Here is a 144,179-nt window from a genome sequence, read left to right as displayed (position 1 = left end):
TAACCCTAACCCTAACCCTAACCCTAACCCTAACCCTAACCCTAACCCTAACCCTAACCCTAACCCTAACCCTAACCCTAACCCTAACCCTAACCCTAACCCTAACCCTAACCCTAACCCTAACCCTAACCCTAACCCTAACCCTAACCCTAACCCTAACCCTAACCCTAACCCTAACCCTAACCCTAACCCTAACCCTAACCCTAACCCTAACCCTAACCCTAACCCTAACCCTAACCCTAACCCTAACCCTAACCCTAACCCTAACCCTAACCCTAACCCTAACCCTAACCCTAACCCTAACCCTAACCCTAACCCTAACCCTAACCCTAACCCTAACCCTAACCCTAACCCTAACCCTAACCCTAACCCTAACCCTAACCCTAACCCTAACCCTAACCCTAACCCTAACCCTAACCCTAACCCTAACCCTAACCCTAACCCTAACCCTAACCCTAACCCTAACCCTAACCCTAACCCTAACCCTAACCCTAACCCTAACCCTAACCCTAACCCTAACCCTAACCCTAACCCTAACCCTAACCCTAACCCTAACCCTAACCCTAACCCTAACCCTAACCCTAACCCTAACCCTAACCCTAACCCTAACCCTAACCCTAACCCTAACCCTAACCCTAACCCTAACCCTAACCCTAACCCTAACCCTAACCCTAACCCTAACCCTAACCCTAACCCTAACCCTAACCCTAACCCTAACCCTAACCCTAACCCTAACCCTAACCCTAACCCTAACCCTAACCCTAACCCTAACCCTAACCCTAACCCTAACCCTAACCCTAACCCTAACCCTAACCCTAACCCTAACCCTAACCCTAACCCTAACCCTAACCCTAACCCTAACCCTAACCCTAACCCTAACCCTAACCCTAACCCTAACCCTAACCCTAACCCTAACCCTAACCCTAACCCTAACCCTAACCCTAACCCTAACCCTAACCCTAACCCTAACCCTAACCCTAACCCTAACCCTAACCCTAACCCTAACCCTAACCCTAACCCTAACCCTAACCCTAACCCTAACCCTAACCCTAACCCTAACCCTAACCCTAACCCTAACCCTAACCCTAACCCTAACCCTAACCCTAACCCTAACCCTAACCCTAACCCTAACCCTAACCCTAACCCTAACCCTAACCCTAACCCTAACCCTAACCCTAACCCTAACCCTAACCCTAACCCTAACCCTAACCCTAACCCTAACCCTAACCCTAACCCTAACCCTAACCCTAACCCTAACCCTAACCCTAACCCTAACCCTAACCCTAACCCTAACCCTAACCCTAACCCTAACCCTAACCCTAACCCTAACCCTAACCCTAACCCTAACCCTAACCCTAACCCTAACCCTAACCCTAACCCTAACCCTAACCCTAACCCTAACCCTAACCCTAACCCTAACCCTAACCCTAACCCTAACCCTAACCCTAACCCTAACCCTAACCCTAACCCTAACCCTAACCCTAACCCTAACCCTAACCCTAACCCTAACCCTAACCCTAACCCTAACCCTAACCCTAACCCTAACCCTAACCCTAACCCTAACCCTAACCCTAACCCTAACCCTAACCCTAACCCTAACCCTAACCCTAACCCTAACCCTAACCCTAACCCTAACCCTAACCCTAACCCTAACCCTAACCCTAACCCTAACCCTAACCCTAACCCTAACCCTAACCCTAACCCTAACCCTAACCCTAACCCTAACCCTAACCCTAACCCTAACCCTAACCCTAACCCTAACCCTAACCCTAACCCTAACCCTAACCCTAACCCTAACCCTAACCCTAACCCTAACCCTAACCCTAACCCTAACCCTAACCCTAACCCTAACCCTAACCCTAACCCTAACCCTAACCCTAACCCTAACCCTAACCCTAACCCTAACCCTAACCCTAACCCTAACCCTAACCCTAACCCTAACCCTAACCCTAACCCTAACCCTAACCCTAACCCTAACCCTAACCCTAACCCTAACCCTAACCCTAACCCTAACCCTAACCCTAACCCTAACCCTAACCCTAACCCTAACCCTAACCCTAACCCTAACCCTAACCCTAACCCTAACCCTAACCCTAACCCTAACCCTAACCCTAACCCTAACCCTAACCCTAACCCTAACCCTAACCCTAACCCTAACCCTAACCCTAACCCTAACCCTAACCCTAACCCTAACCCTAACCCTAACCCTAACCCTAACCCTAACCCTAACCCTAACCCTAACCCTAACCCTAACCCTAACCCTAACCCTAACCCTAACCCTAACCCTAACCCTAACCCTAACCCTAACCCTAACCCTAACCCTAACCCTAACCCTAACCCTAACCCTAACCCTAACCCTAACCCTAACCCTAACCCTAACCCTAACCCTAACCCTAACCCTAACCCTAACCCTAACCCTAACCCTAACCCTAACCCTAACCCTAACCCTAACCCTAACCCTAACCCTAACCCTAACCCTAACCCTAACCCTAACCCTAACCCTAACCCTAACCCTAACCCTAACCCTAACCCTAACCCTAACCCTAACCCTAACCCTAACCCTAACCCTAACCCTAACCCTAACCCTAACCCTAACCCTAACCCTAACCCTAACCCTAACCCTAACCCTAACCCTAACCCTAACCCTAACCCTAACCCTAACCCTAACCCTAACCCTAACCCTAACCCTAACCCTAACCCTAACCCTAACCCTAACCCTAACCCTAACCCTAACCCTAACCCTAACCCTAACCCTAACCCTAACCCTAACCCTAACCCTAACCCTAACCCTAACCCTAACCCTAACCCTAACCCTAACCCTAACCCTAACCCTAACCCTAACCCTAACCCTAACCCTAACCCTAACCCTAACCCTAACCCTAACCCTAACCCTAACCCTAACCCTAACCCTAACCCTAACCCTAACCCTAACCCTAACCCTAACCCTAACCCTAACCCTAACCCTAACCCTAACCCTAACCCTAACCCTAACCCTAACCCTAACCCTAACCCTAACCCTAACCCTAACCCTAACCCTAACCCTAACCCTAACCCTAACCCTAACCCTAACCCTAACCCTAACCCTAACCCTAACCCTAACCCTAACCCTAACCCTAACCCTAACCCTAACCCTAACCCTAACCCTAACCCTAACCCTAACCCTAACCCTAACCCTAACCCTAACCCTAACCCTAACCCTAACCCTAACCCTAACCCTAACCCTAACCCTAACCCTAACCCTAACCCTAACCCTAACCCTAACCCTAACCCTAACCCTAACCCTAACCCTAACCCTAACCCTAACCCTAACCCTAACCCTAACCCTAACCCTAACCCTAACCCTAACCCTAACCCTAACCCTAACCCTAACCCTAACCCTAACCCTAACCCTAACCCTAACCCTAACCCTAACCCTAACCCTAACCCTAACCCTAACCCTAACCCTAACCCTAACCCTAACCCTAACCCTAACCCTAACCCTAACCCTAACCCTAACCCTAACCCTAACCCTAACCCTAACCCTAACCCTAACCCTAACCCTAACCCTAACCCTAACCCTAACCCTAACCCTAACCCTAACCCTAACCCTAACCCTAACCCTAACCCTAACCCTAACCCTAACCCTAACCCTAACCCTAACCCTAACCCTAACCCTAACCCTAACCCTAACCCTAACCCTAACCCTAACCCTAACCCTAACCCTAACCCTAACCCTAACCCTAACCCTAACCCTAACCCTAACCCTAACCCTAACCCTAACCCTAACCCTAACCCTAACCCTAACCCTAACCCTAACCCTAACCCTAACCCTAACCCTAACCCTAACCCTAACCCTAACCCTAACCCTAACCCTAACCCTAACCCTAACCCTAACCCTAACCCTAACCCTAACCCTAACCCTAACCCTAACCCTAACCCTAACCCTAACCCTAACCCTAACCCTAACCCTAACCCTAACCCTAACCCTAACCCTAACCCTAACCCTAACCCTAACCCTAACCCTAACCCTAACCCTAACCCTAACCCTAACCCTAACCCTAACCCTAACCCTAACCCTAACCCTAACCCTAACCCTAACCCTAACCCTAACCCTAACCCTAACCCTAACCCTAACCCTAACCCTAACCCTAACCCTAACCCTAACCCTAACCCTAACCCTAACCCTAACCCTAACCCTAACCCTAACCCTAACCCTAACCCTAACCCTAACCCTAACCCTAACCCTAACCCTAACCCTAACCCTAACCCTAACCCTAACCCTAACCCTAACCCTAACCCTAACCCTAACCCTAACCCTAACCCTAACCCTAACCCTAACCCTAACCCTAACCCTAACCCTAACCCTAACCCTAACCCTAACCCTAACCCTAACCCTAACCCTAACCCTAACCCTAACCCTAACCCTAACCCTAACCCTAACCCTAACCCTAACCCTAACCCTAACCCTAACCCTAACCCTAACCCTAACCCTAACCCTAACCCTAACCCTAACCCTAACCCTAACCCTAACCCTAACCCTAACCCTAACCCTAACCCTAACCCTAACCCTAACCCTAACCCTAACCCTAACCCTAACCCTAACCCTAACCCTAACCCTAACCCTAACCCTAACCCTAACCCTAACCCTAACCCTAACCCTAACCCTAACCCTAACCCTAACCCTAAGCCCTAAGCCCTAAGCCCTAAGCCCTCGCCCTCGCCCTCGCCCTCGCCCTCGCCCTCGCCCTCGCCCTCGCCCTCGCCCTCGCCCTCGCCCTCGCCCTAGCCCTAGCCCTAGCCCTAGCCCTAGCCCTAACCCTAACCCTAACCCTAACCCTAACCCTAACCCGACCCCACCCCTACCCCTAACCCTACCCCTAACACTAACCCTAACCCTAACCCTAACCCTAACCCTAACCCTAAACCCTAACCCTAAACCCTAACCCTAACCCTAACCCTAACCCTAACAACCCTAACCCTAACAACCCTAACCCTAACAACCCTAACCCTAACAACCCTAACCCTAACAACCCTAACCCTAACAACCCTAACCCTAGACCTAGCCCTAGCCCTAGCCCTAGCCCTAGCCCTAGCCCTAGCCCTAGCCCTAGCCCTAGCCCTAACCCTAACAACCCTAACCCTAACAACCCTAACCCTAACAACCCTAACCCTAACAACCCTAACCCTAACAACCCTAACCCCTAGCCCTAACCCCTAGCCCTAACCCCTAGCCCTAACACCCTAGCCCTAACACCCTAGCCCTAGCCCTAACACCCTAGCCCTAGCCCTAACACCCTAGCCCTAGCCCTAACACCCTAGCCCTAGCCCTAACACCCTAGCCCTAGCCCTAACACCCTAGCCCTAGCCCTAACACCCTAGCCCTAGCCCTAACACCCTAGCCCTAGCCCTAACACCCTAGCCCTAGCCCTAACACCCTAGCCCTAGCCCTAAAACCCTAGCCCTACCCCTACCCCTACCCCTACCCCTACCCCTACCCCTACCCCTACCCCTACCCCTACCCCTAACCCTAACCCCGAACCCTAACCCCGAACCCTAACCCTAACCCCGAACCCCAACCCCGAACCCGAACCCGAACCCGAACCCTAACTCTAACCCGAACCCGAACACTAACCCGAACCCGAACCCAAACCGGAACCCTAACCCTAACAACCCTAACCCTAACAACCCTAACCCTAACAACCCTAACCCTAACAATCCTAACCCTAACAACCCTAACCCTAACAACCCTAACCCTAACAACCCTAACCCTCACCCTAAAACCCTAACCCTAACCACCCTAACCCTAACCACCCTAACCCTAACCACCCTAACCCTAACCACCCTAACCCTCACCCTAACCCTCACCACCCTAACCCTAACCCTAACCGTAATCCTAACCCTAACCTTAACCCTAACCCAACCCTAACTCTAACCCTAACCCTCTAACCCTAACCCCCTAAACCTAACCCTAACCCTAACCCCCGACCCCGACCCCGACTACGACCCCGAACCCGACTCTGACCCCTGACCCCAGACCCTGACCCCAGACCCTGACCACAGACCCTGACCCCAGACCCTGACCCTGAAACTGACCCTGACCCTGAACCTAATCCCTCACCCTAACACTAATCCCTAACTGTAATCCCTAACCCTAACCCTAAACCCTAAACCCTAACCCTAACAATAAACCCAAACCCTAACCCTAACCCCAACCCCAAGCCAAACCCCAACCCCAACACCAACCCCAACCCTAACCCCTACCTCCTAACCCCAACCCCAACCCTAAAACCCTAACCCTAACCCTAAAACTCCTGACCCCAGACCCTGACCCCAGACCCTGACCCCAGACCCTGACCCTGACCCTAAACCCTAAACCCTTACCCGGACCTGGACCCGGACCCTGACCCTGACCCTAACTAACCCTGACCCGGACCCGGACCCGGACCCAGACCCTGACACAGACCCTGACGTGGACTCTGACCCTGACCCTAAACCCTGACCCAGACCCTGACGTGGACCCTGACCCTGACCCTAAACCCTGACCCTAAAGCCTAACATTAAACCCTGACCCTGACCCCAAACCCTAACCCTAACCCCTAACCCTGACCCTAACAATAACCCTAACCCCTAATCCTAACCCCAATCCCTGACCTTGACCCTGACCCTAAACCCTGACCCTGACCCTGTCCCTAACCCGGACCCTGACCATAAACCTTAAACCTAACTCTAACCCCAACCCTACACTAACCCTTACCCTCTAAGCCTAACCCTAACACCGTAACCCTAACCCTGACCCTGAACCTAACCCTGACCCTAAACCCTGACCCTGACCCTAACCCTGATCTTAGCCCTAACCATAAAACCCTAACCCTAACCCCTAACCCCAAACCCTAATGCAAAACCCTAATCACTAAACCGAACCCCTAGCCCCACCCCTAAACCCTAGCTCTAAACCCTAACCCCTAACCTTAACGCCTAAACCTAACCCCCAAACCTAATGCCTAACCCCTAACTCTAACCCCTAACACTAATCACAAACCCTAATGCAAAACCCAAACCCCTAACCCTAACCCTAAATCCTAGCCTTAGCCTGAAACCTAGCCAGAACCAGAACCCTCAACACAAACTCTGACCCCGAACCCAAACCCACACCCCAACACTAATCCCAATCCCTAATCCAAAACCCGAACCCTTACCCTAACCTTAACCCTATCCCTAACCCTAAGCCTAAACCCTAAACACTAACCATAACCCGACCACGAGCCCTAACCCTAACCCTAACCCTAACCCTAACCCTAACCCTAACCCTAACCCTAACCCTAACCCTAACCCTAACCCACCCTAACCCAACCCTAACCCTAACCCAACCCTAACCCTAACCCTAACCCTAAACCTCACCCTAACCCTAATCCTAACCCAAAATCAACCCCGACCCCAAACCAAGCCCTCAACCCTAACCATACCCCTAACCTTGTAACCCTAACCCTTACCTTGACCCTAACCCTAATCTAAACCCCAAACCTCAAAATAACCCTAAATCTAGTCCTAGCCCTAACCAAAACCCCAAACCCTAAGTCTAACACCAACCCCTAACCCGAACACTGACCTTTACCTTAACGCTAACCCTAATACTAACCCAATCCCAACTCCAACCCCAAAGCCTAACCCAAACCTTAACCCTAACTCTCACGCTCTAACCCTAAACTTAACCCTAATCCTACCCAAAACAGAATGCTAAGCCTAACCCCTAAGCCCTAATCCTAACTCTAACCCTCACCCAAAGTGTAACCCTAATCCCAATCCTAATCCCTAACACTAACCCCTAACCCTATCCCTAACCCTTACCTTAACCCTAAACCTATTCCTAAACATAACCCAAGCCCAACACTAGCCCTAACCCTCTAATCCATACCCTAACCCTATAACCCTATATCTAACCTTCTAACCCTAGCCCTCTAACCCTAACCCTCTTACCCTAACCCTCTAACCCTAACCCACTGACCCTAACGCTAACCTTCTAATACTAACCCAAACTCTCTAACCCTTACCCTGTCTAACCCAAAACTTAACCATCTCACCTTAACCCTTTAAGCCTTATCCTAAACCTCTAACCTTAACCCTCTCACCCTAATTCTAACCCTCTAAGCCTAACCTAGCCATGTAGCCCTAAACCTCTAATCATAACCCACTAACCCTAACCCTAACCCTCTAACCCTAACCCTTACCTTCTAAGCCTAACCATAACCCACTAACGCTAAGCCTAACCATCTAACCCTAACCCTCTAAGCCTTACCCTAAACCTCTAACCCTAACCCCTAACCCTAACTCTAACTCTATCCCTAACCCTAACTCTAACTCTATCCCTAACCCTAACCCTAACCCAAACCCTAACCCAAATCAAACCCAAACTCTAAACCCTAACCCCTAACCTCAACCCCTAAACCCTAAACTCTAACTTCTAAAACCCAATGGCTAAACCCTAAAACCAACCCCAACTGCCAACTCTAGTCCCTAACCCCTAACCCAGAACCTCAAACCTATCCCTGAAACACTAACACCCTAACCCTCTAACCCTAACTCCAACCCTCTAACCCTAACTCCAACCCTCTAACCCTAACCCCAATCCCCAACCCCCAACCCATCTAGAACCTCATAACTTTGTGTGTGTAGCTTCTTCCCTCCCTGGGCTTACCTTGATGCTGCAGGCCTGACTTCCAGTAAACAAGGCAACACACAAAAACACCATTTTGAGTAATCTTTTTAATTATTTACATCTGGTTCATGGTACCTGGCACACAATACCAAGAAACAAAAACCAAACAAAGCAAAACAAAAAACAACAACAACAACAACAACAAAAAAAAACCAAGCTCATTGCCAGCAAGTCCACTGGGACTCATAGCAACCCTACAGGACAGAGTAGAACCACCTCTAGGGTTTCCAAGACTGTAAATGTTCATGGAAGCCAACTGCCATATCTCTCTGGCACAGAGTAGCTGGTGGGTTCTGACCGCCCACCTTTTGGTCAGCAGTGGAGTCAGTGAGTACTCACCATATAAATGTTGAATAAACAGCACAACATCAGCACCCAGGAAGGGGTTCCCAGGGCTAACGTCCCCCTGTGGGGTCCCCTACCTGCTGCCACCCAATGCACCCCACAAGGGGTCTCCTCTGCCATCGGATGGACTGACCCCTCCCTCTCCTCATCCCTGGTGGACACTAAGGTCCAGGTGGAGGTGGAGGCAGCAAGAAGGCTCCTCCCCAAGAGGCTGCAGTTGGGGCCATTGTCTGCACTGCCCAAGCCCTTTGTTCCCAGCACTGGCAGAGGGGCAGGGAGGGGGCCTCTGGCCATGGCTTCCCCCAGCCTGGCCCACAAACCCTACTGACAGGTTTGATGCCTCAGCCACCCAAGACCCCTGTCCTCATACAACCCTGGGCTGGGCCTTTGTCCCCAAGCCCTTCGAGCTCCCCAAACTGAGGGAAGTCAATGGTTGGACTTTCCCCCACATGTGGGGTGTGAATCCCACCAACCCACTGTGTGCCCAGGAGCACCCTCTGCCCATTGTTGATGCTGATTCCTGGAGGGGGGTCCTTTGGGCAGGTCCCCCGTGTGCTCCAGGCCCTGGCTCCCCTCCCCAGTGGGAATCACCCCAGGCCAGGAGATTCGGAAGGGGGATGTTGCTGCCATAGGTACAGGATGCTGACCTGACACCTCATGTACCTGGAACACATGGGGACACTGAGGCCCAGGGGGGCACACTCAGGGACCAGGGAGCCAGATGGCAGTGTTACAGCGCTGGATGGAGGCGCAGGAGCGTCCTCCTGTGATCCCACCCCATGGGCTTACAGCAGCAGGAGCACTACACCTCCCCACACCTACCAACACCTTCGTGGGACTAGGCACATCCAACCTGGGAGCGGGTCCCCTCACTAGGGTCCCCGTGTCTCCTACCTTTCAGTTAGCACAGCAGGTAGAGCAGCCAGAAGACCCACCTCTGCAAGGCGCCTGCAAGTGGAACCAGTGACCCTCTGCACTTTCTGTGGCGTCATGGCCCAGGGCAGGGTCATCGGCACAAGTGAGGGGGCTGGTGGGGCAAGGCAGCATGAGGGGAGGAGAGGGAGGGGTTGAGGAGCCAGAAGGACTCGGTGTGGAGCGTGAGGACCAGGTGTGGAGAGTTGAGGAGAAGGAGCAAAGATTGCCCAGGTGTGGGGACTGAGGTGAGAATAGTCAGGAGTGAGGAGGTGGGAGAGACAGGGAAGGTCCTGTGTGGGGAATGAGGAGGTAGGAGGGGTCAGGAGAAGGCCCAGGGGTGTCTCCTTAAGGACCAGGTGGCTATGGACTTGAAGGCAGCTAACAACAAGAATCGGAATACAATGAAATGTAATACACTGGAATGGTAAGAGAAAGGATGAATACAAAAATAAAGACAAGGACTTAACTGTATTTCAAATGAATTTCAAAATCGCACTGGACAATTAACAAAAAAAGAAACAATACAAATCAATTAAAATACAATACCTCAGTTACATAATTCTCAGGCTACAGATTTAAACAGTTGCAAAGAACTTTTAAGGCTACTTAGGTATGGGTGTAGCAATTCTAGAATTATTTTTGTGTGTATTACACAACTGAGGAGACCTGGTGGCACAGTGGTTCAGTGCTTGGCTGCTAGCTGAAAGGTCTTCTGTTCGAAACCACCAAGTGCTCCACAGAAGAAAGATGCAGCAGTCTGCTTCTGTAAAGATTACAGCCTTGGAAATCCTGTGGGGCAGTTCAACTCTGCCTATAGGGTGGCTATGAGTTGGAATTGACTCAAAGGCAACAGGTTTGTTGTTGTTGTTGTTTGGTTATATAACAGAGCACGTGATTAAATCTATTGATATTATTGAAATCTCGAGTTTCTCCTACTGGAGAAAGGAGATACAGATACTGAAGGGGGTAGGAGAGGGCAGTTGCCAGGGTGTTAGCTAGATTAGAATCAGAGTTATTAGCATCAATTCATAATGTACACATATGTGAAAAAAACAAAAATCATCACAGCTGGGCCTGTGCTAACCGGTGATGAAGTTTTCATAGTAGCATAGTGGCAAACTTTTTGTGATATATGAAAAACAAAGTTTAAGTAAGAGAGTATTTTCTACAGCAGGTGTGGTGAAGTGAATTACTAGTATATGGCCCTTCTAGGCACAGCCTTCTAACAGCCACAAAGTGATTGGGTGAGAGTATGCAAATAAGGTGCTTGTGGCCCACCAAGGGGATTGGACAGCCTGCTAATATTGCAAATCAGGTGCATGGGATCCTTGCAGAGGGTGGGACCATGCAAATAAGGTTTATGGAACACTAATGAGGGGAATGGTCAGTTTTGCAATCCTGCTAGGCTTAAAGGGAGCCAATCCCAAAGGCAGGAGGAGGGACCTCACTACCACCAAGAAGAGCCTGAAGTGGAGAGTGTCCTTTGGGCCCAGGGTCCTTGCACTGAGAACCTCCTAGACCCAGGAGACAGACAGAGCCATAACACTGGAGATGGCATGAGGTGACAAGAAGCATGGCAAACAGAAGCAGCAGAACCTGGAGACTGGTGCAAGATGGCATCGCGGACTTCCCGGGCCATGGAGCAAAGCAGCTACTGTGGGCATGCCGACCCACGGAGCCAGAGAGCTGAGCACCTTCAGGCAGGAGGCTTGCTGGCAAAGTAAGGTCCATCTGGGGACTTGGTAGAACTAAAAAGCTGTAACACTTTCCCAAGTGGGGCAGAGGCCACGCTGAGGGACCAAGGCGCAGACCTGCCCGAGGACACGGCTGAAAAGAAGCTGTCCTGATCGATGACCTGTGTCCTGAGTCGTTCCTGATCCTGAGTCGTAACCTGTTACTTACATAATAAATTCTATAACTATTAAGTACAGTCTGTGAGTTCTGTGTGGCCACTGCAACAAATTATTAAACCCAGCAGAGAAGTAGAGACTGCAGTGTGAGGGACTGCTGGTGTCAGAATTGGTAAAAAGGTGGTGTAGAGTGGAGGCATGTCTGACCTCCACCTCATAGGAATCAGCCTGGTTCTCTCTCCTCCCCCTTGTGAAGGTAGAGGAGGACTGACACCACCAGGCCATTTAGGCAGCAGGGTTTCATCACCCTATTTATGCCACTGTGCAGCAGCACACACTTTGGGAACATCTATATAAACTCAGGATAACTACTTGATATTTACTCGCTTTGGTAATATTTTACTCAAAATAATTTTTTGACACACATTGATTTGGTATCCCAAGGAGCCTCTTGCCCCAGGCAGCCGCCTGGATAGCCCGTCCTTGTCAACAAGCAGTTCCTCTCTCAGTCCTTAAAGGAGAAGCCCCCACAAACACAGAACGTCAGAACACTGCCAACACATACAAAGAGAAATAGGTGAAGAAGTTTTATCTCGTGCCTTCCCCCCGACCCTAATTCTAATGCTAAAATGCTGACCCTGGCATTGACCCTCACCCTGACATGGCCTGACCCTAACCCTGACCCTAACCCTAATCTTAACCCTCTGGGCATCCTCCACCCTCCTGTTCTCAGAGGATCTATGCTCTGCTGGGTCCAGCTTCAAACACTGCACATTCTCTCTCTGGACCCTGCCGCCTTGCTGGCTTCACTCAGCGGAAACTGGTAAAGTCAGGTCTGCAATGATGTGCGTTCCTTCCAGCCCTGATGCAGATTTTGCTGGGCACACAATTGACAGCACACTTCCCACTAAAGGGCTTCAAGGAGATGCTGTGCTCTGAACCCATTAGACATGTCCAGCCTTGCTAATGACTTCCCCACACAAGTACAGGGACTCCTGGTCTTGGGGCAGATATCTCCGCCAATGGGCTCACTTCCCTCTAAACTAGTTGCCATGGAGTCTACTCCATGTCATGGCGACCCCACGTTTGTCAGAGCAGAACTGTGCTCCACAGAGTTTTCCATAGCTGACTTTTCAGTAGATTGCCAGGTCTTTCTTCTGTGGCACCTCTGGGTAGATTTGGACCACCAACCTTTTGGTTGACAGCTGGGCACGTCACCATTTGCGCCACCCAGGAACTCCCCAAGTCCCTCCAGTGGGGTCCATACAAAGCTCTGCCAGAACGTTCCTGTTTCCAACCTTCCTGTTGAAACAATGTGTACATCTTCCCGATGGCTTTATTTATAGAGGTCAAAATCACAAGAATACATTAGTGCAGTGGTAGCTGAGAAACTCTCAAGAGGGGCGGGAGGAAAACCACATGAATATTAATATCCTTACCTTAAATGGTAAAATGTCTCCCTTCCCACTCCTGCCTTCCTCCTCTGTTGAAGTCAGCATCTCCAGCACAGGCAGTTATATTACAGCTGCAGATTGAAATCTGACAAAGAAAAGGAAAAAGAAAGCATGAAAGTTTTCACTGATTGTTAGTGTGGGGATACCACCTTATCTTTATGTCCTTGGCAGCAGAACTGTTTGCATAAGGGCAAACATAGGACACAAAGGCAAGCGGGGGGGGGGGGGAACCGGAGGGTCAGCAAGCAATAAGGGGGTGCGGGCTGAGCCAGGAGGGGACGCTGGAGGGGCAGGGAGCGGGGCACAGGCCAAGCAACCTGTGGGATTTCACAGAAGCTTGTTTATGCAAATACTGAGTGGGGGCAGACAGGACAACAGAGCAGGGGCAGGAGCTGGGAGACACAGAAAACCAAAAGCAAACCCGTTGCGGTTGAGTAGATTGGTACTCAAAGCGACCCTATAAGACAGAGTAGACCTGCCCCGTAACGTTTCCAAGAAGCAGCTGGTAGATTCGCCCACCTTTTGGTTAACAGCGGAGCACTTAACTACAGTGCCACCAGGGCTCCGTGAGACACAGGGTGCAAACCGAGGGGCGAGGGTGGAGCTGCAGCAGTGGGCAACATTTTGGGGAGGCTCAAGGGTCCTGGGTGTGGCAAGTGAGCTCAGGTTGCCACTCAAAGACATCAGTGGACCGACCGGGCGGGCTAGGTGCTGACGCCTGCGTCTCCACGTCCTCAGCCCCTTAACCCACGGGTGCTGACTCCCCAGGGACCACCTGCACACCTGGATGGGCGGCCGCCCCCCACCCGCCAGCCCCACCTCCGTGTGGCACCCACCTGAGGTTGCAACACCTACCTGGGAGGATGGTGGCCCGAGGAGCGGCCGCGCGGGGTCTCCTGGCCCAGGTTAAGAGCAGGAGGGCTGGTGAAAGTGGGAGCCGACCAATCGCCTGGGCACGATGGTGGGGACGGGCTGTTCTCGCAGCGGTTCTGGCTTGGGGGTTGTTGCCCAGGTTACCCCATTGCTGCGTCACGCGCGTCCTCACAGAACGCCCTTCTTGCAGCCCCTGCTGGGTGAACGGCGAACATTCGCTCTCTGGCCCTGCCCCTGGGGTCGAGTTCTGTCCGCGAGACACCCCAGCGGGTCTGCAGCTACGCGCGAGTCAGCACAGGGAGCCCGTGCTGCGAGGAGGATGAGGTCGCCTCCGGGGCCCCTTGGCGCCAGGACCACAGGGTCGGAGGTCTTGCGTAGGCGCGGGGTCCGCAGGGGTCAAAGGTAGTGCGTTGATGAGGGGATGGGTGGGGTCGGAGGTCGTCCTAGGCTTAGATAGGTGACGTCGGAGGTAGTGCTAGAAGCTGGGTGGGTGGAATGGGGGGTCGTGCATAGGCGCCATATTAGCAATATTTGGGGAAACTCAGAGAAAAGGCAGTTAGGTCACCTGGCCCCAAATCTCTCACCATGCCAGCGGACATGCTTGCAATTGCAAATAACCAAAAACTCAGCTCAAAAAGCTGGATAAAAAACATAAGGGAAACCATTTGAAAAAACAGAGGAAGGTCATGCTTCAGGGTACTTTTGATCCACTGTTAACACAATGTCACCAAGAACCCAGTTTGTTTTCCTCAGTGTCTGATTTATTATTTTTTTAATTGAAAGTTCACAATTCAGTTTGTCATACAAAAACTTATACGCACACTGTTATGCAACCCTAGTTGCTCTCCCTATGATGTGACAGCACGCTCCTTCTCTCCACCCTGAATTTCTCCTGTCCATTCAACCAGCTCCTGTCCCCCTCTGACTTCTCATCCCACCTCCAGACAGGAGCTGCCCACATAGTCTTATATGTCTACTTGAGCTAAGAAGCACACTCCTCAATAGAATTATTTTATGTCTTATTGTTGAGTCTATTCTTTGTCTGAAGAGTTGGCTTCGGGAATGGCTTTAGTTTTGGGCTAACAGAGTCCAGGGGCCATGACCTCTGGGGTCCTTCTAGTCTCAGCCAGACCATTAAGTCTGGTTTTTTTTTTATGAGAATTTGGGGTCTGCATCCCACTGCTCTCCTGCTCCCTCAGGGGTTCTCTATTGTGTTCCCTGTCAGAGCAGTCATTGGTTTTAGCCGGGCACCATCTTGTTCTTCTGGTCTCGGAATGATGTAGTCTCTGGTTTATGTGGCCCTTTCTGTCTCTTGGGCTCGTAATTACCTTGTGCCTTTGGTGTTCTTCATTCTCCTTTGCTCCAGGTGGCTTGAGACCAATTGATGCATCTTAGATGGCAGCTTGCTATCGTTTAAGACCCCAGATGCCACTCTCCAAGGTGGGATGCAGAATGTTTTCTTAATAGATCTTATTATGCCAATTGACTTAGATGTCCCCTAAAACCATGGTCCCCAAGCCCCCCGCCCCTGCTCCACTGGCCTTTGAAGTGTTCAGTTTATTCAGGAAACTTTTTTGCTTTTGGTTTAGTCTGGGTGTGCTGACCTCTCCTGTATTGTGTGTTGTCTTTCCCTTCACCTAAAGTAGTTCTTATCTACTATCTAATTAGTAAATATCCCTCTCCCTCCCTCCCTCCCACCCCCCTCGCGTAACCATGAAAGAATATTTTCTTCTCTGTTTAAACTGTTTCTCGAGTTCTTATAATAGTGGTTTTATACAATATTTGTCCTTTTGCAACTGACTAATTTCACTCAGCATAATGCCTTCCCAATTCCTCCATGTTATGAAATGTTTCACAGATTCCTCACTGCTCTTTATTGATGTGTAGTAGTCCATTGTGTGAATATACCATAATTTATTTATCCATTCATCCATTGATGGGCACCTTGGTTGCTTCCATCTTTTTGCTATTGTAAACAGTGCTGCAATAAACATGGGTGTGCAAATATCTGTTCATGTAAAGGCTCTTATTTCTCTAGGATATATTCCAAGGAGTGGGATTGCTGCATTGTATGGTAGTTCTATTTCTAGCTTTTTAAAGAAGCGCCAAATCGATTTCCAAAGCGGTTGTACCATTTTATATTACCACCAGCAGTGTATAAGTGTTCCAATCTTTCCACAGCCTCTCCAACATTTATTATTTTGTGTGCTTTGGACTAATTCCAGCCTCGTTGGAGTGAGATGGAATCTCATTGTAGTTTTGATTTGCATTTCTATAATGGCTAATGATCGTGAGCATTTCCTCATATACCTGTTAGCTACCTGAATGTCTTCATTAGTGAAGTGCCTGTTCGTATCCCCTTTGCTCATTTTTTAATTAGGTTATTTGTCTTTTTGTTGTTGAGTTTTTGCAGTATCATATAGATTTTAGAGGTTAGGCACTGATCGGAAATGTCATAGCTCACAACTTTTCCCCAGTCTGTAGGTAATCTTTTCACTTTTTTGGTGAAGTCTTTGGATGGGCACAGGTGTTTGACTTTCAGGAGCTCCCAGTTACCTGGTTTCTTTTCTGTATTGTTAGTAATGTTTTGAATACTGTTTATGCCATATATTAAGGCTCCTAAAGTTGTTTCTATTTTTTCTTTGATGATCTTCATCGTTTTAGATTTTATATATAGGTCTTAGATCCATTTTGAGTTCGTTTTTGTGCATGGTGTGAGGTATAGGTCTTGTTTCTTTTTTTTGCAGATGAATATCCAGTTATGCCAGCACCATTAGTTAAAAAGACTGTCTTTTCCCCATTTAACTGATTTGGAGCCTTCATCAAATATCAGCTGCTCATATATGGATGGATCTATGTCTGGATTCTCAATTCTGTTCTGTTGGTCTATGTATCTGTTGTCGTACCAGTACCAGGCTGTTTCGACTACTGTGCAATAGGTTCTAAAATCAGGTAGAGTGAGGCCTCCCACTTTGTTCTTCTTTTTCAGTAAAGCTTTACTTCCTGGGGCCTCCTTCCCTTCCATATGAAGTTGGTAATTTGTTCTTCCATCTCATTAAAAAATGCCATTGGAATTTGGATCAGAATTCTGTTGTATTTATAGATGGCTTTTGGTAGAATAGACATTTTTACAATGTTAAGTCTTCCTATCCATGAGCACAGAATATTTTTCCGCTTATGTAGGTCCCTTTTGGTTTCTTGCAGTAGTACCTTGTAGTTTTCTTTGTATAGGACTTTTACATCTTTGGTATGATTTATTCAGAAGTATTTTATCTTCTTGGGAGCTACTGTGAATGGTATTGATTTGGTGATTTCCTCTTCGATGTTCTTTATGTTGATGTAGAGGAATCTAACTACTTTTTGTATGTTTATCTTGTAACCTGAAACTCTGCCAAACTCTTCTATTAGTTTCAGTAGTTTTCCTGAGGATTCCTTAGGGTTTTCTGTGTGTAAGGTCATGTTGTCTGCAAATAGAGATACTTTCACTTCTTCCTTGCTAATCTGGATGCCCTTTATTTCTTTAGCTAGCCTGATTGTCAGTTTGTCGTACTGTGGGGGCTTGTGTGTTGCTGTGATGCTGGAAGCTATGCCACCAGTATTCAGATACCAGTAGGATCACCCATGGAGGATAGGTTTCAGCTGAGCTTCCAGACTAAGACAGACTAGGAAGAAGGACCCGGCAGTCTACTTCTGAAAAGCATTAGCCAGTGAAAATCTTATGAATAGCACCGGAACACTGTCTGATATAGTGCTGGAAGATGAGCCCCCCAGGTTGGAAGACACTCAAAAGGTGACTGGGGAAGAGCTGCCTCCTCGAAGTAGAGTCGACCTTAATGATGTGGATGGAGTAAAGCTTTCGGGACTTTCATTTGCTGATGTGGCACGACTCAAAATGAGAAGAAACAGCTGCCAACATCCATTAATAATCAGAGCCTGGAATGTACGAAGTATGAATCTAGGAAAATTGGAAATCATCAAAAATGAAATGGAACGCATAAAAAATGATATCCTAGGCATTAGTGAGTTGAAATGGACTGGTATTGGCTATTTTGAATCGGACAATCATATAGTCTACTATGCTGGGAATGACAAGTCGAAGAGGAATGGTGTTGCATTCATCGTCAAAAAGAACGTTTCAAGATCTATCCTGAAGTACAATGCTGTCAGTGATAGGATAATATCCATATGCCTACAAGGAAGACCAGTTAATACGACTATTATTCAACTTTATGCACCAACCACTACAGCCAAAGATGAAGAAATAGAAGATTTTTATCAGCTGCTGCAGTCTGAAATTGATCAAACATGCAGTCAAGATGCATTGATAATTACTGGCAATTGGAATGCGAAAGTTGGAAACAAATAAGAAGGATCAGTAGTTGGAAAATATGGCCTTGGTGATAGAAACAATGCTTGAGATCGAATGATAGAATTTTGCAAGACCAACGACTTCTTCATTGCAAATACCTCCTTTTATCAATATAAACAGCGACTATACACACGGACCTCACCAGATGGAACATACGGAAATCAAATTGACTACATCTGTGGAAAGAGACAATGGAAAAGCTCAATATCATCAGTCAGAACAAGGCCAGGGGCCGACTGTGGAACAGACCATCAATTGCTCATATGCAAGTTCAAGCTGAAACTGAAGAAAATCAGAGCAAGTCCATGAGAGCCAAAATATGACCTTGAGTATATCCCACCAGAATTTAGAGACCATCTCAAGAATAGATTTGATGCATCGAACACTAGTGACTGAAGACCAGACGAGTTGTGGAATGACATCAAGGACATCATCCATGAAGAAAGCAAGAGGTCACTGAAAAGACAGGAAAGAAAGAAAAGACCAAGATGCATGTCAGAGGAAACTCTGAAACTTGCTCTTGAGCATCGAGCAGCTAAAGCAAAAGGAAGAATTGATGAAGTAAAAGAACTGAACAGAAGATTTCAAAGGGCCTCTCGAGAAGACAAAGTAAAGTATTATAATGACATATGCAAAGAGCTGGAGATGGAAAACCAAAAGGGAAGAACATGCACGGCATTTCTCAAGCTGAAAGGACTGAAGAAAAAATTCAAGCCTCGAGTTGCAATAGTGAAGGATTCCATGGGGAAAATATTAAAAGACGCAGGAAGCATCAAAAGAAGATGGAAGGAATACACAGAGTCATTATACCAAAAAGAATTAGTCGATATTCAACCATTTCAAGAGGTGGCATATGATCAGGAACCAATGGTATTGAAGGAAGAAGTCCAAGCTGCTCTGAAGGCATTGGTGAAAAACAAGGCTCCAGGAATTGATGGAATATCCATTGAGATGTTTCAACAAACAGATGCAGCGCTGAAGGTGCTCACTCATCTATGCCAATAAATATGGAAGACAGCTTCCTGGCCAACTGACTGGAAGAGATCCATATTTATGCCTATTCCCAAGAAAGGTGGTCCAACCGATTGTGGAAATTGTAGAACAATATCATTAATATCACATGCAAGCAAAACTTTGCTGAAGATCATTCAAAAACGGCTGCAGCAGTATATCAACAGGGAACTGCCAGAAATTCAGGCCGGTTTCAGAAGAGGACATGGAACCAGGGATATCATTGCTGATATCAGATGGATCCTGGCTGAAAGCAGAGAATACCAGAAGGATGTTTACCTGTGTTTTATTGACTAAGCAAAGGCATTCGACTGTGTGGATCATAACAAATTATGGATAACACTGCGAAGAATGGGAATTGCAGAACACTTAATTGTGCTCATGAGGAACCTTTACATCGATCAAGAGGCAGTTGTTGGGGCAGAACAAGGGGATACTGATTGGTTTAAAGTCAGGAAAGGTGTGCGTCAGGGTTGTATTCTTTCACCATACCTATTCAATCTGTATGCTGAACAAATAATCCGAGAAGCTGGACTATATGAAGAAGAACAGGGCATCAGGATTGGAGGAAGACTCATTAACAACCTGCATTATGCAGATGACACAACCTTGCTTGCTGAAAGTGAAGAGGACTTGAAGCACTTACTAATGAAGATCAAAGACCACAGCCTTCAGTATGGATTACACCTCAACATAAAGAAAACAAAAATCCTCACGACTGGACCAGTGAGCAACATCATGATAAACAGACAAAAGATTGAAGTTGTCAAGGATTTCATTTTACTTGGATCCACAATCAACAGCCATGGAAGCAGCAGTCAAGAAATCAAAAGATGCATTGCATTGGGCAAATCTGCTGCAAAGGACCTCTTCAAAGTGTTGAAGAGCAAAGATGTCACCCTGAAGACTAAGGTGCGCCTGACCCAAGCCATGGTATTTTCAATTGCCTCATATGCATGTGAAAGCTGGACAATGAATAAGGAAGACAGAAGAAGAGTTGACGCCTTTGAGTTGTGGTATTGGCGAAGAATATTGAATATACCGTGCACTGCCAAAAGAACGAATAAATCTGTCTTGGAAGAAGTGCAGCCAGAAAGCTCCTTAGAGGCAAGGGTGGTGAGACTGTGCCTTACATACTTTGGACATGTTGTCAGGAGGGATCAGTCCCTGGAGAAGGACATCATGCTTGGCAGAGTACAGGGTCAGCAGAAAAGAGGAAGACCCTCAACAAGGTGGATTGATACAGTGGCTGCAACAATGAGCTCAAGCATAGCAACGATTGTAAGGAAGGCACAGGACCGGGCAGTGTTTCGTTCTGTTGTGCATAGGGTTCCTATGAGTCAGAACCGACTCAACGGTACCTAACAACAACAACAATTTCTCTGGCTAGGACCTCCAGCACACTGTTGAATAAGAGCAGTGATGAAAGCAATCCTTGTCTGGTTCCCGATTTCAAGGGGAATGCTTTCAATCTCTCTCCATTTAGGATGATGTTGGCTGTTGGCTTTGTATAAATGCCCTTTATAATGTTTAGGAGTTTTCCTTCTATTCCAATTTTGCTGAGAGTTTTCATTATGAATGGGTGTTGGACTTTGTCAAATACCTTTTCTGCATCAATTGATAAGATCATGTGGCTCTATATGTGTTGGATTACATTGTTTTTCTAATGTTGAACCATCCCCGCATACTTGGTATGAATCCCACTTGGTCATGGTGAATTATTTTTTTGGTATGTTGTTGAATTCTATTGGCTAGAACTTTGTTGAGGATTTTTGCATCTAAGTTCATGAGGGATATAGGTCTGTAATTTTCTCTTTTTGTGGTGTCTTTACCTGGTTTTGGTATCAGGGATATGGTGGCTTCATAGAATGAATTTAGGAATATTCCTTCGTTTTCTATGCTCTGAAATACCTTCAGTAGTAGTGGTGTTAACTCTTCTCCGAAAGTGTGGTAGAATTCTGCAATGAAGCTGTCAGGCCCAGGGCTTTTTTTTTGTTGTTGTTGGGAGTTTTTTGACTACCTTTTCAATCTCTTCTTTTGTTATGGGTCGATTTAGTTGTTCTATCTCTGTTTGTGTTAGTTTAGGTAGGTAGTGTGTTTCTAGGAATTCATCCATTTCTTCTAGGTTTTCAAATTTGTTAGAGTACAATTTCTCCTCATAGTAATCTGATATGATTCTTTTAATTTCAATTGGGTCTGTTGTAATATCACCCATCTCATTTCTTTTTCAGGTTATTTACTTCCTCTCCTGTTTTTCTTTTGTCAGTTTGGCCAATGGTTTATCAATTTTGTTAATTTTTTCAAAGAACCGACTCTTGGTCTTGTTAATTCTATCAATTGTTTTTGTGTTTTCTATTTCATTTAGTTCTGCTCCAGTTTTTATTATTTGCTTTCTTCTGATGCCTGAGCATTTCTTTTGTTGCTCTCTTTGTTCAAGTTGTAGGGATAATTCTTTGATTTTCGCCCTTTCTTCTTTTAGGATGTGTGCATTTATTGATATAAATTGACCTCTGAGCACTGTGTCCTCTGAGCGCTGTGTCCCAAAGGTTCTGATAGGAAGTGTTTTCGTTTTCATTGGGTTCTCTGAATTTCTTTATTCCATCCTTAATGTCTTCTATAATCCAGTCTTTTTTGAGCAGGGTATTATTCGGTTTCTGAGTGTTTGATTTTTTTTCCCTGCTTTTTCTGCTATTGATTTCTGCTTTTATGTCATTATGGTCAGAGAAGATGCTTTGTAATATTTCAATGTTTTGGATTGCTTTATGAGCTAATATGTGATGTATTCTAGAGAATGTTCCATTTGCGTTGGAAAGAAATTATACTTGGCTACTGTTGGCTGGAGTGTTCTGTATACGTCCATGAGGTCAAGTTGGTTGATTGTGGCATTTAGATCTTCCGTGTCTTTATTGCGCTTCTTTCCGGATGTCCCGTCCTTCACTAAAAGTGGTGTGTTGAAGTCTCCTACTATACTTGTGGAGCTGTCTATGTCACTTTTCAATGCTGATAGAGTTTGTTTTATGTATCTTGCAGCCCTGTCATTGGGTGCATAAATATTTAATATGGTTATAGCCTCCTGGTATATGGTCCCTTTAATCATTATATATAGTGTGCTCCTTATCCTTTATGATGGATTTAACTTTAAAGTCTATTTTGTCAGAATTTAATATTGCAACTCCTGCTCTTTTTTGATTGCTATTTGCTTGATATATTTTTTCCCACCTTTTGAGTTTCAGTTTGTGTCCCTAAGTCTAAGGTGTGTCTCTTGTAGATAGCATATGGACAGATCATGTTCTTTTATCCATTCTGCCACTCTCTGTCTCTTTATTGGTGCATTTAGTTCATTTACATTCCAGGTAATTATGGATGGGTATGAATTTAGTGCTATCATTTTGATGTCTTTTTTTATGTGTTGTTGACAGTTTTTTTCCCCACTTAATTTTTTTGTGCTGAGTAGTTTAACTTTATATATTGTCTTTTCCTCATATTCATTGCTGTTGACTTTGTTTCAGCTGAGTCTCTATATTTTTTTTGTATTTTATTTTGATGTGTAGGATACTTTGTTTTCTTTGTGGTTACCTTAATATTTACCCCTATTTTTCTAAATTTCAACCTAACTTTTATTTCTTTGTATCGCCTTGTCTTCCTCTCCATAGGAAAGATCTATAACTACATTTCTTAGTCCCTCTTTATCATTTTAATGTTGTCTTCTTTTGCATAATAACATCGCTGTTTCCCTGTTTTGAGCATTTTTTAATCTTGATTTATTTATTTTTTTATATCCTTTTTTTTAACTTTTATTAAGCCTCAAGTTAATGTTTACAAATCCAATCAGTCTGTCACATATGTTTACATACATCTTTCTCCGTACTCCCACTTGCTCTTCCCCTATTGAGTCAGCCCTTTCAGTCTCTCCTTTCGTGACAATTTTGCCAGCTTCCCTCTCTCTCTATCCTCCCATCCCCCCTCGAGACAAGAGTTGCCAACACACTCTCAAGTGTCCACCTGATATAATTAGCTCACTCTTCATCAGCATCTCTCTCCTACCCGCTGACCAGCCCCTTTCATGTCTGATGAGTTGTCTTCGGGGATGGTTCCTGTCCTGTGCCAACAGAAGGTCTGGGGAGCATGGCCGCCGGGATTCCTCTAGTCTCAGTCTTAATCTTGATTTATTTTTGTGATTTCCCTGTCTGGGTTGACATCTTATTGCTCTGTCCTGTGTTCCAGTCTTGGGTTGACACCTGATATTATTGATTTTCTAACCAAAGAGTTCCCTTCAGTATTTCTTGTAGTTTTGGTTTGGTTTTTACAACTTCCCTAAACTTCTGTTTATCTGGAAATGTCCGAATTTCACCTTCATATTTGAGAGACAGTTTTGCTGGATATATGACTCTTGGCTGGCAATTTTTTTCCATCAATGCTTTATATAAGTCATTCTGTTGCCTTCTTGCCTGCATGGTTTCTGCCGAGTAGTCCGAGCTTATTCTTACTGACTCTCCTTTGTAGATGACTTTTCGTTTAATCCCTAAAAAAAAAAAAAAAAAAAATCCCTAGCTGCTCTTAAAATTCTCCTTATCTTTGGTTTTGGCAAGTTTGATTATAATATGTCCTGGTGACTTTCTTTTAAAATCTACCTTATGTGGAGTTTGATGAGCATCTTAGATAGATATCTTCTCATCTTTCACGATGTCAGGGAAGTTTTCTGCCAACAAACCTTCAACAATCGTCTCTGTATTTTCTGCTATCCCTCCCTGTTCTGGTACTCCAATCACTCGTAGGTTATTTCTCTTGATAGAGTCCCACATGATTCTTAAGGTTTCTTCATTTTTTTTAATTCTTTTTACCTGATTTTTCTTCAAATATATTGGTGCCGAGTGCTTTTTCTTCAAGTTCAACAATTCTGCCTTCCACTTGCTCAATTCTGCTCCTCTGACTTTCTATTGAGTTGTCTAATTCTGGAATTTTTTTGTTACTCTTCTGAATTTCTGATTGCTGTCTATGGATTTTTTCCAGCTTATTAAATTTTTCATTATGTGCCCGAATAACCTTTTTAATTTATTCAACTGCTTTCTCTGTGTGTTCCTTGGTTTGTTCTGTGTATTGCCTGATTTCCTTCCTTATGTCTTGAAGGGTTCTGTATATTAATCTTTTGTATTCTGCTTCTGGTAATTCCAGGAAGTCCCTTTCATCTAGAAGATCCCTTGATTCTTTGTTTTGAGAGCTTATTGAGGTGCTCATGGTCTGTTTCTTTATGTGACTTGATATTGACTGTTGTCTCTGAGCCATCTATAAGTTATTGTATTAGTTTATTTTATGTTTGCTTACTGTGTCATAGCTTCTTGCTTTGTTTTGTTTTGATACGCCCAAATGGGTTCCTTGAGTGAGCTAGCTTGATTATTTTCACCTTTGGGGCTCCGACATCCTGTCCCCAGATGACTAGAGCTGTTATCAGGTATATCAGTCTAGGGGTCCATTCCCTTTTCTTGTATGAATTCAGCTCAGGTGTCCAGGTAGCTGATCATCAAGTGTGTGGTACAGGCTCTGTCCTACAGTCTTAGAGGGGCGGCAGTGATTGATGTAGGTATCAGGCTCTGGTTGCAGCAGGGGGTCATGCTCTGAAGAATGCAGGGGGCTGAGAATCATCCCTGAAGTGTGTCTGAGGAAAGCGTGTCTCTTTTCCCCAGAGCATACAGGTGGGTGGGTTCTGCAGATGGACCATGGGCACCCAATGTTTTTGGTTGTAAGGACTGGGAGGTACCAGAAATCCTTGGACCCCTGTCGTGGGTGGCTGGGTGACCTGAGTGGAGCTACCAGTCCTTAGGGCCCTGATATGGGTAGGTTAGGACCCTGTTTAATAGGCAAAGTGGTGTCAAACATCAATCACCCACCTCTCCACCATGCAACTGAAACAATTTTAGTCTGCCAAGAAGAGCCTATTCTCCTGAAATAGGCCCACACAGGTCCATGCAGCGGGGAAAGGTACTCAAAGTCCACAAACCGTTTATGCCTGGAGAGGAGCTGCTTCTGTCCTGAGTTCCCCCAGTAGGTGGAGCTGGCAAATTATCTTTTGCCCCAGTTGTGAATTTATTCCTTCTTCAATGCCAGGAGGATGGCTCTAGGCACTCAAATGGGCCTATCTTAGGCTCAGGGAAATCAACAGCCTCTGAAGCCAGCTTGGGGGCAAGAGGCACAGTAAAATATATGCAATTACTTAGCTTTTGCCGAGAGCGTTTTTCTTTGGTTGTGGAGGTGTGAGTAGGCTGTGTGGCTGGCTGCTTCTCCCTGAGGAAACTGCGGAGAAATGCTAGTAGCAGCCCACCACAGCCACTCCTGGAAATGGTGCCTGAGGGCTGCCAGCAATTCAGGTCTGGTAATTCCTCTCCGCTTCTGGACTGTCTCTTCCTCCCCCTGTCACTCAGTTCATTTTCTAACTTTGCCTTTGATGTTCAGGATGCCAAGCTTATCATAAATATGCTCATTTCATTTGCTTTTTCAGGTCTTTGTTGTAAGAGGGCTCACCAGAAGCGTCTATTCCACCATCTTGGCCCTGCCTCTCTCCCTCCAGCCCTTCTTTTCTTTTTAAACCAATTCCAACAAGAGCCACCCCTCCCACAATACTCACTAGTTCTCTGCTGGGTTCAATAACTCCCTGCAACGGCCACAGAGAACTCACAAGTGGTACTCACAGTTATGAGGTTTATTAGGGAAGGAACAGGTTGCCATCCAGGATAGTCAGGAAAGCTTTTTCTTAGCCGTGCCCGCTGGCACGCCTCTCTCTGGCCCTCGGCCTCTTGGCCCAGCTTCTGCCTTGCTCCAAGGTGCTCAGCTCTTGCACTCTGTGGGTTGGCAAACCTAGCACTACCAACAGGTGTCCAGGGTCATCCCATTCTACCAGCAAGTCACCTGCCCAAAGGTGCTCAGCTTAATAGCTCCATGGGCCTGGAAGCCCACTGCGCCATCTCCTGACAGTCTCCTGGTTGTGTTGCCTCTGCTGTCACCATTCCTTTGCCACTGCTTCTTACCCTCTCTCACCATCTCTGGTGTTACAGCTCTCTGTCTCTGTCTCCTGGGCTTAGGACCTTCTCCATGCAAGGATGCCAGGTCCAAAGGACACATTCCACTCTTAGCTCTTCTTCCTTGGTGGTAGAGAGGTGCCCCCTTTCCAACTCTGGGATGGTTCATTTTAAGCCTAGTGGGATGGTAAAATGGACCAATCCCCCCGTTAGGGTTCCATGCACCTTATTTGCATTGTTAGCAAGCTGTCTAATCCCCTTGTGGGCCACAAGAACCTTATTTGCATAGGCTCACCCAATCATGTGGTGGGAGTTACAAGACCACGGTGAGAGAAACCATATAAAAGCGATCCATCACACCACTGATTCTGATTCTCAAACTTGTCACATAGTTATGTCCTAGGGTTACACTCTTTCCTTATCAGAATATATACATACATATATACATATATATATATATTTTTTATATATATATATATATTTGTAAAGGTATGTGTCGCTTATCGTCCATGATACATTCTTTGAAATGGGACGTTAGTTGTTTTGGATGTTGTGGAAACACCATATCAGATACAGGTGAGAGGTGTGCAGGACACTCACTGGGCGGGCCCAAGACACGTGCTGCTGCCTCCACCCTGAGCTATTGCTTGAAAACTCAGGCTGGTGCTGCCACAGGTCTTGTGTTGTCTCTGCTCGGTCTCCTAGAGCCACACTGGGCCCCAGCCATGGCAAGTACTTGCTGAACAGCCGGCTACCTCCAGGCTTGCTGCCAGCTCCCTTCCGTTCCTTCTTCCCTGCCTTCCTTCCCCATCTCCCATAATGGGCTTTAAACTCTTGCAGTCCCGCCCACCCCTCCTCTGCCTCCTCCTCTGCTTCCCCCGCCTCCCCCAGCCACCTTTCCTGCTCCTCCCCCCACCACCTCCACAGCCCAGACTACTAGGCGGACACCATCATGGGAGGAGCCAAGGTCTTGAGCCTGGGCTTGACACACAGGGTGCCCTGACCAAGTGGGGCAGTGGCCTCACAGGCTATCCCCTTGGGCAGCTCCATCGGGCATCTGTGAGATCCCTGCCTTAGGTGAGCATGGTGGGACAGTCAAGGTCAGCTGCCGGGACCCCTTCCCTGTGCCGCCCCAGGGCTGTGGCTGATGAGGGACCCGGAGAGCTAGTGAGAGACAGATGCGATGTGTAGCACTTGGCAAAAAGTACATCCACTGTGTCCCATTCTCTGATCAGGATTTCTGAACTCTATTATAACCTTATGGGATCACATACATATTATGCAGTGGGACATTGACTGCACAGATGTTATGGGGCGCATATCTGTGTAAGGAAACTGGTTGCCCTCGAGTCAATACCAACTCATTGGGATCAACCACATGTGTGCCAAAGCAGAACTTCACCCCATAGGGTTTCATAGCCGTGGCCATTCAGAAACAGATCACTAGGACTTTCTTCTGAGGTGCTTCTGGATGGACTCAAACTGCCAAACTTTCAGTTGATTAGTAGCCAAGCACTTAACTGTTTGTGCGACCCAGAAGTCCATATACAGAGACCAACGAATGCTGGGCTTTCTGCCTCTGTGAAGCTCAGCCAATCTGACAATTAGGCTCGGGGCCTGATATTCGGTAGCCTGCCTCATGAGAGGAGGTGAGGAGGCTCCCCTCAAGCCAAATCAGTTGGGGGGTGACAAATTGTGCTTTCCCTTGGACACACAAAACTGGGCGAGATCCCTCTGAAGGCAGTCTACAGCCTGTTTTCCCTACTTCTCAGGTTGGAAGGGATCTCAGAGGCCAGACAGCCACAAATCCACCCCCATGCTCCAAAGGCCATTGACGGGCCAACAGAGTCAATGGGAGAATAGACACAGGCCTGAGGAATATTCCCTTCTCTTCAGTAAAAACCTCGGTTATAAATGATGTCCCCTCTCTTCCCCCTAAACTTAACAGACACTCAAGGGATTAAGTAGTGGGTACATGACTGACGGATGTTTCTCAGGACGAGGGTTGAGTAGTGTATCCTACTCATCGTAGAAACTAGGTTGTCTCCCAGGTCACAAGATTAACATCTCCTTTCTACAGCACCTGCAATTTATCTTCAGAGCAGAGCCTTAAACCACGACTCGCTTGCTCTCCCGAATCACCATGCTGTGAATCAGTGAATGAGGGGGTAAGGAAGACTTTGCAACCTAGAGATAGAGGTGACCCCAATGAGAAAGCCGAAGCTGGGTCATCCATGGGAATCGAGGGACATGGATTTGTAGGGTAATGCTAGTGTGTGTCCCAGTGTAGAAGGTCTACAGAGGGCATGGAGGTGGTCTGTCTGCAAATACTTCTCAGGGCCATGAGGATGCCATGGGATTGGTACAGGCGATGTCCTCAGGGAGTCTTGCTCTCTTCCCAAGTAGGTTCTGAAGCTGATACAATTTCGAAGGCCCTCTTTAAAATAATACACACTCAAGCGTGAAAAGGACAAGTTATTTATTTGGAATGACTGGAAAATAGGTAACAACTGAAAAAGATGACAACATATCATCTATATAAACATATTTTTTATAGACAGACCACTTAGGGAGTTGTGCAGCCTGAAGGATGATGGAGCAGAAGTTCAAGGTGAAAGATACGATGCCTTTTATTGTGAACAAAACAGACACCTGACTTGTGTAGATTTTACGAAAACACGTGGTCCTATGAACACATAACCCGCGAGCGGCAGTTGACTCCCTCTAGAAGGGAAATGCAGTCAGGTGTGTGTAAGGCTTTAGCATTTATTTTTACGTCAGGTTTTACAAATAAAGTAGCTTTTCTAACATTTATTCTGAAAAAAAAAAGTCTTGTTTCAAGCTAGGGTAGCAATTCCTTGGCTTCAGGAGTTATCTTGAATTGCGTGTGTTTAACTATATTTTCACAAGAGCCATACTCGGCTGAATGCAGGCTTTTTTGGTTACCCAGTTCCAAGTCCCTGATCCCAGTCCACCAACTCCTTCCAGCAGCCTGGAATGGCTCAGGGGTCTGCATTTATACTGCTGGAGCCTGTTGGCGCTACTCTATGAACAAGTCGAAGATAAAGCTTGTCTGGTTTGAGACGAATGACCACTGCCTTCTTGGAGATACAGACCCCAGGACAAAGGGCCTGTCTGTCCCACGATTCAGACGACGCTAGGTCCTAAGCAGTCAGGATGGACTCAGAGGTCTAGAGGAGCCAGCCAGTGACTAGAGCGAGCGTAGGTAACTGCCTTCCACGTGGGGACAGACGGCTGTATGAAGGGGGCCCGGTCACTGTCAGCTATGAAGACAGCCGGAAGCCTGTCTGCTTTCAGGGACCATTCACGCGGAGGCAGGGGCATGCCCATAGGTGGAGTGTCAAGAAATGCCGCAGGAGCCCTCTGGTTGAGGGCTAAAGATGGTTTTCTGCTAGCCAAGATCTCAGTCAGTGCATCCGGACGCCATGCAGATGATCCATTAACTTGGCGTTTGAATAACAAGTCTTTTTTTTTAGAAGAAGCATTTGAAGGGAGTGGTCACATAAAAGAAGCATCTCTGTTGTTGTTTTCATATCTCAGAGAGATTTTTTCAAAAGATAAATAGGTACAGCAAGGAAAATCCAGAAAGTATCTGGATGAGAAATCCAAAAACTTATGTCAAAGTAAGAAAACAAACCAAAAACTCAGTAGATGTTTCTGCAAAAGCTATATTTTAAATTTAAAAAATTACCATTGCCTTATATCTGATGTCGGTGCCTTTTCATTTTTTTTTTAAGTGAGTGAGTGCATCCCACATTAAATTAGCAAGTCCACCTAGAAGAAACGGTATGGAATACAATGGTGCTTTATTTTGAAAATACCTGGGGAACTGTACGTTGCAAAAAAAAAAAAGCAGGTGGAAGTGGACCAGTTTGCGCTGTTTTAACAAAAAATATTATTGGGCAAGTGTGAGAACAAGGAATGATGCTGTGTGTGCCACCCTCCAATTCTGGAGGTGGAGCCACAGCAAATCGAGCATGTTCCCCAAAGTCTCCCATTTTCAGAAAATATGTACATGCCACAGAAATGGGGGTCACACACTTCACCCAGACAGGTTTTCTTCTTAATCACGTAAATGCGAAGGCTCCCTGCTCAGATACGGGCACCGGAGGGGATTTAATGAGCTTTCCTCATAACTAATCTCCGTCTCCTTTCCACCAAGGCTTTTCTATCAAAGAGCTCTTTCTCCCGGTAATGAACAGGTGGCCCATTCAGGTACTTGGCCTCCGCGTCCTTGTAATCCAATCCCTCCAGCGCAGAGATGGAACAAATGATTGCTTCTGGCAGAAGGACTTCCAGAACAAAATTGACTTTATCATTCTTTATCCGCGTCAGCATCCTCTGGTCTATTTGCTCATAGATTTCTTGTAAATATCTGACCAAGACGTCCAGCTGGTCTTCATCCTCCAGGTATGTCTCAATGCAGGCCATGCGCCTGGCTGAACCCAAAAATGAATCCAGCCAAGTGGACTGCTTCCTGCCGTCTACAATGTCGAGAAGGTGCCTTTCGGCCCCCTTTCTTTTCACAATGAAGTCGAGGAGCTTCTGGTTGCCTCGGTCCCTGGCGGCCTTCATGCGGTCAGGGAGAAGTTTCTTGTAGCGCCCCTTTCCACCCAGGTGGGGCTCCTCCTCAGACTCCTCCAGGTCATTATAATTCACTCTTGGAAAATCGCTGTCCACCTCACCCTCCTGGACGGCTTTCCGAATCGGGTAACTGATATCAGCGGCAAAATACTCCAGGAAGGAGCCCACAAAAGACCTGTGGCCTACGGCTTCCCTGTAGTGGGCCACCAGTGAGCAGCACCAGTCCACACTCTGGCCGTACAGCTTCCTGGCTCTGTTCATGAGTTTCGGTTTCTGTTCACAGTCCAAGGGCTTCAGTCTTCGGAGAGGGACTCGAATGCCCCTCCTCTCCTGGCTCATGTAGGCCTCAATCAAGAGCACCCTTGCGGTCTTCTCTACGCTCTGGACGCTCACTACCACTGCTGGCCAGTATGGGTAATCTTGAAATTTAAACCAGACCACCATTCCTCTTTCTGTGGGGCATGGCTCCTGTGGGCGAGCAACGCACCTAGATTGACCTTGCCTTGGCCCGTGCCTGCTCTTAGATTTGACGGGACCGGTAGCCTCTGAGTCATCCACAGGTGGCCTTTTTTTCAGTCCATTCTGAGCCCCTTGTATCTGAAGCTTCCTTTTCCTATTGGTAAGACGGAGGTTAGAGGAGCTGGAGCGCGTGGCCGCACCAGCCGAGCTGGGCTTCGAGGGGCCCTCTCTGGGACCCTCAGTATTCTCGGAGAAGGCAGAACTTCCACGGGACCTAGCCCGGGTCTTTGGGCAGGCGTCCTGCACCTCTGCTTTCACCAAAGCTTTGAGGCCCGTGCGCAGGGTACCTGATGGCCAAACGGGAATGCCCTCTTGGTGTTTAGCACAGGCACCCTCTGTCACGACCGTAGGGTGCGACGACATAACTGCTGAGGTGTCAGCCTTTTTCTTGCCCTCCTTCTCATCACCACCTTCTGAAAGTGAAGGGAACCTGTGGCCCACTCTGGAGCTTGGTGATGACTTTGGTTCCGTTTCACTCAGGACAGGACCTGGGGCTGCGTGCTTCTGTGGCTCGTCACCACACAGAGCATCACACCTCACGAGAGACACTACCGGGAATTTTGAGAACTCAATGTTCTTCCCATGGCTTCTGGATCCTTCCCCTGTGCGCTTCCCAAACTTTCTTGGAGGGAGCGCCCTGGATGTTTCTTGGGGTACCCTTTGAGACAGACTGTTGGTCTCTTCTTTGTGGAAAGCGCTTGAGTGACCCAAGCGTGCCCTCTCCTCCAGAATTTCCAGCGCCACATTCAGGGCTTTTCTGTGGGCCCTCTCCTCCCCCGTCGGAGCCCTGAACTTTGACCGTGCCACCCACGAGGAGGCCATGGCTTCCATTTGAGACTCAGTCAGCATCTGTATTTGTTTGCTTTTCACTTTAATTTTTTCATCTAGGGAGAGTATTTGAACTTCTAGATGGCGCGCCACCTCTCTCTTACTTTTTGGTGAAGTCCCAGATCTGGACAAAACTTTTGCTGGCCATAACCGTCCTTTCCAATTGCAGAGGACATACTCGCCATCCATGATGACTTAGAGCTGTGTGCCAAGAGGTCATTGGCAGAGGGCTGCGACCTTTCTGGCCCTCATCCCCACTCACTCTTTCAGGCAGGTCCTCCCCACAACGCTCTCTACATAGACTCTGTGCCTTCTTTACTGTGAGGGGGTTACAGCTCGCGTGGCCGGTCCTCCTCCTGAATCTCCCAGGGATGCCGGAACCTGTGCTCTGAACAGATAGTACTGGAAGACACTGGAAGAGGGAAAAGGAAAAGGAAAAACCTCTCAGAGAAATTCCTTTTGCAAAGTAGAAAAAGTCTGGGCGATGAAATTGATAAAATCTACAAAGAAGAAAGATAAAGAATGGGTATTGGACAGAGGGTGTGGTCACAAGGCCAGTATTTGGGGGAAAATGGGATATCTACACCCATATCCTCTCATTTATCTTTAATATTACTATCGCACGTTAAAGAGGATCTGTACGTGTGCGTGGAGGGTGTCATGCCGGGGGTGCCATATGTGTTATTGGATATTCGGTGTCTTTCGGGCTCCTTAGGGTTCAATCTAGGGGGTGCTTTGTTTTGGATTTTTCTAGGCTGCCAGTGCCATCCCGTGCAGTCAAGGAAGTCAGAGGCAATGTCCTGCATATAGATGCTGGGTGTCACAGCACAATGCCCTGTTCAGGAGCAAGGGCATAGAATTCATTGGATCACGGTGATTATCGTGACTAGTAACTGGATATCATGGTCAGTAAGGATTGCTTGAGGTACAGGCCATTGGATGGCACCTGTGAATCTTCATTTCTAGGTGGCAATTAAAAACATGTGTTTCCTGACACCTAGGTCTCCACTTCCAAAGGATGTAGTTGGAGCCATATCTCACCTGATATATGAAAATTAAGTCAAAATAGATCAATGACCCAGTAAAGAATGGAAACCATAAGACTTCAAGACCTTCTTTTGACGATTGGTCCTTAGATGTGACACCAAAAGCATGAGAAGCAAAATAAAAAATAGAGAAGTTGGACTTTCTCACAATGGAATAAGACTTACACATCAAAGGATTTTGTCAGGAAAGTGTGGCGACAACCTACATGGTGGGAGAGCCATTTGGGAACCACATATCAGATAAGGGTTTAATATCCAGAATGTATAACAAACTCCTACAGTGCAACAACAGAAAGACCAACAACCCAGTAAAAACCTGGGTAAGGGGCTTGAGTAGACATTTCTCCCAAGCAGATATACCGGGGGCTAACTTAACAAGCACGTGAAAAGATGCTCAGCCTCATTAGTCATTCCAACAAAGCCCAGAAAACCAAGCCCGTTGCAGTCGAGTCGATTGCAACTCACAGCGACCCTATAGGACAGAGTAGAACTGCCCCATGTGGTTTCCAAGGAGTAGCTGGTGAATTCGGCCTGCTGACCTTTTGGTTAGCAGCCGAGCTCTTAACCGCTACGCCACCAGGGTTTCCTCATTAGTCACTGGGGAGATGCAAATCAAAACCACAAGGAGATACCACCTAACACAGACTACCAGGATGGCTGTTATCAGAAAAAAAAAGTAAAAGTGTTGGTGTGGATGTGGAGAAATTGGAACCCTTGTGCCTTGCTGGTGGGAATGTAAAATGGTGCAGCCACTACGGGAAAGAGTTTGGTTGTTCCTCACAAAGTTAAGCGTAGAATTACCATGTGCTGTGGCAATTACACCCGTAGGTCTATGCCCAAGAGACTTGAAAGCAGACTCAAAGAGATGCCAACGTGCATTGCAGCGTTGTTCACCGTAGCCAACAGGTGGGAACAACCTACACATCCATCGACAGGTAAAGGGATAAACAAAAAGGGGTCTATCCATACAATGGACTGTTACAGGAGAAATAAAGGCCTGAGACAAGCTCCCACATGGAAGGACCTTGAAAGCATGATGCTGAGTGCAGTCAGCCAGTCAGAAAAGGACAATTATTGTCTGGTTCCACTTGCATGAAATATCTAGAATTACTCAATGTGGAGAGAACAGAGTTTGTTAGTGGTTGCCAGGGGCCAGGCAGAGGAGTTATTTCGGAAGGGGGACTGAGTGTTTGAGGTGATGAAAAACTTGGGGAAATGGAGAGTGGCGATGGTGGCACAACATGGTACTTGTACTTGATGTCACTTAATTGTACACTTAGAATGGCTGGAATGGCAAGCTTTTTGTTCTATATACTTTACTGCAGTAAAAGATGAACAGCGGATGACATTGTATACTGCAAGGAAAATCCGAGTATGGCCCAAAGAGTATAAATGGCACAAGCCACGTTTTCTGACTGTCATGCAATAGAATTAAAAGCGGGGGTTGGGGGGAAGCACAATAAATAGAATTAAACGAGCAAGAAAACCCTTTTATGTCCTGATACCAAACCTATGGCTCTTAATAGAAAAACAAGTGGCTGTAGAGCCAGGGGCAAAATTAGTTGTACCCAACATCTCAACCTAAAATGAACAGAAGGGAAACGTTTAGTAACATGGGACCCATCTTACCCGATAAATGACACACAGACTGTGGTAGTCCGGCTTTGGGAGCCGGGTCCTGGGACTTCTCACGTTGCAGCTGGTGATCCAGCAGCCCCGTCACCCTGCTCTCTGTTTCTGAGTGGATTCCTCTCCGGGAATCAAAGGGCATCCAGCGCCAATGCCCGCGTGCTAGGCACCTCTAATATCGATCTAGAAAATCCACAAGCAGACAGGAAATCAAACCAGTTCTAGAACGCATGTCATTCAGAAACAGAAATGCTGTCTTAACCTTACATCCATAATGCAGACATCTTGTTTCTTTTCCTCCTTCTTCTGCGTGTCTAAGTGTTCCCACGTATAGACATTCATGCACATATTTCATAAAACGGTTTTTTTCACTCAAGGGCATACGTGGGCAACTTTTCAAGCAAAACCAAAAAAAACCAAACCCAGTGCCGTTGAGTCAATTCTGACTCATAGCGACCCTACAAGCGACAGAGTAGAACTGCCCCATAGAGTTTCCAAGGAGCGCCTGGCAGATTTGAACTGCTGACCCTTTGGTTAGCAGCCGTAGCACTTAACCACTAAGTCACCAAGGTTTCCCTTTTTTCTATGTCATTCTTAGCGAATCTCTTTACAGCGAGATCTTTCCTGCTGTTTCCAAACTTTACCTGAAGACATGTCAAGCAACACCGAACTGTGAAATGTCACGGGTGCCATTGTTCCCTCCCTCCCTCCCTCTCTTAATAAGCTGGCATTCATTTTTCCTAGTTCTCTGTATGCATTGTGCACATCTGTGTAATAATTCATGCACGTAACCTGCTCGTGCATGACTGATGTCACATTTTATGTTTTAGAGAGCACAAATTGTTCCCTTTATACACCTGTGTATGTACTGCACCTTTGCTTACACATCCTTGTAGATACAATAATGATACGAGTAGTATAGTAATGACCACAAGGGATGCGTATTTGGGGAAAAGCTGCACAAAACTATTTCTTGGGCAGGAGTGCATGTTGATACAGGTTTAGGCGGCCCCTGCATTCGATTACTGGGCTCTCAAACCACAGTGTCATCTGAGGACACAGAAAAAGGGAGAAGGAACAACAGGTGACTCAGCCGCTTTGGTCCCCCCACGGCAGGCAGGGCCTGCCGGCCTCTACCAGCAAATCCCCACCCACACCCCGTAGCACACGCACAAACACACACACACACTCAACGGTTCTCATGCACGCACACGCGCACACTCACAGCCACGGCAGAAACGCCAGGCGCCTGACGCTGGCACACGTGATCCATGCTCACTGCCCACTCCCACCCCTGAAAACTTTTCTGCTTCCAGTGTAAATGTTGTTCTCAGCGCCATTTGAAAACATAGACACCAAGAAAACCTAGAATAGCATTTAAGGTGGTAAAACAGGAGAGGTATTAATCATCAGTGACTCGATCACCCAGGAGGGTTTGCTGTAGATGTTTGAGTCCACAGGTTCCAGGATTCTCATTTTACTTATACATGTATTTCTACTGTATAAAAAAATGGCTTTTTAAAACACTGTACAGCCTACTGGAAGATTCTTCGGTGTTCCCGTTTGCCTCCGTCTTTCTCAGTGTGAAGCACCTTAAGGGAGCATTTTCCATACATTGATTACAACTACTTTTCTGATTACACAAGCACCGTAGGTGAAGAGAGACCACCGCTCAGCTGCCTTCTCATCCTGAGCTTCGGCCCACTGACCAAGCACTGGGTGCGAAGGGGTCTTTACGGAGTCTTGCCGGCATTTTCCTCTTCATATCTTCAACTAATAGGAACAGAACTGTCTTTTCTCTCTTTCTGTCTGCCTCTTGAGAGATAGATAGGTACGTAGCTATAGATATGTAAATATTGGTCATCTTTTGCACACCAGTAGCAATGTGATAATAACAGAACATTGAACAACAAACACCAAACTAAATTTCAAAGTAACTCCAAGTTCTCAGAGGGCCCTGGGTAGAAAAACGCATTTGACATCTTAGTTTATTATCGCATCAAACACTGCCTGAAAGTGGGAATACGTGCTCAGATGAAAATGCAAAGCAAATGCTCTAAGTGGCAACTCCACAATCTACAATATCATGATCAACTTTAGATCATCAAGAAATAAAATTCTCAGAGGGGGTGGTAGTTTACTATTTTAAAGTCCCGGTGTAACTTTTGTTCTCTCACGTTGGCTCCGTAGTGGAAGAGTGAAAGAACAAGATGACAATCAGCTTTTATTTCTCCAACCAACAGCCATGCTTTGTGGAAGGATTGTTCTGGAAGCTCTATTCTGTGAACCCCTTTCCCAAGAGAGAGCTTGAGACATGGGGAAGGGGGGAGGGGGGAAGCGGGCAGCGAGGGTAGACGTCGTTTCTCCCGTTACGTCGGAGAATATGACGCAGAGGACACATTTACATGGACATGTGCACCAAAATTGTACTTTATAAAGACTCTAAGGCGATATGGACTGAAATATAGGCACTAGGTGAACAGAAACAAAGGCAGTGTAGCCAAATGGCACACCACAGAACAGAATGTACGAAGAATATCTTTGAGAAGTCCTGGGAGGGGTATTTCATGTTGCTCAAGGGAAATATTAAATTTTGTAATTTATATTCCCAACCACATAAGAGATATATTCAACTGGAGTTCCAGAAGAGCCATTCTTTGGGGACGAAGGATAGCGGAACAAACAATGACTGACAATTTCCAAAAATGATGAAAGATATCAAGCAGCATGTTCAAATGTGCTAAAACCCAAGTATAATAAATGCATCATTCTCTCTCTCTCTCTCTCTCACACACACACACATACACCCCTAGGCCTGTCATAGTAAATCTTCTAGAAACCAGAGTCAACTTGGAAAAACCTTAAAGGGGAAGAGCGAATAACAAATACAATGAACAGACAGGGAGGGCTAGCTTCCTGGACCAATCATCTGGAGGGCTAAAAGGCAAGAAGGGCATAAGGAGGGAGGGATGGTAGGAAGGAGTAAGCACAAATGTGGAGAAACCCAGGGAAGACATGGTGGTGCTGATCACCCTTGAGCGTGGAAGAGCGGCCCCTCAGAGCCTGAACACAGACTCATGCGGAAGGGGGCTGCCCAGCTCAATGGGCTTTCTAAGGAAGGTCAGGGAAGGGCCTCCTCAGCCTGCATGCAATACCTCCCTTTGATGGTGGGGAAGCGATCCTCTGGTGCTGGGCCAAGGACCCTAGGCGCTGGGCCAAGAGCTCTGGGAGAGAGACAGGGTGTGCTCCCCAGGTCCGCTGGGCTGGTCTCTGAGGGAACCTGATGAAGAGGGTGCTTGGAGCTTGGAGGCAACCTGCGTCATGGACCTTCAGCCCCTACCAAAATCCCACGGCCCTGCCTCTGCGAAGGACTTTTATTGGGGTGACACTGAGAGGAACAGGGGACAGTGAGGAAGGCTCAGCCTGTTTCCCCTCCCTCCAGACCCCTGCCTCCCTCTGGGGACCACAACTGGCAGATCCTCCCAGGGCGGCAGCTGGTGAAGGCAAGATGGGGTTGGCAGAGTTCCAGGCTCAGCCGCATAGAGCAGAGTCTGGGTCTCGGAGCCCAGAGACCCTGAAATCCTTCACCGTGTTTGTACCTGCTGTTTCCCACAGCCCGCCTCCTGACAGAGCGTGGCAGTCCGTCCCTAGATGCTACGTTTTTCTTCTGAAACACCATCAGGACAGAAACCACGAGAACACGAGAAGTCCAGCAGCATCTAATTCCAAACACGCAGCAATGCACATTGGAGCATCGTGACGGAGCTTGGAGCATGTGCTTATGTGCTACAGGGGAGCCTTTTCTACTTTTAATGAGTGGTGCGATAACTGGGAATTTCTCTTTTAGAGGAGCGGTTTCTGAATTCGTGGGCCAGTTCTGGGGACGGGCACACGATCATCCCCTGAGTTCCACAGAGTTACACGGGATGGCCCAACCCTACTTACTCACGTCATCTCATCATTTGCCCGCCCCAAGTGGACACATGATAATCTGTCGCTAAAGTTACATCTTCAACAGGGGCGTGCCATCAGAGACACCAGGAGATGTCTGTTTTCATGAACTCGGGCCAAAATGCTGTCACATAACAGGTGTCATCTCGGGCGCAGGAACGGCGGTGGCTGGCAGGTTTACTTAGTCACCTCAGCCTCCCTTCGGCAGGAGCTGGCAGCCTCCGTAGTAACGCCCTTACGATTGAACTGTAACCCTTCCTCCTAACGCACACACAGAGACACACACACACACTCACTGACACACTCACTCTCACAAACTGACATTGATAGTAGACACCTTACTACGTGGTGGCTACTCCATCCCTTCAGTCTGTAGATATCCTTGTGAAATGTTTCCGCCCCCAGGAAAGGAGAGCGAATCCCAGCTGTCATAGAAACCAGACAGAATGCCATGGAAACATTCTACTTGACTGTTAGCTTCCTATGGAAACCAGGAAGTCCAGATGCATTCTCAGGGGCAGTGGATGGACTGCTTTCAGTCTCTTACTCCCTCCCAGTCTAATGAATGAATGAATAAATAAATGAATGAAATAACAGAGACAAGACCCCAAGTTCCCCACGGGGGAGGCGCTGGGGGCAGGGCAGCCTTTCACACACTGGGTTACAGAGGACGTAAGGGGGGTGGGGGGATTTAACAGGCTCCTTCCTCCCTTATTTTGACACACGCAGACTGGGGATCCAGCTGCTGTTCTGGACCACCTCTCAGCACACCGTAACACATCAAGTGACTCAACCTGAGGACTCGTGGTCACTTTGAAATGGCATGCAGAGGAGGAAAGGTGTGAGGATAAAGCGCCTGGATGTCAGAGGCAGGCAAAGCAGAAGCTCAGGCTCTTCCAGGGTCAGAGGACCCTGGGTCTACCTTTGGGCAGATCAGATGGGAATAAACAGGGTTGTGTGGAGAGAACGGCCAGAGCGCACCCCGTGGCCTGGAACCATACTGAGGGGAAGGTGAGCCTCTCACACTGCCAATCTCTGCTCCCCAGACGGTGCTGAAAGCACACTGCTATGTAAACAAATGGGTAGCTTTGTACATCAAAGGTATCTCACAAGGGTCAACTCCGTTAAATAATAAGCTTTGCAGTCTCCTCATTTCTTTTGTTGGACCAGGAGGTGACAGAGGTGACAACGACAGGGTCAACCCTGACTCCACATTGGGACGTGTGGGTTTCGGTCCTGCCTCTGCCAGATTCCAGCAGGCTAAATGGGGCAGATCCGTGTCACAAAGTGACAACGTGACAGCTGGAGGGCCGCCCCCGAGCAGGCCGGAGAGAAGTCTGAAGCAACAGACACATAAAATAAAGACTTGCTGCCACTTGGCTTCGGAGAGCGGACGTCCACACAGGCTGCCGCGACATCTCCAGGGGACAAATGTAGGGCCCTTGGTCACCTGTCATGGTCCCTGAGGGGATGAAGCCCCCCCTTCATCCCCCCTTACCTGTCCTCCCTCCACCCTTGCCCTGGCCTGTCCTCCCTCCCCTTCCCCTGCACCAGTTTTCCTTCCTCTTCCCCCCTCTCCAACCCTTACTCCTCTCGCAGATCCTCCCTCCCCCTCCCCCTCGCCTGTCCTCCCTCACCATCCCCTCACCTGTCATCCTTTCCCTCCACCTGTCCTCCCTCTCCTCCACCTGTCCTCCCTCCCTTACCCCCTCACCAGTTTGCTCTCCTCTCTGCCCCTCCCCTCTCCTCCCTCCCCCCACACCTGTCCTCCCTCCTCCTCTCACCTGTCATCCACTCCTGTCTCCCATCCCTCATCCTCCCTCCCTTCCCCCTCACCCATCCTCCTTTCTCCCCCTCCCCTATCCTGCCTCCCCACCCCCTCACCTGTCCTCCTCCCCTCTCAACTGTCCTCCCCCCTCCCTCCTCTCCCATCATCCGTCCCCTCCCCTCTCAGTCGTCCTCCCTCCCAGACCTTCCGTGCCCCACTGACTCCCATCACCCTAGGCCCTCAGAGAGGCCCACCCCACCACCCCCTGCTTCCGCCTTCCAGTCAGTGGCCGGATCAGGCCCCGGGGAACAGTCACCTCACCGGGCACAGGTGACTTGGGGGGGTGTCTCGCACTGAACACACGCCCCTCGTCAACCTGATGAACCCGATGGCCACCGCAGACCCGCGGAGATCCCAGCCGCCCCACACTGCCCGCCCCTCACCTGAGGTAACGGCTCTAGCAGCAACACTCCCAGAGCGAGGCAGCTGGCCACCGCGAAGCTCCTCTGAGGCCGTTCGGGAGGGGGCGGAGCAAGCCAGCCTCACCTGAGCGGGCGCAGCGCTGATTGGCCAGCACAGCGCGCATGCGTGAGGTGGGGGGGGCCTCGTCGGAGCCCCGCCCCCTGGCGGAAACAGACTTGGAGGCTGTTGCCAAGTTCTTAATAGTTAACATGTTGCTTTCCAATTTCTTCCTTTAAGTTTTAAGTTGCAAATCACAAACATAGGGGAGTTAATGAAACATAACTCCTTTTCCCCTGCCCCGCCCCTCGTAACCACTAATAAACTTTGGTTTGTGTACCTTCGCCTTTTCTTGTCCTTTTATATAAGCGAGGTCATACAATATTTGTCCTTCCGTGATTGGTTTATTTTGCCAGGGTTTGCCTAGGCACAGGCAAAATGGGTCTATAGGCTTTTAATGCCTTTCACCCCTCCATAGACCTGATTTCAACAGCATAGACCCTCATTAGCACAGTACAACAGGGTATATAACTAAAGTCTAAGTTCAACTATATCAGCTCTGTGGTGGAGTTTCAGGTCCTTGACATCTGACACTCGGTCCATTAAGCAGGGGCCTCAAGACTGGTAACTCCACCCTCTCCACCTACCACCTGTGACAGGGGTCTAAGAAGAAGTGGTGCCTCCCAGTCCTTAAAGCCAACAGCATTGGGTACCCAAAATACAAACACTTATGTGGGGGAAGTCAGTGTCTTTGGTGTTCTTCATTCTCCTTTGCTCCTAGTGAGTTGGGACCTATTGATGCATCTTAGATGGCCACTCACAAGCCTTTAAGGCCCCAGATGCTACTCACCAAAGTGGGATGCAGAACATTTTCTTAATAAATTTTGTTATGCCAATTGACCTACATGTCCCCCGATACTATGGTCCCCAGGTCCCAGCCCCAACTTCTCTGTCCATTGAAGTGCTTGGATGTGTCCAGGAAACCTCTTAGCTTTTGCTTTGGTCCAGTGGCAACCTGATCCTACGAATACCAGTAAATTTCTGTTAGTCCTTAAACTAGCCCAGGCCAGATTTGGCTCAGCTTCCATGCCCAGAAGGGCCTGCTGTGACTGCTAGATGACCTCCTCAGAGGATGCAGCATCAGGAGGAAAGAGTCAGAAGGAAAATCATCACCTGGGCCCTATCCCAAAGTGCCAGTTCTAACAAGAACTAAGTTACTTCCTCTTTCCTGGCCACCTTCTAGAATTTTCCCTCCCCAGTTCGCCTGCCTGGCGCTATCTTGCCACCCAAATTACACATAAGCCCTGCTTCCCTGTAACTTGGTGAGCCGTATCTGAGGAACTTCCTCTCTGCTCCATGCCCTGAGCATTGCAATAAAGTTCTTTCTCAAAGACTGGTGTCCAGAAAATTGGCAAGTCTGTGTGCTCCGAACGAGGACCCACCTTCTAAGGTTCAGTAACACAGTTGTGCTCACTTCCCCTGTATTGTGTGTGTCCTTCCCTTCACCTAAGATCATTCTTGTCTACTATCTAGTTAGTGAATTCCCCCCTCCCTCCCTCCCCACCCTCAAAACCATCAAAGAATGTTTACCTCTATGTTGAAACCTTTTCTTCAGTTCTTATAATAGTGGTCTGAGACACTATTTGTCCTTTTGTGACTGACAAATTTCACTCAGCATAATGCCTTCCCCATTCCTCCATGTTATGAAATATTTCACACATTCATCACTGTTCTTGATGGATGTGTAGTATTCCATTTTGTGAATATACCAAAATTTATCTATCCATTCATCCGTTGATGGGCACCTTGGTTGCTTTCACATTTTTGCTACTCTAAACAGTGCTACAATGAACATGGGTGTGCATATATCTGTTCATGTAAAGGCTCTTATTTCTCTAGGATATATTCCAAGGAGTGGGATTGCTAGATCCTATGGTACTTCTCTTTCTAGCTTTTGAAGGAAGCGCCAAATCGATTTCCAAAGTGGTTAAACCATTTTACATTCCCACCAGCAGTGTATAAGTGTTCCAGTCTCTCCACAACCTCTCCAACATTTATTAATTTGTGTTTTTTGGATTAATGCCAGCCTTGTTGGAGTGAGATGGAATCTCGTCATAGTTATGATTTGCATTTTTTTTAATGACTAATGACCATGAGCATTTCCTCATGTATCTGTTAGCTACCTGAATGTCTTCGTTAGTGAAGTGTCTGTTCATATCCTCTTTGCCCATTTTTAAATTCGGTTATTTGTTTTTTTGTAGTTGAGTTTTTGCAGTATCATGTAGATTTTAGAGATTAGACCCTGATCCGATTTGTCACAGCCAAATTTTTTTTCCCAGTCTGTAGATAGTCTTTTTACTCCTTTGGCAAAGTCTTTCGATGAGCCTAAGTGTTTGTTTATTAAGAAAATGTTCTGCATCCCACTCTGCTGAGTGGTGTCTGGGGTCTTAAAACTAGCAAGTGGCCATCTAAGATGAATGAGTTGGGCTTAACCCACCTGGAGGAAAGGAGAATGAAGAACACCAAAGACATGAGGAAAACATGGGCCCAAAAGAAAGAAAGGGCCACATAAACCACAGACTCCATCAGCTTGAGACCAGAAGAACTAGATGGTGCCTAGCTACCACCAATGACTGCCCTGATAGGGAACATAACAGAGAATCCCTGCTGGAACAGGAGAAAAGTGAGTTGCATACCTCAAATTCTAGTAAAAACAACAGACTTAATGGTCTCAGTGAGACTGGAGGGGCCCCAGAGGTCATGGCCCCTGGACTCTCTGTTAGCCCAAAACTAAAACCATTCTCGAAGCCAACACTTCAGACAAAGATTAGACTGGACTACAAGACATAAAATTCTACTGGTGAGGAGTGTGCTTCTTAGCTCAAGTGGACACATGAACCTTCATATGAGTAATTGATGGTCCCTCCCACGATCAGACCCTGGCCTCATTCTAACTGAAGATGTTCATCGTTTCTTTCCACAGATGTAGACAGTTTGATTCCAGTATATTCCATCTGGCGAGGTCCATGTGTATAGTCGCCGTTTACGTTGCTGAAAGAAGGTATTTGCAATGAAGAAGTCGTTGGTCTTGCAAAATTCTATCATTCTATCTCCGGCATTATTTCTATCACCAAGGCAATATTTTCCAACTACCGATCCTTCTTTGTTTCCAACTTTCACATTCCAATCACCAGTGGTTATGTATGCATCCTGATTCCATGTTCGATCAATTTCAGACTGCAGCAGCTGACAAAAATCTTTTTCTTCTTCTTTGGCCTTAGTGATTGGCGCATAAATTTGAATAATAGTCGTGTCAACTAGCCTTCCTCGTAGGCGTATGGATGTTATCCTATCACTGACAGCGTTGTACTTCAGGATAGATCATGAAATGTTCTTTCTGATGATGAACGCAACACCATTCCTCTCCAAGTTGTCATGCCTGGTATAGTAGACCATATGATTGTCTGATTCAAAACGACCAATCCAGCCCATTTCAGCTCACTAATGCCTACGATTTTTATGCATTCCATTTCATTTTTCACAATTTCCAATCTTCCTAGATTCATATTTTGTACATTTCCTGTTCTGATTATTAATGTGTGTTTGCATCGGTTTCTTCTCCTTTTGAATCATGCCACCTCAGCAAATGAAGGTCTCAAAACATTGAGTCGATCCATGTCATTAAAGGTTGACTCTACTTTTCCCCGGTCATCTTTTGAGGCTCTTGCAACCTGAGGGCTCATCTTCTGGCAGTATATCAAACAGTGTTCTGCTGCTGTTCATAAGGATTTTGCTGCCTATTTCTTTCCAGATGTAGACCACCGGGTCCTTCTTCCTAGTCTGTCTTAGTCCAGAAGCTCAGCTGAAACCTACCCAACATGGGTGACCATGTTGGTATTTGGAATAATGCTGGCATAGCTTCCAGCATCACAGCAACAGGCAAGTCCCCACAGTACGACAAACTGACAGACTCATGGGGGGTTTTGGGAGTAAGGGAGGTTTTTCAAAGCATAAATGGAAGTAAAGAAACCACAAAGGTAAAGTAATACGTACGATGCTCTAAACATTTATAAACCTACCTTAAAAAAGAGGCCAATAACAATTTGTGAAACAGTTTGCAACATGTTAGGCAAAGAGTTAATGTCTTTAATTTGTAAAGAGCTCATATGAATCAATTATAAAAAGATGACCATAACACAAAAATGGGCAAAGCACGTGAATAGTTATTTCACCTAAGAGGAAAGACAAATGGCCAATAAAGAAGAAAAAATGTTGAATCTCAAAAGTAATCAAATAAACCAAAACTAAAACACCAAGAGAGTCGTATTCTCCGCCAACGTGGTAAAAGGAAAAATTTTAAATGTCAATAATCTCTACAATTGCAAGGGTGAGGGGAAATAGTCTCATGTATTGCTGTGGTAAATTGGAACATTCTTTATGAGGGGCAGTTTCATACAATGTTCTCTCAGGCTTCAAAAATTTTCACTGCCTTTGGTCCCGAAATATTATTCTTCTGGAAATTTAGCCAAAGGAGACAATTAGAGATGTGCAGAATATTAAATCAGAAGTTTCATCATGGTGTTATTTGAACTGTAAAGTTGGAGTCAAATAAAATGTCAAACAATAGAGAATGATGACACATTTATGTGACTTCATATTATACATCTGTCTCAGGTTTCTAGTGCTGCTAAAACAGAAACACCACAAGTGTATGGTTTTAACAAACAGAAATGTATTCTCTCACAGTCTAGGATGCTAGAAGTCTGAATTCAGGGCACCCCAGCTCCAGGGGAAGGCTTTCTGTGTGTCGGCTATGGGGGAAGATTCTTGTCTCTTCAGCTCTGTTTCCTGGTGTCTTGAAGATCTCCATGTGGCCTGGCATCTATCTTCCCCACCTCTGCTTACTCTCTTGCTTATTTAATCTCATTTATTTCACAAAAGAGATTGACTCAAGACACTCATCCTGTCTCATTAACATAAAAAAGACAACCCATGGTAGCATCTCTTGTTTCCAACCATAGCGTGCAGAGGCACTAACCCCGTCTCATTAATATAAAAAAGACAACCCATTCCCAAATGGGATTATAACCACAGGCATACTAAAAAAAAAAGCAAAGGAAACTCGTTGACATTGAATGGATTCAGACTCATAGCGACCCTATAGCATACAGTAGAAGTGCTACATGGGGTTTTCAAGGTTGTAAATCTTTACAGAAGCAGATTGCCACATCTTTCTCCCATGGAGCAGCTGGGGGTTGGCACCACTGACTTTATAGTTAGCAGCTGAGTGCTTAAGCTCTGAGCCAGCCCCAACCACAGGCATAGAGTTTAGGATTTGCAACACATGTTTTTGGGGGACACAATTAAATTTGTAACAATAGCAATTGAAATATATTGTTTAACGACTTGAGGACTCTTAAAATAGTTGATACTACTTCCAAGTAGCACCTTATTCCCTCTGTTTTCATCTTAACTTTTGGAATTTTGCCCCCAAACCTGCTCCTCCTTCAGTCTTCTCCCAGAGGCTGGCTCCTCCCCTGTGCCTAGCCTTAAGGTGTTGGGACCCTATTTCTTCTCTCAGTATGTTCTCCCATGATCCTGTCCTGCTCCTGGTTTAAACATCACCTGTATGCTGATGATTGGCACATTTACATCTGCTGTTGATGAGCAGTTCCATGGTAGCATCTCTTGTTTCCAACCATAGCTTGCAGAGGAGGGCCAACACTAAAAAAAAAAAAAAAACTAAGCTTCTCAAAAATGCAGTGTGACTCCTCACCAGCACGTTTCTTCTTACAGGAGTGTCTCTCTGTCCTCCCAAAGACTCAGCTTGGAGATTGGATCTCTGGCCTGACAAATTAAAACATTTCTAATACTCCATTCCCCCGACCTTCTGAGCAATTGCTCAACACCCTTCCAGTATCTCCACCTCATTTACTGAAGGCTGCAGTCCAGGTGAAGGATTCCACCCCAGAAGCATACTATGTCGGTTTCAGAACATTGAGCCCCAAGTCACAGGTGTGTGCTCCCATGTCAAGAAGTTCTCCAAGGTATTGACTTATAATCTGCCACCCTGCCCCCTGCGGGTCCCACATGCTCAAAACCCATTCCCACATGTATTATCCCAGCTCTTGCAGGTCCTGCAGCTCCTTCTGAATATAAGGTGTTTCCAACCCAAACAGGAACGCTGTTTTCCTCCTTTGGCTGCGATGATACCTCACACTGTCATCAGTCTGGAAGCAATGAAATTAGTGGGGGATGAATGTTGGGTAAGAGAAGAAAAATCTTTTGAGACGCTGCCTTGGATGAAGTCTTTGCAGGGCCCCCAGGAAAAAAGGGGCTGCTTTTTTTTTCTACCCAGCTAAGGATTCAGTAAAAATGGCACAGCAGTGGCATCTGACTCCCCTCTAACTTCACGAGTGGGAGAGACAACCACCATGAGCATCCACAGCCCAAGGCTGATTGCTATGAGGTGGAGGTCAGACATACCGACAACCTTCGACCCTTCTGGTTTTTAATTTTTTTCCATCCTTTCACTTTCAAGATATCTGTCTTAACTTTATTCTTTTTTTAATTTTTATTGTGCTTTAAGTGAAAGTTTACAAATCAACTCACTCATACAAAAATTTGTATACACCTTGCTATATAATCCTAATTGCTCTCCCCCTAATGAGACAGCCCACTCCTTCCCTCCACTCTCTCTTTTTGTGCCCATTCTGCCAGCTTCTGACCCCCTCTGCCCTCTCATCTCCCCTCCAGACAGGAGATGCCAACACAGTCTCATGTCTACTTGAACCAAGAAGCTCACTCCTCACCAGTATCATTTCCTCTCCCATAGTCCAGTTCAATCCCTGTCTGAAGAGTTGGCTTTGGGAATGGTTCCTGTCTTGGGCTAACAGAAGGTCTGTAGGCCACGGCCACCAGGGTCCTTCTAGTGTCAGTCAGACCATTAAGTCTGGCCTTTTTAGGAGAATTTGGGGTCTGCATCCCACTGCTCTCCTCCTCCCTCAAGGGTTCTCTGCTGTGTTCCCTGTCAGGGCAGTCATCCGTTGTAGCCCGGCACGATCTAGTTCTCCTGGTCTCAGGCTGATGTAGTCTCTGGTTTGTGTGGCCCTTTCTGTCTCTTGGGCTCATAATTACCTTGTGTCCTTGGTGTTCTTCATTCCCCTTTGCTCCAGGTGGCTTGAGACCAATTGATGCATCTTAGATGGCTGCTTGCTTGCGTTTAAGACCCCAGACGACACTCTCCAAAGTGGGATAGAGAAGGTTTTCTTAACAGATTTTATTATGCCAATTGACTTAGATGTCCCCTGAAACCATGGTCCCCAAACCCCCGCCCTTGCTCTGCTGGCCTTCGAAGCATTCAGTTTATTCAGGAAACGTCTTTGCTTTCGGTTTAGTCCAGTTGTGCTGTCCTCTCCTGTATTGTGTGTTGTCTTTCCCTTCACCTAACGTAGTTCTTATCTACTATCTACTTAGTGAATACCCCCCTGCCTCCCTTGATCCCTCCCCGCTCTCGTAACCATCAAAGAATATTTTCTTCTCTGTTTGAACTGTTTCTCAAGTTCTTATAATAGTGGTGTTACACAATATTTGTCCTTTTGCAACTGACTAATTTCACTCAACATAATGCCTTCCCGATTCCTCCACGTTATGAAATGCTTCATAGATTCCTCACTGTTCTTTACCGATGTGCAGTATTCCATTGTGTGAATATACCATAATTTATTTATCCATTCATCTGTTGATGGGCACCTTGGTTGCTCCCATCTTTTTCTATTATAAACACTGCTACAATGAACATGGGTGTGCATATATCTGTTTGTGTAAAGGCTCTTATTTCTCTAGGATATATTCCAAGTTGAAGGAAGTGCCAAATCGATTTCCAAAGTGGTTGTACCATTTTCCATTCCCACCAGCAGTGTGTAAGTGTTCCAGTCTCTCCACAACCTCTCCAACATTTATTATTTTGTGTTTTTTGGATTAATGCCAGCCTTGTTGGAGCCAGATGGAATCTCATTGTAGTTTTGATTTTTATATTTCTAATGGCTAATGATCATGAGCATTTCCTCATGTATCTGTTAGCTACCTGAATGTCTTCATTAGTGAACTGTCTGTTCATATCCCCTTTGCCCATTTTTAAGTAATTTTTATTGTGCTTTAAGTGAAAGTTTACAAATCAAGTCAGTCTCTCACACAAAACCCCATCCATATACACCTTGCTACACACTCCGAATTACTCTCCCCCTAATGAGACAGCCCACTCTCTCCCTCCACTCTCTCTTTTCGTGTCCATTTCACCAGCTTTTAACCCCCTCCACCCTCTCATCTCCCCTCCAGGCAGGAGATGCCAACATAGTCTCAAGTGTCCACCTGATCCAAGAAGCTCACTCCTTACCAGCATCCCTCTCCAACCCATTGTCCAGTCCAATCCATGTCTGAAGAGTTGGCTTCAGGAATGGTTCCTGTCCTGGGCCAACAGAAGGTGTGGGGGCCATGACCACCGGAGTCCTTCTAGTCTCAGTCAGACCATTAAGTCTGGTCTTTTTAGGAGAATTTGGGGTCTGCATCCCACTGCTCTCCTGCTCCCTCAGGGGTTCTCTGTTGTGTTCCCTGTCAGGGGTGTCATCGGTTGTAGCTGGGCACCATCTAGTTCTTCTGGTCTCAGGATGATGTAGTCTCTGGTTCATGTGGCCCTTTCTGTCTCTTGGGCTCGTAATTGCCTTGTGTCTTTGGTGTTCTTCATTCTCCTTTGATCCAGATGGGCTGAGACTAATTGATGCATCTTAGATGGCTGCTTGCTAGAGTTTTAAGACCCCAGACACCACTCTTCAAAGTGGGATGCAGAATGTTTTCTTAATAGATTTCATTATGCCAATTGACTTAGATGTCCCCTGAAACCATGGTCCCCAGACCCCTGCCCCTGCTATGCTGGTCTTTGAAGCATTCAGTTTATTCAGGAAACTTCTTTGCTTTTGGTTTAGTCCAATTGTGCTGACCTCCCCTGTATTGTGTGCTGTCTTTCCCTTCACCTAAAGTAGTTCTTATCTACTAATTAGTGAATGCCCCTCTCCCATTCTCCCCCCCGCCCATAACCACAAAAGAATGTTTTCTTCTCAGTTTAAACTATTTCTCAAGCTCTTATAATAGTGGTCTTATACAATATTTGTCCTTTTGCAACTGACTAATTTCACTCAGCATAATGTCCTCCAGGTTCCTCCATGTTATGAAATGTTCCACAGATTCCTCACTGTTCTTTATCGACGCACAGTATTCCACTGTGTGAATATACCATGATTTATTTATTCATTAATCCATTGATGGGCATCTTGGTTGCTTCCATCTTTTTCTATTGTAAACAGTGCTGCAATTAACACGGGTGTGCATATATCTGTTCTTCTGGTCTCAGGATGATGTACCCTCTGGTTCATGTGGCCCTTTCTGTCTCTTGGGCTCATATTTTCTGTATCTTTGGTGTCCTTTGGAAACCCTGGTGGTGTAGTGGTTAAATGCTACGGCTGCTAACCAAAAGGTCAGCAGTTCAAATTCACCAGGGACTCCTTGGAAATTCTATGGGGCAGTTGTACTCTGCCCTATAGGGTCGCTGTGAGTCAGAATCGATTCAACGGCAGCGGCTTTGGTTTTTTTTTTTTTGTCCTCATTCTCCTTTGTTCCAGGTGGGTTGAGACCAATTGATGCATCCTAGATGGCTGCTTGCTAGCTTTTAAGACCCAAGACTCAACTCACCAAAGTGGGATTCAGAACGTTTTCTTAATACACTTTTTTATGCCAGTTGAGCTAGATGTCCCCTGAAACCATGGTCCCCAGAACCCCACCCCTGCTACTCTGTTCCTTGATGTGTTTGCTTATATTCAGGAAACTTAGCTTTTGGATTAGTCCAGTTGTGCTGACTTCCCCTGTATTGCATGTTGTTGTTCCCTTCACCTAAAAGAATTCTTGTCTACTATCTAATTAGTGAATATCCCTCTCCCTCACTCCCTCCCCACCCTCATAACCATCAAAGAATATTTTCTTCTGTGTTTAAACCCTTTCTTGAGTTCTTATAATAGTGGTCTCATAAGATATTTGTACTTTTGTGACTAATTTCACGCAGCATAATGCCTTCCAAGTTCCTCCATGTTATGATTCACGGATTCATCCTTGTTATTTATCATTGCATAGTATTCCATTATGTGATTATGCCATAATTTGTTTATCCATTCATCCGTTGATGGGCATCTAGGTTGTGTCCATCTTTTTGCTACTGTAAACAGTGCTGCAGTGAACATGGGTGTGCATATACCCATTCGTGTGAAGGCTCTTACGTCTCTAGAATATATTCCAAGGAGTGGGATTGCTGGATCCTATGGTAGTTCTATTTCTAGATTTCAAAGGAAGCACCAAATCAATTTCCAAAGTGGTTGTACCATTTTACATTCCCACCAGCAATGTATAAGTGTTCTAGTCTCTCCACAACCTCTCCAACATTTATTATTTTGTGTTTTTTGGGTTAATGCCAGCCTTGTTGGGGTGAGATGGTATCTCATTGTAGTTTTGATTTGCATTTCTCTAATGGCTAATGATCCTGAGCATTTACTCATATATCTGTTAGCTGCCTGAATGTCTTCTCTGGTGCAGTACCTGTTCATATCCTTTGGCCATTTTTTAATTGGGTTGTCTTTTTGTTGTTGAAGCTGTCTTAGTCATCTAGTGCTGCTATAACAGAAATACCACAAGTGGATGGCTTTAACAAAGAAAAATTAATTTTCTCACAGTCTAGTAGGTTGCAAGTCCAAGTTTAGGGCGTCGGCTCTAGGAGAAGGCTTTCTCTCTCTGTCGGCTCTGGAGGAAGGTCCTTGTCCTCAATCTTCCCCTGGTCGAGGGGCTTCTCAGGCACAGGGACCCCATGTCCAAAGGACGTGTTCTGCTCCTGGTGCTGCTTTCTTGGTGGTATGAGGTCCCCAACTCTCTGCTTGTTTCCGTTTCCTTTTATCTCTTGAAGATAAAAGGTGGTCCAGGCCACGCCCCAGGGAAACTCCCTTTACCTTGGATCAGGGAGGTGACCTGAGTAAGGGTGGTGTTACAATCCCACCCTAATTCTTTTTAGCATAAAATTACAATCACAAAATGGAGGACAACCACACAATACTGGGAATCATGGCCTAACCAAGTTGATACACACATTTTTTGGGGGGTACATAATTCAATCCATGACAGAGGTGTTGCAGTATCTTGTAGATTGTAGAGATTAGACGCTGATCGGATTTGTCATAGCCAAAACTTTTTTCCCAGTCTGCAGGTTGTCTTTTTACTCTTTTGGTGAAGACTTTGGATAAGAATAAGTGTTTGATTTTTAGGAGCTCACAGTTATCTGGTTTCTCTTCTGCTGTTTGTGCACTGTTAGTAATGTTTCATATACTGTTTATGCCATGTGTTAGGGCTCCTGGCATTGTCACTATTTTTTCTTCCATGATCTTTATTGTTTTAGATTTCATATTTAGGTCTTTGATCCATTCTGAGTTAGTTTTTGTGCATGGTGTGAGGTACGGGTCTTTTTTCATTATTTTGCAGATGGATATCCAGTTATGCCAGAACCATTTGTTAAAGAGACTGTCTTTTCCTCATTTAATGGACTTTGGGCCTTTGTCAAATATCAGCTGCTCATAAGTGGATGAATTTGTGTCTGGATTCTCAATTCTGTTCCATCAGTCTATGTATCTGTTGTTGTACCAGTACCAGGCTGTTCTGACTACCGTGGCAGTAAAATAGGTTCTAAAATCAGGTAGTGTGAGACCTCCCACTTTGTTCTTCTTTTTCAATAATGCTTTACTTATCGGGGGCCTCTTTACCTTCCATATGAAGTTGGTGATTTGTTTCCCATCTCACTGAAAAATGTCATTGGAATTTGCATCGGAATTGAATTGTATGTACAGATTGCTTTGGGTAGAATAGACATTTTCACAATGTTGAGTCTTCCTGTCCATGAGCAAGGTAAGTCTTTCCACTTACTCTTTTGGTTTCTTGCAGTAGTTAGTGTCTTGTAGTTTTCTTTGTATAGGTCTTTTACATCTCTGGTTAGATTTATTCCTAAGCATTTTATCTTCTTGGGGGCTACTGTAAATGGTATGATTTGGTGATTTCCTCTTTGATGTTCTCTTTTTAGTTTAGAGGGATCCAACTGATTTTTGTATGTTTATCTTGTATCCTGATACTTTGCTGAACTCTTCTATTAGTTCCAGTAGTTTACGTGTGGATTCTTTAGGGTTTTCTGAGTATAAGATCATAACATCTGCAAATAGAGATACTTTTACTTCTTCCTTACCAATTTGGATGCCCTTTATTTCTTTATCTAACCTAATTGCTCTGGCTAGAACCTCCAGCACAATGTTGAATAAGAGTGGTGATAAACGGCATCTTTGTCTGGTTCCTGTTCTCAAGAGGAATGCTTTCAGACTCTCTCCATTCAGGATGATGTTGGCTGTTGGCTTTGTATAAATGTCCTTTAGTATGTTGAGGAATTGCCCTTCTATTCCTATTTTGATGAGAATTTTAACATGAATGGGTGTTGGACTTTGTCAAATCCCTTTACTACATCAATTGATAAGATCATGTAGTTCTTGGTCTTTTGTTTTATTTATGTGATGGATTATGCTGATTGTTTTTCTAATGTTGAACCATCCTTGGATACCTAGTATAAATCCCACTTGGTCATGGCGAATTTTTTTTTTTGATATGTTGTTGAATTCTATTGGCTAGAATTTTGTTGAGGATTTTTGCATCTAAGTTCATGAGGGATATTGGTCTGTAATTTTCTTTTTCTTGTTGTGTCTTTACCTGGTTTTGGTATCAGGGTGGCTTCATTGATTGAGTTTGGGAGTATTCCATCCTTTTCTATGTTCTAAAATACCTTTAGTAGTAGTGGTGGTAACTCTTCTCTGAAAGTTTGGTAGAATTCTCCAGGGAAGCCATCAGGGCCAGGGCTTTTTGTTGTTGTTGTTGGAAGTTTTCTAATTATCTTTTCAAGCTCTACTTTTGTTATAGGTTTAATTAGTTGTTCTACCTCTGTTTGTGTTATTTTAGATGGGTAGTGTGTTTCTAGAAATTTGTCCATTTCTTCTAGGTCTTCAAATTTATTAGAGTACGCTTTTTCATAGTATTCTGTTATGATTTTTTTAATTTCAGTTTGGTCTGTTGTGATATCGCCCATCTCATTTCTTATTCGGGTTATTTGCTTCCTCTCCTGTTTTTCTTTTGTCAGTTTGGCCAATGGTTTATCTATTTTATTGATCTTTTCAAAGAACCAGCTTTTGGTCTTGTTCTTTCAATTGTTTTTCAATTCTCTATTTAATTCTGCTCTAATTTTTATTATCTGCTTTCTTCTGGCACCTGAAGGTTTCTTTTCTTGCTCTCTTTCTATATGTTCAAGTTGTAGAGATAATTCTTTGATTTTTGGCCCCTTCTTTTTGGATGTGTGCATTTATTGCTATAAATTGATCTCTGAGCACTGGTTTTGCTGTGTCCCAAAGGTTCTGATAGGAGGTGTTTTCATTGTCATTGGATTCTATGAATTTCTTTATTCTGTCCTTAATTTCTTCTATAACCCAGTAGTTTTTGAGGAAGGTGTTGTTCAGTTTCTATGTGTTTTTTTTTTTTTCCCCTTGCTTTTTTCTGTTCTTGATTTCTACTTTTACTGCTTTACGGTCAGAAGAGATCTTTGTAATCTTTCGATGCTGTGGATTCTGTTAAGGCTTGCTTTATGGCCTATACGTGGTCTGTTCTGAAGAAGAGACTATGTGCATTGGAAGAGAAAGTATACTTGACTGCCATTGGGTGGACTGTTCTGTGTATGTCTTTGAGGTCCATTTGGTTGATTGTGGCATTTATATCTTCCGTGTCTTTATTGAGCTTCTTTCTGGATGTTCTCTCCTTCTCCAAAACTGGTGTATTTAAGTCTCCTACTATTATTGTGGAGGTGTGTATCTCGCCTCTCAATGTTGTTAGTTTTATGTATCTTGTAGCCCTGTCATTGGGTGTGTAAATATTTGTTATGGTTATATCCTCCTGGTATATTGACCCTTTAATCATTATATAGTGCCCTTCATTATTCTTTTAGTGCATTTACCTTTGAAGTCTATTTTGTCAGAAATTAGTATTGCCACTCCTACTCTTTTTTGATTGTTGTTTGCTTCATACGTTTTTTTCCATCCTTTGAGTTTTAGTTTGTGTCTTTAAGTCTAAGGCGTGTCTCTTGTAGGCAGCATATAGACAGATCGTGTTTTTTAATCCATTCTGCCATTCTGTCTCTTTATTGGTGCATTTAGTCCATTTACATTCAGTGTAATTATGGATAGCTATGAGTTTAGTGCTCTCATTTTGATGTCTTTTTTAGTGTGTTGTTGACAGTTTCTTTTTCCCACTTACTTTTTTGTGCTGAGTAGTTTTCCTTTATATATTGACTTTTCCTTTTTCATTTTTATTTGTTTTTGCTGAGTCTTTATGTTTTTCTTGTATTTTATTTTGATGTGTAGGATTGTTAGTTTCCTTTGTGGTCACCTTAATATTTACCCCTATTTTTCTAAGTTTAAAACAAACTTTTATCTCTTTACATCACCTTGACTTCCTCTCTATATGAAAGATCTATGACTACGTTTTTTAGTCCCTCTTTATTGACTTAATATTGTCATCTTTTACATAATGACATTGCTGTTTCCCTGTTTTGAGCGTTTTTTACCTTGATTTATTTTTGTGACTTCCCTATCTGGATTGATATCTGGTTGCTCTGCACTGTATTCTAGTTTTGGGTTGTTATCTGATGTTATTGACTTTCTAACTGGAGGACTCACTTTAGTATTTCTTGTAATTTTGGTTTGGATTTTGCAAATTCCCTGAACTTCTGGTTATCTGGAAATCTCCTAATTTCACCATCATATTTGAGAGACAGTTTTGCTGGATATATGATTCTTGGCTGGCGTTTTTTTTTTCTTTCTTTCTTTTTTCTCCTCCAAGGCTTTATATATGTCATCCCACTGCCTTCTTGCCTGCATGGTTTCTGCTGAGTAGTCCGAGCTTAGTGTTATTGACTCTTCTTTGTAGGTGACTTTTCGTTTATTCCTAGCTGCTCTTAAAATTCTCTATTTTTGGTTTTGGCAAGTTCGATTATAATATGTCTTGGTGACGTTCTTTTCGGATCTAGCTTGTGTGGGGTTTGATTAGCATCTTAGACAGATATCTTCTCATCTTTCACGATGTCAGGGAAGTTTTCTGCCAACAAGTCTTCAACAATTCTGTCTATATTTTCTGTCCCCCCCCTCCCCAGTTCTGGTACTCCAATATCTCATAGGTTATTCCTCTTGGTAAAGTCCCACATGATTCTTAGGGTTTCTTCATTTTTTAAGTTCTTTTATCTGATTTTTCTTCAAATATGTTGGTGCCAAGTGCTTTATCTTCAATCTCAGTAAATCTGACTTCCATTGCCTCAAGTCTACTCTTAGGACTTTCTACTGAATTGTCTAATTCTGAAATTTTATTGTTAATCTTCTGAATTTCTGTTTGCTGTGTCTCCGTGGATTTGCAGCCTGTTTAATTTGTCATTATGGTCTTGAATAACCTTTTTAATTTTCCCTGCTGCTTCATCTTTGTGTTCCTTGGCTTGTTGTACATTTTGCCTGATCTCCTTCCTGATCTCTTAAAGAGTTCTGTATATTCATCTTTTGTAGTCTACCTCTGGTAATTCCAGGAATACCTCTTCATCCAGAAGATTCCTTGATTCTTTGTTTTGGGAGCTTGTTGAAGCAATCATGGTCTGCTTCTTTATGTGGTTTGATATTGACTGCTCTGTCCGAGCTATCTATAAGTTATTGTATTTATGTTTGCTTACTGTGTCCTAGTTTCTTGTTTTGTTTTGATATGCCAAATAGGCTGCTCGAATGAGCTAGTTTGATTTTTAGTGCCTTTGAAGCTCTAACATCTTGTCACGAGGTAGTTAGAACTGTTACTAGGTATGTGAGCCCAGGAGTTTGTTCACTTTTCTTGTATGGATTCGGCTCAGGTGTCCAGGTAGTTAGTCACCAAGTGTGTGGTGTAGGCTCTCACCTACAGTCCTAGACGAGCAGGGGTGAATGGTGTAGGCACAGATATCTGGGTGCAGTAGGGGGTCACGTGCTGAGCAAGTAGGTGGCTGACAACTGCCCCTGAGTGTCTGTGAGGAAAGTGTGTCCCTGTTCCCTAGAGTATGTAGGTGGGTGGGTTTTGCAGCCAGACTATGGGTACCCCAATGCTGTTGGCTGTAAGGACTGGGAGGCACCACTTATTCTTGGACCCCTGTCACAGGTGGCTAGGTGGCATGGGTGGAGCCACCAGTCCTCAGTCCCCTGATGTGGGTAGGTGACGGCTCTGCTTAATAGACAGAGAGGTGTCAGATGTCTACGAACCTGCCTTTCCACCATGTAGCTGAAACAGTTTTAGCTAGTCTTCAGGTATATACCCTGTTGTACTGTGCTAATGAGGGCCTATGCTTTGAAATGGGCCCACACAGGTCTATGCGGGGGTGAAAGGCACTCAAAGTCTGTGGACTCCTTATGCCTGTGCCTAGGCAAAGGAGCTGTTTCTGCCCTGAGTTCCCGGCTTAGGGAAGCCAGCATATTTTTTTCCCCTGTTTGTTAATTTGTTCCCTCTCCAAGGCCAGGAGAATGGCTCAGGGCGAGTGCAGGGTCCTTCTTCTGGCCCAGGGGATGCAGCTGGCCGGGACCCAGAGCAGAGCAGGAAAAGAGCAGGTGAATGGGAGAGAGGTTTTTCCCAAAGGGGTATTTTTGGATCCAAACGCAGGCACTTATCTTTTGCTGATTGAGGGCCACTTCTCGTTTGTTCTGGAGGGTTGAGCAGACTCTCCACTGCTTGTTCTCCTCCCATGTGGAAAACACGTCCTGAACTCCACTGCTTGCCTCACTGTGCTCGCACCGGTGGAATTGGCCTGCAGGGTGCCAGTTCCCGCCAGGTCCAGTCCGGCAACTCCTCACTGCTTTTGAACCATCTCTCCCTCCCCTGGCTGCTCAGGCAGATTCCTCAACTTTGCCTTTGATGTTCTGGGCTCCTAGCTTGTCATACATAATCGATTCACTTGTTTTTTCAGGTCTTTGTGGTAAGAGGGACCATTGGAAGTGTCTGACTACTCTGCCATCTTGGCCCCACCTCTATGGTTATCTTTAGGGTTATGTTTAGGACTATGGTTAGGGTTAGGGTGAAGGGTGTTAAGGTTATGGTTACAGTGAGGGTTAGGTTAAAGGCTGAAAGTAGGCCTAGGGCTACTATAGGGTTAGATCTAGGGTTAGGCTTAGAGTTAGGTCTAGGGGTATAATTAAGACCAGGGTTAGGGGTAGAATTCTGGTTAGGGTGAGTGTCAGGATTGGGGTTAGGGCTAAATATCAGGAAAAGTTAGGGTTAGGGTTAGGGTTACGGTTAGAGGGTTAGGGTACGGGTTAGGGTATGGTTTTAGGGCTCAGAGTTTGGGGTTTAGGTTGGGGTTGGGTTAGGGGTTAGTGTTTAGGTGTTAGGGTTTGGTGTTTGGGATTTGGGGTTAGGGGTTACAAGTTAGGGTTGGGGTTGGTTTAGGGTTAGGGTTAGCACTGGGGGTAGTGGTTGTGGTTTGGGTTTGGGGCTAGGGGCAATAAACCCTAGGGATGATAAAGGACACCAGTGAATCCGTCAAACATCTCATAACATGGTGGACTCTGGAAAGCATTATGCTGAATGAAATTAGTCGCAACGGGACAAATACGATATGAGACCACTATTAAAAGAACTTAAGAAAAGGTTTAAGCACATAAGAAAACATTCTTAGATGGTTAGAGGGTGGGGAGGTAGGGAGGGAGAGGGGTATTCACTAATTAGATAAAAAATCTCCTTTAGGTGAAGGGAAAGACCACACACAATACAGGGGAAGTCAGCACAGCTGGACTAATCCAAAAGCTAAGAAGTTTCCTGAATACAACCAAACACTTGGAGGGACAGAGTAGCAGGTGTGAGGTGGGAGGAGGGTGTCTGGGGACCATGGTTTCCAGGGATACTTAGGTTAACTGACATAACAAAATGTATTAAGAAAACATTCTGCATCCCATTTTGGTGAGTGGCACCTGGGGTCCTAAAAGCTAGCAAGTGGCCATGTAAGATGCATCAATTGGTTTCAACCCACCTTGAGCAAAGGAAGTCAGTCTCTTACTATAATTGTGGAGCTGTCTATCTCACTTTTCAATGCTTAGAGTTTATGTATCTTGCAGCCCTGTCACTGGGTGCATAAATATTTAATATGGTTATATCCTCCTGGTATATTGTCCCTTTAATCATTATATAGTGTCCTTCCTTGTTCTTTGTGGTAGATTTAACTTTAAAGTCTATTTTGTCCAAAATTAATACTGCCATTCCTGTTCTTTTTTGATTGTTGTTTGCTTGATATATTTTTTTTCCACCTTTTGAGTTTTAGTTTGTGCCTCTAAGTCTAAGGTGTGTCTCTTGTAGGCAGCGTATAGATGGATCATGTTTTTTAATCCATTCTGCCACTCTCTGTCTCTTTATTGGTGCATTCAGTCCATTTACATTCTGCATAATTATGGATAGGTATGAGTTTAGTGTTGTCATTTTGATGTCTTTTTTTGTGTGTTGTTGACAGTGTCTTTTTCCCACTTAATTTTTTTGTGCTGAGTAGTTTATCTTTATATATTGTCTTTTTCTCTTATTCGTTGTTGATTTTGTTTCTGCTGAGTCTCATTTTTTTCTTCTATTTTATTTTGATGAGTAGGATAGTTAGTCTCCTTTGTGGTTACCTTAATATTTACCCCATTTTTCTAAGTTTAAACCTAACTTTTATTTCTTTATATCACCTTTTCTTCCTCTCCATGTGAAAGATCTATGACTACATTTCTTAGTCCCTCTTTATTGTTTTAATGTTGTCTTCTTTTACATAATGACATCATTGTTTCCCTGTTGTGTTTTTTCATCTGGATTTATTTTTGTGCTTTCCCTGTCTGGGTTGACATCTGATTGTTCTGTCCAGTATTCTAGTCTTGGGTTGATACCTGATATTGTTGATCTTCTAACCAAAGAACTCCCTTTAGTATTTCTTATAGTTTTGGTTTGGTTTTTACAAATTCCCTAAACTTCTGTTTATCTGGAAATGTCCTAATTTTGCCTTCATATATGAGGCAGTTTTGCTGGATATATGATTCCTGGCTGGCAAGTTTTTTTCCTTCAATGCTTTATATAAGTCATCCCACTGCCTTCTTGCCTGCATGGTTTCTGCTGAGTAGTCCGAGATTATTATTGACTCTCCTTTGTAGATGACTTTTTGTTTATCCCTAGCTGCTCTTATAATTCTCTCTTTATCTTTGGTTTTGGCAAGTTTGATTATAATATGTCTTGGTGACTTTCTTTTAAGATCTACCTTATGTGGAGTTTGATAAGCATCTTGGATAGATATCTTCTCATCTTTCACGATATCAGGGAAGTTTTCTGCCAACAAACCTTCAACAATTGTCTCTGTATTTTCTGTTATCCCTCCCTGTTCTGGTATTCCAAACACTCCTAGGTTATTTCTCTTGATAGAGCCCCGCATGATTCTTAGGGGTTTTTTTTTTTAATTTTTTAATCTGATTTTTCTTCAAATATATTGGTGCCAAGTGCTTTGTCTTCAGTCTCACCAATTCTGCCTTCCACTTGCTCAATTCTGCTCCTCTGACTTTCTATTGAGTTGTCTAATTCCGAAATTTTATTGTTAATCTTCTGAATTTCTGATTGCTGTCTCTCTATGGATTTTTCATTATGTTCTTGAATAACCTTTTTAATTTCTTCAACTGCTTTTTCTGTGTGTTCCTTGGCTTGTTCTGCATGTTGTGTGATCTCCTTCCTGATGTTTTGAAGAGTTCTGTATATTAATCTTTTGTATTCTGCATCCGGTAATTCCAGGAAGGCACCTTCATCCAGAAGATCCGTGGATTCTTTGTTTTGAGAGCTTGTTGAGGCAATCATAGTCTGTTTCTTTGTGACTTGATATTGACTGTTGTCTCTGAGCTATCTATAAATTACCATATTAGTTTATCATTGCTTACTGTGCTGTAGCTTCTTGCTTTGATACGCCCAAATGGGTTGCTTAAGCAAGCTAGCTTAATTATTTTCACCTTTGGAGCTCTGACGTCCTGTCCCCAGATAGCTAGAACTGTTATCAGGTATATCAGTCTAGGAGTCCATTCACTTTTCTTGTATGAATTCAGCTCAAGTGTCCAGGTAGCTGATCATCATGTGTGTGATACAGGCTCTGTCCTACAGTCTTAGAGGGGCAGGGGTGATTGGTATAGGTACTGGTATCTGGTTGCAGCAGGGGGTTGTACTCTGAACAAGGAAGGGGGCTAACAACTATCCCCCAAATGTCTGTGAGGAAAGCGCATCTCTGTTCCCTAGAGCATACAGGTGGGTGGGTTCTGCAGACATACCACGGGCAGCCAATGCTTTTCGATGTACGGACTAAGAGGTACCAGTTATCCTTGGACCCCTGTCGCAGGTGGCTGGGTGACCTGAGTGGAGCCACCAGTCCTTAGGCCCCTGATGTGAGTAGGTGAGGACCCTATTTAATAGGCAAAGTAGTGGCAAATATCAAAGACCCACCTCTTCACTGCACAGCTGAAATGGTTGCAGTCTGCCAACAAGGGCCTATTCTCCTGAAATAGGCCCACGCAGGTCCATGTAGGGGGGAAAGGTATTCAAGATCCATGAACCATTTATGCCTGGGGAGTAGCTGCTTCTGTCCTGAGCTCCCCTGGTTAGCGGAGCTGGCAAATTATCTTTTCCCCCAGTTGTGAATTTATTCCTACTCCAAAGCCAGGAAGATGGTTCAGGGCACTCAACATGACCTATCTCAGGCCCAGGGAAGTTAACAGCCACTGAAGCCGACTTGGGGGCTGGGGACGCGTGATAAAACATACACAAGTACTTAGCTTTTGCGAGAGCTCCGTTCTTTTCTGGTTTTGGAGGTGTAAGTAGGTTGTGAGGCTGTCTGCTTCTCCCTGAGGAAACTGCGGCCAAATGCTACCACCAGCCGGTCACAGCTGCTCCCAGGAATGGTGCCTGAGGTATCCTGGTAATTCCTCTCTGCTTCTGAACTGTCTCTCCCTCCCCCTGCCACTCAGTCCATTTTCTAACTTTGCCTTTGATGTTCAGGGCTCCTAGCTTGTCATAAATATAATCGTTTCACTTGTTTTTTTGGGTCTTTGCTGTAAGCGGGATTGCAGGAAGCATCTGGCTATTGTGCCATCTTGGCCCTGCTTCCCACCTGGAACAAAGGAGAATGAGGAACACCAAAGACACAAGGAAAATAAGACCCCAAGAGAAAGAAAGGGCCATACAAACCAGAGACTCCATCAGCCTGAAAACTAAATGTTATCTGGCTATCACCAATGACTGCCCTGACAGGGACGCAGCAGAGTATCCCTGATGGAGCAGGAGAAAAGTGGGATGCAGACCTCAAATTCTTATAAAAAGACCAGACTTAATGGTCTGACTGAGACTGGAGAGACCCCAGAGGTCATGGCCCCCATCCTCTCTGTTAGCCCAAAACTAAAACCATTGTGGAAGCAACTCCTCAAAGATTAAAAAAAAAAAAAGATTAGACTGGATTATAAGACATAAAATGATACTGGTGAGGAGTGTACTTCTTAGCTCAAGTAGATACATGAGACCATGTGGGCAGCTCCTGTCTGGAGGTGAGATGAGAAGGCAGAGGGGGCCAGGAGGTGGTTGAATGGACAGGGGGAAACACAGGGTGGAGAGGAGTGCGCTGTCACATTGTAGGGAGAGCAACTAGGGTCACATAACAATGTGTGTATAAGTTTGAGAAACTGACTTGAATTGTAAACTTTCACTTAAAGCACAATTAAATAATAACCATAAACTCACCCCTCAGCTAATTCTAAATCTAACTGTATCCCAAACCCTATACCTAACTCTAAACTTAACCCTGATCCTAACATAGTTCTAGCCCTAGCCCTAACCCTAACCTTATCTCTTGCCCTAGCTGTAATTATAATCCAAACCCTAATCCTAGACCTAGCCTTAACCCTAACTTTAAACCCTAACCCTATCCCTAATCCCCGACCTGGACCCTGACCCAAAATCCTAACCCCCAACCCTAAACCCTGACCCTAAATTCTAACCTTGAATCTGACCTGAAACCCTGACCCTAAACCTTAACTAGGACAAGACCTAACCCTAAAACAGAACTAGACCTAAAACTTAACATCAAAAACACCTAAAACCTATCCCTTAAGCCTTGACTGTTAACCTTTAATCCTTAATCCTAAACCCTAACCCTTAGCTCTTAATACTTAACAAATCTAAACCCTAAACCCAAGCCTGAATACTAATCTCTAAACTCAAACAAGAACTCAAGGGCAAACTCCGAACCTGACAGAATATGAATCTGAATTCTTAAATTCAAAACCAAATTCAAGTCAGCAACCGCAATTACAATCCCAACTTTAATTTACACGTTATCCATCAACCTTAATCCCAAACTAAACCACAACATGGTGCCTGAAGCCCTAAACCCAAACCCGAATTTGTGCTAGATAGACCCTGACTCAAATTTCTAAACCCAGAACCTGAGCTCCTAAACTCTAAACCAAGCTGAGTCAGAGCTCCAGTCCTAGCCTTTTCCTAACCCAAAGCCCGTACTGAACCCCAATACCAACCCTGACTCCAACACAGTACCACACCCAGCTCCAGGCAGAGCCTGAACCCAGAACCCCACATGAACTGAACACCAACGTGAACCCAACTTCAAACCCATCTCCAACCCAGAACCAAACCGTTTCCAATCACGTGTCCTACATCAACCCAAAACCCTAACTGGACCCAAACCTGAACTCTGAACCCAAAGCATAACTTGATTGTGAATCCGAAACACTAAACCCAAACTCAAATCCAAAGTTGAACTGTGAAGTTGAACCAAAACCCTAACCTGAACCCTTAAACTGTAAGATTAAGCCTGAGTCAGAGACTGAGCCCAGGTGTGAACCCAAACTGTGGTCAAAACCAGAATGGAACTCTGAACCAAAACCTAACTTAATTCCTACCCTAAACCTAACCCTAACCATGGATGCTCTCTCAGTGTAATTAAACACACACACACACACACACACAACCATACAGGTGCTCTGGAGTAGATTCCAATTCATTTGACCCTATAGGACAGAACTGCCCCATAGGTTTCCAAGGCTATAGTTTTTACGGACACAGGCTGTCACATCTATCTCCTGTGGAGTGAGTCGTGGGTTTGAACTGCTGACTTTTCAGTTACCAGCCAAGTGCTTAAACACTGCGCCACCAGGGCTCCTCCTCAGGGCAATAAGCTGGGCAGTTGCAAAGCTTACCTCTTTTGGGTATTACTGTACTTTGTTGCTTGATATCCAGCGTCTTGAAAACTGTTATTTCATATATTTTGTCTGTTGTTTTTTGCTTGTTTATTTCAGACAGAAGGGCAAATACAGCCTGTTACTTCATCTCAACCAGAAGGGAAAGCCTGTGAGGCGTACTCTTGGATTTAATATTACCTCTCTATGCATGAGACTTTTTAATGTTCTCTTTATGATTTTCTAAACTTAGAAGAACAGCCATATGACCACGGAGGCAGACACAGCTGCAAGGCAAGGAATACCAAGAAATGCTTGGGGCTACCAGAAGCAGACCCCAAATGTCTGCCAGTTTGTCGTACTGTGGTGGCTTGCATGTGCTGTGATGCTGGAAGCTATGCCACTGGTATCTCAAATACCAGCAGGGCCACCCATAGTGGACAGGCTACAGATAAGCTTCCAGACTAAGGCAGACTAGGGGGGAGGACCCATTGGTCTACTTCTGAAAAGCATCAGCCAGTGAAAACCTTATGAATAGCAGCAGAACACTGTCTGATATAGTGCTGGAAGATGAGACCCCCAGGTTGGAAGGCACTCAAAAGATGACTGGGGAAGAGCTGCCTCCTCAAAGTGGAGTCGACCTTAATGACGTGGATGGAGCAAAGCTTTCGGGACCTTCATTTGCTGATGTGGCATGACTCAAAATGAGAAGAAACAGCTGCAAACATCCATTAATAATCAGAACCTGGAATGTACGAAGTATGAATCTAGGAAAATTGGAAATTGTCAAAAATAAAATGGAACACAAACATCGATATCCCAGGCATTAGTGAGCTGAAATGGACTGGTATTGGCCATTTTGATTCAGACAATCACATGGTCTACTATGCCAGGAATGACAAATTTAAGAGGAATGATGTTGCATTCGCTGTCAAAAATAACATTTCAAGATCTATCCTCAAGTACAATGCCATCAGTGATAGAGTAATATCCATTTGCCTACAAGTAAGAGCTGTTAATAGACTATTATTCAAATTTATGTACCAACCACTAATGCCAAAGATGAAGAAATTGAAGATTTTTTACCAACTGCAGTCTAAAATTGACCGAACATACACTCAGGATGCATTGATAATTACTGGTGATTGGAATGCAAAAGTCGGAAACTAAGAAGAAGGATCAGTAGCTGGAGAGTACGACCATGATGACAGAAACGATGCCGGAGAGCACAAGATAAAATTTTGCAAGACCAGCATCTTATTCATTGCAAATACCTTTTTTCAACAACATAAACAGCTACTATACACACAGACCTCAACGGATGGAATACACAGGAATCAAATCGACTACACCTGTGGAAAGAGATGATGAAAAAGTTCAATATCATCAGTCAGAGCAAGGCCACGGCCTAACTGCTGAACAGACCAGCAATTGCTCACATGCAAGTTCAAGCTGAAATTGAAGAAAATTAGAACAAGTCCATGAAAGCCAAAGTATAACCTTGAGTATACCCCACCTGAATTTAGAGGCCATCTCAAGAACAGATTTGACATGCTGAACGCTAATGACCGAAGACCAGAAGAGTTGTGAAATGACATCAAGGACATCATACATGATGCAAGGTGTCATTAAAAAGACAGGAAAGAAAGCAAAAACCAAAAGGGATGTCAGAAGAGAATCTGAAACTTGCTCTTGAATGCTGAGTAGATAAACTGAATGAAAGAAATGATGAAGTAAAAGAGCTGAATAGAAGATTTCAAAGGGCAGCTCGAGAAGACAAAGTAAACTGTCATAATGAAATGTGCAAAGACCTGGAGTTAGAAAACCAAAAGGGAAGAACACACTCAGCATTTCTGAAGCTGAAAGAACTGAAGAAAAAATTCAAGCCTTGAGTTATAATACTGAAGGATTCTATGGGAAAAATATTAAATGATGCAGGAAGCATCAAAAGAAGATTGAAGGAATACACAGAGTTATTATACCAAAAAGAACTGGTCAACAGTCAACCATATGATCAGGAACCGATGGTACAAAAGGAAGAAGTCCAAGCTGCACTGAAGGTACTGGCGAAAAACAAGGCTCCAGGAATTTATGGAATACCAATTAAGATGTTTCAACAAATGAATGCAGCGCTGGAAGTGCTCACTTGTCCATGCCAAGAAATTTGGAAGACAGCTACCTGGCCAACCAACTAGAAGAGGTCCATATTTGTGCCCATTCCCAAGAAAGGTGATCCAGTAGAATGCAAAAATTATCAAACAGTATCATTAATACCATACACAAGTAAAATTTTGCTGAAGATCATTCCAAAGCGGTTGCAGCAGGACATCGACAGGGAACTTCCAGAAATTGAAGCCGGATTCAGAAGAGGACATGGAATGAGGGATATCATTGTTGATGTCTGATGGATCTTGGCTGGAAGCAGAGAATACCAGAAATAACGTTTACCTGTGTTGTATTGACTATGCAAAGGCATTTGACTTTGTGGATCATAAAAGTTACTGATAACGTTATGAAGAATGGGAACTCCAGAACACTTAATTGTGCTCATGAGGAACCTGTACATAGACCAAGAGATAGTTGTTCAACCAGAACAAGGCGATACTGGGCAGTTTAAAATCAGGAAAGGTGTGAGTCAGGGTTGTATCCTTTTACCATATTTATTCAGTCTGTTTGCTGAGCAAATAATCTGAGAAGCTGGACTATATGAAGAACGGGGCATCAGGATTGGAGGAAGACTCATTAACAACCTGCATTATGCAGATGACACAACCTTGCTTGCTGAAAGTAAAAAGGACTTGAAGCACTTGAAGATCAAAGACTACAGCCTTCAGTATGGATTACACTTCAACATAAAACAAAAATCCTCACAACTGGACCAATAAACAACATCATGATAAAGAGAGAAAGGACTGAAGTTGTCAAGGCTTTCATTTTACTTGGATCCACAATCAATGCCCATGGAAGCAGCAGTTAAGAAATCAAAGGATGTATCGCCTTGGGCAAATCTGCTGCAGAGGAGCTCTTTACAGTGTTAAAAAGCAAAGATGTCACTCTGAGGACTAAGGGGCGCCGGATCCAAGCCATGGGGTTTTCAATCATAAATAAGGAAAATCGAAGAATTGATGACTTTGAATTATGGTGTTGGCAAAGAATACTGAATGTGTCATGGGCTGCGAAAAGAACCAACAGGTCTATCTTGGAAGAAGTACAGTCAGAATGCTCCTTAGAAGTGAGGATGGGGAGACTCGTGTCACATACTTTGGACATGTTATCAGGAGGGACCAGTCCGTGGAGAAGGACATCACACTTGGTAGAGGGTTGGTAAAAAAGTAGAAGACCCTCATTGAGATGGACTGATACAGTGGCTGCAACACTGGGCTCAAACATAGCAAGGATCATGAGGATGATGCAAGACCAGGCATGTTTCATTCTGTTGTACATAGGGTAGCTATGCGTCGGAACTGTCTCGATGGCACCTCCAACAAGTGTTTTGGATACTTGATCTTTGCCACTTTTTTCTGTTTAGGTAAACCTGTTTGCTATAACAAATTGTTCTCTACTACTGCCTCATACCTTCCTTTGAACCATCTCTTTCAGAACCTTAGAAAGATTTTTGTTGACTTAGATGTCAATCCCTGGGGTTCTTTTTCCATTTTATCTAAACCAGTGTTTCACTATGACTGTTGTGGAGGCTGTGTGGCCGTTTCAGTATCTTTCAGTTCACCATGGCCTAAATATATTATTTCATTTTTTCCATGCTCTTTTATGTCTTCCAGTTTTGAAGAAACCATAGCCTGAGACTGTCCTATAGATCTTTACTGAAAGGCTTCAGGTTACACTTCTTAATGTATTTTCAGCGTAAGTAAAATACTTTTATTCTGGAAACTATGGCAGAATGTCATCAAAAGAAATTAAGATTCCAGGAAGGACTTCTAAATAAGCAACTCACTGTATTACTCTTAAGTTTTATTAATGTCTTCAGTTTGTGCATTATTTAAAGCAAAACATGTGCTTTCAAGAGCATTTTTATACATAAATAGAACAAGAAACAGTAATGTAATTGATCCCTAAAACATGCACATCGATTTTATTCAGGTGTGTATAAGAAGGAGAAATAAGCTTTAAGTCTTTTTCTTTGGATTAAAGCCATTTGGAAATTATTACTCAGGAGTGCCAAATGTTTTTGTGAAACAAATTGTTTTCCAATAGGAAATGCAGATTTAACTAAAATGCATTAGTGTTGATAAAGAGGTCTGAAAGAAATCATTGTGCTATGCATGACCAACAGGAAAAGAATTCCAGTGGTCCTAAGATATTTTTCAAATAAATGAATCAGGTAGCATCAATTGAAAAGTTTAGCTGTAGGAATAGGCACAATGAGCCAGATTATGTGATACATCTATATTCAAGGCACATGACCAGGCTAAACAGGCAGCTAGGTTCTATAGACTAATTTGTTCTTTCACTGGGAAAAAGGTCAGATGTAATAGAATTTCCATTTAATGGCACTTACTGATAAATAAATGCAATTAGATCTAGGGCAGCAAATGTTTTCCTTTCAGATACACACCAAAAATACATACTTAGATAACAGAGTAGCCTAAGCAGTATGATTACAGACCAGTTTTCTTACACGGCAGTTAAATGAATGTTAAACTATTTTGTATTGTTCCTATACATCATACTGTCTACTCTCTTTCATGTTTCACAAAAGAATTCTTCAAAACTAGGCAGATTAAAGAATTTATTACACCACAAAGGATGCTCAAACTATTATTCAACAGCAGTCAAACCCAAATACTAGACTTGGTGGTTGACTGTACCCAGTTTGGGGCTTCTCCCAGAATGGAAAATTTTTCCCACACTACCTCCCTTCATACAAACAAACATGAACACACTGCTGTTCTCTTCCTTTTCTTTGGTAAGCCAGAGCAATTATCTTCCCTACCCCCTCCACTACCCATTCTATGAACAATACAGTTGCCCTAAATATCCACAGAATAAAAAAGAATATTAAAAAACAATCTTCAACAATATTTAAACCATCATCTTCTCATATTAACTGCAATGTGGAAATAGAGGATATAAAACCATTCACTGTATTGTGAATGATCAGTACATTGAACTTTGTTCCTGAAAGTGAATACTAGGAGGATGAGGATAATTGTGTGTGCTTCTAAATGGGCTGGCAAAACATTTCCCATGTGACTGAAATAAATGTTTAATACTTTACCGGTTTGGGCTCCTAGAAACAAGCAGCACCAACAATCTAATTATAATTCCCAAAATAGCAAGTATTCTTCATTTGTATTGTTTTGAAGCACCTAAAACTCTTAAACAACAAAAGACATTATAATGAGATGTCAGCAATACTATCTGTCTCTTGAATACTTCTGTGTGCACATACAAAATTCCTCCTTAACTTTAGCAGACAGCTAATAAGACTGGTGGTTTTCACCTTGTTGATAGCTTTGGGCAATTAAAAACAAAACCATTTCTCTAAGTAGACAATATTAGTTACACAAACCAAAGCCTTTTTAAGGCTACTACTGCAATGACAGTTCAATTTGAAGTGCACTGGGACAAACTGGTTGATGGGACAAAGACAAATCTGGAGGTATAGAATAAGATTAAAAAAATGAAAAAGTGAGAAGAGGGTTGAAGAGACTGACAGATACCACCTGTCAACAGTGAAAGGCTTAGAGTCACATGGATTACTTTTAACTCCTTGTTCTCTACTATCCTTGGTTAATAACTTTTTCTTTCTCATTTCTTTATACAGCTTGGCCATGTAAATCCACCACAGGCAGGAGAGACAATGATATAGATGAACACCTGGAAGGAGGGGGGAGGCAGAATGGAGGCTGTATGAGCAACTCTTACTGATGCATCATTAACAGTCATCAAGATTTACAAATTACTGTAACTCCTTCAAACTATGACTTCATTATTGACTGTTTTCATGAGTAGGAACCTTGTATCTATATCACATGTGAGCAAGAATGTTGCCATGAACCTTTCAGTGGATAATGACACAATAAATACGATTACCAAATCAAAGGAAAACTGATGATGCAAGTAACACTGCAAAAACACTAGTTCTATTATAAATAATGTGGTAGCTTTTTCAATTCTATTATTGTAATTTTAAATTACAATTTTTAAAATAGTATATACTTGCTCACATTATTACATTCCAAAAAGTAGATTCACTTAAACATCAAATTCATTTTACATAGTGAACATTAGGGTCACTGCAATAAGTCATTTTATTTTTGCTTTACACTACAATTTTTGGAGAGTTTTTTAAAGTAACCGATGTCATTACTCAACACGCTTGGGGAAAATTACAGCTATGAATTCCATGACCCTCCAAAAAAAAAAAGTCAGAGTGTTTTGTATTACTGTTGGGGGTAGGTTATTTACACCAAATTCTGGGTATTAATGTACAGGTTATACTACCCACATCATACCCACTTATACACATGCACACACCGACAAAGACGTTCAACAAATGTAAAGTTTACCAATGTGACAAAAAGTTGACTGTTATAGCTGAAATATAAGAACTTTTCAAGCTAAAGTACAAATCTCTTGGCAAAGGTTGATACTGCATTTAGAGCTGTGTTCTGCATATAAGTAATCCATATATGCTGAATTTAACAAAAATCCAGACCAAAAGACCAAAAGAGAAGATGCCACCTGAGGATCCTGAGCAAGGGGAACGTTTAAGGCCATAGAAACTATTTCCAATATAAAACCTAAAGTATCTATAGCTGCTCTTCTCTGTCAGAAGTGAAGGACCTGTTCTGAGGGACTCTGAGCAACCAACCAGTGGGGGTTGAGGAGAGGTGGAGCGGAGTTTGAGGTATCTGCTTGGAGATAACTTTCAGTTTCTGTCAATGACGAAGAATGGGGAAGAAAGGCAGCTTTACCCAGCCAGGAGCTACCCCATAGTAAAGCATTTTTCCCCTCTCTTAGATCAGCAGTTTTCAAACTTTTGGTCTCAGGATCTTTTTACACTCTAAAAAAATTACTGAGGACTCCAAAGAACTCCTGTTCAGACAGGTTATAATTATAAATATTTACCATCTTGGAAATTAAAATGTAAAGAATATATATTGAATTCATTTAAAAGTAATAATAATAAACCCATTAAATATATAAAAAGAAATAATATTTTATTATAAAAATAACTATTTTTGTGATGGTCAGTTTTATGTGTCAACTTGGCTAGGCTACAGTCTCCAGTTATTCAATCAAACACTAATCTAGGTGTTACTGTGAAGGTATTTTGTAGATGTGATTAAAGCCCACAATCAGTTGACTTTAAGATTACTCTAGAAAATCTGGGTGGTTCAACTGAAAGGCCTTAAGAAAAAAACTGAGGTTTCTCAGAGGAAGAAGTTCCTGCCCTACAGTTCCAGCCTGTCCTTCCTGACCAGCTGCTTTCAGTATCTCCTACTGGTTCTATTTCTCTGGTTGAACCCAAACCAATACAATTTTCAAAAAACAAAAAAATTCAGTGAGCAGATTGGCATTGTTCCAAATCTTTTTAATGTCTGGTTTAATAGAAGATAGCTGGATTCTCATATCTGCTTCTGCATTCAGTCTGTTGTGCTACATTGCTTTGGTTGAAGAAAATCTGGTCTCATGCAGGTATGTATTTAGAAGAGAGTTAAGTACTTTTAATAGCCTTTTCAGATATCATTCCTTGATATTAGACTACAATTCAACAAATGGTAGTTTCTTAAAGGTTAGCTGTAATACCTGAAACCTTATCAATGCAATGAACTTTTTGAACTCAGTTATATTAAAATACACCCTCTGTCTTGCACTTTAAAGGAGCTCTGGTGGTATAATGGTTAAGCACTCAGCTGCTAGCCAAAAGGTTGACACTTCAAAACCATCCAGGGCTCTGTGAGAGAAAGACCTGGCATTCTGCTCCTGTAAAGATTACAGCCTAGAAAACCCTATGGGTTATAGATCTACTCTGTCATAAGTCAAAACTGACCCGATGGCACACAACAACAACATCAACATCTTGCACTTTAAGTGGCTCCTTTCCTGTATTTTGTATCATCGTGGGGTGGTCATCTGGAAAACACTGATTCATTAAAAGTTATGCCAATCTTCCAAATACTGATACATTTCATTACACAATATCAAGAAAACTGCATTCTTTAATATCGCCATCAATCTCATCACAAAATTCTTCAAGATTTTGGAAGTGGTCAAGTTCCCAATATTGAATACTAATTTTCCAAATTTCCACTTTTTGCTTGCAAGCTTGAATTTTATTAGTCGCTACAACCATTGCCAGTTTTTCCTTGAAACGACTTGTTTAATTTGTTTATTTTTGAGAAAATGTCTGCCTGATAACCCAGTCTGAAAAGGCATATTTTGTTATCCTTTCAAGTTACAATGGCGTTCCATGAAAAAAGTGCTCAGAACTCAAACAATTGTACAATTGTTTTTCCTTGAGATTTAATAAAAGACTTTTTACTGCTTCATCAAGGACATTCTTAAGTGAAACTGGCATTTTCTTTTACTGCAAGTGTGTGTGATAAAGAATATAATGACTACTAGTACATTTTGGTGTCACTGTCTGGAAACCCTGCTGGTATAGTGGTTAAAAGCTACAGCTGCTAACCAAAAGGTTGGCAGTTGAATCCACCAGGCATTCCTTGGAAACCCTATGGGACAGCTCTACTGTCTTTTAGGATTGCTAATGAGTCAAAATCGACTCGAGGGTAATGGATTATGGGCCTTGATTCATTCTAAGGTGTCCAAGTTTCACCTACCATTGCCTTTGCACCATCCGTGTAAATGTCAACATGGTGACAAAAGAAAATCACATCTTTGTATTATTAAGAAAAATAGTATTGACTTCATGAATCCTCTGATGGGATCATAGGAACCCCCATAGGTTCCTAAGATCACACTTTGAAAACCACTGCCTTAGACCAACTAGTCTGACCTGTTTCCCATCCAGAAAGCATGAAGGGAAACACTCCAAGTTCCCTACAGAGCCCCACAGTCACGTCCCCCAATTTATATTAATATCAGTAAATCAAATTTGTTATGTATTAAAAGAATACCACGTAATGGTCTAATAGGATTTATCCCAGTAATAAAGGATACTTCATCGTAAGTACATTTGTCAATGTACTCTAATACATTAATATTGAAGGTTAATAGTCACAATATCAATTCAATGGATGCAGGAATATCACCTTCTAAAATTCAATACCCATTCCTGATAAAAGCTGTTAGTAATCTAGAAATAAAAGTAAAACTTATTGACTTGACAACACAAATCTAAGAAGAATTCATATTGTAAATATCATTCTTAAAATAAAATATTAGAAGCATTCCCATTAAAGGAAACCCTGGTGGCATAGTGGCTAAGTGTTACGGCTGCTAACCAAAGGGTTGGCAGTTCAAATCCGCCAGGCACTCCTTGGAAACTCTATGGGGCAGTTCTACTCTGTCCTATAGGGTCGCTATGAGTCGGTAACGGACTCAATGGCACTGGGTTTGGTTTTTTGGTTTTTTTCCCATTAAAGTCAAGAACTGGGTAAAAACGCCCACCAACACCACAGTTATTCAACATTGTTAGTAGATGCAATATATATATATATATATATATATATATATATATATATATATATATATATATATATAATTTGGTAAGATACAATTATTAACAGGTGATACAATCTACCTGGAGCAGGGGTCAGTAAACTACAGCCCACGGCCTGAGAGCTAAGAGTAGCTTTTACATTTTTAAAGAAACCATATGTGGCCCAAAGTCTAAAATATTTATTATCTGGCCCTTTATGAACATTTGCTAACCCTGATAAACTATTAGATCTAATCATACAGTTATTCAAGGTCACCAGACAGAAAATATATCAATTAGAAAATAAAAACAAACAAAAAATAGAATCTATTATAAAATGGAAATAAAACATATACTATCAGTTGTGGAGTTTAAATAGAGATAATATTTCATAGTGACTTCAGAGGAAAGCTACTGCCTAGTCATGTGTTTCACCATTAAAAGATATATATAGTTCATTTCATAGCACCAATCAATGAGATCAACAGTTAATCTTTTAGAGATGAAAAAACAAAAACATTAAAAGGCCAAAAACTTACAATTGATACAATGATGATGATAATAGTGAGCTTGAGATTCTTCATACACATGGCTCGGGCAAGGTTTCTGCTGGTGGTTTTGAAGGTGACAGACTAGAAAAAAAGAATGAATTGTTTGATCCCTGGCACTGACTAAATCATTGATGTGCAGTAACACTTTGCCAAAATTCTACTTTCATTAATTCTTTTTTAAGTACCAATGTTCTTTGTCCCTGCCCTCTCTTCACAAGTAGAAACTGGCCATTCATAATCACAAGTTCTCAAAAGCAAGACCTTTTCCAATCTGTCGTTAAGTAGTATAAGCTCACCAGAAGTGCTTCCCTCTTTCTTCTCCTCTACTGGTGGTGCAGTGGTTAAAGCACTCAGTTGCTAACCAAAAGGTTGGTGGTTCAAACCCATCAGCCCCTCTGCAGAAGGAAGATGAGGCAGTTTGCTTCCATAAAGATTTACAGTCTTGGAAACTCTATGGGGCAGTTCTACTCTGACCTGTAGGGCTGCTAGGAGTTGGAATTGACAGCAGTGGGTTTGGTTATTTTTGTTTTACTGTGGCAATACACCTGATGCCAAATGCCAGAAGTGGTCCTCCCTGCCAGTGGAGATACCTTTTCTTCTTTACACTTCCAACACGAAAGGCTATTAAGACTATTCACTGCAACGTATTTGTAAGATTTTGAACCATAAAAACTTGCTCGATTTCTATAGGAAGAAATACATTTATTTGTGTTAGGGTCAAAAACCATAGAACTTCATTCCTTCAGTTATCCATTTTCTTTTGCATCATAAATTTCTCAATATCTACTGAATCATTCCCACGAGGACACAAACACCTTAAAACAAACAAGAAAACTCCCTTATAGACCAGTAATTCTGCTCCTAGATGTATCCAACAGAAATGCCATCACAAATTCACCAAAAGACACATACCAAAATGTTTCTAACAGAACTTTTCATCATACCTCAAAACTAAAAACTACCCAAATATTCATCAACTGTAGAATGTATTCCATTATAGTATTCATATAATGGAATACTATACAGCACTGAGAATTAACACTCTGCCACTACACACAATGCAGATGAATCTCACAAACAAAACTGTGAGCAAATGAGGCTTGATACAAGTAGAGCACATCCTATACTTTCAGTAATGTGGTGTGAGAAGTCAGTGCAATGGTTACCCTTATAGGGGAGTAGTGACAAAGAAGGAAGAAGGTAGGTTTCTGGGGTGCTGGTCATCTTCTGGTTTTAATCTGAGTATTGGTTCCACGGACATTGTGATGGTTAATGTTATGTGTCAACTTGGCTAGGCTATGATTCTCTGGTTTGGCAGACATTGGACTGATTGCTCTTCCATGGTATTGAATTTTAGAAGATGATATTCCTGCATCCATTGAATTGATATTGTGACTATTAACCTTTAATATTAATGTATTAGAGTACATTGACAAATGTACTTACGATGGATGAAGTATCCTTTATTACTGGGATAAATCCTAATAGATCATTACCTGGTATTCTTTTAATACATAATAACTTTGATTTACCAATATTAATATAAATTGGGGGATGTGACTGTGGGGCTCCATAGAAGCATATATATAAATATATCAATATATAGAGAGATTTACTTTAAGGAAATGGCTCACACAATTGTGAGGAAATGGCTCATGCAGTTGTGGGGGCTGGCAAGTCCCAAATCTGTGGGTCAGGCGGCAGGCTGAAGACCTCTACTGGCACACATGGTTGCAGGGGTTAGCGAATCCGAAATCTGCAGGTCCGGCAGCAGGCCAGAGGCTTCTACAGGCTTACGTCCCAAGATCCAGAGGTCAGGCAATGAGAAAACTGTAGCACTGAGAGAAGGAGAGAGCTCTGCCAGAACATTCATTTATATACTGGAGACAGGCCACACCCCCAAGGAAACGCTTCTTTCAACTGATTGTATGATCACATCAGATCACACCATGGATAACATTGAGAAGAATGGGAATTCCAGAACACTTAATTGTGCTCATGAGGAATCTGTACATAGATCAAGAGGCAGTTGTTCGCACAGAACAAGGGGATACTGATTGGTTTAAAGTCAGGAAAGGTGTGCGTCAGGGTTGTATTCTTCCACCATACCTATTCAATCTGTATGCTGAGCAAATAATCCGAGAAGCTGGACTATATGAACAAGAATGGGGCATCAGGATTGGAGGAAGACTCGTTAACAACCTGCGTTATGCAGATGACACAACCTTGCTTGCTGAAAGTGAAGAGGACTTGAAGCACTTACTGATGGAGATCAGAGACCACAGCCTTCAGTATGGATTACACCTCAACATAAAGAAAACAAAAATCCTCACAACTGGACCAATGAGCAACATCATGATAAACAGAGAAATGACTACTGAAGCTGTCAAGGATTTCACTTTACTTGGATCTACCATCAACACTCATGGAAGCAGCAGTCAGGAAACCAAAGAACAAATCTGCTGCAAAAGACCTCTTTAAAAAGCAAAGATGTCACCCTGAGGACTAAGGTGCACCTGACCCAAGCCATGGTATTTCCAATCGCATCATATGCATATGAAAGCTGGACAAAGAATAAGGAAGACCAAAGAAGAATTGACGCCTTTGAATTGTGGTGTTGGTGAAGAATATTGAATGTACCACAGACTGCCAAAGGAACAAACAAATCTGTCTTGGAGGAAGTACAGCCAGAATGCTCCTTAGAGGCAAGGATGGAGAGACTGTGTCTTACATACTTTGGACATGTCGTCAGGAGGGATCAGTCCCTGGAGAAGGGCATCATGCTTGGTAAAGTACATGGTCAGTGGAAAAGAGGAAGACCCTCAAAGAGGTGGATTGACACAGTGCCTGCAACAGTGAGCTCAAGCATAACAACGATTGTGAGGATGGCGCAGGATCCGGGCAGTGTTTCGTTCTGTTGTGCATAGGGTTGCTATGAGTCGGAACCGACTCGATGGCACCTAACAAAAACAACAACATAAGTTTAGTGCTGTCATTTTGATGTCTTTTTTTGTGTGTTGTTGACAGACTCTTTTTCCCATTTAATTTTCTGTGCTGAGTAGTTTATCTTTATATATTGACTTTTCCTCTTATTTGTTGCTGTTGATTTTGTTTCTGCTGAGTCTCTATTTTTTTCTTGTATTTTATTTTGATGAGTAGGATAGTTAGTCTCCTTTGTGGTTACCTTATTATTTACCCCCATTTTTCTAAGTTTAAACCAAACTTTTATCTCTTTATATCACCCTGACTTCTTCTCTATATGAAAGATCTATGACTATGTTTATATTGTCATCTTTTATATAATGACACTGCTGTTTCTCTGTTTTCAGCATTTTTTATCTTGATTTATTTTTGTAACTTCCCTATCTGGGTTGACATCTGGCTGCTCTGTCCTGTATTCTAGTTTTGGGTTGTTGTCTGATGTTATTGACTTTCTAACTGGAGGACTCCCTTTAGTATTTCTTCTAATTTTGGTTTAGATTTTGCAAAGTCCCTAAACTTCTGTTGGTCTGGAAATGTCCTAATTCCGCCATCATATTTGAGAGACAGTTTTGCTGGATATGATTCTTGGTTGGCAATTTTTTTTCCTTCAATTTTTTAAATATGTCATCCCATTGCCTTCTTGCCTGCATGGTTTCTGCTGAGTAGTCTGAGCTTCTTCTTATTGGCTCTCCTTTGTAGGTGACTTTTTGTTTATCCCTAGCTACTCTTATAATTCTCTCTTTATCTTTGGCTTTGGCAAGTTTCATTATAATATGTCTTGGTGACTTTCTTTTAAGATCTACCATATGTGGAGTTTGATGAGCATCTTGGATAGATATCTTCTCATCTTTCACAATATCAGGGAAGTTTTCTGCCAACGAATCTTCAATAATTCTCTCTGTATTTTCTGTTATCCCTCCCTGTTCTGGTACTCCAATATCTCATAGGTTATTCCTCTTGATAGAGTCCCACATGATTCTTAAGAGTTTCTTCATTTTTTTAATTCTTTTATCTGATTTTTCTTCAAATATATTGGTGCCAAGTGCTTTATCTTCAATCTCACCAATTCTGCCCTGACAGGGAACACAACAGAGAATCCCTGATGGAGCAGGAGAACAGTGGGATGCAGACCTCAAATTCTCATAAAAAGACCAGACTTAAAGGTCTGACTGAGACTGGAGGGACCCCAGAGGTCACGGCCCCTGAACCCTCTGTTAGCCCAAGACTGGAACCATTCCCAAAACCAACTCTTCAGACAAGGATTGAACTGAGCTATAAGACAAAATGGTACTGGTTAGGAGTGAGCTTCTTGGCTCAAGTAGACACATTAGATTATGTGGGCAGCTCCTGTCTAGAGGTGAGATGAGAAGGCAGAGGGGGACAGGAGCTGGTTGAATGGACACAGGGAATACAGGGTAGAGAGGAGGAGTGTGCTGTCACATTGTAGGGATAGCAATTAGGGTCACATAACAATGTGTGTATAAGTTTTTGTATGAGAAACACTTGAATTGTAAACTTTCACTTAAAGCACGATAAAAAAAATTCCTGTGAGAATGACAAACGCAAGCTGCCCAGCCTGATGGCATCTTCAATCCATGTAGATGGTCTCATCAGCAGATATATGGTATATGTTCCTGTAAGGAGCCATGGGGGACCTGTGAATCCTATACTTCTGTAGTGGACTGAATGGTGGCTCCAAAGATATGTTCACGTCCTAATCCCTAGAACCTGTGAATGTGAACTTATATGGAAAAAGGGTCTTTATAGATGTGATTAAGAATCTTGAGATGAGGAGATCATTCTGGATTATCTGGGTGAACCCTAAATGCCGTTACAAGTATCCTTATAAGACAGAGACAAAGGACGATTTGACTACACACAGAAGAGGAGAAGGTAATGTGAAGAGAGAGGCAAAAATAGCAGTGATGTGGCCACAAGCCCAGGAATGCCTGGAGCCACCAGCAACTGGAGAAGCCAAGGAAGATACTCCTCTAGAGCCTCCAGAGACAGCATGGTCATGCAGACACCTTGATTTTAGACTTCTCTAGAACTGCCTGGGCAAGTGTTATAAAGCTCTTTAGCTCCACTGATAAGTCCCCAGAAGCACCCCGTTTTGCCAGTAAGGCTCTGCATGAAGGCGCTCAGCTTTTTTGTTCCATGGGCCAGGAAGCCCACCACACCATCTCCTGCCAGTCTCCTGGTTCTGCTGCCTCTGCTACTGCCGTTTTCCTGCCACTGCGTCTCATTGTCTCTGGGGTTACAGCTCTGTCTCCTGGGTCTAGAAGGTTTTCTCAGCACAGGGGTCCTTGGTCCAAAGGACATGCTCTACTCCCGGCTCTTCTTTCTTGGTGGTAGTGAGGTCCTCCCCCCAACCGCCTCTGAGATGGCTCATTTTAAGCCTAGTGGGTTGGCAAAACTGACCAACCCCTTCGTAAGGATTCCATAAACTTTATTTGCATAGTCCCACTCCCACAAGAGTGGCATGCACCTTATTTGCATTATTAGCAAGCTGTCCAATCTGCGTGGTGGGCCACATTTACATAGTCTCACCTAATCATTTGGTGGGATTTACAAGACCATGGCTAGAAAGGCCATATAAAACCGATCCATCCCACTGCACATTGTTTCATTGTTTGGGACGTAGCAAAGTATTATTTTAAGACAGGCCATAATAAACTAGGAATGTATATTGCCATCTCTAACCACAAAAAATTACAAAAGGCTATAACTAAAAAACCAATAGAGGCAACAAAATGAAGTAATTTTTTAAATACTTGAATACTCAAAGAAAAGAAAGGAAAAGAGGAACAAAAAGGATGAGGCAAATAAAAAGCAAAGCACAAGATGGCATATTTAAATCCAACTCTATCAGCATTTACATGGTATATGTAAATGGAACAAATACTTCAATTATAAATACACTGCATATGTTCAAAAAGGTAGAGGAAGGAAGCACATGTTAAGGAGACACATTGGAAAATATAAAAAAAGATCCCAATCAAACTTGCAGAGATGAAAAACAACAACCTTATTCTAAAACATGAATGGGAACACAAAAGACCTAAAATAGTGAAGATAATCTTGGAGAAAAACATAGTTGGAAGGCTTACACCACCTAATTTCAAGAATTACTATAAAGCTACAGTAACCAAGACTGTATTGTACTGACATGAGGATAGACAAATAGATCAATGGAACAAAATAGAGAATTCAGAAATAAAGCCACAGAGAATGGATAAACATGTTTGGTAGGTATATTCATACAATGGAATGGCACAAATCAATAAAAAAGAAAAAAAAACTATTACAACATGCAACTACATGGATGAATCTCACCAGGAGAATGGTGAGAGAAAGAAGCCAGACACAAAGGAGTACATACAATTCCATTTCTATAAATCTCAAGAATAGCAAAAACATATTTATGGTGATATAACTCAGGAAAATGGTTACCTCTGTTGAGGATTATTAAATAGAAGGGGACTGGAATTTTTATATCTTGATCTAGGTGGTGGTTACACAGTGTATACATAAGTAAAAATGAATTGAGTTGTATACTTGAAGGCAATATACTTTATATTTTTTACTGTATATATGTTATTATTGAAAAAAACAGAAGAATCTGTTAATTCATCAGTACCTTTTGCTATTCTGGATTACGTAGTCAACAAAATAAGACAACCTTCATTTGGAAACAAAACCCTGGTGGCATAGTGGTTAAGAGCTAAGGCTGCTAACCAAAAAGGTCGGCAGTTTGAACCCACCAGGCACTCCTTGGAAACCCTATGGGGCAGTTCTACTCTGTCCTGTAGGGTCACTATGAGTCAGAATCTACTCTATGGCAGTGGGTTTCATGTGGAAAATACCAAGTATAACAGTACTGGTCAGACGTGGACCATTCCAGCTAAATAGGGTAATCTTCAGGGATTAAGAATAGCTAAGAGATGGGCTAGAAGTACCAAATGAATTGTCTGCAGATCTGGGATCAGATACTTCTTTGCCTCCGCTGGCAACAGGTTATTAAGTGAGCTCTAGAACCTCTGTACAGTGCAACACTTATGCCAATTACCACATGCTTTGATGAAAAAACTATTTACTAAACTGCTATAACACCCAGTATTTTGTTCATTCTCCTAAAACCTGTTGTTACAATGGCATTCGACTGTGCGGATCATAACAAATTATGGATAACACTGCGAGTGGGAATTCCAGAACACTTAATTGTGCTCGTGAGGAACCTGTACACAGATCAATAGGCAGTTGTTTGAACAGAACAAGGGGATACTGTGTGGTTTAAAGTCAGGAAAGATGTGCATCATGGCTGTATCCTTTCACTATACCTATTCAATCCGTATGCTGAGCAAATAATCCCAGAAGCTGGACTATATGAAGAACAGGGCATCAGGATTGGAGGAAGACTCATTAACAACCTGCGTTATGCAGATGACACAACCTTGCTTGCTGAAAGTGAAGAAGAACCACTTACTGATGAAGATCAAAGACCACAGAGCCTTCAGTATGGATTACACCTCAACATAAAGAAAACAAAAAATCCTCACAACTGGACCAATACGTAATATCATGATAAACGGAGAAAGTATTAAAGTCGTCAAGGATTTCATTTTACTTGGATCCACAATCAATGCCCATGGAAGCAGCAGTCAGGAAATCAAAGGATGCATTGCATTGGGCAAATCTGCTGCAAAAGACCTAAAATGTTAAAAAGCAAAGACTCACCTTGAAGAGCAAGGTGTGCCTGACCCAAGCCATAGTGTTTTCAATTGCCTCATATGCATGCGAAAGCTGGATAATGAATAGGGAAGACAGAAGAATTGATGCCTTTGAATTGTGATGTTGGCAAAGAATACTGAATATACCATGGACTGCTAAATAAACGAACAAATCTGTCTTGGAAAAAGTAAAACCAGAATGCTCCTTAGAAGCAAGGATGCTAAGACTTTGCTTCACATACTTTGGACAAGTTATCAGGAGGGATGAGTACCTGGAAAAGGACATCATGCTCGGTTAAGTAGAGGGTGAGCAAAAAAGAGGAAGACCCTCAACGAAATGGACTGACAAAGTGGCTGCTACAAAGAACGTAGGCATGGCAACGATTGGGAGGATGGCGCAGGACCGGGCAGTGTTTCATTTTATTGTATGTCAGGTCGCTATGAGTCAAAACTGACTGGAAGGCATCTAAAAACAACAACAACTATGTACTAGGCTTTGTGTTAAGTAATCTAATTTAATCCTCGCAGTGCTGTGAGGTAGGTGCATCTCGTATCTATCATCTTTCCTCAAAACCTTCATCTAGTAACCAGATGGAAAATGAAAAGACACATGTAACTGTAACATAAGTTGGTAACAGAGACACACTGCCTGCTTGAAGGCTCACTGGCCCTTCCCATACCATGCCACTTGCTCGATACACAGAAAACTCAAGCTATCACAGTAAGCAAGAAAGTGACAGAACTGTCCATTTTTCAAAATTCATAGTTGATTGCAACTGGCCTGCATATTTATTTGTTTCAGAAATGTTTTACACACTCGCACAGGGAACAGACTGATACGTGCAACTGAGGTGCTCAATGCAGGTATCAATTCAAAGCTTTGAAAAGTGTTTCTGTACAGCAAATAAATTTTCCAAACCAAAGTGACCTTAATGGCTGTTAATGATCACGGCTTTTTCTATGCCTTATCATTATCCTCTCTATCACAATTTAATCACCTATAGAGATGAAAAAAATAGAGATGAGAAAGGGAAAAATACCCCAAAGTATTGAATTCAAGGCACTTCTTTATTATGTTAGCCATCAACTGCAGTTTCTCTACTTTAAATCTTGAAAAATATCATACTCCCTACTTACTGAATCCACGAGGTTTTCTGTTTTGTCTATCAATAATTCCAATCTTTCTCCACGCTGAGCTACAAGATCTGAAAAATAATAGAAAAACAGAAAAGATCATGCTTTATATTACAGATCTAGCATTTGTTTTTGTCTGTTTTAAGCCAAATCTGATATTAACTTATACTTGATATTCTTGACAACTCACGTTTATTACAGAAGCACTCGCACTTTTCAGCCATCAAAGACTTTAGTTAATCATAACGAATCATGGATAACATTGCAAAGAATGGAAATTCCAGAACCCTTAATTGTGCTCAGGAGCCCTGGTGGCACAGTGGTTAAGAGCTATGGCTACTAACCAAAAAGGTCAGCAGTTTGAAGCCACCAGCTGCTCCTTGGAAACCCAATACGGCAGTTCTACTCTGTCCTATAGGGTCACTATGAGTCGAAATCCACTCAATGGCAATGAGTTAATTGTGTTCATGAGAAACCTGTACACAGACCAAGAGGTAGTCATGCAAACAGAACGTGGGGATATGGCAGGGTTTAAAGTCAGGAAAGGTATGTGTCAGGGTTGTATCCTTTCACCTTACTTATTCAATCTGTATGCTGAGCAAATAATTCGAGAAGCTGGGCTATACGACGAACAGGGTTTCAGGATTAGAAGAAGACTCATCAACAACCAGCGTTATGGAGAAGACACAACTTCGTTTGCTGAAAGTGAAGAAGACTTGAAGCACTTACTGATGAAGATCAAAGACGCATTCCTTCGTCTATACACAAACAACTCAAAATGGATCATAGGCCTAAATGTTAGAGCTAAAATTATAAATCTTAGAAGAAAACATAGCAGTAAATCTTCGTAACCTCGGGCTATGCAATGGTTTCTTAGATATGACATCAAAAGCGCAAGCAACAAAAGAAAAAAAAATCAATGAATTAGACTCCATCAAAATGAAAAACTTCTGTGCTTCAAGAACATTATCTAGAAAGTAAAAAGGAAAAAACAAAAAGTGCCCGTGGGTGGTACAAACGGTTTGTGCTTGGCTACTAACCAATAAGTTGGCAGTCTGAACCCACCAAGTGGCACCACAAAGAAAAGGTCTGGCAATCTACTTCCATAACATGACAGCCATTGAAAAATCTTATGGAATGTACTTCTACTCTGAAACACATGGGGTCGCCATAAGTTAGAATCAACTTAACAGCAATGAGTTTGGTTTTGGTTTTGATTTACCATGTGAGTCAGCAATTCCACTCCTAGGTATAGATCCAAGAGAACTGAAAACATATACTCACACAAAAACTTGTACAGGAAGTCCCCAGGTACAAATGAGATCTATTCCTAACTGTGCCTTTAAGTCACTTTGTAAGTTGGTAATAGGTGCAGATGGCTCTTATTTAGGCTTACTTTAGTGCAAGAGAAACCCTGGTGGAGTAGTGGTTAAGTGCTACGGCTGCTAACCAAAGGGTCGGCAGTTCGAATCCACCAGGCACTCCTTGGACACTCTATGGGGCAGTTCTACCCTGTCCTTTAGGGTCGCTATGAGTCGGAATCGACTCAATGGCAGAGGGTTTGGGGTTTTTTTTTTTTTTTGGAATTTCCATTCTTTGCAATGTTATCCATGATTTGTTACGATTAACATGGTTAAATGCCTTTGCATAGTCAATAAAACAGAGATAAACATCTTTCTGGTATTCTCTGCTTTCACAAGGATCCATCTGACATTAGCAGTGATATCCGTGGTTCCAGGTCCTCTTCTGAAACTAGCCTGAATTTCTGGCAGTTCCATATCAATGTACCACTACAACCGCTTTTGAATGATCTTCAGCAAAATTTTACTTGTGTGTGATATTAATGCTATCGTTCGCTAATTTCCAAATTCTGTTGGTTCACCTTTCTTTGGCATAGGCAGAAATAAAATGCATGTTGTTGATGTAAAAATATGGTACTTTATGATCCTACTTAATAAGAAATAAGCAAATGTATAGAAACCAAAGCCTATTTAGTGGTTTAGTGGTGGGAGGGGAGAGGGAAAGGGGCATGTGGTGCGATTAATTACTTTTGTGTGTGGCTTTTCTAGGCATGGTCTTGTGACTTCCACCCAGGTGACTGGGTGGGGTACTGGGTTTGGTTTTTGGGTTAGTGAAAGAAATGGAAACCCTGGTAGTGTACTGGTTAAGAGCTATGACTGCTAACCAAAAGGTCGGCAGTTTGAATCCACCAGGTGATACTTGGAAATCCTATGGGGCAGTTCTGCCCTGTCCTATAGTGCTGCTATGAGTTGGAATTGACTTGACGAGCAATGGGTTTTAGTGCAAAAAAAGGCTCAATGATTTAAAAGCTGCACTGCAAGAAGTGAATTTTTTGTAAGTAAGGGTTGGTTCAATAGTTTCAAAGTGAAGGCAAATTTACATAACATTAAAGGGCAAGTATGAGTTGTCCTTAAGTTGGACATTCATAACCCAAGGACTGCCTATACACAAATGTTCACAGGAGTATTATTCATAATAGCCAAAAAGTAGAAAACCACCCAAACATCCATCAACTGATGAATGCATAAATGAAATATATCAATACAATGGAATATTATCCAGTTATAAAAAGGGATGAAGTATTAATACATGCTACAACATGAATGAACCTTGAAAAGACTATGCTTAGCGAAAAATTCAGTCACAAAAGACCACATATTACATGATTCCATTTACATGAACTGTCCAGATTAGGCAAATCTAGAGGCAGAAAGGAGATGAATTATTCCCTAGGGCTAGAGGTTTGAGGGGAAATAGAGAAATATGGAAGACAGCTACCCGGCCAACTGACTGGAAGAGATCCATATTTATGCCTATTCCCAAGAAGGTGATCCCACTAAATGTGGAAATTATCGAACAATATCATTAACATCACATGCAAGCAAAATTTTGCTGAAGATCATTCAAAAGCAGCTGCAGCAGTGTATCAACAGGGAACTGCCAGAAATTCAGGCTGGTTTCAGAAGAGGACGTGGAACCAGGGATATCATTGCTGATGTCAGATGGATCCTGGCTGAAAGCAGAGAATACCAGAAGGATGTTTACCTGTGTTAAGCTGACTATGCAAAGGCATTCGACTGTGTGAATCATAATAAACTATGGATAACACTGAGAATAATGGGAATTCCAGAACACTTAATTGTGCTCATGAGGGACCTTTACATAGATCAAGAGGCAGTTGTTAGGACAGAACAAGGGGATACTGATTGGTTTAAAGCCAGGAAAGATGTGCATCAGGGTTGTATTCTTTCACCATACCTATTCAATCTGTATGCTGAATAATCCGAGAAGCTGGACTGTATGAAGAAGAACAGGGCAACAAGACTGGAGGAAGACTCATTAACAACCTGTGTTATGCAGATGACACAACCTTGCTTGCTGAAAGTGAAGAGGACTTGAAGCACTTACTAATGAAGATCAAAGACCACAGCCTTCAATATGGATTACACCTCAACATAAAGAAAACAAAAATTCTCACAACTGGACCAGTAAGCAACATCATGATAAACGGAGAAAAGATTGAGGCTGTCAAGGATTTCATTTTACTTGGATCCACAATCAACAGCCATGGAAGCAGCAGTCAAGAAATCAAAAGACGCATTTCATTGGGTAAATCTGCTGCAAAGGACCTCTTCAAAGTGTTGAAGAGCAAAGATGTCACCCTGAAGACTAAGGTGCGCCTGACCCAAGCCATGGTATTTTCAATCTCATCATATGCATGTGAAAGCTGGACAATGAATAAGGAAGACCGAACAAGAATTGCCGCCTTTGAATTGTGGTGTTGGTGAAGAATATTGAATATACCATGGACTGCCAAAAGAACAAACAAATCTGTCTTGGAAGAAGTACAGCTAGAATGCTCCTTAGAACTGAAGATGGTGAGACTATGTTATCAGGAGGGATCAGTCCCTGCAGAAGAACATCATGCGAAAAAGAGGAAGATCCTTAACAAGATGGACTGACATAGTGGCTTCAACAATGGGCTCAAACATGGCAATAATTATGAAGATGGCGCAGGACCAGACAGTGTTTCGTTCTGTCGTGCCTAGGGTCGTAATGAGTTGGAGCCGACTCGACAGCACCTAACAACAACAAAGAATGATAGTTAATATGTGCAGGGTTTCTTTTTGCAGTGATGAAAATATCCTAAAATTGATTGCGGCGATGGATGCACAATTCCATGAATGTACTTAAAACCACTGAATTCTACACTTTAAATGGGTGAATGACATGGTGTGAATTATATCACAATAAAGCTGCTAAAAAACAAAAAGAGTATGACCGGAAATATTTTTGCTACATTTTTCATTAGCTGTTCTTGGAATTCTAAAAATAAGTCATTTAAAAGTAGTTCATTAAAAAGGTTCATTTTCTGGGAACTTCATGTATCTGCAGTAAACAATATTGTAGTTGGCTGCCTCTATTTTCATGCAAAATAAAATAATTTGGTGACAAAAAAAGAGTGAAAGGAAATATTAATAGCTTTCTCAACAGATTCTCTAGTCTCCCTCTAGACACATAATTGAAGTCAATAAAAGGAAATCATTTTAAATTGCCAAAAGTTCACAAAAATGTTTCTGCCTTTTAATTTCTTTTTTTTTAATTTTATTGTTTTTGTTGTTGAGAGTATACAAAGCAGAACATAAACCAGTTTAATTCTACACATACAGTTCAGTGACACTGATTATATTCTTCAAGTCGTACAATCACTCTCACCCTCCTTTTTTGAATTGTTCCTCCTCCATTAACATAAACTCACTGTCCCCTAGGTTTCCTATCTAGTCTTTTGAGTTGCTGTTGTCAATTCAATCCCATACAGATAGTTCTTAAAAGAATAAAATGCTCAAGGCAGATATTCTTTACTAATTAAACTAAACTATTGTTTGGTATAAAGAAAACTTCAGGGGATTTTTTTTTTTTTGGTTTAAAGTTAAAGATTATCTCAGGGCAGTAATTTTTGGGGTTCAACCAAATTCTATGGCTCCAGAAAGCCTTGATTCCATGAGAATATGAAATTCTGTTCTACATTTTCCCCCTTTTGATCAGGATTCTTCTATAGAATCTGTGATAGAAATGTTCAGTAATGGTAGTTGGGCACCATCCAGTTCTTCTGGTCTCATGGCAAAGGAGGTGATTGTTCATAGAGGCAATTAACCATAACATTCCATTTCCTCCTCCTATTTCTGACTCTCCTTACTCTGTTTCTGCCTTTTGATTTCTTAATCACATTCCTGGGAATTAATCTCAAAAAAAATAAGAAAACACAATAGGCAGAAAACATTTTTAACAGTACTGTTGCTGTAACACAAACTTCTAAATTGGCGCTACTTAAACTATTTGTTACTAGTACATCTAAATGTCTAAGCACACTTTTAGTCCAATTGACATCACTTTCTTAGCAAGATGTTCTCAATGAAGGAAGCAGAGCATTGATGTCCACTCTGGAGCAAGTCCCTTACCTGGTCACTGAGTAAAACATCTCTCTGAGTAACGCTGCTCTAAAGAACTTAAATGTCCAACAACAAGGACATGGTTAGGTAACCTATGCTATAACTCAACAAAATAAAATGGTAAATATAGCAGCAGGTAGATACATGGACTAATAACAGCTAACAATTTTTAAACTCTTACTATGTGCCAGGCACTGAACAAAGTGCTTTGTGTACATTACCTCTTTCACCCTGGTAACCTTAGGTTCTATCCTCATTTCTTTTTTGCAGATTAGGAAATAAAGCTCACAGAGGTGAAAGCCTTGCTCAAGGACTAAAAGCTGGTTGTAATTATGTTCAGGACTCATGTCTCAGGCATATATGACTTCAAATCTTGATCACTATATTATACCTCCACAAGCGTTCACAAACAATATTAAGTAAAAAGACATAAAACTAAATAAAAACTATGAATATAACTATGTATATATACATGCTGATAAAAATTTAAAGAAAATGGAAATGATTCTGTTAGGGTGGTGAGACTAAGAGAAAATTTTATAAATGTCTTTTTGTGATTTGTAACTGTTCTAATAATAAATGTATGGTTAATTCAAGATTGTAAATAAATTGACATTTATGAGATTTAACAATACTTCAATTAAATATTCTACAAAGCAATTATGTAACTATTTTCATTCAATTTTTTTAGAAGTTGTCTATGAGATGCTTCCCTTAGAAGATATATTTAAAAGTGTGGTTCACAGACTCCTAGGCCCCACCCCCAGAGTTTCTGATTCAGTAGGTCTGGGGTGGGGACTGAGAATTTGCATTTATAACAGGTTCCCAGGTATGATGCTGATGAAGCTGGTCGGGGTCTCGGCTCTGAGAATCAGTGCTTTAAAGAATCAGCATCATCCTAAATTTAAACACTGCTGCATAAATCAATTAAAAATTAAACTTGATACATTTTTACAGATTATTTTAATGTGCTAAAAACAGGTTTTTGACAAAATGAAAACAGGTCATTAGATGGAAATCACAAAATACTTCATGTGGTTCAATTCTTTTTCTCTTAATCAAGAGCTACAAACTTTCTAAGGTCATATAATTATACTTTATGCATCTACTGATAATACCAGCTATCTAGGTACTCCAGCCAAAACTGAGTAAATGTTTCTAAATTGCTGAATGGTTGTTTTAAGTTAGACCTGCTAAGCAAACTAATGAATTTAGAATGAAGAACAGTCATAAGGTACTATAAAGAAACCATTCACACAAGTAGCCAGTATCATAGGTAAGTAACCTCCCTAACCACAGCTGACAGCTTGTAATAATAAAAGTAAAGAAGTGGTGTATCAGCCTTTCTGTAATAATTGGACCCCAATCAAGTTATCTATTGTGAATTTTGCCCACAGGCATGTGGACTATGCCATAAAACATACCTATGTTTCTGACCATGATTCCTTTCAGTTCATCCACTTGGGCTTGAGTCTCCACCACTTTGTCTAGGCCCTTATTCTCGGAGTGATGCTTCTATAAGAAAATAAGGTTTAACTTAAGGTACTCAGACATTATTTACAGTCGGAAAACAAAAACAAGAGGAATGACAATTTACACTGAGGAATGCTATAAAGTTACGTGTCTATTGATACAAAAGACAGATGTTACTTCATTAGAAAAATGTTACCAGAACTAGGAAAAAAAAAAGGTAGCATAAAAGAATGCTTCTACACAAAATAAAAGTATCATGGTATAAAAATATCACCTTATTTTAAATAAAATAGAGCAAAATGTAATCTATCAAATTGTTATTTGATAGATTACATTTTGCTCTATTTTATTTAAAATAAGGTGATATTTTTATACCATGGCTCTTAGGGCAGAAGTAGATAGGTATGCCAGTGGGGATCTATAACCTATGCTCAGGGGAAGGATGACAGGGAAAGGGTACTCCAAATTGTTCCCAACTTCTCTGGATATGATGAAGTAAGGCTGGCTCACTACTGAGCACCTGTTCTTGTATCTGTTGGATTGGAGCACACACCCTATTTTCAGTGGCTTCGCATAGGATCTAGAATCTAAGACTCTAATGACAAGACATATTTTGAAGTTATTATCCATAGCTAATTATGGCATGCATAATATACACTTTAGAAATATATGGTGTTTAATATAAGTGCTACAAATAGAGGATATTATTTAATATGCCAAACAACTTTATGATGAAGATATTCTTACGTTTACAGATGAAAAAAACTCTGGCGTAGATTTGTTCAGGGGGTCACACAGTACTGGAGCTTATGACAACCTGGCTAGGTTGAAAGTTTTGCTGACAGCTGACCCTATTTACTTTTGACTGTGCCTTGGTATATTTTTTGGTTGGTGGTTTTTTGTACAGTTTCACATATATGCATATTTCCTAGTGGGGAGTATGAAATAAGCCAGCTGCTTGAATAAAAAAGGTTTATAAGTAACTATTTAAAGGAACTTCATTCCCAGAAGAATGTATATTTAGAAGTATAAATATTAAAAAGAACACGGGGGGGGAACACAGGAGAAGTGAAAATTCCATTACAATAACTTTTTTAAATGATTCATAACAAAATCATAGCTATAGCTTATGCCTTTGCACTCAAGCAGTTTCACCGATAAAAGTTAAGCATTTTAAAAGGTGTTCAGCATCATTAGTCATCAAGGAAATCCACAATGAGATGCCACTACGCACCCACAGAATGGCTAAAATTAAAATGACTGACCATACCAAGTGTGGCAAGGATGTGGAGAAATTGGAATTGCTGGTGGAAATACAAAATGATACAACCACTCTGGAAAACAGTTTAGTGATTATAAAATTAAACATCACTTACCATATGCTCCAACAATTCTACTCCTAGGTATTTACATAAGAAAAATAAAAACATATGTCCACACAAAGACTTGTATGTGGATGTTCAAAGCAGCTTTATTCATGATAGCTGAAAACTGGGACAACCAAAATATCCAGCAAAATGTAAATGGATAAACACATTGTGGTCTATGCACACATTACTACCAAGCAAAAAAAGGGAACAAGCTATGGATTCACGCTACAACATGGATGAATATCAAAAGCCTTACACTCCCAGTCCTCTGTATATGCCCAAAAGAATCGAAAGCAGAAATGCAAAAACAGAAACGTGTACACCAATGTTCAAAAAAAAGCCTTACTCTGAGCAAAAAAAGTACAACACAGAGTACATACTGTATGACTCCATTCATATGAAACTCTAGAAAAGACAAAGCTAATTTATAGGGACAGTGAACAGATAAATGATTGCCTAGGGGCAGAGCACAGGGGAAAAGGACTGACTGCAAAGGGACACGAGGGTACTTTTAGGGCAATGGAAATGTTCTCTATCTTAACTAGAGAGGTAATTTCACAGGTGTACACATATGTAAAACTTCACTGAGCAGACACTTAAGAGATTCTTACAGATGAACAGAGTTTCAAAGGATTAATTCAAGCTATTCAAACATTAGTCTCATGAGAGGGTAGAAGGTTAATGTGTAGGTTAAAAGGCCATTTGGCATGTTGACTGGATTTAAACATTATATGGGTAATTGAACTAGATGATCTTTAATGTTCTTCCCATCCTAAAATGCCCTTTACATTTTTTTATCAGAGAAGATTTCAGTATGTTGGCTTACAGTAACTGTGATGGTTAATGTTATGTCAACTTGGCTAGAGCATGATTCTCAGTATTGTGTAATCCTATATTTTGTGATCTTTGAATCCTGCATCTAACTGACCTCTCGTTCTTGGGACATAAACCAGAAGCCTGCTGTCTGACCTGCCAATTTTGGGTTCGGCAGCCCCTGCAATGACATGAGTCGAGAAAAGCCTCCAGCGTGGTCCCTGACCCATAGATTTGGGACTTGCCTGCTTCCATAACTGCATGAGTCATTTCCTTGAAATAAATCTTTCTCTCTCTCTCTCTCTATATACCTATATATGTATATATAGATTAAAAAATATGTATATATATAAACCCTGGTGGCGTAGGGTTGCCATGAGTCGGAATCGACTTGATGGCACTGGGTTTGGTTTTTTGGGTTTTTATATATATATTTACATGGAGCCCTGCTAGCACAGTGGTTAAGAGCTTGGCTGCTAACAAAAAGGTTGGCAGCTCAAATCCACCAGCTGCTCCTTGGAACCCTATGGGGCAGTTCTATTCTGTCCTATAGGGTCACTATGAGTTGGAATGGAATGGACTCAATGGCAGCAGGTTTGGTTTTGGTATATATATTTATATGTATGTCCTTCGCTGGTTTTGCTCCTCTAGAGAACCCAGCCTAAGACATTTGGTACCAAGAGTGGTTCTACAGGAACAAAATCATAACCGTAGGTTTTCCAAATTGGTTCTCAAGTTTGGCTAGTCTTAAAGGTGCTGATGACTCCGGCTCCAGTAGCAGAGAGGACACTGCTAATCCACGGTGTGAGGTGGCCAACAAAAATACACAAAATTATCACCACCACTGGATCAAATGTTTGTGAGAGACAAGACTCTCGGTGATTACATATGTGATACTTTTCACCAATTTTGTCAGAATAAGAAGTAGAAGAAATCTCATTTGTTGGTCCCACTTTCACTAGACAAAGTGGTGAAAGAAAAGGATGAGCTCAACGCTTTAGAGTCACAGCTCAAGTGCTGCATACAAGACCTGAAAATAGCCATTTGCGTCCTGACAATCTTATTTCTTCTGGTAACAGAGCTTTATTGCCAAAAACCACACCCAGAGTCTTATCATTAATAGTGGCTGAATTACAATGCCAATTGAATTGCCGACTTCCAATGGTGTCTAAAGTTAAAGTGAAGGCATTGACTGGGGAGAAATGGGAGCCTGAAATTTGGGATGGGGATAGATGAGCACACATAATCAGGAAGCTGGGGACACTGAGCCCCTAAATTCCATTGAATCACTCCTGCCAACAGAACCAGCATTCTTTCTCCCATTTGAAGAGATTACTTCATTTTTGCCTATTAAGCCACCCCCGCCCATTAAAATCATTATTCCTTCCACCCCCAGCTGATGAGATTAACCCAGCTGTGCCTGAAAAGCTTTTGTCTGAAATATCACCTAAGGCGGCACCTGGGGCTTTGCTTGGGGCACCACCTGAGGCACATGCCTCACAAGACATTGGTGAATGTTCCTAGGACCCACCCCCACCACTCATTTTTGCATTTAGACCTATAACTAGACTAAGTCCCAGTGAGCTCTAAGAGGTGAAGTACAAAGTGTGACTCAGGAGGAGGTATGCTACATTCCAAAAGAACTGCTTGATTTTTCTAACATACACAAACAGAAATCTGGGGAATATGTATGTTGTTGTTGTTGTTGTTAGGTGCCATCGAGTTGGTTCTGACTCATTGCGACCCTATGCACAACACAACGAAAACACTACCTGGTCCTGAACCATCCTTACAATCGTTGTTATGCTTGAGCTCACTGTTGCAGCCACTGTGTCAATCCACCTCGTTGAGGGTCTTCCTCTTTTCCGCTGACCCTGTACTCGGCCAAGCGTGATGTCCTTCTCCAGGGACTGATCCCTCCTGACAACATGTCCAAAGTACGTAAGACGCAGTCTCACCATCCTTGCCTCCAAGGAGCATTCTGGTTGCACTTCTTCTAAGACAGATTTGTTCATTCTTTTGGCAGTCCATAGTATATTCAATATTCTTCGCCAACACCACAATTCAAAGGCGTCAATTCTTCTTCAATCTTCCTTAGTCATTGTCCAGCTTTCACATGCATATGATATGATTGAAAATACCATGGCTTGAGTCAGGCGCACCTTAGTCTTCAGGGTGACATCTTTGCTCTTCAACACTTTGAAGAGGTCCTTTGCAGCAGATTTGCCCAATGCAATATGTCTTTTGATTTCTTGACTGCTGCTTCCATGGCTGTTGATTGTGGATCCAAGTAAAATGAAATCCTCGACAACTTCAATCTTTTCTCTGTTTATCATGATGTTGCTCACTGGTCCAGTTGTGAGGATTTTTGTTTTCTTTATGTTGAGGTGCAATTCATTAGTAAGTACTTCAAGTACTGTTCACTTTTGGCAAGCAAGGTTGTGTCGTCTGCATAACACAGGCTGTTAATGAGTCTTCCTCCAATCCTGATGCCCCATTCTTCTTCATATACTTCAGCTTCTCGTATTATTTGCTCAGCATACAGACTGAATAGGTATGGCGAAAGAATACAACCCTGACGTACATGTTTTCTGACTTTAAACCAATCAGTATCCCTTTGTTCTGTCTGAACTGCCTCTTGATCTATGTAAAGGTTCCTCATGAGCACAATTAAGTGTTCTGGAATTCCCATTCTTCACAATGTTATCCATAGTTTGTTATGATCCACACAGTCGAATGCCTTTGCATAGTCAATAAAACACATGGTAAACATCCTCCTGGTATTCTCTGCTTCCAGCCAGGATCCATCTGACATCAGCAATGATATCCCAGGTTCCACGTCCTCTTCTGAAACCGGCCTGAATTTCTGGCAGTTACCTGTCGATATACTGCTGCAGCCTTTTTTAAGTGATCTTCAGCAAAATTTTGCTTGCATGTGACGTTAATGATATTGTTTGATAATTTCTGCATTTGGTTGGATCACCTTTCTTGGGAATAGGCATAAACATGGATGTCTTCCAGTCAGTTGGCCAGGAAGCTGTCTTCCATATTTCTTGGCATAGACGAGTGAGCACCTCCAGCACTGCATCTGTTTGTTGAAACATCGCAATTGATATTCCATCAATTCCTGAAGCCTTGTTTTTCACCAATGCCTTCAGAGCAGCTTGGATTTCTTCCTTCAGTACCATCAGTTCCTGATCATATGCCACCTCTTGAAACGGCTGAACGTCGACTGATTCTTTTTGGTATAATGATTCTGTGTATTCCTTCCATCTTCTTTTGATGCTTCCTGAGTCGTCTCATATTTTCCCCATAGAATCCTTCACTATTGCAACTCGAGGCTTGGATTTTTTCTGCAGTTCTTGCAGCTTGAGAAATGCCAAGTGTGTTCTTCCCTTTTGGTTTTCCCTCTCCAGCTCTTTGCACGTGTCATAATAATACTTCTCTGTGTATTCTCATGACGGCCCTTGAAATCTTCTGTTCAGTTCTTTTACTTCATCAATTCTTCCTTTTGCTTTAGCATCATCAGTCAGAACAAGGCCAGGGGCCAACTGTGGAGCAGATCATCTATTGCTCATATGCAAGTTCAAGCTGAAACTGAAGAAAATCAGAGCAAGTCCACGAGAGCCAAAATATGACCTTGAGTACATCCCACCTGAATTTAGAGACCATCTGAAGAATAGATTTGACGCATTGAACACTAGTGACCGAAGACCAGATGAGTTGTGGAATGACATCAAGGACACCACACATGAAGAAAGCAAGAGGTCATTGAAAAGACAGGAAAGGGAATATGTATAGGAATGGTGATTAAGAGTATGGGATCATGGTACAAGGAACATAAAGTTGGATCACTCAGCGTTTATTGATATGGGCCCATTAAGCACAGATTCTTCAACTTTTCAGCTCAAAAGGTTAGAAAAGGAGCTAACAGTTTATATGGTTCGTTCACTGAAGCATGGATTAAGTGGTGGCCTACACTAAATCAATTTGAAGTACCAGACCTGCCTTGGTGTACTGTAGAAGAAAGTATCCAAAGGCTTAGGGAAATTGGCATGTTTGACTGGATGTATCAGGTTAGACTCATAGACCCACACATGGAGTGCTCAGAGGATACATCTTTTACCACAGTGGTGAGAAACAAATTTGTAAAGGGAGCCCCAGCATCCCTGAAGACTGCTATGATTGCTACTTCATGTAAGTCAGGTTTGACACTTTGAGCAGCCCTGAATGAATTAAGACACCTAACTACAATGGGGCTGATTGGACCCCAGAGTGGTAGGGTCCATGTGGTGGCACTTAATGTACAAAGAGAAGCTGGGTGTGGTTACGGTAACGGACAGCAGAGTCAAAGCAATAATCAGAATGGTCTGACTGTATGGACTTATGGCACTGGTTACTTAGTTATGATGTCCCTAAGAGTGAAATAGATGGGAAATATACTAAATATTTCCTTGATCCGTACAAGTGGAAGAATTCTAGGTCAAGTGAACAGTAGTCTAACTTGAATTGCTAGAATAAAGAGTCACAGCCCCTCAGTCAATTCCCAGACTTAGGCGAGTTTACAGACCCACAACCCCTTGAATGAAGGGGAGGCTGGATCAACTTGAGGAAGGACCCCACTACACTGCTAAAAATTTATACTGTTAATCTTTCTCCCAGTCTTCCCCAAAGGGATCTGTGGCCTTTTATGACCGTGACTGTTCATTGGGGAAAATGAAATAATCAGAGTTTTCGAGAATTACCAGACACTGGCTCCGAACTGACACTAAATCCAGGAGACCCAAAATGTCACTATGGCCCACAAGTGAGAGAAGGGACATATGGAGGTAGGGTTATTAATAGAGTCTTGGCTCAGGTCCATCTTACAGTGGGTCCAGTGGTTCCCCAAACTCATCTTGTATTGTTTTCCCCAGTTCCAGGATGCATAATTGGAAGACGTACTCAACAACTGGCAGAAGCCCCACATTGGATCCCTGACATGTAGAGTAAGGGCTATTATGGTAGGAAAAGCCAAGTGGAAGCCATTAGAGCTGCCATTACCTGGTAAATAATAAACCAAAAGCAATACCGCATTCTTGGAGGGATTGCAGAGATTACCGCCATCATCAAGGACTTGAAGGATGCAGGGGTGGTGATTCCCATCAAGTCCCCATTCGACTTGGCTATTTGGCCTATGTAAACAACAGATGGATCTTGGAGAATGACAACGGATTATCAAAAACTTAATCAGGTGATGATTCCAATTGCAGCTGCTGTTCCAAATGTGGTTTCATTGCTTGAGCAAGTTAATACATCTCGTGGCACCTGGTATGCAGCTACTGATCTGGCTAATGCTTTTTTCTCCATACCTATTTTGCAGGACCATCAGAAGCAGTTTGCCTTCAGCTGGCAAGGCCAGCAATACACCTTCACTGTCCTACCTCAGGGGTATATCAACTCTTCAGCCATATGTCGTAATTTAGTCCACAGGGACCTTAATCACCTTTCCCGTCCACAAGACATCACACTAGTCCATTATACTGATGACATGATTAGACCTAGTAAGGAAGATGTATCAATGACTCTAGACTTATCGGTAAGACATTTGCATGCTACAGGGTAGGAAATTAACCAGTCAAAAATTCAGGCACTTTCTACCTCAGTGAAATTTCTAGGGGTCCAGTGGTGTGGGACATGTTGAGATATTCTTTCTAAAGTGAAAGGTAAGTTGTTGCATCTGGCTCCTCCTACAACTAAAAAGGAGGCACGATCCCTCATTTGGGTGTGATACTCTGGCCTATTTATCAAGTGACCTGAAAAGCTGCTAGTTTTGAGTGGGGCCCAGAACAAGAGAAGGCTCTGTAACGAGTTCGGGCTGCTGTGCAAACCACTCTCCCACTTGGGCCATATGATCTGGCTAATCCAGTGGTGCCTGAAGTGTCAGTGGCAGCTGGAGATTCTGTTTGGAATCTTTGGCAGGCCCCTATTGGTGAATTACAGTGCAGACCCTTAGGATTTGGAAGCAAAGCCCTGCTATCCTCTGTAAATAACTACTCTTCTTTTGAGACATAGCTTTTGGCTTGTTACTGGGCCTTAGTGGAGACTGAAAGCTTAACCATGGGACACGAAGTCACTATGTGGCCTGAGCAGCCCATCATGAACTTGGTGTTGTCTGACCCACAGAGTCATAAAGTCAGACATGCACAGCAGCAGTCCATCATTAAATGGAAGTGGTATATACGAGATGGGGCCCAAGCAGGACCTGAAGGCACAAGTAAGTTACATGAGGAAGTGGCCCAAATGCCCACGGTCTCCACTCCTGTCACATTATCTTCCCTCTCCCAATCTGCACCTATGGCCTCATGGGGAGCTCCTCATGATAACCTCACTAAGGAAGGGAAAACCTGTGTCCAGTTTACAGATAGTTCTGCACAATATGCAGGTATCACTCGAAAGTAGACAGTGGCAGCACTGCAGCCCCATTCTGGGACCTCCCCTGAAGGACAGTGGTGAAGGAAAGTCCTCCCAATGGACAGAACTTCTAGCAGGGCACCTGGCTGTTCACTTTGCTTGGAAGGAGAAATGGCCAGATGTGTAACTGTATACTGATTCATGGGCTGTGGGCAATGGTTTGGCTGGATGGTCAGGGACCTGGAAGGAACATGATTGGAAAATTGGTGACAAGGAGGTATGGGAAAGAGGTATGCGGACAGACCTCTCTGAATGGGGCAAAGAAGTGAAGCTATTTGTGTCTCATGTGAATGCTCAACAAAGGGTGACCTCAGCAGAGGATGATTTTAACAATCAAGTGATTAGGATCATCCATTCTGTGGAAACCAGTCATCTTCTTTCCCTAGCCACTCCTGTCATTGTCCAATGGGCTCATGAACAAAGTGGCCATGGTGCCAGGAATGGAGGTTATGCGTGGACTCAGCAACATGGACTTCCATTCATCAAGGCCAACCTGGGCACAGCGACTGCTCAGTGCCCAATCCGCCAGCAGAAGAGACCCACACTGAGTTCCCGATATGGCACCACTCCTCGGGACAATCAGCCAACGACCTGGTGGCAGGTTGATTACATTGGACCACTTCCATCATGGACAAGGTAGTGTTTTGTTCTTACAAGGATATACGCTTACTCTAGATATAGATATGCCTTCCTTACATGCAATGTTTCTGCCAAAACTACCATCCGTGGACTTGCAGAATGCCTTATCCACCATCATGGTATCCCACACAGCACTGCCTCGGATCAAGGCATTCACTTCACAACAAATGAAGTGCAGCAACAAGCCCACGCTCATGGAATTCACTGGTCTTACCATACTCCCCATCATCCTGAAGGAGCTGGCTTGATAGGTAGATGGAACTGCCTTCTAAAGACACAATTACAGCACCGGTTAGCTTGCAATACTCTGCAGGGTTGGGGCAATGTTCTCCAGGAGGCTGTATATTCTATTAACCAGTGTCCAATATATGATTCTGTTTCTTCCATATCTAGAATTCCTGATGCCAGGAATCAAGGGGTGAAAATGGGAGAGGCACCACTCACTATTACCCCTAGTGACCCACTCGTAAAATTTTTGCTTCCTGTCCCCCGACCCTATGCTCTGTGTGTCTAGATGCTTAGTTCCAAAGGAAGGAATGCTCTCAGCTGCAGATACATCACTGATTCCATTGAACTGTAAGTTAAGAATGCCATCTGGCCACTTTGGGCTCCTCATGCCTCTGGATCAACAGGCAAAGAGAGGAGTTATTATATTAGCTGGTGTGATTGATCCTGATTACTGAGAAGAAATCAGATTGATATTACATAATAGAAGTAAAAAAGAGTCTGTCTGTAATACAGGAGATTGCTTAGGGTGTCTCTTAGTACTACCATGTCCTGTGATTAAAGTCAATGGAAAACTACAGCAACCCAATTCTGACATGACTTCTAACGGGCCAAACCCTTCAGGAATGAAGTTTTGGATCACCCCACCATGCAAAGAACCATGAGCAGCTGAGGTGGTCGCTGAGGGCAAAGGGAATACGGAATGGGTGGTGGAAGAAGGTAGTTCTAAATACCAGTTACGACCACATGACAAGTTGCAGAAACAAAGTCCACAATTGTTATGAGAATATATATACATATACACGCTTCACTGGTTTTGCTTCTCTAGAGAACTCAGCCTAAGTTAGTAACACAATTTGAAAAGTTTATTGCAGGTCATGGTCCTCTATATTTATGGTGCTTTAAGGCAATAAAGAAGAAGATATGAATCAAAATATCTTATCCTGAGAAGTATCTTACCAGCTGCGCAGCCAAAACACTTGAGAACTCGCTATTCATGGCATATGGAAGTGCTGTCTGTGCTCTTGAACCATATGTAGTTTGGAACCTCTTCTTCACCTCATTCAGAAAAGTAAATGCTCGAGAACGTTCAAAATCCTGAAGAGAGACCAACACAGAGTTCACATTTTGAAAGTAAATAAAAGATGATGTTAATGATTAGCAACAATAAAAACAGCTACCATTTATTGAATAATGACTCTATGAAGCAGTAACCAGCACTGGCTCCATTTTACAGATAAGGAAACTAAGGCTCTGAAGAGGCAAGTAATTTGCCCAAGGTCAAACAACTAGTGAATGGAAGAGGTAAGATTCAAATTCAAATATGGCTGATCATTGCCAACTGAATATAAGCATGCCTAGATTACTGGCTTCTTGAGGGCAGAAATTGGGGTTTCTGCTTCCTCCATATGTCCCATAGGATCTATTAGACGGTCCAGCACAAGAAGATGCTCCACACATCCAGAATAGTACAGTCTTTCACACACAGATAATGCTACTGACATGAACACTATTTTTTCGATAATGGCAGTACATTTAAAAAGATCAAGTGATATATCCTCGTTTTTTAATCCTAGCCAGTCAAAAATTTGATAACACACACACTCACACACAACAGCAGCAGCAGCAAATTAGAGATCAAGAAATATAAGGTTCAAATCTGATCATCCCAGATTTAGTGATAATTCTCATCTACGCCAAGCCTTTTCACATCCAAGTCGTTTTAGATATAGCTGGGTTTTTTTCTAATTCTAGAAATGGTGTGAAGCCAGGGATGTCATTGTAATAACTTTGGTTGACTCATTAATCTCCATTTCACCTAATATGATTAGTCTAAGCCAAGGGTTCTTAAACTGGGGTCAATAGCTAAATTCAGGAGGCCCATGTACTTGGAAAAAAAATCCACATTATTTTCACCAATCTTAACTTACATTTCAATTGTGAATGTAGATTACAAACTAAAGTAGTATTAAACAGTACCCATGACTTGTACAATGGAGAGAAATCTTTTTTCACACACGATCAGAGTTATAATACCTCAAAATATCATTTACATTCATCCTTACTTCAAAATTACTGTAGTTATTAGACCTATGACTAGATCTTGTTTTTTTTAATTATTTATAATCAAATATACTATATTTTTAAATATCTAGAATACTATATTTCAATATAATTGTTTTCATTTATAATCATGTGTGTTTTATTTTATACAGTTCAATATATTCTAAGAGGGAATCACAGTGTCAAAGGGGTCAGTGACACAATAAAGGTTAAGAACCCTTATCTATGGGAATCATGCTAATTCCATTCTTCTTGTCACTGATCAGTCTAGAAATCAACATGTGACCTAGTCCTAGACAATTAGAAATAAAAGAAAGTCCACTTTGGAAACAGGGGGTGAGGGGGAGTATGTGCTTCTGGGAAATTTCCTCATTCCTGTGATAAGAGACTCAAGAAGACATGGTTGTTCTTCTCTAGAGCCTACAAGTACTCAAAAACAATCTTGTCAATAAACTTCAGGTTTCCATAGCTGATTGTAATGCACTGTGATTTTGTTCTCCAAAGTCCGTATACATTAAAGTCTTCGTTAAGTACCAACTGGAGGAATGAAATGATGCATTTAATATTCCAGTTAAACAAATTTTTGAGAACATTTGATACCAAAGGATCAGAATTATGAACAACAATTCTCATTACATAATAAGACAGATACAGAAGTTGCAAAAGGTTAAGCTAAAATTCTACCAAAACCAGTGTGGTTTGCATATACTCAGGTATCAACTTTTCTTGTCATTTGCAGCTCTATATAATAAATGCAAAGTACAGAAAAAAATTCCAGCTATGGAAAGTTCTATCCACTTTGCCTTTACCCTCCATATCAAAACCAAACCAAATCTGTTGCTGTTGGGTCAATTCTGACTCATAGCGACGCTACAGGATAGAGAACTGCCCCATAGGGTTTCCAAGGCTGTAGATCTTTACAGAAGCAGACTGCCACATCTTTCCCCTGTGGGTGGCTGGTTGTGTTCAAATCGCCGACCTTTTAATTAGCTGTTGAGCGTTTAACAGCTGCACCACCAGGGTACAGATAATTAAGAACTGACTGTATTAACAGTACACACAGTTAAACAGCAGTATGTATTCAAGTTACTTACATCATCAGTGATACAAAGATACACAATCCTGTCTTGGCAGATGTAATGAAACAAATAACTGCAGAATAAAAGATATAAAACTTACTGTGGTTTTAAGTAACATTTCTCTCACTTTTATCTGTATAAGCAAGTTCAATACTTCCAAGATCAGCATATTATTTACAGATATAGTTTATTTTCCCTTTCCCCCTCCCCCATACACTATTTCTCTCAAGTCAGACTAATAGGAAGTAAATAAGAAATCAAAAGAAGGCCTTTACTCTAGCTACATAGCACAACTGCATATATATTATCCATTAAAATGATAGTTGTAAAAGTATAATTGGACTCTTAAGGCCTGAACAAGAGACGGCACCTAAGGAGAGACATGTAATTAAGATTAACCCCCAATGGGCCATATAGTCCTTTTTATTTTTCTTAAGATCTTAAAGCAAATACCTTTCCTACTGGATACCCAACAATAACATTTATTTGAATACCTACTTTGAGTCAGTCACTGTGCTAAGTGCTGAAGATACAAATAAAACCCTCAGCCCCTGCCTTTACAGAGATCACAGTGCAGAGAATTACGGTACAGCATGATAACTACAGTTACAGGGGAGATGAAGGCAGTACATGCTGCTATGGGGACACAGCAGAGGGACCTGACTGAGATTTGGGTAAGGGTAACAGGAAAGACTTCCTGGAGCAATAGATGTCAGAGCTGAGAACTGAAGAATAAGTAAGAGAAGACCAGGTGAAGACTGAGTTAAATGTGTTCCAGAGGGAGGGACCAGTAAACACAAGGATCTGGAGATAAAAGAGAACATACGAGTTTAGGAAACTAAAAATTAGTTCTTATGTCTAGAGTATACAACGTAAGGAACAAATAAATTTCCTAGATCTAAGAGGCTGGAGAAGTAAGCAAATACCAGGTTATAAAGCCATTATAAATCACATTGTACATTATCCTAAGAACAATGAAGAAGCACTGAAGGGTTTTAGCCTGAGGAGAATATAAGATTGGCACTTTAAAAAGGATGCTTTGGCTACAGTGTTGAGAACTGATTGAAAGGAGGACCAGACAGGAGACTACTACAGTAAAACAGGTAAGGAACAATGAGGGAAATAATCTAAGGGTAGCATGGGCAATGAAGAAGGGACAGAGAAGAGAAATAGGAGGTAACATAGAACTTGGAGATTGGCATTGGGGGTGAGGCAGAAAGATAACTTAATTTTGCCTCCCAAGTTTCTAGCTTGGGCAACTGGGTAGATAGGGGTGCTTGCTGAATTATATTCATAACGTTCACATAAAGATATGAGAACTTAGGCAAAATGTCTTCCTCTGCTATTCTGAAACTGTATCTACCAATGATTTCCACACTATTATATCCTATGGCTTTTTCTGAAATATTTGAGAGTGTTGAACACTTCCTCCTTCTGATGGTTTCTAATGATTCCTTGACACCACGCTTGCCTGTTTTATGTCATAGTCTCTTTCTCTCTATGTTGATGCTTTCCAGTATCCTCAGCCCCTTGCTTTTCTCACACACACTACTTGGAGGGTAGCATCCATGCTCACGCCTTGCTGTTGATGTCTTTTTTTCCCATCTATCTATCACAATTATGCCAATTATTCCCAAATCTAGATCTGACCTATTTCCTGAGTTCCATGCCTGCATACACTACTGTCTACTAGACATACTCGAACATAGTATGTCCAAAATGAAGGTCATCATTATTCCCACAAACTTTTTTCTCCTAAGCCAGACTTGGAGAGTACAGTTACAGACAGATACAAACAATAGAGACTGCAATTATAACGTGTGACAAGTACTAAAATTTGGATGAACAAAGGATGCTATGAAGACACAAAAAAGGGGAGCATGTGACCTAGTCTTGGAGTTCAGGGGACGTTTCTAAAAGAGGAAACATCTAAACTCAGGAAGACAAAGTCAGGTTAAAAAATAAGTATGATAAATATATTCCAGTAAAAGGTAATAGATGATACAAAGGCCAGGAGGAGAGAAAGAACCTAGCATTGAACTGAAAATAGCTAAGTATGGCTGGAGAACAAAACTGAGAGCTAGCGTAGTGAGAGATGAGGCCAGAGAAGGGAGCAAGGGCAGATCTTGAAGAACCTTCCAAGTCATGTTAAGGAACTCAGTCCTGAGGGCAGGGAGACCTGCTGGAAGAGACACAATAGAAACCTCACTTTTAAAAGCATGAAAGTAATAATTAAGAAAGTATTTCATCTGCGACCTGAAAAATGAGCAAAAGTTTACCAGGGGGCCTAGGAGGAAAGAACATTCCAAGAAGATGCAAAATCATTAAAAAAAAAAATGTACCGAAGCTTGAAATGACACAGCTAGTTCAGGGAATGGAAAGCAGGTCTATGGAGATAAGGTTCGAAAGGCAGAGAATGGACTAAATTGTGAAGAGCAAGTTTGGGCGTTATTCTAAAAGCAATGAGTTTTAAGGAAGAAAGTAGTATTACAGGCATGCGTTGCTTAATGTCCACAATTAGTCCTGTGAGATAGGATGTTATGTGATTTGGATGTTGTGTGAACACTGGGTCTGTGAGGCTCCCAGGCACATGGGCCCAGGGACTGCTGTGCAGCTCCTGGCCCTGAAAAGCTCCTACTGCAGACACCTCAGGTGAGTTGCTCAGCCAGGTCCTATGGCACACGGCCCTGCAACCCCGTGAGGTTCGGGGCATAGTCCTGGGCAGGAGGACAGTGGTTCAGCAACCCGGCATCCTTACCCTGGCTGGGCCCCGCAATGCCTGCCAACCTTGAGTGATTGGGAGCAAGATAGGGCGTCCACTCCTCTCATGGGTGGGGGGCGATGGGGCTGTGGAAAGATATTAAAAAGTAGTATGCTTAAACTATCAGGGAACCAAAGTGTCACATTAAAGCAAAAACAAAGCCGGGGGAAAAGGGAGAAATCAAAAAGGACCCTGGGCCTAGGTGGCCTCGTGCATACCAATGGTTTTTGTCATTTACGGCCGGGCAAAATTTATGACTTGGTGCCTCGAAGCTGTAAACAGCAAACACTTGCTCCTTACGGCAAACTGCAGGAGCCAATATGAAAGGGGGAGCCAGGCCACGTAGAAGGCAAGAGCTGGTCACAAAAATCTGCTCACCAGAATTCTCTCTTCGAACCGCCCGGTCAGATGTGGCATTTGAAGAAAAAAAGTGTGGATTAATAATCAACATGCACTTTCTCCTCCAAACTGTTCACATGACTGTTGCTGCCTTCTCTGCTAAGCCAGCTGCAGGGAAGGCCAGCTTGCCCATGAGAACCTGCCCAGGGAGGGGACAGTGTGGGCCCAGGGGGCTGAGAGCACCCAAGCCAGGGCTGGGGCGCCCAGGGCAGATGGATACCTTTCCATCAGCGCCTTATGGGGCCGCACTGGGCAAAACACAGGGACTAGACCCACAGAGTAGCAGGAGCTGAGGGGAACTGGGGTTGGGAGTTTGGGTCTGGGCCTCCATTGCTGCAGACCAGGTGGGTTCTGGGCCACACACAGCAGCCGGACAGAAGTGGGGCTCCAAATTCAAGATGAGGGTCTGGCATCCTGGCACTCAGACACCTGAGTTCCCCAGTCCATGGACATATGTGCAGTGGGATGCTGCCCAAAAGGACATTAAACAATGCCCACCTGTATAAGAAACGGAAATACAGATTAAAGGGGGGAGCAACCAGAAGCAGGAAAGCCAGTTAGGAGGCTATTAGAGATGAGAAACAATGAAGGCCTGAGCTAACACAGCAGAGAAAAAAAGGAACGGAATGAAATAAATACCTCTTGAAGGAGAATGACTAGGATTTGATGAAGTCAATATGATTCTGAAGTTTCAGGCCTAGCCAACTGAGTAGCTGATGAGCCTGTTAAAGAAGAAGGGAATGGCAAGAGGAAAACCAGATTTCAGGGGGAAGATGATATGTTTAATCTTGCATGCACCAAGTCTGAAGTATCCATAAGGCATCCCAGTGGACATGTTTACATAGTAGCTGTTTAGTAACATGGATATGTCACACATTAGCGAAGTCAGGATTAGAAATATAGATTTGGAAGTTAACATTCAGTGGAACAGTTTTATTACAATGGCGGGATGGAAATCGGGATGTTGAGGCAAGAAGTATTAACTCCTCTTTTAAGAAATCTGGAGGTGAAGAATGGGAGTAAGACAGGGAAAAAACTTGAAGAGACAACTGAGTCAATAAAAATATAATTTTTAATTTTATTTTTTAAATTAGCATACAGTAAAATGGATTTTTTTCTTTTGGTATACAGCAATAAAAGATTTTTTGATTGGGACGATGGAACATAATTATAGGAGAGAAACCAAAGCAGAAGGCTAAAAAGGAAAACATTTCAGTGATGAATTATCACCCCAGAGGACACACGAGAGGACTGGATCAGGACATATCCTTTTTCTACTTAGAGCTGCTTTCCCCAGTCATTTCTATGGGCTGAATTGTGTACCCTCAAAAGAAATGTGGAAGTCTTGGAGATAGGGTTTTTCTTGTTATGTTAATGAGGTCATACCAGAGTAGAGTGGGTCCTAAACATAATCACTTCTGAGTTATAAAAAGTACAGAATAGACTTGACATACATGGAAGGGGTAGACAGATGTCACATGAGGACCCATCTACAATCAAAGGAATGCCAAGGATCACCAGCAGATACCAGAAACTAGGAGAGAGGCCCACGGATGGAAATGGTACAGCCAAGACCATGATCTCAATTTTTAGCCTCCAGAACTACAAGACAATACACTTCTGTTGTTTAAAGCCATCCACTTGCAGTATTTCTGTTATTCTAACACTAGGTAACTAAGGTAGCATCTTCCTGGGAACTGACTAGATACACACTAGACCATAAACCTAGTAAGTTTTGGAAGAAATTACAAAGCCATACCCACAAGAGTCTGTGATTGTTTGATTCCCAAAGCAGCCTCTAGTCTCCCAAACCTACACCAGCAGGAAGTAGGCTATAAAACCTGTACAGTTCCCCAAGATGATGTACTCTCCAGTACTCATTTCAGATGTAGCCAGAGAGGGTAATGGACCAGAAAGAACCATCACGAGAGCAAAGTCAAGAGTCAGGGAGAAAGTCAATGAGCTCTTCCAAGGAAGCAGAGCCAATAACTTCACAGTCAGAACAGTGACTCTTTGAAACTGTTGCAAAGCACTCATTTGATCATTGCTAGGAATCAGTGACTTCTAAGTGTTTGCCGTTCTTCCCTTCTCCAAATGAGAGTCTGTAACTCCCACTGTGGTGATCCTGTTCTTCTTCCACCATTGTCTATTGCGTTGGGCTGGGGGAACTGATGGAGAGCACTGTGCATCACCCAGAGACTCGGGAATTAGAGCTAGATGCAGCAACCAAATGAGACTTTGGAGAGAACATGTTCTCTATGATTGGGAAGAAGAGTACACCCAGATATTTGGGTAGCCAGAGGAGCAGACTGGAAGACGGCAAGCTGTCCCCTGATATCCTGTAACTTCTTCCAGAGTAACAGAGTTTTAGCTGAGCACATGGCTGCACAGCCAAAGACCACATTTCCTGGCTTCGTGTACAGCTAGGTTAGCTGCATGACTGTGTTCTGAATAAAATGCAAGCAGAAACAAGGTGTGCTACCTCTGGGCAAGCACTGGTAGGTAACAAGAACTGAAGCAGCTGCCTTGGCCAGACTTAGGAGCCAATAACTGAGAATGGCAGAGCAACCCCACTAGCACCAAACCACTCATCTTTGGACTATCTCTTTGGGGACTCTTTCTTACAGTAGTTCAGAGTGTACTCTAACATATATCAGGCCTAGAAAGTAGTAAGGACCTTCTTCTGATACACGAAGTAAGGAAATAAGGATGGGTTAAGCAACAAATTTTTAAGAAAGGATGAGGAAAGTTGAGGCACTTTTTTATCTGATTACTAAGATTTATCACCTATGCCATCTCCAATCCATTCTCCAACCAGCCACCAGAGTGAGCTTTCTAAAGCAAAACCCAACCTCGTCACACTCTGGCTGAAAACTTTCAGTGCCTTCCCACTGCCTTCAGGATAAAGGGCAACCTCTTGTGACTTCTTTCTACCCATCTCTGTAGCTTTCTCTCTCACCAACCTCGGCACCAGCCACAAAGAACAAGTGCATTTCCCTAAATTGGTCCTAAAATCTCATGCCTCCATACTTCTTTAACTGCTGTTCTTTCTACCTGGAATTCTATCCCTCTAACCACTTTTTTTTTTAACCACTACTTCCCCCCTCCACTATAATTATCTGTGGATTTGAATGTCTCACTCACTGAACCATAACCTCTATGAGGGCAATACTGTTTCTTGTATCCCCATAACCAAGCAAGGCACCTAGCAATACTAAGTGCTCAGTAAATATTTACTGAAGGAATGAACAAAGGAATATTATTTACCTTATCTGTATCAAAATTCATATAGCCAAGAGCACTTTAGCAAAATCATTTTTACATGTAACATTCCCATATCTTCCTTTAAAATAAATTACTAATATTATTTCAATGATAGAATTTAAGAATTACAAAATAAATTTATACTTAATAAAAACACATTTTCTAAGCTGGTAAAGGTTATTGTTCTGTGAGCTTATTCAAATTATCTACGAAGTTTTCTTTTACCCTCTCCCACATGCAGAGCAGAACTCACTTGCCATGTGAGTATGTTAGTTTGTTGTTTTCAGAAGGTATCTTAGCCAGAATCTGCTCTGTCACCTCCAGGAAGTTTCCTCCACACCAAGCATGTTTGGCAAGGATAGTGGTTCCCCTGGCAACAACAGCAAATAGAATGGCCATGGCTTCAATCTATCAAAAGGAAAAAAGACACACAAGATTTAGAGTATTTCTTTGACATAATCTTTCAAAAGTAACTTGCTATAATTTATTAATATTATCTGGAGATAGCACTGAACAAGGTGCTATAATAACATTAAACTTAATAGGCTTAAAAAGAAGTTTAAAAGTAAGAGCACAGTCTTTAACAAGCTTACCAACTTAAGCCAGATATGCATGCATATTTATGTTGTTACTTCCGAGGTGCCTCTGGGTGGGTTTGAACCGCCAACCTTTCAGTTAATAGTCCAGCCCAGCGCCTAACCATTTGCACCACCCAGGGACTCCTGCGTATGTATAGAGACATACAAAATATGATATTACACACACACACATTATACTAGTAGATTACATTTACAAATTATACAGCAAAGGGACACAAAGACGTCTTCATCTTTTAACCCAGTAATACCATCCTGAAAATTTATCCTAGGAAAATAATTCAACAGAAATTATAATTGAGAGTCACAAAGATGCCTAGTAACAATAATAATAGCCCACTTTTATTAAGTGCTTACTAAGTGCCAAGCACTGTTTTAAGCACTTCACAATTAGTAGCTCATTTTATCCTCACAACAACTCAATCATACACTATTATGATGCTCATATTATAGATGAGGGTGCTAAAGCACATATGGCTTTAATAATTTGCCCAAAATTATACAGCCAGTAAGTGATCCAGGCAGCATGGTTCTAGAACCCATGCTCTTACCCCTATACTTATATTGCCACTAGCAAGAAGGCATTACTCATAGTGGAAACAAAGTAAAAATAATCCAAATCTTCTATGAGAGGAATGGTTTTATAAAATTATATTAAGATTCTTTATTAAAAAGTTACTAAAATAATACAGCATGAGTTTAATATTATTTTTCTCATGTTTGGTTATGAATATATACCATTTATTTCCATACAACACCCCAGTTTCTCTTACCTAATGGCAACAGCTTGTCAAAAGTCATAAACACCTTACTATTCTTCAACTTAATGTTATTTGTTAACATGTTTAGTTTCACCCCACAGGCTAGCAGTTCTCAAACTTTAGTATGAATATGAGTCTCCTTGAGTGGCAGAATGATAGTGGCTTGTTAAAAAGTCAAATTCTTGGCATTATATATGTATTATATATACTGCTTGAGGCCAGGAACATGCTGATTCCTTCTTGGAATCCCAGGACCAAAGGACCACAAGGACAGCACAGAGAGCAGAAAAGGTACTCATCGATTTCTTGAGCTGAACTCTTCTTAGTGTCCCTTTTTCATTCCACTGTCTAAATGAGGGTCTTCACTAGGGTTTTGTCCCCAGCTATCTTCTTTCTGGGTTCCTCCTTACACACATGTAGCCACCTATACTTTCCTAATCACCTTCTCATACATTATCTCCCTTGATCCTAAAAGCCTCCTTTGACCCTATGTCACATTTCAGGTACTGTTCCATTTCTTTTTTTTTTCCTTTGTTGCCAACCCCACAACATGTCAACACTCTCCCCTTCTCGACCTTGGGTTCCCCATTACCAGCGTTCCCGCCCCCTCCTGCCTTCTCGCCCCTGTCCCTGGGCTGGTGTGCCCCTTCACTCTCATTTTGTTTTATGGGCCTGTCTGATGTTTGGCTGAAGGATGAACCTCAGGAGTGACTTCATTATTGAGCTATAAAGGTGTCTGGGGAGCTCCCCTCCCCGGGTTTCTCCAGTATCTGTCAGACCAGTAAGTCTGGTCTCGTGTGTGTGTGGTGTGTGTGTGTGTGAGAGAGAGAGAGAGAGAGTTAGAATTTTGTTCTATATTTTTCTCTAGCTCTGTCCAGGACCCCCTATTGTGATCCCTGTCAGAGCAGTCGGTGCTGGTGGGTACTGTTCTATTTCTTAAAATCATCCAATGCACACACTGTCTGTTGCTCTACCCTCTTTTAACTCTTCAACTTGCTAGAATATGGTTTTTGCCCTTAACTCTCCACAGAACCATGGTTGCTAAGATCACCAACCACCTCTACGTTGCAAAATACTGTGGTCACTTCTCAGTCTCACCTTACTTGACCTCTCAGGAACATTCAGCACTGCCGACTAACCCTCATTGAAACACTCTCCTATGTCTCTGGCTGCTCCTCTGTCTTCTTGATGACTCTCCCTCCTCTAATTGACCTTTAATTTAAATGCTGACTTTCCTCAGGGATTAGTTCTGTACCCTATCATCCCTATATGAGTTCATCTAGACTTACCATTTTAAAAAATCATTTATTTGTTGAAGATACCATACATAAAACAGTAAAGAGAAAGGCAGATGAATAAGGGCCCACAAAGAAGATTGAGGGGGACAAACTCGACGAGAAAAGTGTGGTGGCCTAGAAGCCAAAGGGAAAATTTTTCAAGAAGGAATGAGTGTCAGCCATGTTCAGTGATACAGAGACCATAAAGAAAAATAGAAGCTGTAAAACCGTCATTGAAATTTTATAATAAAGAAGGAGATCGCTGGTTAGGATCAACTAGACACACAGAGACAAATACAAAAAAAGAGACAGGAAATCATATATGTAGTCTCTGAGACAGAGGAATGAGGGAAAAAAAATAGCTACCTTCTTAGTCCCTGAATACCTTCAAGAAGAAAACTGAGTTTGGCAACAATACAAAAAAGATCTGGTGTTTTGGTGAATCCTAAGTTCATTATTGGAGCCCTGGTGGGACAGTGAATGTGGTTAAGAGCTTGGCTGCTAGTCAAAAGGTTGGCAGTTCAAATCCACCAGCCACTCCTTGGAAACCCTAAGGGGCAGTTCTGCTCTGTCCTATAGGGTTGGTAAGAGTCAGAATCAACTCGACAGCACACAACAACAAAGTTCATTATGAACTAATGACATGAAGTAATTGCTATCATAAATTACATTAAGAAATAGGGTGTCTTGATCTCTTTAAGTAATTGCCGTTACACTCTGTGGTGGTTAAAACACGTGGAACACTGAATTCAAGTCTGGGTATAATATTTCAAGATTAGACAGAAGGGCAACAGTATGGGTGAGAGATCTGGAGATCCTATCACCTAAAGAATGGCTTGGAGGAACTTGAAATATTTAACAAGTGAACACTTGGTGGCCTATGATGGTAGTCCTCAAACTTTTATAAAGTACAATAGCCTGGAACAGGAAGCATACAATTCAGAATATAAATAGGGGTAATGGATATAAGTTACAAGGAAACAGAGTTTTTTTTCAATAAAAGCATTCCCCAATTAAAACATACCTGACTGTTAAACATCAGCTACACAGAAACAAGCTTTGCTTTCTTCCCAGATGTCACTAAGAGGAACTCCCTTCTCTTTATCTCTCTTGCAACAGAATTTGTAACATTATGATGAGTACTGCCTAACAGAAACAACTGTGGCAGAGGGTTCACTGCATTTGAAGTCAGAAAATCTGGCTCTGCTAATTACTAGGAGTATATGAATGCTTACTAAACCATAAACTAACATATATGCGTAAGATAACATTCAGGAAGAAAAAGAATGAAAAGATAAACCAGAGAGGGAAGAGAAGAAAAACAAGATAAGGAAGCATAAAGGAAAGCCCTGTCTTAACATTGTTCCTCCCTGTTCTCTTATTCACTCTTTGCTTGGTTCCAGAATCATCAACCCAATTCTACTTCATTTCTGCTAAGAATCCCCCATCTTAGAAACTCACCATTCCCCCCCCACCCATCAATCCTACTCGTCCTTCTCCACATATTCACATCACCCGATTTGCCTCCCTCCCCTCTTCCAAGCCTCTACCCCTTCTCTTTCCTCACTAATATTGGAGGCCTGTCCATAAAGCCGTAGGTCAGAAGGGCAATCACCAGAGCCTGGAGTTTGAAAAGTCTGTTTCTACTACCTAAAGGTTCCATAAGGAGCCCTGGTAGTGCAATGGTTAAGAGCTAGGCTGCTAACCAAAAGGTCGGCAGTTCAAACCCACTAGCGGCTCTGCAGGACAAAAGACCTGGGGGTCTGCTCCTGTAAAGATTTCAGCCTAAGAAACCCTATGTGGCAGTTCCACTCTGTCACATGGGGTCACTATGACTTGAAATCAACTTGATGTCACACAACAACAACAACAAGGTTCCATGGAAGGGATATTTGTGTTACAGGTGCTGGGATTCCGAAACAAGATATGCTGTAGGAGAATTCAAGTTAGAATTCCAGATGCAGTTTTTCTTTAAATACAGAAATTATTATAAATTGTGCTGAAGGTCTGAAGTCCAGTAAATTAAGGTTAAGTAAGATGCTACTGGCTGGTATAAGAACCGAATTGTTATGCATAGCATTATTTATAAGGGAAAATGAATTTAGAGTTTCAAACAATAACCTCACCAAGGAACTTTGGAATATCTCCATTTGCAAGGGATTGCCTGTATTCCGCACAACATCAATCTAAATGCTCTTTCTCAGTGGAGGTATTCAAGAGAAGTTAAAGACAGTGTCAGGGAGCAGAGCAGGGGAAAAGACCAAGTCAGTGTTTCTCACACTGGAATCCATGTATTCTGGGAAATTTTTCAATTCTATATTTTTATTTTGATAACATTAAAAATATATAAGTATATTCTGGATCATGTACATAATAAGTACTTTATAAATGAGCAATGGCAATTTCAGTGCTGCCTTTCCATTGGTGTTTATAAGGCACAGGTGCCAAGAAATCCCCTAAAGTGACAGTGCTTAATTTTTAATGTCTTGGTAAGCACATCTGGTTCTAAGGTTGGCACATCTTAAAATCATAATGACAATCCTGACTTAAACACTCTTGTACTCCTGATATGTGTTTTAAATCAGTTATAATGGCAACATTTATCTTTTGCAGTCATGACTTACAATTGAAAGATATCTGCATGGAATAAGTCTTTAGTTTCATTTTAAGAATTGAGACTTTTATCTCACATTCTGAAAATGACAGTGTGGCAGAATAACTAGCACTTGAATTACCTCAGGCTAAGGAGAATACTCAAAGCTATGTTTGTACCAAGTGAAAACCAAATGATACCATAACATGCTATGCAAAGGCTGTGCCACTGTTCAGAGAAAAGAAGTGTAAGAATCAACTGATCGCACAGCACATGGTAATACAGTCAATGAAAAATCAAGAGAAAGTATTCTCTATCATTATATCATTGCAAGGGGATGTGAATTCTTGCAACAGTTCATTAACAGAATGTTTAATAGGAAAGAAACAATGGAAATTAAATTTTCCACTTCTGTATCATGGGGTACACTATTAAATTAATTGGCCCATCAAAGTAATGGGGGTGGTACACAAGGTGCTCAGGAAAGAGAAGGGAATTCATTTTAGGGGCGAGCTATGGAATACAGCACAGGTGAGAACAAGCTAGGAAAGGTAAAGATGAGATGGAATGGCCCACATTTGGTGAGTGAGAAAGTTGAGGGATAAGGCTGATAAAAGGATTTGTAGAAATTTGGGTTTGATCAAAGAGTCTATTTCAGTTCAACATGTACTGAGGGTTTACTATATGGCAGCCAGTGTGATAGACTCTGGAGGTATGAAGATGAGTAAGGAAGGTTCCCTATACTCTAGGGATCCATAGTACAATGGGGAAGGCAGACATAAACAAATAACTGCATAAAGTATAGGTAAATAACCTAAGAATATATACGATCACTGAGGAAATTTCCTAAAGTTTGGCTAGTCAATTTGGATGAAGAAAAAAGAATGCACGTGTCAGTTTATGTGTTACAGGAATTTCCTCAGTATAATGTTATGATCATTTCCCCTTGGAGAAGAGGTCAAAGTCTATTTCACCCCCACTATATTCCCAGTACAAGGAGCCCCGCAAGCTCCTTGTTAAGTGCTTGGCTCCTAACCAAAAGTTCTGCACTTCGAACTCACCAGCCGCTCCGTGGGAGAAAGACATGGCAGTCAGCTTCCATAAAGATGTCAGCCTTGGAAACCCTACGGGGCAGTTCTACTCTGTCCTATAGGGTCGCTATGAGTCGGCAAGGGGTCTGGGTTTTTTGGTTTACGTTTCCAGCACCCAGCACAGTGCCTATCATATGACGTTCCCTCAAATATTTGTTGAACAAATAAGTGAGTCAATACCAAGCATGTTTTGATTTTAACTATTTTTTTATAAATGATAGGGAAGCCCTGGTGACACAGTGTTTAAGTGCTACGGCTGCTAACCAAGAGGTTGGCAGTTTGAATCTGCCAGGCGCTCCTTGGAAACTCTATGGGGCAGTTCTACTCTGTCCTATAGGGTCACTATGAGTCCGAATCGACTTGATGGCACTGGGTTTTTTTTTGTTTTTGGTTTATAAATGATAGATAACTTTATAGACAATAGGACCTGGCTACAAGAATATTTTCATTACCAAAGTATCTCCTCAAGTAAGATAAAGCAGTTGAGCTGGTAGTAATCCAACCCAGACTCTTCTGTCTGGGTCTTAAGAGGAAATAAACCAATGAGAGCTAAACCACCAACTCTGATGTAATAATCTTAGAGTAGACAGAAGAAGAAAGAACAACCGTTGCTATGACAGACCAGGAGTTTAGGGGAAGGTGATACATGTATTAAAAAAAAAAACCCTAAGCCTAGTCAGAAGAAGCCCTGGTGGCACAGAAAGGTTGGTGGTTTGAACCCACTCTGACTCCACCAGAGAAAGACCTAGCACTCTGCTCCCATAAAGATTAAGAAAAAAAAAAAACCCAAACCGTTTGTTGTGGAGGCGATGCCGACTCATAGTAACCCTATACAGGATGGGGTAGAAGTGCCCCATAGGGTTTCCAAGGAGCACCTGGTGGGTGCGAACTGCCAACCTTTTGGTTAGCAGCCATAGCTCTTAACCACTGTGCCATCTAGAAAACCCTATGGAGCAGTTCTACTCTGTCACATTGGGTTGCTATGAGTCAGAGTAGACTCAATGGCATACAACAAGAAGCCTGGTGAGAGATCAAGACTATTGTTATTATTACAGATGTTCTTTTTGGGTGATGCTCTGAGACACAATCCAATCCCTCTGTCTTTCTCAGGATAGGATTCTACCCTGTCAAGTCAACCATGTGTTTTATTTTGCATTAACCACCATATAAAATCATCTTATTTATTCCTGTTTGAACCCACCTGCCACCCCCCACAAACATGTAAGCTTCTGAGAGTAGTGACCTCCATGTCTTGTTTACTGCTGTATCTCTAACATGTAGAAGACTAAGTGTATATTAGCTGTTCAAGAAATATTTGTTAAACTAATGAATGAATCTGTTCTCAGCCACCGCTATTCAAAGAGAAACCCCCCCCCCAAAAAAAACCATTGCGTGGAGTTGATTCCGACTTATAGCCACCCTATAAAAAGAGTCTCTCAAATGTGACAGTATCCTCTGGGATCAAGAGTGGGAGAATGCAGGTACAGGTAGTTGACAGCAATTAATAAAACAGAAAGAAAAGGACTTGATAACCAATTGTTTGTGGAGGTTATGGGTGAGGGAGATGTAAAGCATTTCCTAAGGAGTCTCATACATAGTCTGAGTTTGACAAATATTGGCCACTAATAACAATGGTGATGACAGATACAGGGCTGATGCTCAGGAAACAGGTCTGGGCCCGAATTTAGGAGGAAGAGGAACGCCAACATCAGGCGGTGGAGAGGGGGCGCGCAGGGGCCCAGGTGTGTACAAAGAATACCTCAAAGCCAGAAGTCGAAGGTGAACCAGATGAGTGACGCCATCGAAACAAGGATGTGGAGAGGAATTTTAAGAAGACTCAGTGATCGAGGGATTCAAATGCTACACACAGATCCGACAGAATGAGAACCGACATAAAGTTAGCATTTTTCCCTCCTGTAACAGCTGAAGCAACACATTCCGAATCTCTTTAACTCGAGGCCTTATCAGCGCCATAAAACGGACTTCGCCCAAACTCGACTTGCCCGACAAATCGAACTGTTGACACCAGAGAAGACCGAGTCACCTTTGCACTGCCTCCTCGCTCCACCCCCAGCACCTTCCCGTCAACACCGTCACCCTCCCTCTGCTGAATTCTCCCTCTCTCCTGTCGAGCGCGCCCCGCTCCATTTACCTGTCCTGGCACCCTCGGAGGACGCGCGCGGGCTCGACACAGAAAAGCGGGAGTTAGCGAGACACCGCCTACAGCGCGCTCCCACAGGAGGCTGGGACTGGAGCGCCTCCGACTTCCGCGTAAAGCACCCGGCTCGCGCGCGGCCTCTTGGGAATGTGAGCACTCCTCCAATGGGAGTGGGTGGAGGGGCGAGGCCAGTTGCTTTCCCAGCCCTGCACTTCCCAGAGGCCGCACTGCATTCTGGGGATGGTAGTTCAGACCGTCATATCGCCAAGTTTGTCACATGTTTCCTCAACGCTCTTCCTTGTTGTAAACTATGTGCCAAGCGCTATACCAACACTGGGCAAATTAGAAGTTCCAGGACCACAAGGGGCCCCAGTGGCGCAGTGGTTAAACATTCGGCTACTAACCGGAAGGTTGGCGGTTAGAACCTACCACCTGCTTCCAGGGAGAAAGATGTGGCAGTAGGCTGCCATAAAGATTAAAACCCATTGCTGTCGACCCGACCCATAGCGACCCTATAGAACAGAGTAGAACTGCCTCCCATAGGGTTTCCAAGGAGCAGCTGGTGGATTTGAACTGCTGACCTTTTGGTTAGCAGTTTAATGCTTAACCACTGTACCATCAGGGCTTCTTGGAAACCCAATGGGGGCAGTTCTACTCTGTTCTATAGGGTCGCCGCAACGGGTTTGATTTGATTTTTCGTTTGAAGGACCACAGAAAGAGTCTACCACCGTGGAGTCAGTGTGATAAATGAAGAGCCAGGCTTGCCCTGCCACCTCCTGGCTTAGTCCCAGCAAATGACTTCGCCTGTTACTTCACTGACAAAATAGAATTCATTCAACAGCAACTCCCTCTACTTTCGCCAGGAAGTTTTCTAAACTCCTTCTACCACTCACCTACCCTCTCTCCTATTCTTTTGCAATTCTTTTGCAATAACAATAACAACAACAATAAACTACTCTCCTTTGATCTAAGCGCCCCCCCACCCCTTATATCCCCGTTCGCTCCTGCCTAGCTCAGAGTCTAGCTCCATCGAAGAACCCTTCTGCCTCAACCTCAATCCCCTGTCCACACTCAGACTTAAGGTAGCGGTCTTTCCCCCACCTTATCCTCCCAGTTACAATTCTCAACAGTGTTGCTAAAACCAAAGGCACTTTTCAGTAATTATCTTACTTCAACTCTGAAATATTTTAAAAGAAATATTTTATATGGTTGATTATTCCCTCCTTCTTAAAGCCCTCTATTCTCTTACCTTCCAAGACGCTGCACCCTCCCGGTTCCCCTCCCACCTCTGTGGAAGCTTTTCATTTTCCTTTGAAATGTTCCTGTTCCATAGGGCTATGCCCTACACTCTCTTCTTAGTCTTCACACTCTTCCTGGATGACCTTAACTATTCTTATTGCTTTGATTATCATCTATATACTGGTGATATCCACATATAGGAAGTGGAGCCCTGGTGGCAGAGTGGTTAAGAGCTCGATTGCTAACCGGAAGGTGGGCTGTTCTAATCCATCTTGAATCCACCAGCTGCTCCTTGGAAACTCTATGTGGCAATTCTACTCTGTCCTATAGGGTCACTATGAGTCAGAATCCACTCCTGACTGTGGCAATGGAATTTTTTTGTTTGTTTGTTTGTTTAGACAAGACTCCTGTAATTCAGACCCAAATATCTAATGACAGCTAGGCATCTCTTCTTTTTGTTGTTGTTGTTATGTGCTGTGGAGTTGGTTCCGACTCATGGCAATCCAATGTACAACAGAAGTAAACACTGTCCGGTCCTGAGCCATTATCACAATCGTTATGCTTGAGCTCATTGTTGCAGTCACTGTGTCAATCCATCTCGTTAAGGGTCTTCTTCTTTTTCACTGACCCTCTACTTCATGTCCTTGTCCAGGGACTACTCCCTCCTGATAACATGTCCAAAGTACGTACAACGAAGTATGGCCATCCTCACTTCCAAGGAGCATTCTGGTTGTACTTCTTCCGAGACAAATTTGTCTGTTCTTCTGGCAGTCCAGTGTATATTCAATATTCTTCACCAACACTGTAATTCAAAGTCTTCAATTCTTCTTCAGGCTTCCTTATTTATTATCCAGCTTTCACATGCGTATGAGATGACTGAAAATACCATGGCCTTGGTCAAGCTCACCTTAGCCCTTAAAGTAACGTCTTTGCTTTTTGACACTTTAAAGAGGTCTTTTGCAGCCCAATGTAATGCGTCTTTTGATTTCTTGACTGCTGCTTCCATGGGTGTTGATTGTGGATCCAAGTAACATGAAATCCTTGACAACTTCAATCTTTTCTCCGTTTATCATGATGTTGCTCATTGGTCCAGTTGTGAGGATTTTTGTTTTCTTTATGTTGAGGTGTAATCCATACTGAAGGCTGTGGTCTTTGTTCTTCATCAATAAGTGCTTCAAGACCTCTTCACTTTCAGCAAGCAAGGTTGTATCATCTGCTTGTCATAGGTTGCTAATGAGTCTTCCTCCAATCCTCACGCCCCATTCTACTTCATATAGTCCAGCTTCTCGGATTATTTGCTTAGCATACAGATTGAATAAATATGGTGAAAGGATCAACCCCAACGCCCACCTTTCCTGACTTTAAACCACACAGTACCCACTTATTCTATTTGAACGACTGCCTCTTGGTCCGTGTCCAGGTTCTGCATGAGCACAATTAAGTGTTCTGGAATTCTCATTCTTCGCAATGTTATCCGTAATCTGTTATGACTCACACAGTCGAATGTCTTTTCATAGTCAATAAAACACAGGCAAGCATTTTTCTGGTATTCTCTGCTTTCAGCCAGGATCCATCTGATGTCAGCAATGATATCCCTGGTTCCACATCCTCTTCTGAATCTGGTGAATTTCTGGCAGTTCCCTGTCGATGCACTGCTGCAACAGCCTTTAAGTGATTTCGAGCATTATTTTAATTGTGTGTGATATTGAAGCTATTGTTTGATAATTTCCAAATTTTGTTAGATCGTATTTCTTTGGAATGGGCACAAATATGGATCTCTTCCAGTCAGTTGGCCAGGCAGCTGTCCCCAAATTTCTTGGCATAGACAAGTGAGCACCTCCAGTGCTGCATCTGTTTGTTGAAACATCTCAGTTGGTATTCTATCAATTCCTAGGGCCTTGTTTTTTGCCAATGTCTTCAGTGCAGCTTGGATTTCTTCCTTAAGTACCTTTGGTTCTTGATCATATGCTACCTCCTGAAATGGTTGAACATTTACCAATTCTTTTTTTGTATAGTGACTCTGTATATTCCTTCCATCTTCTTTTGATGTCTCCTGTGTCGTTCAGTATTTTCCCTGTGGAATCCTTCAATATTGCAACTCGAGGCTTGGATTTTTTCTTCAGTTCTTTCAGTTTGAGAAATGCTGAGCCTGTTCTACTCTTTTGGTTTTCTAACTCCACGTCGTTGCACATGTCGTTAGAATACTTTGTATTCTCGAGCTGCCCCTTGAAATCTTCTGTTTAGCGCTTTTACTTCATCATTTCTTCCTTTCGCTTTAGCTACTTGACATTCAAGAGCAAGTTTCAAAGTCTCTTCTGACATCCATTTTGGTCTTTTCTTTCTTTCCTGTCTTTTTAATGACCTCTTGCTTTCCTCATATATGATGTCCTTGATGTCATTCCACAACTCTTCTGGTCTGCAGTCATTAGTGTTCAATGTGTCAAATCTATTCCCGAGGTGGTCTCTAAATTCAGGTGGGATACACTCAAGGTCACATTGTGGCTCTCGTGGACTTGCTCTAATTTTCTTCAGCTTCAAGTTGAATTTGCATATGAGCAATTGGTGGTCTGTTCCACAGCTCCTTGCCTTGTTCTGACTGATGATGTTGAGCTTCTCCATTGTTGGTTCTTTCCACAAATGGAGTCAATTTGATTCTTGTGCATCCATTCTGGCTTGGTCCACATGTATAGTCACTGTTTATGTTGTTGAAAAAAGGTATTTGCAATGAAGAAGTCATTGGTCTTGCAAAATTCTGTCACATGAACTCCAGCATCATTTCTATCACCAAGGCTGTATTTTCCAACCACTGATCCTTTTTTGTTTCCAACTTTCCCGTTCCAAGCACGAGTAATTATCAATGCATCTTGATTGCATGTTTGATCAATTTCAGAGTGCAGATATTGGTAAAAATCTTCAATTTCTTCATCTTTGTCCTTAGTGATTGGTGCATAAATTTGAATAGTAGTTGTATTAACTGGTCTTTTTGTCCTCGCTGCTGTCGAGTTGATTCTGACTCATAGCAACCCTAGAGAACAGAGTAGAACTGCCCCATAGGGTTTCCAAGGAGCATCTGGTGGATTCGAACTGCCAACCTTTTGGTTAGCAACTGTAGCTGTTAACCACTACACCACCAGGATTTCCAGTCTTCTTTGTTGGCATATGGATATTATCCTATTACTGACAGCGTTGCACTTCATGATAGATCTTGAAACGTTCTTTTTGACAATGAATGTGACGCCATACCTCTTCGATTTGTCATTCCCGAAGTAGTAAACAATATGATTATCTAATTCAAAATGGCCAATACCAGTCCATTTCAGCTCACTAATGCCTAGGATATTGATATTTATGCATCCTATTTCATTTTTGACAACTTAGAATTTTCCTAGATTCATTATTCATACATCCCATGTTGTGTTTATTAATGGATGTTTGCAGCTGTTTCTGAGACCTGTCCACTAAGGGTGACCCTGTTGGTATTTGAAATACTGGTGGCAAAGCTTCCAGTATCACAGCAACATGCAAGCCACCACAGTAGGACAAACTGACAGTCGAGTGGTGGGGGCATCTCTTTTAGGCACCTAAAACTTAGCATAGTCCCAAATTGACCTAATACATTTTTGCCTTCCTCTCTCCCACAACCTGCTCCTCCTCCTTTAGTCTAATCCCATCTCGGTGAACAGGGCAACCATCCAATCAGTTGCCCATGCCAGAAAGCTGGGTATCATTTGGAATGTTTTCACTTCCTCAAAGTTCATATCCAGCAAGTCATATTAATTCTATCTCTTAAATACCTCACCTCACTTGTCAAGATTCAGTTTTATTATCTTTAAAATGAGAATAATAATACTACCTATCTTCAAGGTTTGTTGCAATGATTAACGAGCAATAGTGCCAGGCAGAGAGTAAGCATTCAAGGACAATAAGTATGTATTGTGCAAACATTGTGTGTATCATTAGTTCTTCCTCATTAGGCCTTACATAATGATAACTAGCATTTGCTCTCATTTACTTTATATTTTGACAGAAGGAAAAGGAAAAACAAGAAATGGTGAGATTTTATGCAAGTTATCCCCACTCCATTCCTCAGTATTTTCCCAAGCATATCGAAAATATAGTACTGGTCACAAGACACTATACACATAGTTCTATTCTAATATGTGCAGGGTATCATACTTTAATTCTTGTCCTTGGCTCTGGGTGGACTGTAGAACTATATTCAGGGAATAGTGACTAAAATGATGTGAGGCACTAGGAATCAGTAGTAATATCTCTGTACCTATAGTGTCTCCTTCACCGTCCTCCCCAACTTTTTATCATCTGAGATTGCTCTAATGAAAACAAAATTTGTTTCCTTCAATATCCTACTTAAAACCTTCATGAGCTCCCCCATTTTATAGAGGCTAAAATCTTAGGTCTTAACAAGAAATGCAAAGCCTCTCTCTACCTCTCCAACTTCATATTCTCCTTCTACTTCCAACATACCCATGTGTTCAAGCCTGCTCCTTTATGGTGACATTCGTTGATTGATCGATCGATCTATTCATCCATCCTTCCACTCACCACAGTCAATTTTAGAATATTTTTGTCACCTCATGCAATCCGTAAGATTTGAAAACTAATATTCCTAGTCTCTTTATTTTTATTTTTGTGTCTTTACTTTTAAATACTCTGTAGCTGCAATTTTGATTTCATATTTAGCCCAGGATTTATTTTCAGGGTGTTTTAAAAAATGTCCAAGCGATTGGGGATTTTACACAAGCATTTATTAATCTTCAGTATTTATAGCACTAGGACATCACTCGTATGTCAGGTTTTCAAACTGTGGTGCCTTGTGTGCTGCTGTGATGCTGGAAGCTATGCCCCTGGTATTTCAAATATAGTAGTCTCAACTTATCTGCACTGGATATGTTCCAAGACCCCCAGGGGATGCCTGAAACTTCAGATAGTACCAAACCCTGTATATCCTATCCTTTTTCCTATACAAACATACATATGATAAAGTTTAATTCATAAATTAGGCACAGTAAGAGATTAACAACAATAACTAACAATAAAATAGAAGCACTTTAAGGCTTCTCTTTGGCATATCCGAATTGCCAGCATCACTTCCTTGCACTTTAAGGGTTACTTGAACACAAGCACTGAGGATCTCGGTTGACCCTGGTAACTGAAACCACAGAAAACAAAACCAGGGATAAGGCGGAACAGAGAAAAGATTGAAGTTGTCAAGGATTTCATTTTACTTGGATCCACAATCAACACCCATGGAAGCAGCAGTCAAGAAATCAAAAGACGCATTACCTCGGGCAAATCTGCTGCAAAGGACCTCTTTAAAGTGATGAAAAGCAAAGATGTCACCTTGAAGACTAAGGTGCACCTGACCCAAGCCATGGTATTTTCAAGCGCATTATATGCATGTGAAAGCTGTACAGTGCATAAAGAAGACCAAAGAAGAATTGACACCTCTGAATTGTGGTGTTGGTAAGGAATATTGAATATACCATGGACTGCTGAAAGAACAAACAAATCTGTCTTGAAAGAAGTACAACCAGAATGCTCCTTAGAAGCAAGGATGGTGAAACTGAGTCTTACATACTTTGGACACGTTGTCAGGAGGGATCAGTCCCTGGAGAAGGACATCATGCTTGGTAAAGTAGAGAGTCAGTGGAAAACAGGAAGACCTTCTATGAGATGGATTGACACAGCAGCTGCAACGATGGACTCAAGCATGACAATGACTGTGAGCATGCCACAGGACCAGGCAGTGTTTCGTTCTGTGCTACATAGGGCTTCTATGAGTCAGAACTGACTTGATGGCACCTAACAACAACAACAACGACACTGTACCAGCAGGATCACCCGTGGTGGACAGGTTTCAGCTGAGCTTCCAGACTAAGACAGACTAGGAAGAAGGACTTGATGATCTACTTCTAAATAAATTGGCCAGTGAAAACTTTACAAATAGCAGCAGAACATTGTCTGATTTAGTGCCAGAAAATGAGCCCCTCAGGTTGGAAGGCATTTAAAATAAGACTGGGGAAGAGCTGCCTACTCAAAATAGAATCGGCCTTAGTGATATGGATGGTGTCAAGCTTTCGGGACCTTCATTTGCTGATGTGCCACCACTCAAAATGAAAAGAAATAGCTGCAAGCATCCACTAATAATCACAAAGTGGAATGTACGAATTATGAATCTAGGAAAATTATAAGTTGTCAAAAATGAAATGGAATGCATAAAGGTTGATATCCTAGGCTTTAGTGTGCTGAAATGGACTGGCACTGGCCATTTTGAATCAGACAATCATATTGTTTACTACATTGGCCACGACAAATTGAAGAGGAATGGCATCACATTCACTGTTAAGTGCATTTCAAGATCTATCCTGAAGTGGAACGGCGTCAGTAATAGGATAACATCCATATGCCTACAAGGGAGACCAGTTAATATGACTATTATTCAAATTTACACACCAACCACTAATGCCCAATATGAAGAAACTGAAGATTTTTACTAACATCTGCACTCTAAAATTGATCAAACATGCAATCAAGATACATTGGTAATTACTGGAGATTGGAATGGTAAGTTGGAAACAAAGAACAAGGAGCAGTTGGAGATTGCATGGTAGAATTTTGCAAGACAAACGACCTATTCATTGCAAATATCTTTTTTCAACAACATAAATTGTGACTATACATGTGGACCTCATTGGATAGAATGCACAGGAATCAAATCAATTACATTTGTGGAAAGAAACGATGGAGAAACTCAATATCATCAGTCAGAACAAGGCAAGGGGCCAACTGCAGAACAGACCATCAATTGCTCATATGCAAGTTTAAGTCAAAGAAAATTAAAACAAGTCCAAGAGAGCCAAAGTATGACCTTTAGTACATTTCACCTGAATTTAGAGACCATCTCAAGAATAGATTTGAACACTAATAACGGAAAATCAGATGAGTTGTGGAATGACATCAAGGACATCAGACATGAAGAAAGCAAAAAATCATTAAAAAGACAGGAAAGTAAGAAAAGACCAAAATGGAAATCAAAAGAGACTCTGAAAATTGCTCTTGAACATCGAGCAGCTAAAGCAAAAGGAAGAAATGATGAAGTAAAAGAGCTGAACAGAAGATTTCAAAGGGTAGCTTGAGAAGACAAAGTATTATAATGACCTGGAGTTAGAAAACAAAAAGGGAAGAACACACTCACCATTTCTCAAGTTGAAAGAATTGAAGAAAAAATCCAAGCCTTGAGTCGCAATATCAAAGGATTCTACGGGAAAAATATTGAATGATACAGGAAACATCAAAAGAAGGTGGAAGGAATACACAGTAACTGTACTAGAAAGAATTGGTGGACCTTCAACCATTTCAGGAGGTAGCATATGATCAAGAACCAATGGTACTTAAGGAAGAAGTCCAAGCTGCACTGAACACATTGGTGAGAAACAAGTTTCCAGGAACTGATGGAATTCCAGTTGAGATGTTTCGACAAATGGATGCAAAGCTGGAAAGGCTCACTTGTCTATGTCAAGAAATTTGGAGGACAGGTACCTGGCCAACCTACTGGAAGAAATCCATATTTGTGCCCGTTCCAAAGAAAGGTGATCCAATAGAATGTGAAAATTATAGAACAGTAAATACCATTAATATCACTCAAAAGTGAAATTTTCCTGGAGGTAATTCAAAAACAGTTGCAGCAGTACAGGGGACTGCCAGAAATTGAAGCTAGATCCTAAAAAGGACATAGAACAAGGGATATTATTGCTAATATAAAATGGATATTGGATGAAAACAGAGAACACTGGAAAAATACTTAACTGTGTTTTATTGACTATATAAAGACATTTGACTATCTGAATCACAACAAATTATGGAAAACATTGCAAAGAATGGGAATTCCAGAACACTTAATTGTGTTCATGAAGAATCTGTACATAGACCAAGAGGTAGTCATTCAAACAGAAGGAGAAGACACTGCGTGGTTTAAAATCAGGAAAGTTGTGCATCAGAGTTGCATCCTTTCACCATACTTATTCAATTTGTATGCTGAGCAAATAATCTAAGAAACTGGACTATATGAAGAAGAAAGCAGCGTCAGGACTGGAGGAAGACTTGTTAACAACCTGTGTTATGCAGATGACACAACCTTACTTGCTGAAAGTGAAGAGGACTTGAAGCACTTACTGATGAAGATCAAAGACTACAGCCTTCAGTGTGGATTACGCTTGAACATAAAGAAAACAAAAATCCTCACAACTGGACCAATAAGCAACATCATGACAAATGGAGAAAACATTGAAGTTGTCAAGGATTTCATTTTACTTGGATCCACAATCAACACCCATGGAAGTAGTAGTCAAGAAATCTGTCACCTTATTGCATTGGGCAAATGTGTTGCAGAAGACCTCTTTAAAGTGTTAAAGAGCAAAGATACCACTTTGAACACTAAGGTGCACCTGATCCAAGCCATGGTATTTTCAATCACCTCACATGCATGTGAAAGCTGGGCAATGAATAAGGAAGACCAAAGAAGAATTGATGCCTTTGAATTATGGTGTTGGCGAAGAATATCGAATATACCATAGACTGCCAGAAGAACAAACAAGCCTGTCTTGGAAGAAGTGCAGCCAGAACGCGCCTTAGAAGGGACGATGGCAAGACTTCGTCTTAGGTACTTTGGACATGTTATCAGGAGGAACCAGTCCCTGGAGAAGGAATCATGCCTGGTTAAGTAGAAAAGGCAGAACGCCCTCGACAAGATGGATTGACACAGTGACTGCAGCAATGGGCTGAAACATAGCAATGATTGTGAGAATGGTGCAGGACTGGGCAGTGTTTCATTCTGCTGTACATAGGGCCACTACGAGTCTGAACTGACTCAATGGTATCTAACAATGACAACAACATAGCAGAATGATTAGTACTTTTGCTTATATGATCTCTATTTTGAGACTTCATTGAGATTTCATTTGTGATGTTGTACATGATCAATTTTCTATAGTACCAAAAAAGAGGTTTTTTTTCTAGGATGTATATGAATATTTAAGGAACCCTGGTGGCTCAGTGGTTAAATACTCAGCTGCTAACCAAAAGATTGGTGATTTGTATCCACCAGCTGGTCTTCAGGAGAAAGATGTGGCAGTCTGCTTCTGTAAAGAGTTACAGCCTTAGAATCCTCATGGGGCAATTCTACTCTGTCCCATGGCGTCACTATGAATCAGAATGAAGTTGACAGCAATGGGTTTAGATGAAAATTTCAACAGCATTTATTAATTTCAGCTTCTTTTTATTTTTATCTACGTCATCTGTCAGAAACTGTCAGTAAAATGTATGGAAAACGTTGACATAAGCAAAAATGATGACTGGGCAAAATGTCCTTTTAATGGAATGCTGGGCAATGAAATTCCAGATGATCAGATTCTACAGAGATGTGCATCTCTGATTGTCTTTGACAGGGCTGTTTTATAACTCTAGGAGTTACAGAAAACTGATAATAGTTTAAAATATTTTTGTCCACAGAAACACAAATGGGCGTTGTCCAATAGAGACAATTTATTTCTGCAGTATTGTTGTTGCTGTTGTTAGGTGCCGTTGAGTCAGAGTGAAGCACTGCCTGTTCCTGTGCCGTCCTCACAATTGTTGCAACGCTTCAGCCTATTGATGCAGCCACTGTGTCAATCCATCTCCTGGAGGGTCTTCCTCTTTTTCGCTGACCCTCTATCTTACCAAGCATGATATCCTTCTCCAGAGACTGGTCCCTCCTGATCACATGTCCAAAGTACACGAGAGATGAAGTCTTGTAATCCTTGCTTCTAATGAACATTCTGGCTGTACTTCTTCTGAGACAGATTTGTTCGTTCTCCTGGTAGTCCATGATATATTCGATATTTTTCACCAATACCATAATTCGAAGGTATCAATTCTTCTTCAGTCTTCCTTATTCATTGTCCAGCTTTCACATGCATATGAGATGATTCAAAACACCATGACTTAAGTCAGGTGCATCTTAGTCCTTAAAGTGACATGTCTGCTTTTTAACACTTTAAAGAGGTCCCTTGCAGCAGATTTACCCAATGCAATGCATCTCTTGATTTCTTGACTGCTGCTTCCATGTGTGTTGATTGTGGATCCAGGAGAAATGAAATCCTTGACAACTACAATATTTTCTCCATTTCTCATGATGCTGTTTATTGGTCCAGTTGTGAGGATTTTTGTTTCCTTTGTGTTGAGGTGCAATCCATACTGAAGGCTGTAGTCTTTGATCTTCATTAGTAAGTGCTTCAAGTCCTCTTCACTTTCAGCAAGCAAGATTGTGTCATCTGCATAATGCAGGTTGTTAATGAGTTTTCCTCCAATCCTGATGCCCTGTTGTTCTTCATATAGTCCAGCTTCTCAAATTATTTGCTCAGTGTACAGATGGAATAGGTATGGTGAAAGGATGCAGCCCTGACGCACACCTTTCCTGACTTTAAACCAATCAGTATCCCCTTGTTCTGTTTGAATGACTGCCTCTTGATCTATGTACGAGTTCCTCATGAGCACAATTAAGTGTTCTGGAATTCCCATTCTTTGCAATGTCATTCACAATTTGTCACAATCCACACAGTTGAATGCCTTTTTATAGCCAATGAAACACAGGTAAACATGTTTCTGGTATTCTCTGCTTTCAGCCATGATCCATCTGACGTCAGCAAAGATGGTCCTTGTTTCATGTCCTCTTCTGAATCTGGCTTGATTTTCTGACATTTATATAGTTCTGTACTATAGAAAACATGATTTCGAACATTACATATTATTGCCCTATAGAGTGTTAGCCAGTTTTTCATCTATTAAAAAATTCATTTCAGCATTCTGGATTGCCTACATATATGTTTGTTCTTCAGATTTCCTTTGAAACCAATTTTAATATCTTACTGGTTCCTCAGTAATAAATGAGCTAAATAAAATCTTTGACATATGTTAATTTCATATTTTTATGAAATTCATAAATTGTAGAAGGACAAGATTGGAGGCAGAATTAGGAAAATATTTTAATAGTTTGTGCAAGAGACGATGGTCCTGGTCTAGACACAAACAGAACACTAATTTACTGATCCAAGATCTATATTGAAGGCAGAATTAGAGCTCGAGCCTCAACATTTAAACCCTAAAACTAAGCTTAAGTCAGAGCCCAAACCTGAACCCGAAACTCAATTCATACCTAGATCTGAACGCTGTTCCTAACCGCAACCACAACCCTAATGCCACCACAACCATAACCTAAACCCCAGGCCCAGCCTTAGCCCCAGCTCTAGTTGAAGCCTAGGCTGAGCACCAGACTCCAGAACCAGTGGAAATCAAGCCCTACACTGCGCACGAGTCTGAGCCCAAGCCCAAGTACAAGTCCAAAACCAAACCCTGACCCAAATCACACACTGACACTAACTCCAAGTCAGAACAAAACTATATCACCGACTCTGACCCAACCAAAACCCCAAACCCAAAATCTGAACCTGAGCTAGACCACAACTTCAACTTTAACTCTAAAACCAAGCCAAGTCAGAGCTCTAGCCTGAGCCTCAACCCGAAACCAAACCAAACCTAACCTCAAACTCCAGCACCAACCCCCAACCTAACCCCAGCCAAACCCCAGCCTCAACTCCAATCCCAACCCCAGCCCCAGCCCCAGCCCCAACTGCAGTCAGAACCCACATCTGAATCCAGAGCCTAACTTGACTGAATATCAGCCAGGACACAACTCCAACCCAGAACCAAATCCTGTCTCAAACTCTGTCCCTACACCAACCCAAAACCCTAAACTTAAAACTCTGAACCCAAAGCATAATTCAGTCCTGATCCTTAAAGACTAAATCTGAGCTTGAACCTGAAGGTGAACTCTCAACCTGACTCAAAACCCTAATCGAAACCCCTAAACTCTAATATGTAGCCTGATTCAAAGACTGAGCCCGGGCCCAAACCCAACCCACAATCCAAATCCAAACTGAACCACGCATCAAACTCCAATTCCAATTCCAACCCTAATCCTAATCATAAGCCCTAAACCTGAACTTGAACCCAGACCCTGGACCCCAAACCTGAAACACCAACAGTCATGAGGATGGCACAGGGCTGGGCAATGTTTTGTTTTGTTATACAAGCTCATCATGAGTCAGAAATGATTGGATGGCAATAACACAAACATGCTCCATACCATCCCAATTACCTTGCCTTTTTCACCCTATCATTAGTACTTTATTTTACTAAAATGCCTTTCACTCAGCTAAGTTGTCATAACTTATATGGAGTCATTGCAGGTGAGCTAGCAAAGGAGAACCATGCACCTTCAAACTACAGTGGGTGAGGCTTCAGGTCTTTCAACTCAAAGAAGAGATGTCTGTTCTAGGTGATACAACAAATTATTCATAGAGGTAATCTGTGGGGGAAGGAAGTGGTATTTTGAATAGGAAATAGTAGTAAAGAGGGAATTTACATTTTACTCTACGTATTTCTGTACTGTTCAGTTTCCTTTTTACCTTTTATTTTGAAATAATTATAGGTTCACCCACTACCATCGAGTCGATTCCGACCCATACGGACCCTACAGGACAGAGTAGAAATGCCCATATGGCTTCCAAAGAGTGCCTGGTGGATTTGAACTGCTGACCGTTTGGTTAGCAGCCGTAGCTCCTAACCACTATGCCACCAGGGTTTCCTATAGGTTCACAGGAAGTTGAAAAAAAAACGTATAGGGAAGTCCTGCGTACTTTTCGCTCAGTTTCTCCCAATGGTAACTTCTTGTGCAACCTATAGAATAATATCAAAACCAGGAAAGTGACATTGGTACAATCCACAGAGCTTATTCAGATTTCACCAGTTTTACACGCTTATTTGTGTGTGTTTGTAATTCTTTGCAATTTTATCACATATAGATTCATGTAACCACCACCACAATCAAGACACAAAACCACAAGGCTTCACCGTGCTATCCCTTTATAGTTCAACTTATTTTTACAATGAGCATATATTCATCCATTACTTGTGTAATTAAAAAATTGACAGTAAAAATGAATCACTATTCAACAAGGAAGAATCAAAATATTTGAGACAACAAAGAAGAAATATTCTTGTATTTTTCTATTGGTTTGTAAAGGAAAGAATAAAAAGCTGAAGAAGGCACACTTGGACAAAAAAAATGCAGTAAAAATAAAACCCACAACAATTTTATTTCTACACTTTCAAGAGGTTTTGATGGCCCTTTACACTTATTTTCTGACATGAAATGGTAAAGCAGTAGATTTGTGTGACCACAAGAGGGAGAACGTGTACTGTGTGTGAGTGTGTTTTCTGTATTCATGTAGGTTTTTTTTTTTTTCTCTAGGAAGAGCTCCCTGTTCAGTCTACCACTTAGGTTTCTTTTCTTTTCTTCGCAGTGTTTTATTTATTTTTAATTAATTATTATTATTGTACTTTAGACGAAGGTTTACAGAACAAACTAGCTTCTCATTAAACAGTATATTGTTTTATGACGTTGGTTATCAACCCCAAGATATGTCAGCACTTTGCATTCTTGACCTTGGGTTCCCTATTACCAGCTTACCTGTCCCCTGTTGCTTTCTAGTCCTTGCCCCTTGGCCAGGGTTTCTCTTTAGTCTAATTTTGTTTTATGGGCCTGTCTAATCTTTGGCCTAAGGGTGGACCTTGGGAGTGACTTCATTACTGAGCTAAAACAGTGTCTGGGGGCCACACTCTTGGGGATTCTCCAGTCTCTCTCAGGACAGTAAGTCTGGTCTTTCTTTTTTGAGTTAGAGTTTTGTTCTACATTTTTCTCCAGCTCTGTCCGGGACCCTCTATTGTGACCCCTGTCAGAGCAGTCAGTGGTGGTAGCCGGGCACCATCTAGTTGTACTGGACTCAGTCTGGTGCAGGCCGTGGTAGATGTGGTCCATTAGTCCTTTGGACTAATCTTTCCCTCGTGTCTCTAGTTTTCTTCATTCTTCCTTGCTCCCAAAGGGACGAAGCCAGTGGTCTATGGAGTTTTTGATTGTTCTCCTTGATAAATTTCCATCCCTTGAAAAAAATGAAGTAATTCCTTTCATAGTTCTGTCTGTAGCAGCTCTGTCTTTAGAATTAGGAGTGTGAGCTTTATTAAGAATGAGTAATAGGTGATTTGAATCTTCCGTGAGAACCTGTGCTTTTGATGTTTTGAAAATGAACACAAGTAGACAATTTAATTTCCTATGTGTATATTGTTTTCTTTAAAAGAAGCAGAGAGCCAGTTTTGAAGTTCTCCAATTAAAGGCAATTCAATAAGTGTTAAAAAAAAAAAGTTTCAGTTATCAGTGATATTGAATTGATGCTTCAGCTACTACATCTGTTGAACAGAAAACCTTCTTCTCCTTCACTTCTCCCTGTGCTCATCTCTCAGGGTTTGTGTAAGCCTTAGTGAAATACCATATGCAAAGAGTTAGGAATGCCCTAGAGGAAAATGCTACGCAAACAGAATATTTATATCATAACGAACCCCTGTTGTTTGCATCTGAAAATTTCAGTGACAGGTCTCCCTCTTGTGGTCATACAAAGCCACTGCTTTACCCTTTCATGTCAAAAAGAATGTGTAAAGGGCCATCAAAAACACTTGAAACCGAGAAATAAATCCTTGTGGGTTTTGTTTTTATTGCATTTTTTTGTCCAAGTGTGCCTTCTTCAGCTCTTTTTACTCTTTCCTTGACAAACTAATAGACTTTTCAAAGAACCACAACTTGAAGCTTTAGATGTAGCTTTTCCAGAAGCATAGGCTTGATCAAATTGCCTAGCGGAAATACACCATGGGAAGCAGGAAGGCGATAGAGGTAGATATTAAGAAAATTAAAGGAAAGGATTTTGTGAAGAGAGAAAGTGCCAGAGTTTTCTGGCATTTTCATTGGGCTAACTTAAGTCATATCCAAGGAGAGATTTGAAGCACTGGGGACTCAGACAGTGAGTGACTCTAGTGGCTGTCCTGATTCCAGGTTCTCTCTTTGTTATTTGGCATTCATTTCCATTATTGCCTTGGAGCTTCTTGTATTTTCACCACTGCATTTTTATCATGAGTTCTCATCACTGTATAAGATGAAGGCAGTCACTGCTTCGAACAGCATCTATCCTGTAGTTGGCTCTCAATAAATACTGGATAAATGAATGAATAAACTTGTGCATAGTCAGTCACAGTCATGTTCCTGCCCTTTCTCATTCTGCATTCAATCTTATAGGGTGCATTGCAAGTAGGGGAAGAATAGTATGAAAGGAATAGCACTGTCCTTGGGAGTGAGGGGAACTGGTTTCTAGGGCTGGAATCTGCCATTTACACTCATTTCTCCCCTCTGTAATTCAGTTTAGAAACAGGGATTGGATCCTTGGAGATTTTGATTGAAAAGTCTGAAACAGGCCTGGACATCTGTGTTTCATACATGATCCTGACATACAGTCAGAATTTTCTCTGTTAGGCCCAATTCTGATTTTAGGCAGGAATGATTTACGAAGCTCTAATTTTTTTTTTTTAAACTAAGGTTTATTGAAAGCGTTGTTATGGAAACTTGCATGTTTAAAAAGCTCCTCAGGAGATTTCATTGCACAATGACCTAATTTAATAATTCAGGCGATGTATCTTTAAGGCAGTATGCTTGCTGACCCTGCTCTGATTTTGTGCCTCACTTGTAATAAATGGACCCCTGCCTTGATTCTGTGACTTGTTCCCATCTAATGGAAGGAAATCTTCACTTAATCCTCCCACAACCCCATTTTTTTCCCTCTGATGATAAGGCAGCAGCAGAAACAAGGTGTCACCTCAAAAAAGGTGGAATATTGACCAGAACTGGATGAGAATCCAGGACACCAGTTGGTCCACAATTTCTATGGAGTGGGGCTTATTTTTTTCCTGAAATACATATAAAGGATCATGTTATATAGTTTTTTTGTATTTTTTAGTGTGATCTTTTAATTTTTTTTTCTTGGCTTCACTTATCCCCACCTCAGAATTCATATGACAAAGTAATATGTACTCTTTCGTGTTTTCTTCATGCTCATATACTTACAAACAGCTGTACAAGTCTATATAAGCTCATATAAAAATGGAATCCTATTAAATACATTTTTCTGTATCTTGCTTTTCTAACTCAATACCTCATAGAAATCCATCCAGGTCACCTGGTAGAAATCTGTTTCATTTTTTATTATGGATGCATAATATTCCATGTTGTGAACATACTATACTCCATTCAAACATTTTCCTATTGATAAGCATTAATTTAGTTTCCAGTTTTGTATTTTTCACTGTGAATAATGCTGAAATAAATATGTGTGTATATTTATATTTTTGTGCTACACCTACTCCTCACTTATCAACATGGTTAGGTTCCAAAAACCCGGTCACTATGTGAAAATCAGCACTATGTGAAAATGGAGGATGACAACATCAGGTCACAAATTTGAGGACGACTGCATCATTACATAACTATCAAATTACATCATTATGCAACTGTCAAACCACTTGAGAGTCATGGCCCAGCCAAGTTGACACATAACCTTAACCATCAAAGTCAGCATTACTTTCATCTTGCTCCTCAGCCTTAATTACTGCCAAATGTACGTCATTAATGCACAAAATAGTCAGAAAGTAGTTTTTTTACTATTGTCGTAAACGTAAAATGTTGAATAATAAGATAGTCGATAAGTGAGGACCCCATTGGGGTCCTTCTAGTCTCAGCCAGACCATTAAGTCTGGTCTTTTTATGAGAACTTATGGTCTGCATCCCACTGCTCTCCTGCTCCCTCAGGGGTTCTCCGTTGTGTTCCCTGTCAGGGCTGTCATCGGTTGTAGCCGGGCACGATCTAGATCTTCTGGTCTCGGGATGATATAGTCGCTGGTTCACGTGGCCCTTTCTGTCTTTTGGGCTCATAATCACCTTGTGTCCTTGGTGTTCTTCATTCTCCTTTGATCCAGGTGGGTTGAGACCAATTGATGCATCTTAGATGGCTGCTTGCTAGCGTTTAAGACCCCAGGCACCACTCTTCAAAGTGGAATGCAGAATGTTTTCTTAATAGATTTCATTATGCCAATTGACTTAGATGTCCCCTGAAACCATGGTCCCCAGACCCCTGCCCCTGCTACGCTGGCCTTCAAAGCATTCAGTTTATTCAGGAAACTTCTTTGCTTTTGGTTTAGTTCAATTGTGCTGACCTCCCCTGTATTGTGTGCTGTCTTTCCCTTCACCTAAAGTAGTTCCTATCTACTATCTAATTAGTGAATGCCCCTCTCCCACCCTCCCTCCCTCCCCGCTCTCGTAACCATCAAAGAATATTTTCTTCTCTGTTTAAACTATTTCTTGAGTTCTTATAATAGTGGTCTTATACAATATTTGTCCTTTTGCAACTGACTAATTTCACTCAGCATAATGCCTTCCAGATTCCTCCATGTCATGAAATGTTTCACAGATTCATCACTATGCATTAGCGATGTGTAGTATTCCATTGTGTGAATGTACCATAATTTATTTACCCATTCATCCGCTGATGGGGACCTTGGTTGCTTCCATCTTTTTGCTATTAAAACAGGGCTACAATGAACACGGTTGTGCATATATCTGCTCGTGTAAAGGCTCTTATTTCTCTGGGATATATTCCAAGGAGTGGGATTGCTGGATTATATGGTAATTCTATTTATAGCTTTTTAAGGAAGCACCAGATCGATTTCCAAAGTGGTTGTACCATTTTACATTCCCACCAGCAGTGTATAAGTGTTCCAGTCTCTCCACAACCTCTCCAACATTTATTATTTTGTGGGTTTTTTTGATTAATGCTAGCCTCGTTGGGATGAGATGGTATCTCATTGTTGTTTTGATTTGTATTTCTCTCATGTCTAATTATCGTGAAAATTTCCTCATGTACCTGTTAGCCACTTGAACCTCTTCTTTGGTGAAGTGCCTGTTCTTATCCTTTGCCCATTTTTTAATTGGGTGATTTGTCTGTTTGTTGTTGAGTTTTTGCAGTATCATGTAGATTTTAGAGATCAGGTGCTGATCAGAAAAGTCATAGCTAAAAACTTTTTCCCAGTCTGTAGGTAATCTTTATACTCTTTGGTGAAGTCTTTGGATGAGCATAGGTGTTTGATTTTGAGGAGCTCCTTATCTAGTTTTTCTTCTGCATTGTTAGTAATGTTTTGCATACTGTTTATGCCATGTATTACAGCTCCTAACATTGTCCCTATTTTTTCTTCTATGATCTTTATCTTTTTCGATTTTATATTTAGGTGTTTGATCCACTTTGAGCACGTTTTTGTGCATGGAGTGAGTATGGGTCTTGTTTCATTTTTTGCAGATGGATATCCAGTTATGCCAGCACCATTTGTTAAAAATACTGTCTTTTCCCCATTTAACTTTTTGGGGGCCTTTGTCAAATATCAACTGCTCATATGTGGATGGATTTGTGTCTGGATTCTCAATTCTGTTCCATTGGTCCGTGTATCTGCTGTTGTACCAGTACCTGGCTGTTTTTGACTACTGTGGTCGTATAATAGGTTCTAAACTCAGGTAGAGTGAGACTTCCCACTTTGTTTTTCTTTTTCAGTAACGCTTTGCTTCTCCGGGGCCTCTTTCCCTTCCATATGAAGCTGGTGATTTGTTTCTCCATCTCATTAAAGAATGTCATTGGAATTTGGATCAGAAATGCATTAAATGTATAGATTACTTTTGGTAGAATAGACATTTTCATAATGTTAAGTCTTCCTATCCATGAGCAAGGTATGTTCTTCCACGTATGTAGGTGTCATTTGCTTTCTTGCAGAAATATATTGTAGTTTTCTTTGTACAAGTCTTTTACATCTCTGGTAAGACTTATCCCTAAGTATTTTATCTTCTTGGGGGCTACTGTAAATGGTATTGATTTGGTGATTTCCTCTTTGATGTTCTCTTTGCTTATGGAGAGGAATCCAACTGATTTTTGTATGTTTATCTTGTATCCTGATACTCTGCTGAACTCTTCTTCTATTAGTCTCAATAGTTTTCTTGAGGATTCCTTAGGGTTTTCTGTGTATAAGGTCACGCCGTCTGCAAATAGAGATAATTTTACTTCTTCCTTGCCAATCTGGATGCTCTTTATTTCTTTGTCTAGCCTAATTGCTCTGGCTAGGACCTCCAGCACAGTGTTGAATAAGAGTGGTGATAAAGGGCATGCTTGTCTGGTTCCCTATCTCAATGGGAATGCTTTCAGGCTCTCTCCATTTAGGGTGATGTTGGCTGTTGGCTTTGTATAAATGCCCTTTATTATGTTGAGGAATTTCCCTTCTATTCCTATTTTGCTGAGAGTTTTTATCATGAATGGGTGTTGGACTTTGTCAAATGCCTTTTCTGCATCAATTAATAAGATCATGTGGTTCTTGTCTTTTGATTTATTTATATGATGGATTACATTGATTGTTTTTCTAATGTTGAACCATCCCTGCATACCTGGTATGAATCCCACTTGGTCACGGTGAATTATTTTTTTGATATGTTGTTGAATTCTATTGGCTAGAATTTTGTTGAGGATTTTTGCATCTAAGTTCATGAGGGATACAGGTCTGTAACTTTCTTTTTTTGTGGTGTCTTTACCTGGTTTTGGTATCAGGGATATGCTGGCTTCATAGAATGAGTTTGGGAGTATTTTCTTCTTTTCTATGCTCTGAAATACCTTTAGTAGTAGTGGTGTTAACTCTTCTCTGAAAGTTTGGTAGAACTCTGCAGTGAAGCCGTCTGGGCCAGGACTTTTTTTTGTTGGGAGTTTTTTGATTACCTTTTTAATCTCTTCTTTTGTTATGGGTCTGTTTAGTTGTTCTACCTCTGTTTGTGTTTGTTTAGGTAGTGTGTCTCCAGGAAATCATCCATTTCTTCTAGGTTTTGAAATTAGAGTACAATTCTTCATGGTTATCTGATATGATTCTTTTAATTTCAGTTGGGTCCATTGCAATATCACCCATCTAATTTCTTATTCGGATTATTTGCTTCCTCTCCTGTTTTTCTTTTGTCAGTTTGGCTAGTGGTTTATCAATTTTGTTGATTTTTTCAAAGAACCAGCTTTTGCTCTTGTTAATTCCTTCAACTGTTTTTTCTGTTTTCTATTTCAGTTACTTCTGCTCTAATTTTTATTATTTGTTTTCTTCTGGTGCCTGAGGCTTTCTTTTGTTGCTCTCTATTTGTTCAAGCTGTAGGGATAATTCTGTGATGTTGGCCCTTTCTTCTTTTTGGATATGTGCATTTATTGATATAAATTGGCCTCTGAGCACCACTTTTGCTGTGTCCCAAAGGTTCTGATAGGACGTGTTTTCATTCTCATTGGATTCTATGAATTTCTTTATTCCATTCTTAATGTCTTCTATAATCCAGTCTTTTTTGAGCAGGGTATTGTTCAGTTTTCAAGAGTTTGATTTCTTTTCCCTGCTTTTCCTGTTATTGATTTCTACTTTTATGGCCTTATGGTCAGAGAAGATGCTTTGTAATATTTCAATGTTTTGGATTCTGCTAAGGCTTGCTTTATGACCTAATATGTGGTGTATTCTAGAAAATGTTCCACGTGCACTAGAAAAGAAAGTATAGTTGGCTGCTGTTAGGTGGAGTGTTCTGTATATGTCTATGAGGTCAAGTTGGTTGATTGTGGCATTTAGATCTTCCATGTCTTTATGGAGCTTCTTTCTGGGAGTCCTGTCCTTCACCGAGAGTGGTGTGTTGAAGTCTCCTACTATTATTGTGGAGCTCTCTATCTCACTTTTCAATGCTGATAGAGTTTGTTTTATGTATCTTGCAGCCCTGTCATTGGGTGCATAAGTATTTAATATGGTTATATCTTCTTGGTATATTGTCCCTTTAATCATTATATAGTGTCCTTATTTATCCTTTGTGGCGGATTTAACTTTAAAGTCTATTTCATCAGTAATTAATTTTGCCACTTCTGCTGTTTTTTGTTGTTTGCTTGATATATTTTTTCCATCCTTTGAGTTTTAGTTTGTGTCTCTAAGTCTAAGATGTGTCTCTTGAGGGCAGCATATAGACGGATCTTGTTTCTTAATCCATTCTGCCACTCTCTGTCTCTTTATTTAGTCCATTTACATTCAGGGTAATTATGGATAGGTATGAATTTAGTGCTATCATTTTGATGTCTTTTTTGTACGTTGTTGACAGTTTCTTTTTCCCACTTAATTTTATGTGCTGAGTACATTATCTTTATATATTGTCCTTTCCTCATATTCATTGTTCTTGATTTTGTTTCTGCTGAGTATCTATTTTTTTCTTGTATTTTATTTTGATGAGTAGGATAGTTTGGCTCTTTTGAGGTTACCTTATTATTTACCCCTATTTTTCTAAATTTAAACCTAACATTTATTGCTTTGTATTGCCGTATCTTCCTCTCCGTATGGAAGGTGTATTATTATATTTCTTAGTCCCTCTTTATTGTTTTAATGTTGTCTTCTTTTATATAATAACATCGCTCTTACCCTGAGCTTTTTTTATATATATATTCTTGCTTTGTTTTTTTGGATTTCCCTGTCTGGGTTGACTTCTGGTTGCTCTGCCCAGTGTTCTAGTCTTGGGTTGATACCTGATATTATTGATTTTCTAACCAAATAATTCCCTTTAGTGTTTCTTGTAGTTTTGGTTTGGTTTTTACGAATTCCCTAAACTTGTGTTTTTCTGGAAATGCCTTAATTTCACCTTCATATTTAAGAGACAGGTTTGCTGGTTATATGAATCTTGGCTGGCTATCTTTTTCCTTCAATTTTTTAAATATGTCATCCCATTGCCTTCTTGCCTGCATGGTTTCTGCTGAGTAGTCTGAGCTTATTCTTATTGGTTCTCCTTCGTATGTGACTTTTCATTTATTCCTAGCTGCTCTTATAATTCTCTCTTTATCTTTGGTTTTGGCAAGTTTGATTATAATATGTCTTGGTGACTTTCTTTTAAGATCTACCTTATGTGGAGTTTGATGAGCACCTTGGATAGATATGTTCTCATCTTTCACGATATCAGGGAAGTTTTCTGCCAACAAATCTTCAACAATTTTCTCAGTATTTTCTTTTATCCCTCCCTGTTCTGGTACTCCAATCACCTGCAGGTTATTTCTCTTGATAGAGTCCCACATGATTCTTAAGGTTTTTCATTTTTCAAAAATTCTTTTATCTGATTTTTCCTCAAATATATTAGTGCCAAGTGATGTATCTTCAAGTTCAGAAATTCTGGCTTCTACTTGCTCAGTTGTGCTCCTCTGACTTTCCATTGAGTTGTCTACTTCTGTAATCTTATTGTTAATCTTCTGAATTTCTGATCACTGTCTGCCTATGGATTTTTTCAGCTTATTAAATTTTTCGTTATGTTCCTGAATAATCTTTCTAATTTCTTCAATTGCTTTATCTGTGTGTTCCTTGGCTTGTTCTGCATATTGCCTCATTTCCTTCCTGATGTCTTGAAGGATCCGTATATTAAACTTTTGTATTCTGCATCTGGTAATTCCAGGAATGCACTTTCATCTAGAAGATCCCTGGATTCTTTGTTTTGAGAGCTTGTTGAGGTGATCATGGCCTGTTTCTTTATGTGACTTGATATTGACTACGGTCTCCGAGCCATCTATAAGTTATTGTATTAGTTTATGTTTGCTTACTGTGTCTTAGCTTCTTGCTTTGTTTTGTTTTGATATGCCCAAATGGGTTGCTTGAGTGAGCTAGGTTGATTATTTTCACCTTTAGAGCTCTGACATCCTGTCCCCAGATGGCTAGAGCTGTTATCAGGTATACCAGACTGGGAGTCCATTCACTTTTCTAGCATGAACTCAGCTCAGGTGTCCAGGTAGCTGATCATCAAGTATGTGGTACAGGCTCTGTCCTACAGTCTTAGAGGGGCAGGGGTGATTTGTGTAGGTACCGGTATCTGGTTGCAGCAGGGAGTCATGCTCTGAACAAGGTAGGGGGTTGAGAACCGACCCCCAAGTATCTCTGAGGAAAGTGCATCCCTGTTCCTTAGAGCGTGCAGGTGGGTGAGTTCTGCAGACACACCATAGGCACCCAATGTTTTTGGTTGTAAGGACTGGGAGGTACCAGTTATCTTTGGACCCCTGTCACGGGTGGCTGGGTGACCTGAGTGGAGCTACCAGTCCTTAGGCCCCTGCTGTGGGTAGGTGAGGACCTTGTTTAATAGGCAAAGTAATGTCAAATACCCACCTCTCCACCGCACCGCTGAAATGGTTGGAGTCTGCCAACAAGTGCCTATTCTCCTGAAACAGGCCCACACAGGTCCATGCAGAGGGGTAAGCTGCTCAAAGTCCACAGACCTTTTATGCCTGGACAGGAGCCGCTTCTGTCCTGAGCTCCCCCGGTTAGTGGAGCTAGCAAATTATCTTTTCCCCCAAATGCAAATTTTTTCCTTCCCCAAGCCCGGGAGGATGGCTCTCGGTGCTCACCAGGGCCTATCTCAGGCCCAGGGATTCAGCCAATGAAGCCAGCTTGGGGGTGGGGGGAGCACGGTAAAATATACGCAAGTACTTAGCTTTTGCCGAAAGCGCCGTTCTCCTCAGGTTCCAGAGGTGTGAGTAGGCTGTGTGGCTGGCTGCTTCTCCCTGAGGAAACTGCGGCCGAAAGCTAGTACCAGCCTGCTGCCGCCGCTCCAGGAATGGTACCTGAGGGCTCCCTGCGATTCAGGTCCGGTAACTCCTCTCTGTTTCTGAACGGTCTCTTCCTCTTCCTGCCCTTCTGTTCATTTTCTAAGCTTGCCTTTGATGCTCAGGGCTCCTAGCTTGTCACGAATATACTCGTTTCACTTGTTTTTTCAGGTCTTTGTTGTAAAGAGGGCTCTCCGGAACCATCTGTCTATTCCGCCATCTTGGCTCTGCCTCTTAGTTATCAGATTCTTGTTGGATATATGGTCTGAAAATATTCTCCCAGTTGGTAGCTTGTCTTTTCACCTTTTTCGTAAAGTAAAAAAAAAAAAAAATTTTTTTTTTGATGAGCAAAAGTTTTTAATTTTTATAAGGTCTCATTTATTTATTTTATCTTTTGCTATTTGTGATTTTGCTGTTAGATAATCCATCAAGGGTAAACTCTTGATAGTAGAAACCCTTACCTACCACTCCACAAAGGCAGAAAAACCAGATACAGCTGGCCATTTTACAGAGCTCCATGTCAAACTAGCAGAACAATTTCAGCCTTAGGTGTATCTAATCAGGAATAAATTATATTCCTGACTAGGTGGAGTACACTCTCATTCTGGACATTTAATAAAATCTCAGAACAAAGAATCCAGGTGCTCCAACTAAGGCTACACTCGAATCTCATCTGATCTCTTCACCTGTTTCCTCCTCACAAACTTAGAAATGAAAAATCATGGGCCCCTCTCCAGAAATATTGAATCATAATCTTGGGATGAGGCCCAAGAATTTGTATTTTAACAGCTTTCTAGGTTATTCTTATGTAAGGTAAATTCTAGAATCACTAATTTAGAATGTAATATATAAGTGGAAAGAACTTTAAGTTACCAATATTAGTGCAAAAAAGTCTAGAATAAACACAACTCCCCATGTTAAACATAATCAAGCTGAAAAGAAATAGTATGGTAAATACTCAAACACATGATAGGGGAAAAATAGTCAAGAGAAGAATTAAAACTGGAAGAAAACTTTGTAATATATGACAAACACTGCAAATTGTTTCCCCATCTTCCTTGGATAATAATAAAAAAAA

At 42.3% G+C, this 144,179-nt stretch overlaps 2 protein-coding genes across 6 annotated transcripts; both read right to left on the bottom strand.

Moving 5' to 3' along the window:
* Nucleotides 1-30,656: 30,656 nt before the first annotated feature.
* LOC100669616 (PWWP domain-containing DNA repair factor 3B-like) lies at nucleotides 30,657-32,660 on the bottom strand. The gene has a single exon (XM_003421702.1). The coding sequence runs from the start codon at nucleotides 32,658-32,660 to the stop codon at nucleotides 30,657-30,659; it is 2,004 nt and encodes a 667-aa protein (XP_003421750.1).
* A 33,674-nt stretch (nucleotides 32,661-66,334) lies between these two features.
* VAMP7 (vesicle associated membrane protein 7) lies at nucleotides 66,335-118,348 on the bottom strand. Of its 5 annotated transcripts, none has more exons than XM_023540726.2 (9): nucleotides 118,218-118,341; nucleotides 110,341-110,469; nucleotides 110,001-110,155; nucleotides 103,339-103,396; nucleotides 101,141-101,278; nucleotides 90,632-90,722; nucleotides 83,740-83,807; nucleotides 74,879-74,971; nucleotides 66,335-70,549 (listed from the first exon to the last, which is right to left on the bottom strand). In XM_023540726.2, the coding sequence occupies exons 2-9, from the start codon at nucleotides 110,359-110,361 to the stop codon at nucleotides 70,481-70,483; spliced, it is 693 nt and encodes a 230-aa protein (XP_023396494.1). In that variant the 5' UTR covers nucleotides 110,362-110,469; nucleotides 118,218-118,341; the 3' UTR covers nucleotides 66,335-70,480. The 5 variants fall into 5 exon arrangements, 3 of the variants coding, with proteins under 3 accessions (XP_023396494.1, XP_010599365.1, XP_064133913.1); XR_010319702.1 differs by lacking the exon at nucleotides 66,335-70,549 and adding an exon at nucleotides 76,507-76,728 and having other exon boundaries at nucleotides 118,218-118,342; XR_010319703.1 differs by lacking the exon at nucleotides 66,335-70,549 and adding an exon at nucleotides 76,525-76,728 and having other exon boundaries at nucleotides 118,218-118,342.
* Between the last annotated feature and the right edge of the window lie 25,831 nt (nucleotides 118,349-144,179).

The sequence above is a fragment of the Loxodonta africana genome, chromosome X, assembly GCF_030014295.1.
Source record: "Loxodonta africana isolate mLoxAfr1 chromosome X, mLoxAfr1.hap2, whole genome shotgun sequence".
NCBI lineage: Eukaryota > Metazoa > Chordata > Mammalia > Proboscidea > Elephantidae > Loxodonta > Loxodonta africana.
This window is presented reverse-complemented; position numbering and strand designations above follow the sequence as displayed.

What these genes read in the sequence shown, in the direction of transcription:
- LOC100669616 (XM_003421702.1), bottom strand. Translation starts at nt 32,660, where the DNA reads ATGGATGGCGAGTATGTCCTCTGCAATTGGAAAGGACGGTTATGGCCA.
- VAMP7 (XM_023540726.2), bottom strand. Translation starts at nt 110,361, where the DNA reads ATGCATATCTGGCTTAAGTTG. An exon ending in TGCATATCTGGCTTAAGTTG is followed by an intron (nt 110,156 to 110,340) that starts GTAAGCTTGTTA and finishes TCCTTTTGATAG; the next exon opens with ATTGAAGCCATGGCCATTCT. An exon ending in TCATCATCATTGTATCAATT is followed by an intron (nt 70,550 to 74,878) that starts GTAAGTTTTTGG and finishes CCCTCCTTCCAG; the next exon opens with GTGTTCATCTATATCATTGT.